At 45.3% G+C, this 140533-nt stretch overlaps 3 protein-coding genes and 1 non-coding gene across 6 annotated transcripts; 1 reads left to right on the forward strand and 3 right to left on the reverse strand.

The window, feature by feature from the left end:
- The first annotated feature begins 45040 nt into the window (after positions 1 to 45040).
- Positions 45041 to 60024, forward strand: PSMC1 (proteasome 26S subunit, ATPase 1). The gene is made up of 11 exons (XM_044231350.1): positions 45041 to 45089; positions 49634 to 49687; positions 50437 to 50533; positions 52448 to 52572; positions 52795 to 52980; positions 53128 to 53256; positions 54069 to 54165; positions 56901 to 57090; positions 57572 to 57723; positions 58556 to 58710; positions 59671 to 60024. Exons 1-11 carry the CDS (start codon positions 45087 to 45089, stop codon positions 59803 to 59805), a joined length of 1323 nt encoding a protein of 440 aa, XP_044087285.1. The 5' UTR covers positions 45041 to 45086; the 3' UTR covers positions 59806 to 60024.
- On the reverse strand, positions 52026 to 110200 carry NRDE2 (NRDE-2, necessary for RNA interference, domain containing). Of its 3 annotated transcripts, XR_006381732.1 has the most exons (15): positions 110062 to 110200; positions 93351 to 93459; positions 91617 to 91847; positions 87713 to 87862; positions 81510 to 81960; positions 80348 to 80753; positions 79473 to 79606; positions 76308 to 76428; positions 72599 to 72774; positions 69745 to 70131; positions 68097 to 68995; positions 66948 to 67086; positions 62242 to 62313; positions 61554 to 61763; positions 52026 to 52140 (listed from the first exon to the last, which is right to left on the reverse strand). XR_006381732.1 is itself a non-coding variant. In XM_044231347.1 (14 exons), the coding sequence occupies exons 1-14, from the start codon at positions 110123 to 110125 to the stop codon at positions 61638 to 61640; spliced, it is 3465 nt and encodes a 1154-aa protein (XP_044087282.1). In that variant the 5' UTR covers positions 110126 to 110200; the 3' UTR covers positions 61377 to 61637. The 3 variants fall into 3 exon arrangements, 2 of the variants coding, with proteins under 2 accessions (XP_044087282.1, XP_044087284.1); XM_044231347.1 differs by lacking the exon at positions 52026 to 52140 and having other exon boundaries at positions 61377 to 61763; XM_044231349.1 differs by lacking the exons at positions 52026 to 52140; positions 91617 to 91847; positions 93351 to 93459; positions 110062 to 110200 and adding an exon at positions 90236 to 90601 and having other exon boundaries at positions 61377 to 61763.
- A 7570-nt stretch (positions 110201 to 117770) lies between these two features.
- LOC122893995 (60S ribosomal protein L10-like) lies at positions 117771 to 118198 on the reverse strand. The gene has a single exon (XM_044231351.1). The coding sequence runs from the start codon at positions 118173 to 118175 to the stop codon at positions 117873 to 117875; it is 303 nt and encodes a 100-aa protein (XP_044087286.1). The 5' UTR covers positions 118176 to 118198; the 3' UTR covers positions 117771 to 117872.
- Positions 118199 to 118235: 37 nt separating this feature from the next.
- LOC122895172 lies at positions 118236 to 118369 on the reverse strand. Its single transcript, XR_006382151.1, has one exon. It is a non-coding gene; the product is annotated as a small nucleolar RNA SNORA70 (small nucleolar RNA).
- Positions 118370 to 140533: the final 22164 nt, after the last annotated feature.

A 140533-nucleotide genomic window follows, 5' to 3' on the forward strand; every position in this document is an offset into this window, starting at 1 on the left:
AAGATCATAAAAGCAGCTGAAGGGAAAAAAAAAAAGAACATTGCATTCACAAGAACAAGATAAGAAATAGCAGACTTATCATTAGAAACCATGCAATTCATAAGACCATAGGGTGACATCTTTGAAGAAGATGTGATCCATATGTACAATGGAATATTACTCAGTCATCAGAAAGGATCAACACCCAATGTTTGCATCAACGTGGATGGAACTGGAGGAGATTATGCTAAGTGAAATAAGTCAAGTAGAGAGAGTCAATTATCATGTGTTTTCAGTTATTTGTGAAATATAAGGAATAGCATGGAGGATTAGGTGAAGGAAGGGAAAAATGAAGGGGGAGAATAAGAGGGAAAGATGAACCATGAGAGACTATGAACTCCAGGAATCAAACTGAGAGTTTTAGAGAAGAGGGAGTTGGGGGAATGGGTGAGCCCAATGATGGGTATTAAGGAGGGCATGTATTTGCATGGAGCATTGGGTGTTACACACAAACAATGAATCTTGGAACACTCCATCAATAACTAATGATGTGCTGTATGATGATTAACATAACAATAAAAATCTAAATAAATAAAAATAGTGAAATAAAATGCTGAAATTTTTTAAAAGTACACTTTTTTAAAAAAAGATTTTATTTATTCATTTGACAGAGAGAGATCACAAGTAGACAGAGAGGCAGGCAGAGAGAGGGGGAAGCAGGCTCCCTGCTAAGCAGAGAGCCCCATGCGGGACTTGATCCCAGGACCCTGAGATCATGACCTGAGCCAAAGGCAGCGGCTTAACCCACTGAGCCACCCAGGTGCCCTAAAAGTACACTTTTGATACAGAGTTTTATATTCATCAAAAATATCTTTCAGGGGAACCTGGGTGGCTCAGTGGGTTAAGCCTCTGCCTTCGGCTCAGGTCACGAACTCAGAAAAAAAAAAAATATCTTTCAAAAATGAGGGAGAAACAAATACTTTCTCAAACAAAAACTGAGAGAATTCATTGCCAGCAAACCCAGCCTTTAAGAAATGTTGAAGAACTTTCTTTAACATTTTTAAATAATAGGGGAGAAAGAACAACTCTTCCATATGGAAGAATTCCAGTTAATAAACATAGAAGGAATCAGGAAAATAGAGAATTAACCTTTAGAACCTAAGAGTAAGGCTCACCCAGGCAAGATCCAATGTTGATGCTAAAGCTAATGATGTAAATGTTGAAGCAGAATCAGGATATTTATAGTCTGAAAGGATCACCACCAAAATATTTAGTAATTACAAAGAGAAAAATGGTAGCTTTCCAATGGAGAGTTCTGGAAGATACCAGATTAATGAAGGGAGCAAAATTAACAGCCGCAACAGTACGTAACAATGTCAGGTACCACTGAAAGGACATACTGAGAAGGGCACAGCATTCTGGGGCATCCTTCACACTGACCCCAGTCTACTCAAGAGAAAACATCAGACAGACCCAAACGGAGGGCCATCTACAAAAACGAGAAACAAATCTTCAAAAGTCTCAAGCTCACAAAACAGAAGACAAGATGGAAGAATTGGTTGCTTTTGTTGTTTAGTTTTGTTTTGTTTTTCAATATTTTATTTATTTATTTGAGAGGCAGAGAGAGAGAACAAAGCAGGGGAAGGGTTAGAGGGAGAGGGGGAAGCATACTCCCCGCTGAGCAGAGAGCCTGATGCGGGGCTGGGTCCCAAGACCCTGAGATCATGACTCGTGCTGAAGTCAGACACTTGACCGACCAAGTTACCCCAGTGCCCCTGATGAATTGTTATAGATTTGGGGGAGCGTAAGGATTCATGGCGACTAAACACAGTATAGGATCCTGGAGCCTAACAAGGACATTCACTGAGAAACTGGGGGGAAACCCAATGAATTTTGTAGTCTAGTTAGTATTCTACCAAGGTTAAATTCTTAGTTTTGACAACTGTCCTGTGATTAAGAGGTTAACATTAGGAGAAGTTGGATAAAAGATATATATGGAAACTCTCGTACTCTTTTTATAACTTGACTGTGTGTCTAAAATTATTGCCAAGTAAAAAGTTAAGAAGAAAAAGCCAAGAATTTTCTCAAGATTGCACACGGCCCAGTACACCTCAACGTGTGCTGTGACTCCAGCGTACGTCTGTGACTCCAATTTGGGTCTCATGTCGGAAGCAGGCATTGGCCGTTGAGCTAAAGTAGTCCATGGCCCCCAGAGCCCCTGGGAATTTGTCGGGCATGCAGATTCTCAGGCCCCAGCCCAGCTTCAGGAATCAGACTCTCCGAGGGTAGGGCCAGGGAATCTGTATTTTAACAAGTTCTCCAGGGCATTTTTTTTTTCCTAGTAGAGATTGCTCTCCTAAGCATGAACTATCAAGGGCAGGTAGGAGAACCTACCCTGGGGTCCAGCCTGCATCGCCATTAGGCTACGGCACCATTGCTGGATCTAATGGCTCCCAGAAATGAATCACTTTTCTGCATCTCAGAACCAATTCTAATTATTTTAAATTGCCCAGATACAAAATAACCTCCCTGACAACTAGGCTTCCAGTAAGCTATTAGATGAAGGTAATGACTTAGCATCCTGGATTTATGCAGCAGGCACCCCCTTTTTCTTTTTTTAAAGGATTTTTTTTTTTTTAAACAATCACCTCCTCGATGTCCTTGGGTAGATTACTGTGTATTCCTAGGGCATTTGATGATTGAATTTTGTTGAGTCTTCCCAGAAGCTGCCCTTGGACTTTAGTCATTACTAAATGACCTGTCCTGTCTGTGGGAGCTGAGGGTCAGGCATGTACTGCCTTCCTCAAAATCATCATAATCACCTAGGGAGATTTTTTATGCAGATTTTCAGGCCTTTCCCTGACCTTCTCTACCAAAATCTCTATGGATCAGGGTATCTGCATTTTTAATATGGATTCCTACCAACTTCTCATAAAAGTCAGTTGTTCTGCCTGGTCACATTTGGAAAGTGCTGCTTTGTGGGATGATGTGGGGGTCAAAGAAACAGGATAATCTTAAAGAAGATGCGAGACCTGCCTCAGATCTGGTGAGAAGGACTTATGGACCCCTGAGAGAATTACAGCATAGCTCTGTGCCCCAGGCTGGTTAGGCTGATGGTCACTGAGATCATCAAGCCCCACATGGTGCACTGGTCCCCATGATCTATTCCTGCCTTTCTCTGACCTGTGCACGAACCTGGGCCGCAACCCACCTATTTGTCCAAACGTTCACCTCTGCTTTCTCAAGGCTCTTGTAAATCGGCTCAATACTCAATAAATATCAAAGCCTGCCCTGGGTGAGCTGTTTGAAGGTACAGAACAAATCTCAGCGCAGTCCCTGACTTCAGGGACATGGTGAACACTGCAGGAACATATTATGTAACCGAGGGCTGAAAGAAACTATTAAAAAATCTCCAGGGTGATGTCAGGAAGGGGGAGGAGTCCATGTGGCCTGGGAAAGTCAGGGAGGTCTTCATGGAATAGTTAGGCTGGGAGCTAGGACTGGAAGGATGGATATGAGAAGTAAAAAGCTCTCTGCTGAAGGCGTAGGTAGGTGAGAAAGGAAGAAGGAAGTTCAAGGATTCCAAGATGGTGACTGAGCCTTCCATTAAGCACTGAGTGGGCACCTCCCAGGCACAAGGGAAGTCAGGAGTGAGAAGCAAGTCCAAAACTGGGGGGAACTGCTTGCTCCTAGTTTTCTGGAATTCTGTTTCCCGGTCCTCTAAGGAGTATCTGCGCTGACTCTTCTCCTCCCTTTACGGGAATCTCTGGTTCTTTGCTTCCTGGTCACCCTGGGTGCTCTGGGATGGTCACTAACTGCAACGACTCTTTAAACTTCCCCGGAGCTGCCTAAGGTCTACCTAGTGCGAACGGAGGACAGCAGCCAGCATTGATGCCTCAGACTCCTGGAGGAGAAAGAGTGGGACAGAGGAGGGCCGAGCTGAGAGGCACCACTTGGGGAAGATGGACAGGCAGCAGCCCATTGTGTTAGCCAGGGATCTGCAGGGGAACCGAACCAATAGTATATATAGATATGGAGACAGAGATTTATTTTGAGGACTTGGCTCTTGCATTTGTGGGGGCCGGCAACTCCAGATCTGCAGGGTTGGACCAGCAGGCTGGAACCCCAGAGAGGAGGTGATATTGTAGCTCTTATCCAAAGAGAGTCTAGAAGCAGCATTGCCTCTTCCTCCAGTGACCTCATTATTTGTTCTGTGCCTTCAACTGATTGGATGAGGCACACCCACGCTCTGGAGAGCAATCTGCTTTACTCAAAGTCCACCCATGTAAATGTTCATCTCATCTTTAAAATACTTTCCTAGCGACAACTAGACTGGTATTTGACCAAATACCTGGGTACCTTGGTCTAGGCACACTGACCCATAAAATTATGCATCACACCCATGAAACCCCTCAGAGCCTGAAGAAAAAAAATAAAATCAGAAACTGTCCTAAGCCCTGAAATCCCTCACTAGTCAGGCTTCAGGGGAAATGTACCAAAAGGCAAACTCTCACCCGAGAGGACCAGATGTCAGCTTTGAGGGAGGGATGAGCCTTCCTCTAAATTCCTAAGGAACTTAGACTTTGACCACGTCCTCAGCTGTAGGGGCAACAGCTGCTTTCTTCTGTTGCTTCTTCTTCACCCCCCAAAAGTCCTCTTCCTCTGCACTGAGTAGCTAACCACCTCTCATCAGGTTAACAGTTGTTTCTGTTCAGTTTTCTATGTTCAAACTGCCAGTGTGGCTTCCGTCTCCAAATGGACTCAAGTAAATCAGAGGAGAGCCCTAAAGAGATGGCGTCTGATCCTTTTCTTCCCTGAGATAACCAAGAGACTGAGGGAAGAGAAGGATGGGAGGAAACTCCATCTACACTTCCCTACTCCGTGTTTCGCCTTGTATCGGGCGTCCCCTAGTCTTGTAGGTTAGAATGACATGAAACTTTAAAAGAACACATGATGCTCCATTCCTGTCTCGGAGATTCTGGCTCCATTGGTCTGGGCTGGTATGGTCATGAGCACTTTTTAACAGCTTCCATAATTGTTATAAGAGTGGTTTTCCTGAAGTTCTAAGTTTATGCTCTTAATTTACTTTATATTCTGTGTTTTTATATGTTTTTACATTTTCCCTGAGCTATATGTTGCAAGATTGTTTGGAAAATTTTAGCCTGGTTGAGGAGGGAGGTGGTGGTGTCCTAACAGCCTAGAAAGAACAGTGTGAGTCCAAGATTCAGATCAGACGTCAGTCCCTTGACCCTGCAGCAGCCCTTCACACACAAACTCTTCTTGGTGGGGTCCATGTGTTGAAATATAATTTTCAAAATGTGAAAATCATACATCCCATACAAATATATTATGAGCAAAAATAAAAGATTTCTTTAATTTGGTGATGGAGCAAGAGGAGACAGACAATGGAGCCTAATAAACCAGACTGAAGGGACCAGATACACAGAGTATGTATTCTACACACACTCACACACACACACACACACACACACACACACACACACACCAGGCAAGGAAGGATGCCAGAGTAAGATTGCTAAATTAGATACAAAATTGGTGAATATGAACAGACCATTTTTATAAATCCAGTAAAGGGATTTTTATTAAGAGACAACAAAACAAAACAAAAAAACCCTAGAAACAATTAGACTATGAAGCTAACAGTAAATCATTTTGAGTAACAATATGGTTCACTCTTTTTTTTTTTCAAGATTTTATTTATTTAACAGAAAGAGACACAGCAAGAGAGGAAACACAAGCAGGGGGAGTGAGAGAGGGAGAAGCAGGCTTCCCGCTGAGCAGGGAGAACAATGTGGGGCTCGATCCCAGAACCCTGGGATCACGACCAGAGCCGAAGGCAGACACTTAACAACTGAGCCACCCAGGTGCCCCAATATGGTTCACTCTTAATTGCTTCTTCATAGTTACCTATTGCTTTAAAATATTAAAAAATTAAAATAAAAGCATAAAATAAAACATGTTCAGTACCAAGAAGTGGAAAAATCGACAGATTTGGATTTGAATATTGGCAAGTGTGTTAATTTCTCTTTCAGTGTCCCTGCTAGTGAAACAAAATAATTACCCTAATCCTACAGCTGAGTTGCCCAATTAAATGACTATAAAATGACCAGAAGTTCCTGGCTCAGAGTAAGCCCTCCATAAAAGAATGAAAGTTCTCTGTTCTGGAAGGCTCTACACTGTGTTTATGGACATTTGTCTCCCTCTCGCTTTGGGGTCATCCTGGCAGCTCTCTTTCTCAGCTATCACTGAGCCTGCTGGACCAGCCACTCTCTACTGTGCCTTCCCTAATTAGTGCTCCTAAAATAGACACCTATCCAAGTATCCAGTGTACCCAATGTATTTTAAGTTATTTATTAAATATGAGCTAATGAGACTGAATGAGAGTCTAAGCAAGAATGACTAGCTTTACTGCTGGGGTTTTATGGCAGCTAATCCAAGCACTTTTGGGCTAAATCTCTGCCCTGCTTTGTTCGTGCAATCACTCATTCATTTAGAAGACATTTATTGAGCATCTACTGCCTGCCAGCTGCTGCCCTGGGCATTAGAGGTAGAAAGGCGAATAAGGCACAGTCTACTCTTTGGAGATTCATGGGCTTGAGACTTTATTCTACAGTATGGAACTTGTCAAAAGATTGGCCTCAGATCAATGTTAATGTGAATTTTTCTGACTCCTTAAGATCTAGATAAGATCCGTTCAAAGCCCTCCTCTCCCTACCCCCAAGATTGCTCTGAATTCTATAGGTGCTAATATTTGAGTGGTCATCTCTGGCTCTGAGACTCTTAATAATCAAATCAGTGTTTTCTTTCTTAATGGATCTATAAATGCCTTCCTGTGTGAACACAAGTGTGGTTGCTGTTGTATGTGCTTCTCACAAGCACATACGTAGTAATTTTCTCATTTCTCTCTCCCTCCTCTCTTCTGAAATGGTTAATTTTATGAGTCAGCTTGATGGGGCCACCCAAAGCCCAGATATCTGGTTAAGCATTTTTTCTCAGTGTGTCTGTGAGGGTGTTTCTGGAAGAGATTAGTACTTGAGTCCACAGGCTGAGTAAAGCAGACTGGCCTCCCCAGTGTGGGTGGGCATCATCCTATCCCTTGAAGGTCCCAATAGAACAAAAAGGTGGAGGAAGTTTGGATTTGCTTTCTGCCTGGCTACCTGAGCTGGGACATTAGTCTCCTGCTCTCGGAGTTCTGACTCTCCCGCCTTCAAACTACACTGTTTTCCTGGGTCTCCCATGTGCAGAGGATAGATTGTGGGACTTCTCAGACTCCATGATCCCATGTGACAATTCTTCATGATAAATCTCTTTAAGGGCACTTGGGTGTCTCAGTCAGCTAAGTGTCTGCTTTTGGTTCAGGTCATGATCCCAGGGTTCTGGCATCAAACCCCACATGGGGCTCCCTGCTCAGCATGGAGTCTGCCTCTTCCTCTCCCTCTCCCCCTCCCCCCACTCATGTGCTCCCTCTCTGTCAAATAAATACATAAAATCTTTAAATTTCTTTATATATTTTATATATTATCTACCTATCTATCTATCTTCTATTTATCTATCATTCATCTATCTCCATTTCTCTGGACACCCTAGCCAATATTCCTTCTCACTTCACATTCTCATCCTCTCCTGGGTTATTCTAGGGAAATTCCAATTCTTCTAAACTTTTGTGAATTGTAATAGTTACTTTCCTTCATTGCCCTTCCCTTTCAAATTCTACCCCATCAATGAGAAAAGGGCATATTGCTAAATCTAATAAACATCTTTAATTGGCCTCCCAAAGGAGAAGAGTTCTTTAAAATTATCGCTCATAAGGATGTTATTATATATTAAAAGTCAAAGACCTTTCTCGAATATGGAGTTATTGGGGGCAGAAATATCCAGTTACAACTATCTGTTGGTTCAAAACATTTCCTATGTAACTTTTGTTTCCAATTAATGAGGGGAATTGGGGGATAGAATCACCCACATGATTTTCAGCCCCTTGTGTGAAGTGACAGCTTCTTCTAAAGGTTTCAAGTACCCATTCTCTGTGTGAAAGTTATGGAGATGATTGTTCTTCATTTCTACAGAAATCGCCTCTCACCCAGAGGCTCCCAAAAGAAAATTTAAGAAACATTCCCCCAATTGGTTTCATTTTCAAAACTTTATATAAGAGGATCCTTAGTTAGAACCTTCCGTTATTCCATGGACAGAAGCTGTAATGGATGGGCTGCGGGTGGGACGCGAATGTCACTCACCAGACAGTCGTAGTTCAGTCACTTGATCCATGTCTTAGCCTAAGTCATAGTGACAGGCTCACTGCAGGGCAGTTCCCACAGTCACTCTTCATCCAGTCAGTTGGGTGCATTTCTGCCACTCAGCATCTTCTGGCCGCTCTGTGAGGTCAACGAAAAGATCGATTGGCAGATATTACAACCTTTCCACTTCTAGACTCCGTTTTCAAGATATTTCTAGGAGGGAGGGGCAGAGGGAAAGGGAGAGAGAGAGAGATAGAATCTTAAGTAGGCTCCATGCCCAGGTTGGAGTCTGACATGGGCCTCGACCTCACAACCCTGAGATCATGACCTGAGCTGAAATCAAGAGTCAGATGCTTAATCGACTGAGCCACCCAGGTCCCCCAGACCCCATTTTCTTTATCAACTTAGCCCCTATGAACCCTCATTTCTTTCACATTCTTAATTTCCTGGTCCTTTAATCTCTTCACTTCAAAAGCCCTTTTCTGGTGCCTTTGGTGACTGTTCCTGAACCAGTTTGATCATTGACAAAGGTTAGGCTCTCTGTGCAAAAAAGACAGTGACTCCTGAAACTCTGACATGAAAGAGAGTTAGCTCCCTCCACAAACCTCACCACCAGGAACTAATGAAAGCAACTCTTAGACCACATGTATAGACATTTACTAAATAAGCACTTACTAGCATGCAGGTCCCAAACCAGTTCATGCAGCCTGCTCCGTGAGTGCAATGAAGTCTCAGCTCCTGTCCTTCACACCCTCTGACCACACCCCACACAAAACATCCAGCAAGGGAAATAGACTAACAGTCCGCAGCAGGTGGTCAGCACCTCTGTGTCAGACATGAGACCGTCCGGGGTGTGGCAAGGATGGGGCTCCATCATTTTCCCTTCCTCTCCTGCACATTTGGTGATGTCTGTGATGACAGCTAACACTTACTGAGTCCTTACTATATGTCAGGCACTGTACTAAATGCATCATGTACATTATTTTAGGCAGTCCCCCTAATTACCATGTGATGTAGGAACAGTTACGTTTCCTATTTTACAACTAAGGAACTCAGCTGGAGTGACTCAGAGGGATGGCTTGTCCAAGGTTACAGAAATTAAAGATCCCCATGGGGTACTTAGGTGGCTCAGTCGGTTAAGCGTCTGACTCTTGATGATTTCTGCTTAGGTCATGATCTCAGGATCATGGGATCAAGTCCCGCATCAGGCTCTGCACTAGGCAGGGAGTCTGCTTCTCCATCTTGCAAGATGGAGTCTTGCTTTGCCCCTCCTCCGACTCCATCTCTCGTTCTCTCTCTCTAAAGTGAATAAACAAATCTTTAAAAAAAAAAAAAAAGGAAAGAAATTGGGATTGAGTCCTGCATCAGGCTCCCTGCTCAGCATGGCGCCTGCTTCTCCCTCTCCCTCTGCCTGCTGCTCCCTCTGCTTGTGCTCTCTCTGTCTCTCTCAAATAAATAAATAAAATATTAAGAAAGAGAAGGAAGGAAGGAAGGAAGGTGCCCAAAGTGAGAGGAACAAAGCTGTACATCTGGCTGACACCAAAGCTTTAAACACCTATTATGCACCACAGTTAACTGCTGCACCACACGCAAGTCTCCTCCCAGTCAAACAAAGTAAAAAAGAAGCAAGAAACAAAAGAAATTCCTTTGATATGTCACCTTGCCTCTCCCCTTCCCTTCAGAGCCCCACTTCCCAAAAAAGGTTTGGGGTTGCCATTCCCCATCTCTACCATCTCCCCTCACCCTGCACACTCAGGCTCTGCCTCAAGCACACCACTGCCACCAGCACCATGAGAGAGGCTCACCGACAGCCTCCATGTTGCCAGATCCCATGGATGTTTCGACAGAGACCTTACTCCGGCTCCCGGAAGTATTCAGTTCTGTAGCCCACCGCCTCCCAAAAAGTGCGTCGGCCATTTTGTCCCTACTTCTCTGGGCACAGCGCCCCCTCAAGGCCCTTCTTGCTCATCCATCACATTCACATTCTCCAGGGTTTACTCACAGGCACCCACCTGGCTTTCACTACACTCAGTGGCACCCTAGAGCCCCACTGATCGTTCTCTTGTCCTGCTGGTCGTGGAAAACAAGAGACAAAGCAGGTTTCAACCTGTGTAGGGGCTGCTTTCTTTGCAGACCTTGTCTCCCTGTAATATCATAAATACTTCGGTCTGAGAAGTATCATGGGCAAGGCTATACCCAGAAGCCTCTACAACTCTCTAGGGTTATCTAATTTGCATAAGCAAGGATGGAAGCATACTTTGGTTAGTGGAGTTATAAGTGAAGTGTTGGGACCCCCTGCATGATTAAGGATGAATACTGACCGGCCCTTATGATCAGGAAACCTCTGGTCCCCTGGTTTGACCCCAGGGCTTGCCTACCCTGCCATAAGGATGATGTTGCTCGAGGCTTTTGTGCATGGGGTAGATTTGTGTCCCTGAAACAGGCAATCACCTTTCCTGAAATTCCAACCTTGTCTGAGAAGATCTGGGCAGTTTACCAGGAAATGCCTGCATGTTTGGCGAAATTCAGAGTTAGACTCGTGCTCATTATCACCAAGCACCTGGTAGGGGTCGTGTGGATGGGGTCATGGGGCATCTCCCTGTCCCCAAACACCACAAGCTGCCTGGAGTCATCAAAAGAACCTGACATTCCATAAATACAAGATTAGCTTTTGGTATACAACACTCCCTTTGGAAAGGATAGCACCCCACGTCCAAAAAAAAAAAAAAAAAAAATGTCCTACTTGTGGATTTCTTTGAAATTTTTATAAATAAATGTTCTACTTTGGAATAGTTTTAGATTTATAAAAAAAGTTGCCCAGATAGGACAAATTTCCCATATACCCCTCAGTCAGCTTCCCTGAGTGGTAACGTCTTACCCAACCCTGGTGCAATTATCAAAACTAAGAAATTAACAGTGGTGCTCTACGGTTAACTGTTCTGTACAGGTTTCACTAGTTTCACTAGGTTTTCCACTGGTGTCCTTTCACCGTTCCAGAATGCAGTCCAAGAAACCACGCTGTATGTAGTCATCATGTCTCTCTCGTCTGCTCTCATCTTTGATGGTTTCTCAGTCTTCCCTTGCTTTTCACATCCTTGACTGTTTTGAAGAGTAGCGGTCCGGTATTTTGCAGAAGGTCCCTTGGTTTGAGCTTTTGGTGCTATCTCACAATCAGACTGAAGTTGTGGGTTTGGGGAAGTGTCAGTGCTTGAAGTTGTAACCCCTCCACGGAGCAGATGGGCCCCCGGGGTGCTCTACAGGAGCTGTAGGCTGGGAAGGGAGCCTGAGGTATTAGGAGATGGTGTCCAGGAATTATAGGATGGGATGTCACCCTGAAAAGCTGTGTCTATTTTGTGGTCAGTGGCAATCCCAGGGCTAGAGGAAGGAAATGATAGTTGTTGAAGGAGATAAATATATCCTAGGCTGAGGGGGGAACATGGCCAGCTGTGCATGGGAAACTCCAGCCTCTGTATACATGTAGTAAATAGATGAGACAAACATTCTGGTTAGAAACTCTCACCAGGGCGCCTGGGTGGCTCAGTGGGTTAAGCCGCTGCCTTCGGCTCAGGTCATGATCTCAGGGTCCTAGGATCCAGGCCCACATCGGGCTCTCTGCTCAGCAGGGAGCCTGCTTCCTCCTCTCTCTCTCTGTCTGCCTCTCTGCCTGCTTGTGATCTCTCTCTGTCAAATAAATAAATAAAATCTTAAAAAAAAAAAAAAGAAACTCTCACCAACTCAGATTTTCCAAAATACAGTTGTGTCTTTTGTCCAAAAAAAGGAAAGGAGGAAGGGAGGGAGAAGAGGGAGAGAAGGAAGAAGCGAGGGAGGAAGGAAAGAATATAAACCACCCTGCATTGTATTTTACTTTATACTAATGCAGTCATAAAGTATAATTTCCAAGATGTTTTATAGAGGAAAGAGATCCTGAAAGTCACACCACAGCCCTGCTCCAAGTGCAGGCAAGTGAAATTCCACTCTGAGTTTTCTCTGGATTGAATGCAGGCCCCCGAGGAACAGAATTCCAGGGACTTTATCTTGGGGGTGGATGCTTATCAGTCAGTGTTCCTAATAAGAGGGGAAAGATAAGGCCAGAGAGGCTGAGGTGACCACAGGGGTGGGGGCAGAAGTGGTCAAAGGCAGAGTCCACAATACTGCTAAGGGTTGGACTTGACCTTGAGCATGCTTATTCCATTAGCTCCACTGGGACCAAATCCTCATTCCACACTAACTGGATTAGTAATGAATGGCAGAAATAAGTAGACAAATAGGCTAACATGTTAACTTAGTTTAAAATCAGCAGTGGAATGAAATGCACGGAGCCCCAGTTTCTGGAGGAAGAGGCGAGATTATTGTTAATGGAACCCAGCCAGGCATGCCCTGCCTTTGGGGAGCCCATTGGCTAGGGAAAGAGACACAGAAATAAACAAATAACCATGAACTAATATCATATTAAAGGAACAGTGGGAGTACAGAAGTAGAAACACCAAGTCTCAGAGAGTCAGGGTTGACTTCACAAAGAGGTTACATTTAGACTGGGTCTTGATGGATGTGTAGGAGTTTGATGATGGGTCAATGTGAGATGGTGAAAAAACAGGGGTGTTGAAGCCGAGCAGACCAAGGCTACAATCCCAGCTCCATCCTTTACTACTCGTGTGACCAGAGACAAATTATTTAGCCTCTGAGACTCAGCTCCTCTACCTATAGGATACCTAACATGAGGTGTCCTTGGGAGGATTGTAAACAGTAATGTACATACAGTACCTAGGTGCTGTCTGGCACCCAGTAGGTTTCTCATAGCTAGCAGTCATGAGGGGAGAAGGCGCATTAGAAGTTGAGGGTATGTAATAAGGCATGTTGGAGGGAAGAGTCACACATAGGTTGGGGAGAGCATTTGTTGGAACACTTTTGGGGTCCAGAGAACCTGGGTTTGAATTTCTTCCTGTTCTTGACTTGCCAACAGTGTGACCCTGGGCTAGGTTATTCAACTTCTCTGCAACTGTGAAATGGGGATAATAACAGCACAGCTTCATAGGGCTGTCATGATGGTGCAATGAGCTAATGCGTGTGAAATGTTCAGCACAGCATGAACCATCATTCAGTGGGGGCTATTATTTCTGTTGTCACCATCCTTGTTCTTTTCTTTCCATCATTACTGGGAAGAGAAAGTGAGGAAGTGGAACTAAGAAATAACAGACCACATTTGGCCCTCCATATACCCTGATGGTATTTATTGGTGGGTTTATCACTCTGTTGTCTCTCCCCACCAGAATGTGAGCTCCAGGAAAGGGAGACTTTTCTTCTTGTCCACTGCAATGAGGCTAGTATCTAGCAGAGCATCTGACATATGGGATATGCTTCACAAACATACATAGGATGGATGGGTGGATGGATGGATGGGTGGATGGGTGGATAGATGGATGGATCGATGGATCAATGGATGGATGGTTGGATGGATGGTTGGATGGATGGATAGATGGATGGATAGATGGATGGGCAGATAGATATGTGGTGGATGGGTGGATGGATGGATGGTTGGTTTGGAAAAGCACAAGCCCATTGCAAGGAGGACTCAGAGCAGGGCTATGACTATACCTCCATTCCAGATACTGTCAAGGCTCCAGAGTCCCACTGTGTGCCAAAGCTCCAGGTCACCATAGCATCATTTGCACAGCTAGATTTGTAAAGGAGCAAGTCCTTGGAAGTGTGTATGTTTGCTTTGGTTATCATAATACTGCCTAACAAACACCCTTAAAACTTCACTGGCATCCAGTGGGGAGCACCGATTTTCCTTGGGTGTGCACAGCTGGGCATTGGCTGAGCCGCCTAGAGGCGGCTCCGCACCACGTGCCTGTCATCCTCCACCTGGAATCAGCAAACTGCCCGGGAACACTCTTCTCATGCTGACAGCAGAGGCCCCAGAGAGCAGGTAGAATTGCAAAAGATTAAGCACATCATCACTTCCATCTCATTCTACTGACCAGAAACTCACCTGACCAACCCCAAGGGCAGGGAACATGCACCAGCCACGGAAGTGAAGAGAACTGCTAAGACACGTGGCACAAGGTGGGGATTTGGGGATCTGTTCCCTTGTCCTCTTTCCTCGTAGGTGGCAGCATCGGGGAACATAGATGAGGCAGCAGGAAAATCTTAAGTTCTCGCCAGAAGATAACAGAATTGTTTGTCACCCACCTCCTTCTCATTATGATGAACTGGTGTCACTTTGACAAAACACACTTCAGTGGGTGTGAAAAGATGTTAGCTGTATTTTCTCTTTACCTCGTTGTCTCTGATAATAGGAACAATAACATAATTTACAGTTGTCTGGATCTTGAAAGATTTCAAAGCATTCATTAATTTCCCGATCTTCCCATCAACCCTGTGAAGTGTGCAGAGGAGGGAGAGAGCCCATGATCATGGATAATTAATAGGAACAGCAACTGTAACAGCAGTCAGCACTTCTTAAGCTTTTGCTGCATTCCAGGAGCTGATGCATACAACGGACTCATTTAATGAAGACTAATGGCTCATCACAGGGGCTCTGGAATCGGAATCTGTTTTGGAATCCCAGGGCTCCTGTTTCCCAGCTGTGTGGCGTTGGGCAACGTTCTTAACCTCTCTGTGTTAGTTTCCTAGAGCTGCCATAACAAACTACCACAAATTGGGTGCCTTAAAATAGCTAAAATCTAGCCTCCAGCACTGTGAGGTCATCAAGCCTCTTTATAAGGACACCAGTCATAGTGAAGTAAAGGTCAACCCCACTCCAATATTAACTCCAGTGTTCACCTACCCAACTTAACTAATGACATCTGCAATGACTCTATTTCTAAATAACCAAATAAGGTCATGTTCTGAAGTTCCAGGAAGGACATGAAGGGGAGGCAGTGGGGGTGGGAGACAGAGGACACACTATCCAGCCCAGCACACTAAGCCTTGCTTTTCTTTTCCATCTATAAAATGGTGGTGTTGGTGGGTTCTATGTTAGGATATGGCAGGAAAGCCCTTGGCATAGAGCCTGGCACATCAGAAGTGCTCATCAAACAGAAGCTTTCATGTCACTGTCACCATCATCCCAACTTTACAGTGAGGGTAACGAGGTCCAGAAAGGCATAATTGGCTGCCATCCTGTCAATGGCGGAGCCAGGTTCTCTAATTCCTGAGCCAGTGTGCCATGTATACAATAGACACTCCATAAATGCTCCGTGACAACGACCTGAAATCCAGTGGGCAAATCAAGCCGTGGAGCTCTGTGATCACTCCAGGCTGGAAGGAGAAGGAGGATCTGGAGCCTGGGCACCACACCCGTCAGGGTTTTCTCCAGCTCCAGCCTGCAAGCTGGCTCCCTGCCTCTCCGCTTTCTTTGCAGCTCCTCATTCTAGACACCTGAGTAAGGAGGTTCACCATTAATACTGCAAAATTTGGATTCCATGAATTAGTCCGTCCACTGCTGGCAGCCGTTCAGCTGGAATTTTTCCAGCAGCTGACTTTTCAGCTGTTCAAAAGCTACTGGGACTGCCACCTTCCCAGGGACTCTGTTCTGTCAAGAAGGCTTTGCTGAGACAGAGAAAGCCAAGTTTTGACATTTAGTGAACGCTCTTGTTAACAAAGTGTACCTAATCTTACCTCCATGAGGGCTTCCCCAGGCACATGGCTGATTTCTCCTGGGAGCTGGGGAAGCCTAGGGGAATGAAATGGGTGCACACCGCCAGGTGCCTCTGCTTCCATGATGCGGGCAAGTTCAGGCAGAGCCAAGCCCAGGCAGACCCCGATGGAAAAGAAAAGCAGTTCAGACGTTGTGTCGTTTGGCTTCTGTCCCAGGACTCACTGTGTCCCCCAAGATCTTAGTTCCATTCTCTGGGAAGTTTCTTGCATTTCCCCCATACACAAGCTTCTGAGTTGGGCACAGGTGACAGAGGAGAGATAAAAAAGAGTTATGGTTCTTAGTCCTGGATCCTCCAGGCTTTGAAAAGAGAGGAGACAGGTACAACCTCTCTAATGAAGTCAACAAGTGAACAAATTCTAAGAAAGGAGGGCAGGTGCAGCTTTGGCAGGGGGACAATGTCAGGAAAAGCTTTATTGACAGGTGGCATTCAGGTGGGTCTTGAAGGTTGAGTAGGAGTTCAACAGCTAGTGACAGAGTTAGAAGTATGAGTAAAGGCAGGGAGGTAGGAAGCCTGGGGCATGTATAAGAAACAAAAACTGGTCCCATTTGGCTGAAAAGCAGGAAATTAGGAGAGAAGGAACTTGAGAAGTGATAAACCATCATCATCACCATCACCCCTCTGAGGAGTCAATCCATAAATCTACAAGCCTTAGAAAATGTCTGCAAGCTCATCAGAGCCCCAATTTTGCAGTGTGAGGGATAATTCAGAAGACATAGTAATTGCTTAGCAAGGTCCCATCGAGGTCATAGTTAGAACACACCTGCACCCATCTGCCCAGCAGCTGAGCTCCCAGAAAGGGTTTTCCATCCACCCAGCTCCATTCCATCCCCATGACGCCCAAGAAGGCAAGGATTATAAACCCACTTCACAGATGGGAAAGGTGAGGCCCAGGGTTTCGAGGTGGAGAATGACATGCTTGGGATCTCCTGGTGGTAACTAAAGAGAGACAGATTTTTCCCAGTCACTTGACAATCATTTCAGAGTTTTGTCATAATTTGGTGTGTGTCTTCCTTGAGGTGCTGGAGGTAATGAGCTTAGGGGAGGAAGGAACACGCGAGTCAGTGATTGGAGCGGGCTGGTACTTGTGATTACTGAGGGAATGGGAAGAAAGGGCTCCTGATGCTGCTTCTACAGTGAAGCCTGACCTGAGTCTGGAAGAACCTCATCAGGGCCGGGAAAATGAAGAGAGTCAGGAACTCCAGGGAGGGGGAACAGCCTGTGCAAAGGCACAAAGGGATGAAATGCAAACTCACCAGATTATATATGTTCCATTAGAACAGGAGCTTTGTCTGTACAGCAATATGCCCAGTGCCTTGTCTATGGTAATTGTTCAGTGGATATTGAATGAATGAGTGAATGAATGAACAGCAAGTTTGTTACAATTCAGGTTGAGTTCAAACCGGAAATATTTTTAATTTTCTCCAACCTAGGGATACTCCAGTGGCTCAGCTGGTTAAGCATCTGAATCTTGATTTCAGCTCAGGTCCTGATCTCAGGATTGTGGGATCGAGTCCCCCACTCCTTATGCCCTGACTCCCCAGCCCCTGTTGGCTCTACACTCAACTTCTCTCTTTCTGTCTCTCCCTCTCTGCTTCTCTCTTTCCTCTTCCTCTGCCCCTCCAACCTGTGGTTTCACCCATGCCTTGAAAAATCCTCTGTCCCACTCCTGGATGTCTTGGGCAGATCCTAGCATTTCTGGTCATTTCTAGTATTAAGAACTGTCACATTTTTGGAATGCTCACTTCGATTAAAAAGTCAGCTCCAGGGGCGCCTGGGTGGCTCAGTGGGTTAAGCCGCTGCCTTCGGCTCAGGTCATGATCGCAGGGTCCTGGGATCGAGTCCCGCATCGGGCTCTCTGCTCAGCAGGGAGCCTGCTTCTCTCTCTCTCTCTGCCTGCCTCTCCATCTACTTGTGATTTCTCTCTGTCAAATAAATAAATAAAACCTTTAAAAAAAAAAAAAGTCAGCTCCAGTCTAAAACATCCCTCAGTCCCCAACTCAGACCCAATTCATAGCTCTAAACAGCCCCTGCATACACGCACAGCAATGGTAAGGGGTGTGGCCTCTCTTTCCCTCCCTTGCCCCTTCCCACTCTGTGGCTCTGACACAACCTGGCAGGACGGATTAGAGATGCTGCAAAAACCGTTACTGAATCTGAGCTCCTCAAAGAAGGATGTTGCATTTTACTCTTTTTATTGAGATGGAATTCACATATAACATTGTGTTAGTTTCAGGTATGCTTTGTAATGTTTCTATATATGCATGTATAAGGAAAGGACGGTCTCTTCAATAAATGGTGCTGGGAAAACTGGGCAGACACATACAAATAAGGAAACTGTCCTTATGCAAATAAGGACAAAATGATTTTCTTGTGATGAGAACTTTTAGGATCTACTCTCTTAGCAACTTTCAAATATGCAATACAGTGTTATTAACTGTGGTCACCACCTGTGCATTGTCGCCTTAGGACTCTCTTATTCCATAACCGCAGTTTGTACCTGTGACCACCTTCACTTATTTCATAGCCCCCTTTCCCCACTCCCTGCCTCTGGCAACCCCCAATCTATTCTCTGGATATCTGGGTTCAGGTGTTGTTTTGTTTTCTGTGTTTGTTGGTTGTTTTTTTTTTTTAAAGAATCCAAGTGTAGGGCACCTGGGTGGTTCAATGGGTTAAGTCTCTGCCTTTGGCTCAGGTCATGATCACAGGTTCCTGGGATCCAGCCCTGCCTCGGGCTCTCTGCTCAGCGTGGAGCCTGCTTCCCATTCTCTCTCTGCCTGCCTCTCTGCTTACTTGTGACCTCTCTCTATCAAATAAATAAATAAAAATCTTTTTAAAAATCCATATATAAGTGAGATCATATTGTATTTATCTTTTTCTGTCTATTTCACTCAGCATAATACCCTCAAAGCCTATCCATGTTATCCCAAATGTTAAGATTTCCTTCTTTTTTATGGATGGGTAATATTCCTCTCTCTCTCTCTCTCTCTCTGTGTGTGTGTGTGTGTGTGTGCATGCGTGTTGTACTATAAACACATCTTCTTTATCCCTTCAACCCTCAGAGGACACTTAGGTTGCTTCCACGTCTTGGCAATTGTAAATAATGTGGCAATGAACATGGGGTGCTGGTATCTTCTCGAGTTAGTGTTTTCATTTCCTTCAGACAAATACCCAGAGGTGGAATTGCCAGATCATAGGGTAGTTCTATTTTTTAATTTTTGAGGAACCTCAGTACTGTTCTCTACAGTGGCTGCACCAGTTTGCGTTCCCACCAGCAGTGCACAAGGCTTCCCTTTTCACATCCTCTCCCAGCATTTGTAATCTGTCATCTTTTTGATCCTGGCCCTTCTAGCAAACGCGTGATGATATCTCATTGTGGTTTTGATGTGCATTTCCCTGATGATGAGTGACACTGAGTACCTGTTCATGCACCTGTTGGTCCTCTGTATGTCTTCTTTGGGAAAATGTCTATTCAGCTAATTTGCCCATTCTTCATCTGATGGTTTGTTTCTTGATACTGAGTTGTATAAGTTCTATATACATTTTAGATACTAACCTTTTATCAGAGATTGTTTGTAAATATTTTCTGCCATTCGGTAGATGGCCTTTTCATTCTGCTGAAGGTTTTCTTCACTGGGCAGAAACTTTTTCTGTAGTTCTCTTGATTGCTTGGTTTTGCTTTTGTGTCCTTTGTTTTTGGGGTCAAGTCCAAGTAATCATTACCAAGACTAATGCCAAGGAACTCACCACCTATCTTTTCTTCCAGGAGTTTTAGGTTTGGGGTCTTATATTCAAATCTTTTATTTTTGCATTCAAATCTTTAATCTGTCTTGAGTTAATTGCTGTGTTTGGTGTAAGATAAGTGTTATCTTATCTTATCTATCTTATCTAAGTGAAGGTGGTCACAGGTACAAACTGCAGTTATAGAATAAGAGAGTCCTAAGGCGACAATGCACAGGTGGTGACCACAGTTAATAACACTGTATTGCATATTTGAAAGTTGCTAAGAGAGTAGATCCTAAAAGTTCTCATCACAAGAAAGTCATTTTGTCCTTATTTGCATAAGGACAGTTTCCTTATTTGTATGTGTCTGCCCAGTTTTCCCAGCACCATTTATTGAAGAGACCGTCCTTTCCTTATTGTGTATTCCTGACTGCTTTGATGGAGCTAAATTAATTGAACGTATATGTGTGGGTTTATTTCTGGGCTTTCTATTCTGTTCTGTTGATCTGTGTGCCTGCTTTTATGCCAGCATCATACTGTTTTGAGTACTATTGCTTTGTAATATATTTGAAATCAGGAAGAGTGATACCCCCAGCTTTGTTCCTCTTTCTCATGATTGCTTTGGCTACTTGTTATCTTTTGTGGTTCCAGAGTATGTTGCATTTTTTTTAAACATTTTATTTATTTATTTGACAGACAGAGATCATAAGTAGGCAGAGAGGCAGGCAGAGAGAGAGGAGAAAGCAGGCTCCCCGCCGAGCAGAGAGCCCGATGCAGGGCTGGATCCCAGGACCCTGAGATCATGACCTGAATCGAAGGCAGAGGCTTCACCCACTGAGCCACCTAGGTGCCCCAAGTATGTTGCATTTTGCAAGGGCCATTCTTCTGTAAGCTGGATTGTTTCATGCATCAAAGCTGTCAGCCTCCCTGCCCAATGCATGCCAGGACAGCCCCCCACCCTTGCCATCATCGTGACAACAAAGTACACCCCCTCACGCTTACAGACGCTGCCCTAGGGAGTGATATTATCTCATTTTGGGAATTGAGTCTTAGCTGGGGTTATTTGTCATTCTCTTTTGGCTGACACGCGCAGGGCCACATGTCAGCACACGCATGTCATGCTTTCATGAAGCACACAGGGGATCTGTCAAGGCTCCCCGCAGATACCCCCACAGTGCCCTGCTCCCTGACTTTGGCGTGGCATTCTCCACCTGACCTCTCGTGACCCTCAGCTCCTGCCCCCGGGAGGCTACCACAAAGATTCTCTCTCCCTGCCAGGGTTTCCTCATGCTGTCTGACAGCATCTTGGTTGGGGTGCACGAAGGTTCAAGCCAGCTACTTTTGGTGGCGTCCACTTGTTCCCAACAGACATACAGGATGTCTGTGACTGTCCTCTCATTCCAGCTGCCACCGCGAGCTGCCCCAGTCATGCTCCCAAGTGGGTCCCCCAACTCTAGGCACACATGTAAGTTCCCAGCAATTACTCCCTCCCAGGCTACAAAGACACATCTGCTGACTAGACACATCTGCAGTTTAGCCCACCTCCAGCCAGGGAGCAAGCCACCAGTCCCTGTTGTTATGGGAACCGCCACCCCCCACCAACCCGGGACCATCTCTAACTACTTGGGTTTTGTTCACTTGACTTGAGGGGGGGAAGGGAAAGTATGGAGTGCTTTCTGCTTCCACGTGTGCCCTTTGTCTAGTCTTCCGTGAAAGGGGCCATTATGGCTGCTGGTGGGAGTTGATAGGTTTGAGCCCTGTGTGGTGTATCTCTCCCAGAAGGTGGAAGAACGTGTCTGTTCTCCATTTTGGGGTTTCCCCTAACTTATGAAACAGCCACCAATGCCTTTTTCCACTTCCTTTTACAAATGAATGAACACAGTTCTTTGGGAAACTGTAAGTAAAGCTCTGAGCCCAAAAATCACGTGGTATGTGGAGTGGAGGAGAATAAATGAGTCAGCTAGAATCCTGGAATATATATAGTAAGTGATTTTCATGCGCTAAGCTCTACAGGATGGGCTTCCAGTGCATCCTCTCAGTTACAAACGAATTTTATGGGGAAGGATATTGAGGCCCAAAGAGGTCAGGTGACTTGCCCAACGTCACCCGGCTGAGAGGGCAAGAAGCTCGGCCATGAACCAAGGAGATCTCAGGAATGCCACGTTCTGAACCCCTGCTCTGATTACAGGAAGTTCCTGGCAGATCTATCCTGCCAGCAGCTGGACCACGAAGCCCTGAGGAGGAGCTCAGAGGGGTCCTCATATACCAGTGACTGATACCCAGCATCCACCAGTCCCAGGCTGTGGGAAGTCTCGCTACCATTTTACCAATGAGTTCAGCCCCTATGAAACCAGTCCCCACCCAGTCACCGTCCCTCTGTAGCCTCTTCCCAGTAGGTCAGGTCAGTAAGTCTCTCCTCAGTCTCTTGCTGATGTGTGATTGTCAGGTGTGATCCAAAAGCACAAATAGAACCACAAATGGTGCCAACAATATGCAGGACTTCGGGAACTCCGTGACGGTGGTGATAGCTACTCACGCCTCAGGGAAGAGCCTGGCCCCAGCAGATGTGGTGAGGGCAGGCCAGCTAACACCCCAGGATGAGAGCTTTGACGAGAACGACCTGATGGTACCATGAAAACCAACCCAGAAGTGAAAGACTTGGGATCAAACTCTCATATAGCCCCCCACAGTAATCACCCTACAATCTGCATCAGATTCATGCTTTGTTCACTTGTAAAGTGAATGCAGACTGCCATTATACCCTAAATTTCTTTGTTATTTTTATAATTGTCTGTTCTATTTTTTTAAGATTTTATTTATTTGACGGAGATCACAAGTAGGCAGAGAGGCAGGCAGAGAGAGAGAGGGGGCAGGCTCCCCGCTAAGCAGAGAGCCTGATGCGGGGCTCATTCCCAGGACCCTGGGTTCATGACCCGAGCTGAAGGCAGAGGCTCAACCCACTGAGCCACCCAGATGCCCCATATTCGTTCTATTTTTTATGAAGATTTGATTGATTGATTGATTGAGAGAGAGAGAGAGAGCAAGCACTAGCAGGAGGGGCAGAGGGAGAGAGGGAGAAAATCCTCAAGTTAACTCCCCACTGAGCACAGAGCCCAGTGCAGGGGCTTGATCTCACGACCCTGAGATCATAACCCAAGCCAAAATCAAGAGTCAGATTTTGAGCCAACTGAGCCATCCAGGCACTCTTATTCCTTCTATTTTTTTTAATTAACATATAATGTATTATTTGCTTCAGGGGTACAGGTCTGTGAATCATCAGTCGTGCACAATTCACAGCACTCACCATAACACATACTCTCCCCAAAGTCCATCACAGCCACCCCATTCCTCCCACCCGCCTCCACTCCAGCAACCCTCAGTTTGTTTCCTGAGATTAAGAGTCTCATATGGTTCTTCTCCCTCCCCAGTCCCATCTTGTTTCATTTTTCCCCTCCTTTCCCCCATGACCCCCCCATACTGCCTCTTAAATTCCTCATATCAGAGAGATCATGTGATAATTGTCTTTCTCTAATTGGCTTATTTTACTCCACATAATACCCTTTAGTTCCATCCACATTGTTGCAAATGGCAAGATTTGGGGGATTTTGATGGCTGCATAGTATTCCAGTGTGTGTGTGTGTGCGCGCACGCATGTGTGCACACGTGTGCACGCACGCGTGTGTGTATATACCACATCTTCTTTATCCATTCATCTGTTGATGGACATCTAGGTTCTTTCCATAGTTTGGCTATTATGGACATTGCTGCTATAAACATTCGGGTTCACCTGCCTCTTTGGGTCACTACATTTGTATCTTTAGAGCAAATACCCAGTAGTGCAATTGCTGGGTCATAGGGTAGCTCTATTTTCAACTTTTTGAGGAATCTCCATTTCCAGAGTGGTTGCATCAGCTTGCATTCCCACCAACAATGTAGGAGAGCTCCCCTTTCTCCACATCCTTGCCAACACCTGTCATTTCCTGACTTGTTAATTTTAGCCATTCTGACTGGTGTGAGGTGGTATCTCGCTGTGGTTTTGATTTGTATTTCCCTGATGCTGAGTGATATGGAGCACTTTTTCATGTGTCTGTTGACCATGTAGATGTCTTCTTTGCAGAAATGTCTGTTCATGCCTCCTGCCCATTTCTTGATTGGATTATTTGTTTTTTGGGTGTTGAGTTTGATAAATTCTTTATAGATTTTGGATACTAGCCCTTTATCTGATACGCCACTTGCAAATATCTTCTCCCATTCTGTCAGTTGTCTTTTGGTTTTGTTGACTGTTTTCTTTGCTGTGCAAAAGCTTTTTATCTGGATAAAGTTCCAGTAGTTCATTTTTGCCCTTGCTTCCTTTGTCTTTGGCAATGTTTCTAGGAAGAATTTGCTGCAGCTGAGGTCAAAGAGGTTGCTGCCTTTGTTCTCTTCAAGGACTTTGATGGATTCCTATCTCACATTAAGGTCTTTCATCCATTTTGAGCCTATTTTTGTGTGTGGTGTAAGGAAATGGTCCAGTGTCATTCTTCTGCATGTGGCTGTCCAGTTTTCCCAACACCATTTGTTGAAGAGACTGTCTTTTTTCCATTGGACATTCTTTCCTGCTTTGTCGAAGATTAGCTGACCATAGAGTTGAAGGTCCATTTCTGGGCTCTTTATTCTATTCCATTGATCTATGTGTCTGTTTTTGTGTCAGTACCATACCGTCTTGATGATGACAGCTTTGTAATAGAGCTTGTAGTCTGGAATTGTGATGCCACCAACTTTGTTTTTCTTTTTCAACATTTCTCTGGGTATTTGGGGTCTTTTCTGGTTCCATATAAATTTTAGGATTATTTGTTCCATTTCTTTGAAATAAGTTGATGGTATTTTGATAGGGATTGCATTAAATGTGTAGAGTGCTCTAGCATGGACATTTTCACAATATTCGTTCTTCCAGCCCATGAGCATAGAACACTTTTCCATTTCTTTGTGTCTTCCTCAATGCCTTTCATGAGTACTTTATAATTTTCTGAGTACAGACTCTTTGCCCGTTTGGTTAGGTTTATTTCCTAGATATCTTATGGTTTTGGGTGCAATTGCAAATGGGATTGACTCCTTAATTTCTCTTTCTTCTCTCTTGTTGTTGGTGTATAGGAATGTAACTGATTTCTGTGCATTGATTTTATATCAAATTGATCTTCATCCATATTTTTTCTCTCTTTCTACTTTCTATTCCATTCCAGCCCTTGCTTTCAGAGACTTGTTAGATTGGGGAAGGAGAGAGAAAACAGAGGCCAGGGAGAAGTCTGCGGGGGGGGGGGGGGGGGATGGAAAGGAGGAGGGAGGGACAAAGGAACTCTGGGCTGCACACGTCCACAGTGCTGCCCCCCAGCAGCGACACTGGGAACGGCAGCTGGTGAGGGGCATTCCGGAGCTTGGTGGGCGGGACTGAGACATGATGGGTCTGGGGAGGCCTCACCGAGTGTGCCTCCTGAATGTCAGAAGTGGTGCTGGGCACAGAGGCAGGAAAGACATATAGCTCACAATCTGTGCGGAGAAAGAAGTACGTGAACAGATAATTCCATATATAGTGTTGTGTTGTGTTTGTGAGAAAAGTGAATAGTGAGTCCCTAGGGAGTGACATTGTTATAGGTTGAACTGTGTTCCCTTCCCCAAAAGGTGTATTTAAGTCTTAACTCCCAATACCTCAGGATGTGGGATTATTGGAAGTATCCAATATATATGCAGATATAATTAAGATGAGCTCATGTTGGACAAGGGTGGGCCTCAACCCCACTACAACTGGTGTCCTTCTAACAAGATGGCCTCGGGAAGACAGAGACAGAAGCTGTGTGGCCACAAGCTAAGGGATGTCAGAGGTTAAGGGAAGGATGTAGAACAGCTTCTCCCAAAGCCTTCCAGAGAGCACGGCCCCTCCAACCCCTCGATTTTGGACTTCTCCCCTTCAGAATCCTGAGACAGTACATTTCTGGCATTCTAAGGCACCCAGTTTGTGGTACTTGGTTACCACAATAGACCTAGAAAACTAATGCATACGCTGAGTGAAAAAAAAATCCCCAAAGGTTACAATCTGTATGATTCTATTTATTTAGCAAGCTTGAAATGACAAAAGTATGGTAATCAGAACAGATTCATGGTTGCTGGAGCTTGGGGGTGGGGAGCAAAATGAGTGTGCCTGTAAATGGGACCCCACTGTTGCCTGAACTACCTCCACGTTGACCCCAGTCTGTACTTTCTGACCGATTAAGTTTTTCTCCCCAGTTCATCTCTCAGCTTGGGCAGAAGACCAGGCAGGCAAAGTATCCCGTAGTGGGAACTGAAACTACCCCCTCCAGCAGTCAGGACTCTCCTGACGCCAGCAGGACCCGCGTGACTGACCCCAAGACGATGACCGACCTGACCTCTGCTGCCCAGCTTCGTGCGCCCACTGACCTTTGTCAACCATTTTCCTATAGAGTCCTACAGGTATTTTCAGCAGTTTGGAGACAGCCTTTGGGATACTAGTCTGCTGTCTTCCCTGGGCTGGCCTCACTGAAATGAATCCCTTTCTCATTTCGCCACTGCTCTCACTCTGCTTCTGGATTTACTAGGACAAGTGGCCAAACCCCGTCTATTCGGGGCCCCAGAGCCAGGTGCTCTTGGTCTTTGGTAAATTGCCCCCGCTTTGCCGGTGAGAAATTGGCGCTCTGAGACATAAAGACCATACAGCTGATCGGCAGTCAGGTCCAACTTAGACATTCTGGCTCCCAAGCTGTGTATTTTCTTTGCCTTTTTGTCTCTAGAAAATCCAGAGGGTTCTCAGACTGGGATGCACCCTAAATTCACATTCTACAACTTCCCATCCAGCTTGTTCTATGCTCTGCTAACTGTTGGGGACCCCATGACCTTTGCTTGAGGACATCTCTGCCTCTCTTCCCCCTCCCTTCCGATCTCATCTTATACACTCTGGGGATCCGCTCAGAACCCCAGAGTTGGTGTGAAGATTACTTTAAGCTGAAAACATTTGAAAGTCAACAGATGCAGAAAGAAGCCTTCTCAGAGCCTCCCTTTTCTAACTAACAACAGCAACTTCTAGGAAATGAGGCTTCCATGAATGCCCTCTTTGGGACAAGTCTACTTCCAGGAGAGAGACCAAAGCTAAGCCTACAGTAAATCTCCTCTTTCATGGGGACTTTCATGATCCTGAAGAAGATGGAAAGGCTACACATTTGTATATAGACAAACATCATCACAAACTTTCTATCTTCCTTTTCTTTTCCTAAAAATCCATTGGTCTTCCCTAGAGAAACCTATTTGCTCTTCCCATAGAAGCCTCTCACCCCACTTTCTTCTACTAAGCTTAAGTATATAAGTCTCTAACTTTATCCATGTTATAAGTTATATCCAACTTATAAGTCTCTAACTTTATCTTTCCGTTAGCTCCTTTTGTTATGCATACAAATAAGCCTTTTTTTCCTCCTGTTAATATGTCTCTTGTCAGTTTAATTTGCATGTCCCCAGTGACTGAATCTAAGAGAGTAGAGGCAAAGATCTTCCTCTCCCACAACAGTGTCCACCCCAGGACCTCTTGTCTCTGATCCTCACATCTCATCTCTACCCCGGCCAAATCTCCCACCCTACTCACTGAGCACTTACCCCACAAGAGTTAGGTGATCATTATTGGGGACAAAGGTTTATGATGCCCAGACACTGTCTTTTGGATGCCACATCTCCTGCTCACACACTCTGTCCCTGCCCCAGGCACCTGGTGGGGCCTGCCTGTTTACTGGTTGAAGGAATGGGGATGTCCTGCTCAGCTGTTCTCCACGGTGTCTGGCCACGAACAAGGACATTTAAACTGAAACCACCTCCACTCCCCTCCACGGTTCAAACTTGGCTCTTCAGGCTTCTTTCCACCTTACATTCAGATAGATTCCCAGGATCCCCAACACCTTGAAAAAGCCTCATTGGACCTGGCTTCCCTTTCTGTTCCTGTGCAGTTCTCCTCCTTTCTGCTACGGGACTGCGGGGGGCCTCACTCCGTGTTCCCACAGGCTATTCCTGCTAACCCTGCTGTCCTGCTTCGAGCTCCATGCCCTTCTTTCTCCCAACCCTGCTCCTCCATCAGAACATTTATTTTTTTCTAACTCTGGATGCGACTTGTTCATTAATAAGTAGAGAAAAATTATTAATGGGGCGCCTGGGTGGCTCCATCTGCTGAGCAACTCATTCTTGATTTTGGCTCAGGTTGTGATCTCAGGGCCCTGAGATCAAGCCCCAAGTCAGGGTCCGTGTTCAGTAGGGAGTCGGCCTGGGATGCTCTCTCTCTCCTTCTCCTTCTGCGGCCTCCCCTGTGCATGCTTTCTCTCTCTCTGAAATAAATAAATCTTTTTAAAAGAAATTGTTTCACTACTCAGGGAAATACAAACCCAGCTAATAATTTGGTGTGATTCCTTAAGCTTTTTTTTTTTTAACATATAATAAGCACGTAAGCAAAGTTGGGACCATATTATGTATTTAGTGTCACATTTTCCCTTTTTAACTTAAAACATACTCATTTACCGTGAATATGTTTCTCATATCATTAACTGTTCCTTGAAAGAAATGAATTTTAATAATCTATAATACTCTATTACATGGGCTTATTTCCTTCATTTGACAAATGTTTATTGAAAGTCTACAATGTGCCAAGCACTATTTTAGGCACCGTAGAGGAGGTCACTGGCCTCTTGGCGCTGAACTCTGGGAAGGAAAGAGACAGACAATAATGTGATGTTTTGGTTGTTGGATGTGCCGTAGTGTATACAAGCCTGTATTTTTTTATATTTATGCTGCTTTTACATTTGAGAGCAGGGGCTCTGTGTCAGAAAGATCTGAGCTTTCCTGTGTCTTATGTGCCTTTGATAAGTTACACTGCCTCTTTATGCCTCTGTTTCCTTATCTGTAAAATGGGTATAAAAATAGCATTTCCCGGGGTGCCTGGGTGGCTCAGTGGGTTAAAGCCTCTGCCTTTAGCTCAGGTCATGATCCCAGGGTCATGGGATTGAGCCCCACATCGGGCTCTCTGTTCCGCAGGGAGCCTGCTTTCTTCTCTCTCTCTGCCTGCTTGTGATCTCTGTCTGTCAAATAAATAAATAAAATCTTTAAAAATATATAGCATTTCCCTCACTGAGGTAGATGAGATAATGCAGGCCAAGCACCCAGCACATGGTAATAATCACTTCACACAAGTCAGCTGTCATTATTATCACAACAAATGAACAGAAATCCATGTGCCCATGCTTAGTAATTTTTGCAGGATAAACTCCTAGCATTGGAATGAGGTGGGTCAAATTTCGAATTTGTAGAGCACTGTCATATTTCCAAAACGTGCCAGGGGGAGATGGCACTCTCATTTAGAGTCTGAGGGCATTGGTGGAATGTGCCCAGGAGAGCTCCTTAAGGAGTGTATCCACTGGCCTTTCGGTTCCCTGTCCTGACGCCCCGACGCTGCTCTGTGCCCCTGACACCCCTAACCTCCTTGAGAACCATCTTCCCATCGCTTCCTTGACACCTACGGAGCCAGGACTCCCATCTTACCCTCTCGATGCCCCCTACCATGCCCCTCTGACTCCGGTCTGATGATACCCATTCCCTAGAGTCAGCCCTGGGCCAACACAACTGGCCCCTTCCTCCACGTTCCCTGCCTTGGAGAGCCTTGTGGCTGCGCCAGCCCCTCTATGAAGACCCTGTCCACAGCCGCTTCTCTACCTTCAGCCCTATCTTGCGATTGTCTTACCGGGAGTGTGTTGAACCTCTTGGATCTGTGAGTGAATATTTTTTTCACCTACCTTGAGGTGTTCTCAGCAATTCATTTTTCAAAATTTTGTTTTGTTTTGTTTTTGCCTTTTATATTCCCCTTCCTTCTGGGACTGCCTGTACGTGTGTGTTACAAAACTAGCTACCGTCCCAGACCTCTGAGGCCCTGTCTGTTTGTTGTTGTTTTCACTTTCTCCTGTCCTGTAGATTGTTAATTTCTATTCCTCTTTCTTGAAATAACACTGATTCTTTCTTCTGCCCATTGAACTCACCTACTGAGGTGCTTGGGGCTTTTGAGTAATTCAAATCTTGACGTATATCACTTCCAAGCCAAGTCCCCACAACCTCTCTGAACCCCAGCTCCTCATAAAATAGGGGTGACGACATCACTTTCTCAGATCTTAGTGAGGACTAAATGAGCTGAAAGTGTGCCAACGGGGTTCACCTAGTAATCATTCGATCAATGGTAGTGACCCACATCTCTAAAAATTAGACTTTTAATTTTGAGACAATTATGGATTCATATGCAGTTGTTAGAAACCATACAGAAAAGTCATGCATATCGTTTACCAGCTTCCCCCAGTGGTAACATTTTGTACAACAGAGTGCAATGTTTATAGGGGGGCCCAAACAGACAGGGTTCAGCCACTCCCCACTGGCAAAATCCAGAGGCAGAGAGACAAGCTGGGCTGAAGCAAGAAAGGGACTCATGTCAGTGAGGCCAGCACTGGGAAGACAGCAGACTACTGTCCCAAAGGCAAGGCTGTCTCCAAAGTGCTGGAAATACTCGTAGGGCTCATAAGAAAATGGTGGGATGAAGACCAATGGGTACACGAAGCTGGACAGCAGAGGTCAGGTCGGTCATTGTCTTGGGGTCAGTCACGCGGGTCCTGCTGGTGTCAGGGCAGTCCTTACTGCTAGAGGGAGCAGTTTCAGTTCCCACCATGGGATGCTTTGCCTTCCTGGTCTTCTGCCCGAGTTAAGAGGTAAACTGGGGAGAACTTAATTGGTCAGAAAGTACAGACTGGGGTCAACATGGAGGTAGTTCAGGCAGTGACTGTGTCCTCTTTCAGCAACACACAGGAGGCAAAGCATTGTTGTACAGCATCTGGGCACATGGCTGAGATGGTAGCCACTGGGCACTCAGAAACAGTGCAGGGGGAATCTGAAGTCTTCAGCTCCAGGGCACCTGGGTGGTTCCGCTGATTAAGCATCTGCCTTCAGCTCAGATCATGATCCGAGGGTTCTGGGATCAAGTCCCACATCAGGCTCCTTGCTCAGCAGGGAACCTGCTTCTCCCGCTGCCCCTCCCCCTGCTTGTGTCCTCTCTATGTCTAAAAAAATAAATTAATTAAATAAAATAAATGAAAGTCTTCAGCTTTAGTCCATCTCTGGAGATCCAGAGCTCAAGGCAGAAACAAAGAGGAAGAGGTGTGGGGGTGGGACTGGGAGTGACCTGGTTCCAGCACCAAGAGGGGCTCAGTCAGGTCTTCCTCCAGTGTGGGTGGCCAGCCAGGTGGAGCCTGAACAGAGGGATGGAAGGTGGCCACAGAGATACCAGAGAGCGGATTCCAGAAGCCATGCCTGAAGGGTGTGGGGGAGGGAAAATAATTTTCCCTCCACCATCCTAGGTTCTTAGTGGAGACACCCCTGTAACAGAGAAACTGATGAACTGGAGAAAAATCAACAAAAGTTTAATAACACATATTCCTCCTATACACCTGGGAGAGACCCAGGCGAACTGAGTAGCTCTCAGAAGAGGCCCGAGCCATTCCCTAGATCATCTTCCGCTAATGACAAAATGGGAGGTCACCAGGAAAGCACAGAAAAAAAGGGCTTGGTAGTTATACAGACGTAAGTCATTGTCTTCTCCTTTGATAAGAGTTTCCAGAGACTTGGTTCATGCTCCTCTTCCTGGTACAATGAGGGAACCATCTTTACAGATGGAGATTTACCTACCCTTGTCAGAGTCTCATACAAAAGGGTAACTTCTAGGTTTTTGGAGCTGCTCCTATGTCTATAGGTTCTGTTTTGTTGTTTTTTTTTTTTTTAAGATTTTATTTATTTATTTGACAGAGAGAGAGAGAGTGCGCGAGAGAGGGAATATAAGCAGGGAGAATGAAAGAGGGAGAAGCAGGCTCCCTGAGGAGCAGAGACCCCAGACCCTGGGATCATGACCTGAGCCAAGGGCAGACAAGGCCACCCAGGTGCCTCTGTCTACAGGTTCTTAAAAATAACCAGCTTAAAATCATCCTTATGCCCGAGAAGCACGTTTTGGGATGACGAATTCTGCTTCTCTTCAGGCGGCCATGGTTTGAGCCTCATAGAGGCCAAATACAAGACTTCATGGACAGAAGGGGCTTCGTGAGAAAGAGGACGGGCCAGGCCTGGGGAGTGTGTCAGCACAGGGTGCCCAGGGAGAGAACCTAGGCCGTTTGAGAGTCTAGCACCCAATACCAGCTGGGAAGGGAACTTCTTTTTTTTTTTTTTTTTTTTAACAGAATTTATTGACCACAATAGGATTTTGCTTTCCATACTTCTTCCTGTTAGGTTTTTTTTTTTTTTTTAATTTCTTTTCAGTGTTCCAGAATTCATTGTTCATGCACCACACCCAGTGCTCCATGCAATACGTGCCCTCCATAATACCCACCATCAGGCTCACCTAACCTCCCACCCCCCTCCCCTCCAAAACCGTCCGTTAGTTTCTCAGAGTCCACAATCTCTCATGGTTTGTCTCCCCCTCCAATTTCCCCCAATTCACTTCTCCCCTCCATCTTCCCATGTCCTCTGTGTTATTCCTTATTCTCCACAAATAAGCTAAACCATATGATAATTGACTCTCTCTGCTTGACTTATTTCACTCAGCATAAACTCTTCCAGTCCCATCCATGTTGATACAAAAGTTGGGTATTCATCCTTTCTGATGGAGGCATAATATATATATATATGGACCATAGTATATATGGACCACATCTTCCTTATCCATTTGTCTGTTGAAGGGCATCTTGGTTCTTTCCACAGTTTGGCGACTGTGGCCATTGCTGCTATGAACATTGGGGTACAGTTCTTTTCACTACATCTGTATCTTTGGGGTCAATACCCAGCAGTGCAATTACAGGCTCATAGGGAAGCTCTATTTTTAATTTCTTAAGAAATCTCCACAGTGTTTTCCAAAGTGGCTGCACCAACTAGCATTCCTACCAACAGTGGGAATTCAACTGTGGGAATGCAACAGTGGAAATTCTCCACATCTTCTCCAACACACGTTGTTTACTGTCTTGTTGATTTTGGCCATTCTAACTGGTGTAATGTGAAATCTCAGTGTGGTTTTGATTTGAATCTCCCTGACTGCTAATGATAATGAACATTTTTTGTGTGTGTCTGCTAGCCATTTGTATGTCTTCTTTGGAGAAGTGTCTGTTCATGTCTTCTGCCCATTTTTTGACATGATTATCTGTTTTGTGTGTGTTGAGTTTGAGGAGTTCTTTATAGATCTTAGATATCAGCCCTTTGTCTGTAGTGTTATTTGCGAGTGACTTCTCTCATTCCATGGGTTGCCTTATTGTTTTGTTGACTGTTTGCTTTGCTGTGCAGAAGCTTTTGATCTTGATGAAGTCCCAAAAGTTCATTTTTTGCTTTTGTTTCCTTTGCCTCTGGAGACATATCTTGAAAGAAGTTGCTGTGGCCAATGTCAAAGAGGTTACTGCCTATGTTCTCCTCTAGGATTCTGATGGATTCCTGCCTATGTTGAGGTCTTTTATCCATTTCGAATTTATCTTTGTGTATGATGTAAGAGAATGGTCAAGTTTCATTCTTCTACACATATCTGTCCAATTTTCCCAGCACCATTTATTAAAAACACTGTCTTTTTTCCACAGTATATTTTTTCCTGCTTTGTTGAAGATTATTTGACCATAAAGTTGAGGGTCCATATCTGGGCTCTCTACTCTGTTCCACTGGTCTATGTGTCTGTTTTTATGCCAGTACCATGCTGTCTTGGTGATCCCAGTTTTGTAGTAAAGCTTGAAATCAGGCAACATGATGCCCCCAGTTTTGTTTTTCTTTTTCAACATTTTCTTAGCAATTCCAGGTCTCTTCTGGTTTCATACAAATTTTAGGATTGTTTGCTCCAGGTTTTTGAAAAATGCTGGTGGAATTTTGATCGGAATGGCATTGAAAGTGTAGATTGCTCTAGTCTGAATAAACATTTTCACAACGTTTATTCTTCTGATCCATGAGCATGGAATGGTCTTCCATCTTTTTGTGTCTTCTTCAATTTCTATCATGAGTGTTCTGCAGTTCCTCGAGTACGGATCCTTTACCTCTTTGGTTAGGTTTATTCCCAGGTATCTTCTGGTTCTTGATGCCATAGTAAAGGGAATCAATTCTCTAATTTCCCTTTCTGTTTTCAGAATTAGTGTATAAGAAAGCAACTGATTTCTGTACATTGATTTTGTATCCTGCTACATTACTGAATTGCTGTATGAGTTCTAGTATTTTGGGGTGGAGTCTTTGGGTTTTCCATATAAAGTATCATGTCATCTGCAAAGAGAGAGAGTTTGACTTCTTCTTTGCTCATTTGAATACCTTTTATTTCTCTTTGTTGTCTGATTGCTGTTGCTAGGACTTCTAGTACTATGTTGAACAACAGTGGTGAGAGTGGACATCCTTGTCATGTTCCTGATCTCAAAGGGAGGGCTGTCTTCTTTGCCCCACTGAGGATGACATTCACTGTGGGTTTTTCATAAGTAGATTTGATGAAGCTGAGGAATGTTCCCTCTATCCCTATACTTTGAAGGGTTTTAATCAAGAATGGATGCTGTATCTTGTCAAATGCTTTTTCTGCATCAATTGAGAGGACAATGTGGTTCTTCTCTCTTCTCATTGATTTGTTCTATCACATTGATTGATTTGCAAATGTTGAACCACCCTTGCATCCCACGGGTAAACCCACCTGGTCATGGTAGATAATGTTTTTAAAGTGCTGTTGGATCCTATTAGCTAGGATCTTGTTGAGAATGTTGGCATCCATATTCTTCAGGGTTATTGGTGTGAAATTCTCCTTTTTGGTGTGTTCTTTGCCTGGTTTGGGGATCAGGGTAATGCTGGCTTCATAAGAAGAGTCTGGAAGTTTTCCTTCTGCTTCAATTTTTTTGAAACAGCTTCAGGAGAATAGGTATTATTTCTTCTTTGAATGTTTGGTAGAATTCCCCAAGGAATCTGTCAGGTCCCGGGCTCTTGTTTTTGGGGAGGGTTTTTTTTTTTTAAAGATTTTATTTATTTATTTGACAGAGAGAAATCACAAGTAGATGGAGAGGCAGGCAGAGAGAGAGAGAGGGAAGCAGGCTCCCCGCGGAGCAGAGAGCCGGATGCGGGACCCGATCCCAGGACCCTGAGATCATGACCCGAGCCGAAGGCAGCGGCCTAACCCACTGAGCCACCCAGGCGCCCCTTTGGGGAGGTTTTTGATCACTGCTTCAATCTCACTACTAGATATTGGTCTATTCAGGTTGTCAGTTTCTTCCTGATTCAGTTTTGGAAGTTTATAGTTTTCCAGGAAGGGAACTTGAACTAGTGCAGAGAAACAGGCCACCGCGCAGTATTTGGTTGCATGGCGCCCTCTTCTGGTGAGTGTCTGAATTGCCTGCACGTGTTGGCCACCCAGAAAACTAGCCTCCGTTCATTCCTCCAAGTCACCAAGCACAGAAGACACACCCCCCAATAACAAGCAGACTGGGAGCTAAAGGTGGGGGTGATTTTTGGTGACAGATTATCAAACATAAATTCATTTTACACAAACACTTCATTTAAAAAGTATTTAACAAACATATGTCGTGCTTATTCCATGCCAGGCACTATTTTAAATACTTTACAAATGTCACCTAATTTGTTATTCCAAGTAGTTCTGTGGGTAGGCTCTATTAGTGCACCCATTTTGCAAATAGGAAAACTCATGCCTGGGGCCACACACTGATATGCTATGTGAGTGGTGAGCTGGGGTCAAATCCAGGCAACCTGATGTCAGTCTGTGCTCTTAACCATCACACTACTATAGAGAACAAGATGGAATCACTCACGTCAAGCAGTGATGCAAGCAGCCAACGGTGTTGCCACTAAGACCAGGTATTGTTGAAACCAGCCCAGGCTGATGACATCCAGATCTGATAACCAGTAGAACCAGAGAAGATCCGCAAAGCCCCCAGACTCATTAAACCCCTTTTAAAGAGAGGACTTTGCAGCAAACTGTCAGACTCGCCAGATACTGACCTTTCACATCAAAAAGACAACTGCCCCCAAAGGCTCTGCCCTCTTGATCTCTGAATATAACAGAGAACCTCCAGTGCAAGACATTCAAGCAGCAGGTGCCAAGAGATACCCAGAACCAACACCCCAACTGTGTGCCCTTCACCCCAGCTGTGTGTTCACAGACTGACTTCGCATATGGCTCGTTTACTTCTTACCTCTTGTTGTATCACATTTGCTGGGTGACTTTGTCTTGTGCATTGCTTTGTGTGACGTGTATGAAGCCAAATTAAACGTGTCATGAAATGCCCTTGAACTTGGAATCTGGACCCTGCTTTACAATCAGGTTAACTTGCTTTAGGATCAAATCAATTTGACATTGCAGAAAGACATGCTCATGTGTGTGCCTTCATAGTGTGCTTGTGACAGCTGCCACGGTCCGCAGGATTCCGTCTCATGAACTCACGGCACGTTAGACAATTTGTAAGAATCGGAAGAGACTCCTAGAACCTTGCTTGAACTGACTGTAGCAGAATTAAAAGTAATAAATTGGGGAATAGATTCATGTGAATACAGACTTTCCAGGCATCTCATTTGGGGTAAGATCCTAAGGTATCAGCAAAGGCAGGTGAAACCAAAACTGGTTCTGTGCAGGACACAGTTGGCAGTGGAAGCTCATTGGGGGGCTCCCCCCCTGTGCAAGCAGAGCCTGGGGCAGAACTAACCAAAGCCAAACCCAAGGGAAACCATTTTAGGAAGGCACTTGGAGGGTTATGAAAAATCAAACCAGGAGCACCTGGGTGGCTCAGTTGGTTAAACATCTGCCTTTGGCTCAGTCATGATCTCCAAGTCCTGGGATGGAGCCCGGCCTAGGGCTCCCTGATCAGTGGGGAGCCTGCTTCTCCCTCTGCCCGCCTGCCCCCTGTTCATGCACACACTCTCTCTCTTTCTGGCTCTCTCTCAAGAAAATAAATAAAATCTTTTAAAAAAGAAAAATCAAACCATTTGGAAACATGGCAAAAATATATGCCACTAGTGACCAAAATAATCTATACCTTGGCAGAAAGATGGGAAAATATGTATACATATCCCAGGTATAAGTGGGAAATTCTATATAGCAGCTGCTAGGGTATAAAAATGGAAGAAAAATGTGGGCACTTGCAAATGTCTTAAAAAGTGGGAGAGGGGTGCCTGGGTCGCTCGGTCAGTAATCATCCGACTCTTGATTTCAGTTCAGATCATGATCTCAGGGTCGTAAGATTGGGCCCTGCGTGGGGCTCCACTTATGGAGCCGGCTTAAGATCCTCTCTCCTTCTCCCCCTGCCCCTCCCTGCGCTCGCTCTCTCTCTCTCTCTCTCTCTCTCAAAACAAACCAGCCAACAAATGTGGGACAGGCCAAGAGACAGGACACCATATTCGGTGTAGAAGACCCGTGGTACCCACGGAATTACTGGTCAGAAAGTAGCTCACTACCAGGACCCTGGGAGATGTAACCACGGATCTGAAGGATCCCAAAATGTAAAGCCCTTATTGTCCTGAGCACCCCCTGCCATGCTTCCCTGTCACACCAGTGAAAACCATTTTGAAGACAGACCAGGACCAACAAAGGGGCAAAGATAGGATTCCATCACTAATGAAATAATAAGGAAGAGAAAATGAATGCTTTAAAAGACAAAACACCCTTGGGACTACCCATCCTGAGGACCCAGGAAACTATGATGGGGGCGGGGAGGGAGTATCAAAGTAGACCTATAATTACAAGGAAGAGTGTTAATTTTTTTAAAAGATTTACTTATTTTATTTTAGAAGTAGAGAGTTTGCACGAATGTTGTGGGTGAGCGGGGGAGGGGCAGAGGGAGAGAGTCTCAAATAGATTCCCTGTTGAGTGTGGAGCCCTACACAGGGCTTGATCCCCCAACCCTGAGATCATGACCTGAGCCAAAACCAAGAGTCAGATGCTCAACCGACTGAACCACCCAGGTGACCCAGGAGCAGTGTTTAATTAAATCACAGCAAGGATAACCCATAGAAGTATCACAAGATGGAGAATGTACTTGTGCATTAGGACAGGTTTCTGCGAAAACAAACATCTCTCTGCGGTAGACTGGCTGCTCCCCGTGCGGGATAACGGAGCAAACACAAGAAGCTGGCAGTTACAGAGATGCTCTGGGCATGTGCTCTTAGGGGCAGCAGCCTGGGCTGCTTACAGCACTGCCTGATGAGTGACTCCGTCTTGCTCTCTCCATCACTAAATCGACTTTCTACGTCCCGAGATCCTTCCTGACTCCCGGAAGCTTGCTCGTGAAACTCAAGAACCAGTGGAGCTCCTTTCTCTCTGTTTTGTGCCAATCTCTCCATCCTTTCCTGCAGCGGTGAGTCCTGGAAAGCCAGCTGGATTCAGGAGAGGACAAAAGACAAAAGGGGATGCTGGACCCTGGTACACCAAAACTAGAGACGGTTAGCGTTTCCAGACTGTTAGCCCACCATGCCCCCTAGAGGGGGAACCCGGGGAACAGAGAACAGGGCCAACCCCTATGGCTGATAGGTGTTCTCTGGTATCTCTAGGAGGCTAACTTCAGCCAGAGGGAAACCCTGAACGAAAGGCCCCTTATGCATGCTTGCAGCCCTAGTGCCTAGCACAGTGCCGGAGGTGCTCGGTAAATGCACATGTGGAAGAAAGGAGATGGCAGAGGGCAGGAGATGGGAGCCAAGGAGCCACGAGGGAAGAGGAGAGGTGGGTGCAGGTGGTGTACTGTCTTAGCTGCTGTGCCCATGTCCTCTATTCTTCAGACCACCTCTCCAACCTTCTTTGATGGCTCAGCCATCTGTAACGATTTATTTATTTATTTAGAAAAGAATTTATTTATTTATTTGTCAGAGAGAGAGAGAGAGCACACAAGCAGGCAGAGAGGCAGGCAGAGGCAGAGAGAGAAGCAGGCTTCCTGCCAAGCAAGGAGCACGATGTGGGACTCGATCCCAGGACCCTGGGATTATGACCCCAGCCGAAGGCAGTGGGTTAACCCACTGAGCCGCCCAGGTGTCCCAATAATGATTTTTTTAAAAAGAGTTGAGCATCAAGCCCCATTTGTATATTTATTTATTTATTTATTTATTTATTTATGTCAACCAACCCCCATCAATGTATTTCTCTACTATATGCCCATACTTCCAAAGAGGTCATCAAATTGAGGTATGCAAACCACTAGAGGCTGGAAATCTATTTCTTGTTCTGCAGTCACCATGTGTTCTCTGTCCTAAAACTTGCTCTGTCCAAGACTGAATGTGCTTCACTGGAAGCTCTCCCACCTAACAGAAGAAAGCCACCCCATTCACCCACCCATGTCTCACTCTATCTTGGGCACAGGGTCTCACCCAGAAATGACTGGGAATGTGGCTTTGGGAAAGCTCCTTTGATGACTAAAATCAAGGCACGTATGTGCTCAGAACCTAGTGTTTTCCCATCCTATCCGTATTTCTGCAGGGGTGAAGCATTGGGAGGGAGGTATCACAGCCCATGTGGGGGTGTTCTGAATTCAGATACCGGGGACAGCGGCAACATGGGAGGGATGGCAATTCTCGTTTGGTAGCCTGTCTTCTTTCATAAAACACATAGACATAAAATTCATCACTGTTGATAGAGTGTCCCTGGAGAGTAAAGCAAGTGGAAGTTGGTAAGAGATCCTAAAGCTGAAAATAGATTTTTAAAGTGTTGTCTAAATATTAGCAATTTTTTCAGCTAATCCCCATACTTGTCCTCAGGATGAAACATAACTTAGGGCAGCCAGAGTCATATTAGTTTATGACACTCTTTTCAGTATAAATACATTGTTTTCTGGGGATACTCGATATTTCAAGATGCTTTAGGTAAAATAAAAACCCACAGATCAAATTTTTTTTTCAATTTATTTATTTTCAGAAAAACAGTATTCATTATTTTTTCACCACACCCAGTGCTCCATGCAAGCCGTGCCCTCCATAATACCCACCACCTGGAACCCCAACCTCCCACCCCCCCCCGCCACTTCAAACCCCTCAGACTGTTTTTCAGAGTCCATAGTCTCTCATGGTTCACCTCCCCTTCCAATTTACCCAAATTCCCTACTCCTCTCTAACGCCCCTTGTCCTCCGTGCTATTGGTTATGCTCCACATATCAGTGAAACCATATGATAATTGACTCTCTCTGCTTGACTTATTTCACTCAGCATAACAGATCAAATTTTAACATGGTTTCTTTCAGATTCAATATATGCTCTTCTATGAGGTTGTTGAAACCTGCTTACCTAGTCATACGAAATATTGATTCCAACTAGAGTCAATCCTCATCTTATTTTTCTTTTAAAATGTTTTATATTTTCTACTTCCCATTTCTGAAATTATATGTGCCAAAAAATTTCAAAAATTCACACATACATACATTTACCAAAGGAATGCCATACATTTTATCATAATCCTTGCTTCACAGGGAACTTCCATTTTTAGCTATGTTACACCGCATTATTAAAAATTAATTAAAGAGAAACAAAGGTTAATTTATCTTATTTTGTAACAAGATAAATGGTTATAAAACAGACACATTAACTCTTCCCATTTTATCTTAACTGTCTTTGATCATTATTACCAGATCTATTCTGTAATTTATTTCTTAGGATTTTTAAAAAACAATTCCCTTTGCATTACATATTAAGAAGCTTATGTAGATGGGGGAACCTGGGTGGCTCCGGTGGTTAGGCATCTGCCTTTGGCTCAGGTCAGGAGCTCGGGGTCCTAGGATCAAGTCCTGCATCAGGCTTCTTGCTCAGCAGGGCATCTGCTTTTCTCTCTGCCTCTGCCTGCTGCTCTCCTACTCTCTCTCAGATAAATAAATAAAATCTTCTTAAAAAATAAGTAAATCAGGAGCCCCTGCGTGAAGGGGTAGCAGAGATAATGAATCATGTTTTGATATGTTTTGGTAAAGCATTTTGGGCGCTCTTCCCAGAAACTGAGAAGGCGAGTGAATTTCATGACTGGATAACAGATCCTTTCATACATGCCATGTTTTCTTTGCAACCGCCTGGAAGAAAGACTGAACACAAGCTACCACTAATAATTGCTTTTGCTAATGGTCATTATGTGATCTTTGGTATATGACACAAAAGGACTTAGAAGACTTGAGTGACATTTTCGTTACTAGATTTTTTCTTGTCCCATTTATGTGAACAAGAGTTCTCAGCCCAAACACCTACAGATATGACAGATAAGAAATACGATTGATGAGGGAACCCTCCCTCATTCTATCCATGTCACCGTCATCCACGGGCAGACGATGTCAGGGAGGCATGCCTGTCTGCTCCATTCAACCAGAACTTCAGGAGCTCCTAACGTGTGCCCAGCTTGAAGACCTCTGGATCCGCTTCCAACGCTGAAGGCTGTGATTCTAGGGTCGGACCCCTGCCTGATCAGGGCCACTGCGTTGGCCAGCGCCCAGCCAGGACATCAGACACCACTCCAAGCACTTGCAACAGAGACTTAATGCAGTCTGAGAAGCTGACACCGAGCAGGAGGCAGCTGGGAGATTCACAGCAATGGGAAGTCCCTGTCTCCCCTGGGGTGGACGGACAAAGGGAGGTTTGAGACCCCGGGCCTGTCACTCTGTGGGAGCTGGAGCCATGTTTGTCCTAACCAGTGAGCAGCAGAGTCACAGTGGCTATGCAGCTGCTAACCCAAGCATGAAGGCCGAAAGTCAGGGAGAAATGCTCCTGCTTCCTCCATCTCCCGCCTCCGTTTTCTCATCAGAGCTGCTCATTAACCTAACCCACTGACCCAGTGGCCTGGAGAGGGCAAGCAATGGATCGGAGGTACCATTATTATCCTCTTGAACATATGGGGAAACTGAGGCAGAGAACGGGAGGTGACACGCCAGTGTCCGAATAGCTGGTGCGTTCAGCAGAGTAAGGATTCTGAAAGATGTTCATGTCCTAATCTCTGTAAACTGTGAGTATGGTAGGTTACAGGGTAAGGGGGACTAAGGTCACAGATGGAATTACGGGTACCAGTCAATTGACTTAAAGATAGGGAGATTAGGTTAGATTATCTGGGTGGACCTCATGTGATTATCAGAGTCCTTAAAAGTGAAAGAGGGAGGGGGTACCTGGGTGGCTCAGTCAGTAGTGTCCTATTCTTTTTTTTTAAAGATTTTATTTATTTATTTGACAGAGAGAGATCACAAGTAGGCAGAGAGGCAGGCAGAGAGAGAAAGGGGGAAGCAGGCTCCCCGCTGAGCAGAGAGCCCGATGTGGGGCTCGATCCCAGGACCCTGAGATCATGGCCTGAGCCGAAGGCAGAGGCTTTAACCCACTGAGCCACCCAGGCGCCCCTAGAGTGTCCTATTCTTAATTTCAGCTCAGATCATGATCTCAGGGTCTTGGGATCAAGCCCCGCCTGGGACTTCAGGCTCAGCGTGGAGTCTCCTTGTCCCTCTCCCTCTGCTCCTCCTAGCCCACCCCAATCTCCCTCTTTCAATAAATAAATTAATTTTTAAAAAGTGAAAGAGGAGGGCAGAAGTGGAGTCAGAGAGAGATGTGAGGACAGAAGCAAGGCCAATGTTGCTAGCTTTAAGACAGAGAAGGACTATAAGCCAGGGACTGTAGGTGACCTCTTAAAGCCAGAAAAGGCAAGAGAATGGATTCTCCCTAGAGTTTTCTGAAAAAACTATACTAAATTTGTGGTCATTTCTTACAACAGCACTAGAAAACCAAGACAGCAGTAAGTGATGGAGCCTAGATTCAGACCTGAAAGTTCTGATGCCCAAATCTGCGGCTCTCTTTCCTATCCAGATACATTGCTTCTACTCTAATCCCTCCCTGAGCCTCCGTTGGTAGTTATATGTCTCTTTTTCATTTCTCCACCACATGGTGTCTCCAGTCTTCATCCCCAGCAGCTCTCACCTCAGGGCCTTTGCACTGGTTGTTCCCTCTGCCTGGAAAGTTTTTCCTCTAGGTATCTGAATAGCTTACTCTCTAATTCCTTGAGTCTTTGTTCAGATATCATCCTATTTAAAGTCAGAAGTACCTACCACATTGCTGCACAATCTGTATTCTTCTTCCCTAATTAATTTTCCCCAAAGCATTTATCATCACATAGCATGCTTGTTAACTTGTTTATTGTAAAAGTTATTAGGAAAAAGGATTTCTGTCTGTTCACCACAGTATCCTCAGATCCTGGAGGAGAGCCTGGCACATGGTGTGCTCAGAAGTTATTTGCTGAATGAATTGTGAGATGGGATGATGAGGTAGGAACTAGGTAGTGATGGGAAGAGAGGTAAGATGATGAAACATGACAGAGTCAAAGCAGCAAGACTTGACCACTGAGCTGGCTGGGATGGGGAGAGGGGGAAGGGGAGGCTTCTGGCCTCGGTCTCTGATTGGTGTCATTAGCCAGGATAGAACACAGGAAGGGTGAGCAGGTCCTAGAGGAAGATGCTAAGTTTGATTTGGGATAACTTAAGGGCATCAATGCATGTGTGTGTTTGTGGGTGTACAGAGAGAAAGAGAAGGGAATAGATATACACACATACTCAAATACAAGTAAAAGTATAAATAGATATGCAACTATATACACTGTGAAATTCAATATTGTGTTTAAATTCCTGGATATTCTAAACACAGCCTAGTCTATTTATAAAATATTACTTCTACATGTAAGGAAGACAAAATTAACTAATATGACTCTTCAGAATTTTCTGAGGGATTTGGCCATTCCATATGACCTTCCCAGGTCCACCCTATATTTTCTAGGGCAAAAGGATATTCCCTGATTGGGCCCAGTTCTTCTGCCCCTTTTCTGCAAGAAATCCAAGAAATTGGTAAACCATAGCTGAAACTAAGGAGAGTAGAGAAGTTTAGTTCATCTACATAATGAGTAACTAAGAGGAAGCAGGAAGGAGATGGAAAGGTCGTTTGGAGAACTTGGTGCTTGGGGAGGTTGGAAGCTGCTAAAGTAGGGCTTGCAAAGCTGGCTGTCAATGGGGGTGGAGAGTATTGGCAGGACCAGTGACAGGGAGAAAAGAAACAATGAATTTGTTGTGCATTAAGGCCCTTCTCAATGCAGGTCCTTCAGAATTTTGGTTTTCTTCCATATTGATTATCAGCCTGTGTTTGTTTGAATGTGACACCACCTCAGGAACTCTCCAATTCTTCAGCTATCCACAGTTGGCTTAGACATTCCATCCAGCTCTGGCATTTCTCTCAGCATTCGTGAGGGGGAGCTGTCCTGCCCGCCACCTGTCATACAATTTCATGTATCATGTAGACACCACATTTGTTAGTGGAGGTCAACAGCGTCAAGTCTTTCTATAATAGTATTTTATTTTATTTAGATTTTATTTATTTGAGAGACAAATCACAAGTAGGCAGAGAGGCAGGCAGAGAGAAGGAAGGGAAGCAGGCTCCCTGCTGAGCAGAGAGCCGCACGTGGAGCTCAATCCCAGGACCCTGGTATCATGACCTGAGCTGAAGGCAGAGGCTGAACGCACTGAGTCACCCAGGTGCCCCTATAACAGTATTTTAATGATGATGAAAAAGAAGAGTAATTTCCCGTATTTTGTACCTGTTGGATACAAATGAATTAGTGAAATATTTTAATTTAAATTTTAATTAATCTAATTTAATAATTATTAAATTTTTAAAAATATTAAATCTTAATTTAATAAAATTTTAATTTAATAAATATTTTTTGCATTTCACAACTAATTAGATTAATTAGGAGTAGGGAAAACAACAAACAAACAAAAAACAAAAATGAACTCACCTCTCCAGTTCAGCAACATGCAGCGTTTCGAGTACCTGTTATAGAAGTTTCCAGAGGCTAAAGGGATGCTTGCCGTCTTTCTAATGTCCTGGTGGATGTAGTAAGTGATGAACTTTACCAACTAGGTGCAAGATTAGTTATTTTGAGACATTTGGCGTCATCACAAGTTACAAATCATCAAAGGAAAAAAGGAAACATCTAGTTAACTCATTAGACAAGGAAATACTCTCAGATGATCACGTTTATTCCAGAGACCAAATAATAGCTTAAATGTTGGTCCAAAAGTAATTGTTAACTTTGCAGTTCCAAATCCCATTCCAGTTCTTGGAACAGTAAGTGAAGTTCTCAGTGATGATTTTTGCATATTTTAAATTATACTTTCACAATTGTCTTAGCTCTTTTTCAGTGTAGGTCCTCGTCTCTAATTGTTGACAATAGACGAATAACTTCTACTTAATTTTTTTTTTTCCAAGTGAGATAGTCACAAGATTCACATTTTGCTTGTAAGTTATATCGGCACCCCACCGACAGGAGCCCTGGGAGCGCGACTCCCGTAAAGAGGGATTTGGTTCCCGTCGGCTTCCGTAGCGTTCCTCGGCAACTTCCGCTTCTGGCGGCCGCCTTGGTGGATGCACTTCCGGCAGCGGTGGTTCGAGCGGCCGAAGCAAGATGGTGAGTGACTAAGGGTTTCAGCTGGTGGTCGCGGCGCGACTGGGTCGGAGCGGCCCGAGACGAGGGGACGAGGCGGCTGCCCGAGGCACTCGGTCCGCCCCCTCTCCTGCCCACCGGGACGAAGGCTCCTGGAGACTGTGCTTGGGTCCGCCACGGCCCGGGGCGGACGAGAGGGCTCGGCTCGGACGAGAGGGCTCGGCGCGAAGGGTCCCCCGGGCTGACCGGTGGGGCGGCAGAGCGGGTTAGGGCGCCCGGCTTTGCACCTCCGCCGACTTGGCCCTGCTGACCGGCGCGGGGGAGTTTCTCCCGAAGCACCTGGGGCGAGTGCTTTGGGAGCCGCTCAGGTGAAGGGCTGCGCGACTAGAGGAGAGGGAGGGATTCGTTCCAGCTGCGGAGGGGAGAGCGCAGTCATGGAGGAGCGCTCGGAGTGGGGGCATCTGGAGGAAGCGTTGAAGACTGACGCTTCTATGACAGGTGGAGCTCGGAGGGGACGCTCCTGTGGTGTGTTAAGAATAATAAAAACAGCATTTATTCGTTAGTTCACCAAACTGGTATTCATTGAGCACCCGCAAATTGGGGGAGGGGGGCGGCAGGCTCTGCTCTAGGCACTGAGCGCTCAAGAGGTGAGTGTGACTGGTGAAGTCTCTGTCTAAATGGAACTTACATTCTAGACAAGGCCGGAAAAAAGAAAAAAAACAACGAAAAAGAGACGTGTACTATGACGTGGAGCGGGATAGAGATGAGTGGGATGGCCATTGATGGGAGCGGTGGCTGTCAGCAAAAGTTCCTCAGAGGAGGTGACATTTGAGCAGCAGAGGCCTAAGCAGAATGAGAGAGTAGCCCATGCAAACATCTGAGGGAAACGTGGTCCGGGCGGAAGGAATAGTAAGCGCAAAGGGCCTGAGGTGGGAATGTGTTGAGCCTGTATCCTGAACATCAGAAACGCCTGAGCACATAGTGGGATAGGTCTCATAAGGACTTTGGGGTACTGTTCTAAGCATGTGCCAGGTACTTTTCCGGCATTATTATTATTTTTTAGAAGATTTTATTTATTTATTTGACAGATCACAAGTAGGCAGAGGCAGGTAGAGATGAGGGGTAAGCAGGCTCCCCGCTGAGCAGAGAGCCAGATGCGGGGCTTGAGCCCAGGACCCTGGGATCATGACCCAAACCGAAGGCAGAGGCTTTAACCCACTGAGCCACCCAGGTACCCCTCAGCATTATTATTGAAGTATAGCTGACAGGCAGCGTTACGTTAGTTTCAGGTGGACAACACAGTGACTGGACAAGTCTGTAGTATGCCGTGCTCCCAAGGGTAGCTACCATCTGACACTCTGCAGTGCTATCACAGTATTATTGACAAGATTCCCTGTATGTGCTGTACCTTTGTACCTTTTATCCCGTGACTTACACATTTTATACCTGGAAGCCTGCACCTTCCACTCCCCTTCACCCGTTTTGCCCATCTCCCACCCCCTTTTGTCTGGTGGCCAACAGTTCTCTGCGTTCATGGGTCTGTTTCTGCTTTTTTTTATGTTTTTGATTCCACATATAAGTGAAATCATATGGTATTTGTCTTTCTCTGTCTAATTTTAATTAGCTTAATGCCCGCTGTGTCCATTAGTGTCACAAATGGTGAGATCTGTTTTTTCTTTTTTTTAAGATTTTTATTTGTTTGACAGAGAGAGGGAGATCACAAGTAGGCAGAGAGGCAGGCAGAGGGAGAGGGAGAAACAGGCTCCCCACTGAGCAGAGAGCCTGATGCGGAGCTCAATCCCAGAACTGTGAGATCATGACCTGAGCCAAAGGCGAAGCCTTAATCCACTGAGCCATCCAGGTGCCCCGAGATCTTTTTTTTTTTTTTTTTAAATGGCTGAGTAATACCCTTGTGTTGGTGTGCTGGTGTGCATTTACACACATCTTTATCCTTTCATTGTATCAGTGGACACTTAGGTTGCTTCCATTATCTTGGCTACTGTAAATAGTGCCGCAATAAACGCAAGGGTATTTTCCAGCATTTTCTTATTCTCACAGCAGTCCCTGTAGTAATTATTATCTTCACTTTACCAAAGAGGAAACTGAGACACAGTAAGTGGCTTTGCTATAACACAAACCCTGTTAGTGTTTTCTAGAGGACATGTAGTAGAGAAACACACAGATATTGGGGTCCGTACACCTGAGTGTTTCCCAGCCACATCTCTGACAAGCTCTGTGGTAATAGGCAAGTCACTTAACATCTCTGGGCCTTGGTTTCCTTATCCATAAACTAGAGGTGATGATAGTACCAACATCATGGTGTCACTAAGAATTAAATGAGATGATATTCTGAGAATGTACTCTGTTTACCATATATAAGGCCTTAATAATGGGTATATTTCTTACTGTTGTTGGAGACTGAGAAATATAATGTAAAATGCCCCACACCTGAATAAGTTTGGGGCCCTTTCAGGAAAATGTCCTCCTGTGGGGCCAGACTTGCAGGGTCACCAGTGAGGTAGATGAACATGGGAAAGGTCAGTCGAAGCCAGTTTGGCAAGGACCAGGTATGCCACTGTAAAAAGGTTGGTTGTTACACCAGAAGTGCTAGGGAACAGTTGAAGGTTTTTGAGCAGAATGAAAGGAACAGCTCTTTGTTTTAGATGGTAACGTCTATTGGTGAGGAGAGAAACTGTTGTGGGAATCTCAGTTGGGAGGCTGGCTAGAGTACTGGATAGAAACAGAGATGGGGAGGTGCCTGGGTGGCTCAGTGGGTTAAAGCCTCTGCCTTCAGCTTGGGTCATGATCCCAGAGTTCTGGGATCGAGCCCCACATTGGGCTCTCTGCTCAGCAGGGAGCCTGCTTCCTCCTCTTTCCCTCTCTGCCTACTTGTGATCTCTGTCTCTCAAATAAATAAAATCTTAAAAAAAAAAACCAAAACAGATGGGATCAACGAGAGGGTGATGAACTAAACCAGATGGGTTTCAGAACCCAGATTTGGTAACCAGATTGATAATTAAAATCCTGACCCTAACATTTCTTTTTCACCGATAATATCGTGTTGCTAGTAGTTACTTTGAGTCATGCAAATGGGGAGTGGTTTATGAGCATTACCTCATTTTCAGTAACAGGAGCTAGTATCATCCCCACTTTCCAGTTAAGGGCACCAAGGCTCAGGGAGGTGACCTGACTTACCTGAGGTCACATAGCCTATTAGTGCTGGAGTCAGAATTGAAACCTGGATGCATCTAACTCCATAGCCCATGTTCTTGGGCTTGTTACAGTTCCTCATCTAGAAAATGGAATAATGAACCTACCTTGGACAATGGTTTGAAATTAATGAGATAGTGAAGGAAAATGTCTAGTATAGACTTAATCATATAGTAAGAAACCCACAAACATTACCTGCCCTGGCCAACAGCAAATTTCTTTAGGAGGTAGAAGTAAGTGTTAAAGGCCTACTATTTGGAGCACCTATTGCAGTATAACTAATTCTTTTAACCAAAATTTCTTAGAGCCCTTAAATAACTTCAGAATAAAGCACAAAATTTTAAGAGCCTTGCATGAGGGAAATACATTTGACCCTAACTCTTTGGTAACCATGATGTATTTAGAGGTGCTTATGTGGAAGTAGTTTGAGGGGAGGGGGTCCTTCTATTCAAGTAAGTTCATTATTACTTAAAATGCCATTATTTTTGAGATACTGTTCTGTGTTAAGCATTGCCCTGTAACTGAGTGGTCTGTTTTAAAGTCCAGAATTCCATGAACTTATTCATAACACTGAATTCTTTTTTTTTTTTTTAAGATTTTATTTATTTATTTGACAGGCAGAGATCACAAGTAGGCAGAGAGGCAGGCAGAGAGAGAGAGGAGAAAGCAGGTTCCTTGCTGAGCAGAGAGCCTGATGTGGGGCTCGATCCCAGGGTCCTGGGATCATGACCTGAGCCGAAGGCAGAGGCTTTAACCCACTGAGCCACCCAGGTGCCTCCAATACACTGAATTCTTGATACCTTAAAGTGATTCAGCTTTTCAGGTTGGCAAGAAAGACCTGCCCAAGAGCCCCAGGCTTTAGAGATGGGAGGTATATAAGTTGCTACTGAAAGGAAAATCTCCTGGGTCTCGGTGTAATCTTAGTAAGGAGTAAATGATTGATACATGATTGTTGACTAGGTAAAATGATTTAACTCTGATGGTCTAATTTCATGAAATATACTCAGTCAAGTAGTTTTATAATAAAGAAGTTAAACTCTCTATTTTCCCCTCAAAAAGGGTCGGTCTTAGAATCCCAGCCTCATCGTGATACAGAAGTTACATGAGTTTCTTAATAGAATTGTCCTTGATGTAAGATGCAGTCAGTTGCAAGGTGCAACTAACAGCTTTTCAGGAAAAAAAAAGAAAAGAAATTCTACCATGCTAAATATATGTGTTGACTACAGGGTGTACACCTTAAGTTCAGAAATGTTAAAATGAGGGGCAAGTCTTGGTGTCTTAGAGTCACAGGAAAATAAAAAGGATGTTCTTTTAAAGTGATCATGTTCTGAATATATACTTCTGATTACTTTTTTCAGGGTCAGAGTCAGAGTGGTGGTCATGGCCCTGGAGGTGGCAAGAAGGATGACAAGGTAAATAAGCCAGATAGGTCTGTGAGACAGGTAGATCATGGAACATATCCTTGATCTCAGCTGAGAAGTTCTTTGGGAATTCATGACTTTGAAAATGCAAAATAAGTGATCCTGTAGTTATTACCTGCCTGGCCTGCAGATTCAGTGCCCACTTCCATGTTTTAGAGAAGATTATTGACGTGTCAAGTAAGTAGTTATGCATTAATGGTTTTTAAGTGTATACTATAACATTACAGAGTTTAAATTGCCTGTATTTATTGTTTAATATCTTCAGATGTGAAGAATTGTCTCAAATTACTTCAGCCCATACTTCTGGCATATAATTCTGAATTCTGACCTTTAGTCCTTACTGAATAACCCATCACTGTGTATTATAAAAAGAAAGATCAGTTAAGTTCACCAATTAAAATTGCACGAATGTAATACCTAGTTTGTTTTTTAAAGATTTTAGTTACTTGAGGGAGAGAGCAGGGGGAGGGGCAGAGGGAGAGAGAGAGAGAAAAACACTCCCCGTTGAGCACAGAGCCCGATGTGGGGCTCTGTCTCATGATCCTGAGCCAAAACCAAGAGTCAGAAGCTTAACTCACGGAGCCACCCAACTAGCTTTATTTTTATTTAGGACAGTTTTTAATAGCATTCTAAAAGATAAGGAAAATTACAGCCACTAGAGATAGATGATGGTACAAAAGAAAGAAGTTTGTGTTTTGATATTTGTGTGGTTTTTATTTTTCCTGTTCTAAAAATTCAAGGACAAGAAAAAGAAATATGAACCTCCTGTACCAACTCGGGTGGGGAAAAAGAAGAAGAAAACAAAGGGACCAGATGCTGCCAGCAAGCTGCCACTGGGTAATGCTGTCTCGTGATTCCGTTGGGAACCGTCTGTGTGTATGTAGTTTAGGGGTTTGAATATGGAGGCAGGAAATGGAGCTGAAGCTCTAGTTCTTATGTTGGCAGAGTTGTGTACAAACAGTATACAGCTGTGTCTCACTTTAAGAAATTCCACTAATTTCCTTTAATGTATCTCCTCTAATGTATGAAAAGTGTAGTTTTGGGTTAGAAAACTCAGGTTGAGCTTGAATAACTTAGAAACATGTTTTGTTCTTGAAGAAATGGAATGCCAGCATGTTGGAATGCACGTCTTGTGATGCATGAACAAACTGTTTCAGTGACGGTACTGAACATAGAATAAGCTTCAGACCAGGTGACCTAATGCAGGCCACCTCTCCATTCTCAGCCCCTACCGTTCTCCTTGCTTGTTGTTCACATAGTCCTGCCTTGTGTTCTTTGACTCATACGCACGTTAGGACTTTTTTTTTTCTTTTTTTTTTTTGAGAGAGAGAGCGCGCACATGCCCAGGTGGGGATGTGGAAGCAGGGTGGGGAGGAGCAGAGGGACAGAAAGAGAATCAGACAGGCTCCATGCCCATTGCAGAGCCCAATGTGGGGCTTGGGCTCATGACCCTGAGATGACTTGAGCAAAATCAAGAGTTGGATGCTTAAGCGATTGAGCCACTCCAGGTAACCCACACATTAGGACTTATGTTTTTTGCTTAAAAATATTCTTCCCTTGGGGCACCTGGGTGGTTCATTCGGTTAAGCATCCAACTCTTGATTTCAGGTCAGGCCATGAGCTCAGGGTCGTGGGACCAAGCCCCATGTTGGGCTCTGCGCTCAGCAGGGAGTCTTTTTCCTCCCTTTCCCTCTGCCCTTCTCCTCCCTCTTCCCCCTCCCCTATGCTCTCTCTCTAAAAATAAATAAATCTTTAAAAAAATGTTCTTCCCCCAGTCTTTTCCAAGGGTGGCTCTTTCTTACACTGCGGTTCACATACCTCCCCTACCCCCACCTAAACAAGTCTCTTCCTGCTTAGATGAAATAATTTTTAAAATATTGCTTGGTTAAGAATTAAGGGAGCCAGACAGTGAAAAACATGCCATTAGTCTACCATAATGAATCAATATGATATTGGTAAAGAATAGATCATCAGATGGCCAGAAGAGCAAAGGAGTCCAAAAACAGTCAAGTCACATGGATAATAACTATATGGTAAAGGTGACTGAGTTGTGTGGGGAGAGAGTGAGTTGTTTAACAGAATGGCTGGCATCTTTATTTGCTATTGAGAGAAAATGAAATTAGACTCCTCGCTTTTTGCCAGATGGATTATAGATATGAAAATAAGTACATAAATGAAAAAATCAGGAATATATTTAACCTTAGGGAAGGAGATACATCTTGAAGAAACCCAGAAACCACAAAAGAAAAAATTTGACATTTTTGTCTATATATGCTAAAATCTTATGTAGCATGAGACTTTAAGCTAAAAGAAACAACGCAAAAGAATATGGAAAAAATGCTTGTTGCCACATGTTAATATCACTAATATTTCACAGTTCTTCTTGCGGGGGGTGTTCCTCAGCTCGCCTGCAGCAATGTATTTTGACTGGACAGCTCTTGTACCTATTTTTATAAACACAGATGGGGAATAAAAAATCAAAGTAAATGATCTTTGAGGTTGTTAAGTTCTTTCTTTTTGAGTTCATGTAGCAGATGTCATTTCAGACCTCATCCCTGTTTTTACCTGCTTGCTTACAACTGCCAAAGTCCCTTTTCCTTTAGCATCTAGGGTCACCAGAACTTGAATTTTTCAGCCTTTTCAACAAAAATAAGCTTATTTTAAGTCTTAACATTTTTTCCTTAAGAATGAACTTAATTAATTGCTAACTTCAAGCTTCAAATAGAATAAAACTTTTCTCTGTAATTACAGTGACACCCCATACTCAGTGCCGGTTAAAATTATTGAAGTTAGAGAGAATTAAAGACTATCTTCTCATGGAGGAAGAATTCATTAGAAATCAGGAACAAATGAAGCCTTTAGAAGAAAAGCAAGAGGTAATTCAGAAATTACTGTAACTTTTGTTTTACAAATTGTTTCAGTACTAACTAGAACTCAGTGAGTAAATGAAATTCAAGTAGTTGATCCATTTAGACTGGCTGCCTTTTAAAAGCATTACCTGCTTTGTAAATTAAAATTTAGTAAATCTAGTAAAACTATCAGCCTTGTCTGCTTTGTAGGTCTAATCTGCTTTTCCTTCGTGGCGTACTCTTAAACAGGAGGAAAGGTCTAAGGTGGATGACCTGAGAGGGACCCCAATGTCAGTAGGAACCTTGGAAGAGATCATTGATGACAATCACGCCATCGTGTCTACATCTGTGGGCTCTGAACACTACGTCAGCATTCTTTCCTTTGTAGACAAGGATCTGCTGGAACCGGGCTGCTCCGTCCTGCTCAACCACAAGGCAAGTTGATGGTCTCTAAGCCCCTAGGAGTGCTTTCTCCTTCCTCTCAGATCTGTCCATTGGTGCTGCTCTGTGGTCGGCGTTGCTTTGCTGTGAGTGGATTATGTGAACCTCACGTTTCTGCATTAACTTAATGTTCTCTCTCAGGTGCATGCCGTCATAGGGGTGCTTATGGACGACACAGATCCCTTGGTCACAGTGATGAAGGTAGAAAAGGCACCCCAGGAAACCTATGCTGATATTGGGGGGTTGGACAACCAAATCCAGGAAATTAAGGTAAATCTAAGAATCAGCTTTGGGTTTCTAGATTTTCAATTTCTTATTTAACTATCTTATTTAGAGGTAGAGTTATTGTGCATGTTTTATGTTTTCCTTAGTGATCAAACCAGTGTGACTCAAAGCTTGCCAGTTGTGGAGTGGTTCATTTGTTAATCCTGAGTTAGGTAATAGGAACAACAAGTTGTATGATTGTTCCTGCAGCAGCTGCGGCTTCATCCTTCTTCCATGCAATGTGCCATGGTTATCTGGGCGGGGATCAAATGTTTCCGTTTGTGTTGACTTCAGCTGTGGCTGTCTGGAAACCTCCAGTGATGTGTGGGGTAGTGTGAGTGGGTGAAGGGAAGTGGTCGTTCAGGTTGGCTGGGAGCCAGCCATCTCATCTGCAGGGGGTCATGTAGAGCTGTCACCAGTCACAACTGGTGACCTTGGAGATGTCTGGGAAGTAGCCATTATGTCCATTGGTATAACAGGAATTAGAAAATCTTGTCTGTGGTTTAATTGAAAACAGTGTATTTTCACTTTAAGTTCTTTTTGCTCTGGAAGAGTTTGAATTTTGCTCCAGGTTGACTTCTATGAGAAAGTGAGAGGGAAACTGGACGCAGTAGGAAGGGGAACTCAGTGAGGACAGGTGTCGTCTTCCATCTGTCTCTGCTGCTAGACAAAAGTCAGGCACACGGTCTCTAACAAGACTAAGTGACATTTTAGCTTATTGTTGAAAGTGAAATATATTCAGAATGCCAATTCATGGATCTGATAATTTCAGTGAGAAAGCATTCCATTTTTACCAAGTATTTATTTGTTTTCTATAGGAATCTGTGGAGCTTCCTCTCACTCATCCTGAGTATTATGAAGAGATGGGTATAAAGCCCCCGAAGGGGGTCATTCTCTATGGTCCACCTGGCACAGGTATGTATGCTCTGGGTTTGACACTTTCAGGGCACTGAGCTAATCTCTTGAGCTGTAGCATTAGTTTGTTATAATTATTTAATTCTTGAGTAAGGATGCCACAACTCCTTAGTTTGAAACAAGGTTTTCTAAACATTTTGTGCATTTTCTGAGTAAATATGGAAATATACATATTACATAAAAGTATTTTTATCTGTATAGGTGATGCTAAAAAACTGAATTACCTTAGTTTTAAAATTGTAGACTTAACAGATTTAATGTATTAAAAACAACAGTAGGAATTGCAACAAAAATAAGCACAGTAGGGAAACCCTCCCCATCCAAAAATGCCTGCTCAGTGTGAATGCATTTACAGTTTCATAGAACTCTCTGCACTCAAATATATTAGATTTATGTGCTATAAAACTTTAAAGTATTCATAAGAGTAATGTGAATCTATTAAAAAGAGTTTATAAGGGGTGCCTGGGTGGCTTAGTGGGTTAAAGCCTCTGTCTTCGGCTCAGGTCATGATCTCAGGGTCCTGGGATCGAGCCCTACATCAGGCTCTCTGCTCAGCGGGGAGCCTGCTTCCCCCTCTCTCTCTGCCTGCCTCTCTGCCTACTTGTGATCTCTTTCAAATAAATAAAATCTTTTAAAAAAAGAGAGTTTATAAAACAAAATAAACTGGGATGCTTAAGCTTGGCTGTACGTTGGAATCACCCTGGAGCTTTAAAAAATACTGATGGTCCCATCCCTGAAAATTCTGACCTGTTCATCTGGAATGTGGCCAGGTCCAAGTATCAGAGCCATGGTGGGAAACCACAGATTTAAAAGCTGTTCTGTGCAGTTCAGATTGGGTTCACTCTCTGGTCCACTGTACGAGTGAATAGAATATTGAATGAATAGATGCGTATACAGATATGTATTTGGTTCATTATGCAACTAGCTGGCCTGAGTAAGGTGTACAGTCCGGGAATTAGCAGTTCAGTGCTGTGGAAGTTGCAGAGGAAGCACAGTTCTTTGAAGGGGTCACTGGGGGCTGCCCACAGTGGAGGCACCGGGAGACAACTGAGCTCAGAGGCACGGAGCTGTTGCAGCTCATCATCTTACAGTGCAGGAAACTCAGAGAGGCCGGTGACTAGGCCGGGACTGTGGGAGCTCTGGGAGTTGAGCAAGTAGCGGGGCTGGAGCTGGAAGGCAGGCCGCCTGACCTGCAGCTGTGGGCCACCTTTAGTGCACGTGCACTGCCAGGGGCCGATGTGAGGGGCTGGGCTGGAGCACAGAGTGGCAGGCCATCAGGAGGAGAAGAGCCTGGCTTGGTTATCCCGCTGGCCACCGAAGGGACCCAGCAGCTGGCTGAGGCTGTCTCTGGAGGGTCAGAGGCCATCTGCTTAGGCGGTCCTTTTTGTCTTCCATTCACCATCCTTCACTGGTACTCTCAGGGAGAAGTCCATGCTTCTAAGCCCTCACACCTGCCTCTCCGCCTGTCTGGCCAAAAAGATACCGTCACCACGTCTTATTCTCAAGCTTAGTGCCTTGTCCCTCTTCCCACTTGAACTAAGCCTGTGTCATTTGCCAGCAGCCTCCCCCTGCCCCTCTGCAGGCCTAAGCTTGGTCCTTTACTGGCTCAGCCTCTAGCTGCCAGTGTCCTGACACCACGGCTTGGCCCTGTGCCCATGTCCTCACCATCAAAGGGGCCAAGTGGTCTTCCAGCCCTAAAGTTCACAGGGTGGCTGCCACAGCTGTTGTTTTTGACCTGAAATAGAAATATCAAGGAATGGGACACCTGGGTGGCTCAGTGAGTTAAGCCGCTGCCTTTGACTCAGGTCATGATCCCAGGGTCCTGGGATCAAGTCCCTCGTCGGGCTCCTTGCTTGGCAGGGAGCCTGCTTCTCACTCCGCCTCTGCCTGCTTGTGCGCTCACTCACTCTCCGACAAATGAATAAAATCTTTAAAAAAAAAAAAAAAATCAAGGAATGGAGAATTAGAAAATGTTTGAGATTGTCCCTGAGAGGAACGATCCTCACAAGGGCACACCAGAGACTGAGAAGTCTCTAGAGCTTTTAGCAGTTCTCTGTCATGGGCTTCCCCAGGAGCTGGTCCTATCTCAGCTGAGCCCCGAGCAGGCCCACCCAGCACAGCCCCGGGGATTGCAGGCCTGGTGCTCCAGGTCAGGTTCCTTAGGTCAGACCTAGGGTTCGCAGGCCATTTCTCATCACGAATAGTTTCACAGGAGTTGAGTTTGGATCTCTAACCCTGGTTGCATGAGTTAGGTTAATAATCTATACACCTTTGAATAACCCAGTAAAATGTACTTTCTGACATCGTAATGAAGAATGAGGAAGATAGTTAAAAATAATCAAAACATTATTTAGGTTTTTCTCAATTTCCTCTTACCTGCCTCGGAGTGCAGAGTGTTAAGACCCTGGAATGGGGGCATACCTTTTAGGTATGTGCCCCTTTCCTTTTTTTTTTCTTTTAAAGATTTTATTTATTTATTTGACAGAGAGAGATCACAAGTAGGCAGAGGGAGAGAGGGAGAGGGAAGCAGGCCCCTGCTGAGCAGAGAGCCTGACTCGGGACTCGATCCCAGGACTCCGGGATCATGACCTGAGCCCAAGGCAGAGGCTTAACCCACTGAGCCACCCAGGTGCCCCAGGATCTATCCATTTCTGATGCCCATTTAATTGACAAAGTTTTTAAGTTAAAATAGCAATTAAGGGGTTTTTTTTCCTTTCTTTTTAAATCTAAAATAGGTAAAACCTTATTAGCCAAAGCAGTAGCAAACCAAACCTCAGCCACTTTCTTGAGAGTGGTTGGCTCGGAACTTATTCAGAAGTACCTAGGTGACGGGCCCAAACTCGTTCGGGAATTGTTTCGAGTTGCAGAAGAACACGCACCATCCATCGTGTTTATTGATGAAATTGATGCCATTGGAACAAAAAGGTACATTTCTCTCTTTGTGTTGAGCAGAGATAAAAGCCCCAGAGCTCTTCTCTGAGAACGGTCATTGAGTACCTCCCGGATGGCCTGCCTGTGGGTTTGCCACAGTTCCTACCGTCCCATGGTACTCTGGATGCTTTAGGCTCTGATCTCCCAGGTGCCAGGTAATAGTCACGCAGGAGTTGTGACTGCCTGGAGATTAGTCCGGAGCAGTGTCCCGAGCATCTGCTCGGAGCCAGGCATCATCTGGACTTCAGGCACACGGCCACTGTATGCAAGCCTCTGCCCTCGAGGAGCTCCCAGTCGGGTTGGCAGCTCAGATAGCAAACACGGAGACTGAATTAATGATATAATCTCAGGCATAAAACTTCTGCAATTGAAACAACATGATGGGAGGGCGTGATTTTGTTGCTAGAATTGAGGACGTCTGAGTTATCCTTCAGCAGATCAGTTAGGTTTTCACGCCTTCTCTTCTTTTTCAAAGGTATGACTCAAATTCTGGTGGTGAGAGAGAAATTCAGCGAACAATGCTAGAGCTGCTGAACCAGTTGGATGGATTTGATTCGAGGGGTGACGTGAAAGTTATCATGGCCACAAACCGAATAGAGACTTTGGATCCAGCTCTTATCAGACCAGGTCAGTTTGCTTGTTCTGCCAGGGACATCTGTCGTGTCTGTGTATGACCGTGTTTAAGTGCATGGGCAGGGGATTTAAGAACAATGTGTTATCAGGGCGCCTGGGTGGCTCAGTGGTTTGAGCCTCTGCCTTCAGCTCAGGTCATGGTCTCAGGGTCTTGGGATGAGGCCCTACGTCAGGCTCTCTGCTCAGTGGGGAGCCTGCTTCTCCCCCTGCCCCCGCCTGCCTCTCTCCCTACTTGTGATCTCTCTGTCAAATAAATAAAACCTTAAAAAAAAAAAAAATATGTATCAAGGCAAATGCGTGACTGAAATGCAGAGTAACTTACTAAAGACCTCATCCCCTGAGGTTGTGGTTAAGGAAGGATGTGACGCAGTGGGTGTAGCCCTTCTAATTCTAAATTGTGATCTTTTCTTTCCCATAATGGATATTTTTTCTGAAGGAATAATTCATATGTTAACTCAGGTTCATTTTTTTACATTCAGGTCGCACCAGGATGCAGCAGTGGCTAATTTATTTATGCTTTTATAATGTTTTTAACACAGTCTGTCCTTTTTCACTACGTAGGCCATTCAGGAGCCCTTTCTTTATTTCTAAGGGTACCCCAGCAGAGCGGATCTCTTTCAGGTTGGATGAATTCAAATGCCGACATTTACGACTACAAGAGGGATGTTCACCTTTCCTGATTTGGACACCCCCCCACACACACACACACACAGGGTGCTGTCTGACTGAAACAGCGTGAGTGAGGACACGGCTCAGACTCTTCCTGAGCTGGAGCCACACCTGGGGGCTGCACAGCGATGTGACTGGAAACCTTTTCTACCCACAGGTCGCATCGACAGGAAGATTGAGTTTCCCCTGCCCGACGAGAAGACTAAGAAGCGCATCTTTCAAATCCACACAAGCAGGATGACGCTGGCCGATGACGTGACCCTGGATGACTTGATCATGGCTAAAGATGACCTCTCGGGTGCCGATATCAAGGTGAGAACCTGGGCTGGGTCGTACCTCTCAGTTTCATGGGGCAGGGGTGGGTGGAGGCTGGCAGCACCAGATCTGGGTCCAGCCTGCTCTTTAGCTGAGGATCTGGGTTTTTGTCAGGTCTAAGTACCATGGTCAGGGCAGGATGGCACATGTGGGGCCTTTTCACACTGCTGCCTGCACTGAGCTATGTATCCTTGGTCTCTAAAGAACTAGGTTAGTGTCTGTGTTGGTGAATAAAAAGCTCTTTTTAAAATGGAAATTATTTTAAAATTTTGTACCAACTTTGTATTTTGAAAAATTTGAAGTCTTCAGAAAAGTTGCAGCAGTAGTAAGTACTAGTATACCCATCACCTTGATTTATCCAATGTTACCGTTTTACTGCTATGCTTTATCTTTTGTTCACAAATACACTTTCTTTTCTGCTGAACCATCTGAAATATCCTGAGGGCCATAACCAGATAAAAACTTCAATGCCAGGATTGTGTTTCGGTCACATCATGTTGAATGGGTTTTTGTTTTGCTTTTGGCAAGTGATGACTAAGGAAATAAATCACAGTAAATGCTGTCCTGAGACCGCGAGCCAGAGTACATGATACGTGTTCTCTTTGGACTGTGGGTAAATGAACTGGATGGATGCTCTGTTGCTGTTAGTGTCCCGGTGTAACTGCATCTGGTGCCCAGGAAGGAACGTGGCTCCTGTAACAAGTGGAGCAGAGAACTTCCCCATCGGGCCATCCTGCTGGTTAGAACCCAGCCAGGCCTCCTCCTCCTCAAAGCCACCTCAGACCCTGAGAAAGTAATTAGAATGTGTAAAACATTGAAAAGATCTACTCTTTTCCCAAACAGTTTAAGCAGTTCCTTTAGTCTAAGCGTCTTACACCCGGTTTCAAGCAGCTCCCGATTTGATAGAGCACAAGTAAAAAGTATTTCTCTTTCTGAACATACTGTTCGTTCTTCCAGGCAATCTGTACAGAAGCTGGTCTGATGGCCTTGAGAGAACGCAGAATGAAAGTAACAAATGAAGACTTCAAGAAATCTAAAGAAAATGTTCTTTATAAAAAACAAGAAGGCACCCCTGAGGGACTCTATCTCTAGCAGACCACAGCTGCCTTCAAGGAAGTGGTCAGGGTTGTTCTGATCCCTTGAAGGGATGAGGTTGGGGAAGTTGCCCAGAGGAACCCATGTTCCAGTTGATCTTTCTTACTAGCAAAACCTCCTTGTGTACTTTTTTGAGCGTGTAGGATGCCCCCCAGGCCGCCTTCACCTGTTGGTCCCATGCAGTGCTCTGTCTCCAATAAAGCGTGCTCCTTCTCACACTCGTTTCTGGAACCTCCACACCCGGCGCTCAGCAGCAATAAGCAGGGGGACCTGGGCAGTAGGGGGGCTCTCAGCCCCTCTGGCCCTGCCTCACGTGCCCAGAGCCGGTGGCAGAGCTGGACAGCAGCTAGTGGGAGGGCATGACACAGAGCCAGTGGTCTCTGCAGTGGAAGAGTGTGGCTGTGGCTTTGGAAGGAAACATCTTTCCGTATTGGAAGGTCTGTGGAGCCTGCGGGTTTCTCAGCACTCAGGCAGGAAAGCAGCCGTAGTGTTCCTACTAGGAATCTCCACAGGCCCGGGCTGACGTCTGCCGCTTGCTGCCCAGATCATCCCTTGTTCTTAGGTTCCGAAACCTCATCTCTCTCCAGGATGCTCAAAACCATATCAAAGCTTCCCCTTCCCTGTCTGTCTTGCCCTTCACTCCTTTCAGAGCAGGTCCATGTCCAAGCACATGTGTCCAAGCCCGGCAAGGTAAGTGTCCACTTGGCTGGCTGGCCAGCCACCTTCCTCAGGGGCTCTGACTTGTCACCCTTCTTTTCCAGCTCTTTCTAGCCCAAATTTCTGTTCCACAACACTGGTTTTTCTGGATGGGATGACAAGGAATGACAACTTCAGCAATTCTAGGCATCAGGGTTTTGGTTTTTTTAAGAGCAGGGGTCAGAGAAGATAAAGCAGTTTCCTCCCAGCTAAATATTAACAGTTAATAACTGTGAGCATGTGCTTTACAGAAGAAAGTGGTCTGAACGTAGAGATGTCCATTCCATTCCATTCCTAACCCCCGAACACCTACTGGCCTCTGTCTGCACCCGGATGACGGCTGCCACGACCATCTTGTGGGCAGGGGCAGGGGGTGGTCTGGTAGGAAGCCGCAGGCTCCATTCTGCACTCCGCTCACATGGCTGCCCGCGCACTTCCTGCTGTAGGGGTTTTCCACACTTGGGTGCTTGTAAGTCTCCAGGGGTCCCGTTCAAGTGCAGCCGGACTCAGAAGGGCTGAAGTGGGCCCGCAAGGCTGCATCTCTGCCAGGTGCCCAGGTGGTGCTGCTGGTCACAGCTGGGAGGCGTCAAGAAGAGCTTAGGGACCCTAAGGAACTTAATGCACTTGATACAGGCCAGAACACCCAAGTTTTAAATGACTCCACTGACTGGCCTGAAGAGAAGGGCAAAATCTGCTCTCCTGCTAACCAGCCTGGGGAATAGGTTCTAGAGTCACCAGACCTTTCCTGTCATAACTGCAAGACCCAGAAACCCTGGCAGGACCCCCAAGAATGCCAACCAATGGGGCGCACACGCTCTGGGAGGGCTGGGCAGGGAGCAGAGGAAGAGCACAAACACGCCAACCACGAGAGGTTTCCTTATCACTAGGTGTGATTCTTATCTACATATTCACACATGTAATGTGTGAACAACAGCTTCTGTGTCATTTGCACATCCAAAAAAATGTGCAAGAGATAAGAAACCGATGACCCAGGTACAAAGTACTAAGAAAGCTAGACTTCAAAAGCAGAGCTCCCAGAACACACGCACCCAGGCGTCCCCAATCTTGTGCATCCCAGCTCCGGCAGGGCAGGCGACGAGGCCTGGAAGGCAGGGCCCATTCCCTCCTCGTCTCTAGTCCTCCAGCAGAAGCGCCAGCTCCTCCAGGGGCAGGCGCACCCGGAGCTCCTTCTCCGTCATCAGGTCCAGGACCTCCTGCATCTCTTCGGGAAAGTGCTCCACGGCATCCAGGTACAGCGCCTAGGGCAGGAGTCCCCACGCTAGCCAGCCTGCCCTCCCCGTTGCCGTCTGGACCTGGCAGTGCCTGGGTACCAGGTTCCAGAAGGACATGGAACTCACAAAGTTGGGGCTGGAAGTAAGTGGACCCGAGCGAGGCCTTCTTTCTCTAAAGTGGGGCTGGGTTTGGTGGACGGGACGGTCCCCACATGCCACCTGCAGGCTCGACAAGGCAGACTTGGGCCACGGGCCCCCACGCTGAGCACCTGGGCTGAACCCCACCAGACGATGGAAACCCCCTGCCTGCAGCCAGGCTCCCATGAAACACCAGCCCCGCCCCAGCACAGGGCGTTCACACGTGCCCCTCAGCTGAGCCTCCACTGGGGACATGTTCCCTATGATGTGGTCCAGGGTGTGCCCTGTCCCTAGGGATGCGGATGGGTGGGCCCCGAGGCTGGAAGGGCACTGGGCATGTGCAGGTCTCATGGTCTCTGGGACTTACCTTTGCCCAAGGACAATTCTGAAGTGCTTTGTAGAACACGCCTTTGCTCCTTTCTTTGTTTCCCAAGGAAACCTGAGGCAGAGCAGAGAATTAAAGGATTAACTGAGGCAGAGAGCCTAAGGCCACAGAAACCACCCTGTCCTGATCTGCATGGGGGCTCAGCGGTGGCCAGCCAGCCCATGGAGGGGGGCAGCTGGCACCATCACAGTGGCTGCTGGGTAGGGGTCCAGGTGCCACAGGGCACTCTCGGGGCCACTGCTGTGCGGTGTTTCCCCTGCACTGATGGACCCAGAGGAGACTGGGCCCTCTGACTTCTGACCAGTCTACCTCCTCCTCCACTGGGGACCACAGTGCCTTGTGTCAGAACGGTGCCTAGAGCGAGGCCGTGTGTGTGAGACGAGGCTGATGACTTTACACACACACAATGTCTGCCGTAACACTTGCCATTTTCTAAAACCTTAGAGGAATGAGACAACCAGCATCACCGAGTCAGCACCTAACTAATAAAAATAAACTCCTGGTCAGGAATTTCAGTCTGACAGCCTGCAAGCTCGCAGCATGTTCTCTTTCTAGGTGTAAAATCCTTAGTCCAGCCCCTAGACACACTGCTCCAATTTCCAGTGGGCATGGAAAGAACACACGTGTCCCTACCAATCCCCTTCCCTGGGCGTGTCCCGGTCCCAGGAAGGGATCTGGCGCTCAGTAGCTCCTCAAAGGCACCACAGCCCCGAAGGGTCATTCCACCGGCCGGCAGGCACCAGCCAGGCTCATGGAGCTCAAGTCTGGTTCCTGGGCTTTCTCCCCACCCACCTCCTCCAGGCTCCCATTCCTAAAGGGAGAGCCTTCTAGGTGTCGCTGGCTCTTCCTACCAGGTGGCTGGTGCATGGCCTCTGGCACAGGACTGACTCGCAGAACCTGGGGGACGCACCTCGAGACTGGCTCAGGCTCTCTGTCCGCCGGGGACAGCTGCCCTTCCTTTTCAGTTCCCTCGGGTTAACCCCCGCAGAAACAGACTAACTTGGACCATAGCCAGCACCTGGGACAACAGGACTCCGCCGCCCCCAGAGCCAGCCCCTGAGCCAGGGCTGAGCCTTTCCTCCCCTCCAGGCCTCCCGAAACTGGACTTCTCTGAATTCACCCGCAAGGAACCAGTACCAGCTGGCCTGCCTTCACACGCCAGAATACTTCAATATCCTCTCATAAACTTAGGACACTGTTTTCTTGTTCTTGAAAGAAGGAAAAATTGCACGACTGTCCATTCTTAGGCACTGTATCTGTGGGGCTCACTGATAACCCCGGAACCCAGCAAATTCAGCTACATCGGTTAGCGGGACTCGAATGCAAACCACTCCCAGATTCCCTCCATCAGCCACTGGAGAAGGCCTAGGCTCTTAGGTTCGGGAGGGTTCGAAGACAGGCGACAGCTCGGTGGTGACCCCTGGTTGTCTCCACGCAGGATCTCCTATTCTAAGACCCAGCCTGGTAGCCATCCGCTCCCTCTCACGAGCGCAGAGGCTCCCCGGGAACACAAGCTGCCCTGGCTGTCTGCGTCCTGCCTCGTGCTCTACATTTCCTCGTCTTGACAAACCGTGACTTCTCGTAGATCCCTAAGCCTAGGCTGAAACAAGCGCGATGGGTGACCCCCAGCACGAGGACAGGAATCGAACACAGAACTGAAGGGGCCCCTCTCCACGTGAGCACGACTGGTCTGCAAAGGGAAGCGGGAGCCCGAGTTGCATGCGGAGGCCGCTCTGGTCAGGAGGGGGCCCCACACCCCCCACCCCAGGAAAGGCTCGGCCAACATGACCCTGGTGAGCAGAGGACGCAAGTCCTTGCAAAGGTCTGGCACTGTGGGCCTGCCACCCAGACCCGAGCCCAGAGAGCAACACAGTCGTGGCGGGACGGGGGGGAGGGGGGGGCGGCACTGCCCCTACACGACCAAATGTGAGAGTGCCCCGTTCAGAGACGCGGCTGGCACCCAGTGACTGCCTGTCTGGGCCCCTGGGTCCCCTCTCTCCTGGTGCCGGCCGCTACCACCCGGCAGAGGTAGCATCAGTGGCAAAGGGAAAATAAGGCCTGGAAGGGCTTTGGTATGATTTGATTCTCTTTTCTATCTGACTGTAGACCCACCTGAGCAAGCGGCTTTAGTGAATACAATTTTTTTAAAGTAATTTGACCCGGGGTCTCTGGGTGGCTCAGTGGGTTAAGCCTCTCTCTGCCTTCGGCTCAGGTCATGATTCTCGGGTCCTGGGATCGAGCCCCGCATCGGGCTCCCTGCTCAGCAGGAAGCCTGCTTCTCCCTCTCCCACTCCAGCTGCTTGTGTTCCCTCTCTCGCTGTGTCTTTGTCAAATAAATAAAACACTTTACAAAATAATTTGACCCAACTGATAACCCAACCCAAACAAAAAGCCATGTTTCCACAATAGCCTGAATGTTCTGGGGAGGGGAGGAGAGCACAGTCCCGTGGAAGCTTACGACCCCCGCCCCACAACCAGCACGGTGAACTGAAGACGACTCTTCGCCCTCCCAGCGGCTCTTCTGAGTGCTGGCCTTTCCATACAGGCTGACCCGCCGGCTGTCAATCCCTTCCTTCTCCCATGTCCTCCACGGCCAATGAGCAGCTCAATCCCGTCCATCACTTTTGCAGGAGAAAAAGCAAATGTGGAAAAAGGCTCAAGTGTGTGTAGATCTGCATGTGTGTGCGCGCACACACACACACAGACACAAAGAAAGCACCAGCTCTCCTCCGTGGAGCCGGCTCCCTTTGGATCTCTCCTCACTTGCATTCTGGCCCTAACAGGAGCTTTTCACAGAGTCATCAAGGCCTTGATGGCCAACCCAGATGCTTCAGGAGCTGCGAGAGGAAGTCCTGCTCAAACTTGTCCTCGCTCCAATGCTCACCTTTCCAGAAAGACAGAAATTCCTTAAGGGCCCCAATCTTTTCTCCCAAGTCAGGGAGAATTTTTCTAAGATCCAACCAAATCTGGCTCTTGGAAGGTTCTTTGTAAAAATACCGCAAGTCCATCTTTGCCCCACCTGTCTCTACCGACAACCACAGGGGGAGTTAAACAGGAAAGTCTGCAAGCCCTCCCTTTTCACATTTCAAGGTCTTGCGCTTGCTAGAAAGACTCACACGATACCAGCACTGGGAATTTCAGGGAGCACCTGCTCCTTCGGCTGGGTGGCCCTGGCACAGGAGCGGCGGTAATGCAGCAGGAGGCCGGTTCTCCTGACCGCTCTCCACCAAGCTGCCCTCCCCCTACACCGATGAACAGGCAGTAACCACGGTGTGCAGTGACCACAGCAGCATCTGGACTTCCGAAGGTTTCCGTTTCACACACGGATGCCAAAACCTAAAACCTGAGTCTTTGGGTCTGATGAATAAATGTTAGGGGAAAAAAACCACACACACAAACTTCCGGGGTGCTTGAGTAGCTAAGTCAGTTAAGCATCTGCCTTCAGTTCGGGTCGTGATCCCAGGGTACTGGGATCGAGCCCCCCATCAGGCTCTGCTCAGCTGGGAGCCTGCTTCTCTGTCTCCCTCTGCCTGCCGCTCCCCCTGCTTGCTCTCTGACAAATAAATAAATAAAATCTTACATATTAAAAAAAACAAAAACCACACAGACTTTTGGGTTAGTTCAACTCGATACCGACTTCGGCCAGCAAGGTGTGCCTCCTCGTCCTCAGCGTGCCAGTAAGCCGCTGTCCTGACATCCTGTGTCCTCCTTGCCGCTCAGAGGAAGCCCACCAAGCTGAAGTCTAAAGTCTAAGATGGGAAAGGCCCAAGTGCTCCTAACCCATAGCTTACTTTCTCCACATCCCTTCATACCCAACTCTGTCATGTTTCTGTTGGAAAAGTTCAAATACTTTGACTGCCTTGAGAATTTATCCAGTGGAAATAAGCAGAGAGACAAGGAAGGTCACTCCTGGCTTCTGAAAAGTACAGCATTCATCAGCGATCCCTTGGATGGGATTCAGTAGCCTTTAGCTGAAACACTCGAGTGGCCTAGGAGACTACATTTCCAAAAAACCATGCAACTTGGCAGATAAATTCCAGGAAGTGAGGCCCATCCCAACGCCACGTACTTAACGAAAGGCAAAGTCAACCCACAGACTCCACAAGGCCCAGGAAGCGCCTTCCAGCCTCCACACGCAGAGTAACACGATCAAGCGGCATCTCTGTGTCTTCAGTCACCAACTACATGGTATTTTTGAGTGAAAACAAAGCTCCTCTGTCAAGAGGAGAGAAAGACTTTATGTCAAATGTCAAATTTACATTCTAGGTTGAATCTTACTTTAACGACAGAGCAGAATCAGAACCTGGGAATTCTTATGAACAGATGAGAAGAATGAAGGTCTCTTTCTAATGAAAGCTCTTAGGCCACTTCTAAGTTGTTACTTGAGGAAGTCAACCCTGAGAGAGCCACACGAGGTTCCGCTACAAACCGCCCAGCGATGATTCCCATCACTCTGCCAAAGCCCCCAGGAGCGATGCAGCCTGCATCCCCCTCCCATGTCCAGAGTGACCTGACATGACTCCACCAGGGTCCTCGGAAGGGTTCATCGAGGCTGACAAGGTGTGGGGGAAAAGTAGGCCCCTGCCAGCTTTCCTGGCCGGTGGTCACTGGACACCTGCACGTTCTCCCCTAGACGGAGGAAGCAACAGAACTCTACAGAAAAACAAAAACGCTAAACATTTTCTTACCAAAAAGTTCAAATACATTCTCCACAGCAAAGGGCACAGGCGGCCATGGTCACTCTGCAACGTGCTTTCAAACAGGGCTCGGATCCGATGAGCCAAGCCGGTCTCGGGAATCGTGGCATGGACCTCTCTGCCATCCACCCTGCAAGACAAGGCTCACGTGACTCCAAGACCAGTTTTCGTGCCCCCACCACTGGCGCTGGCGGAAGAGGAGCATTAGTGACTGCCAATGTCCGCTCCGGCAGGATCAGTGTGTTAGGTACAGTGCCATCCCCCAGTCTGGGGGTCCTGGGGGCGCAGGCTGCAGACATGATGGGGCCCCTCCAAGGCCAGAGGAAGGCAGTGCCCAGGCTTCTGTGCTCTCTACGCCAGAGTCCACCTAGAACTCCCACACGACTCCCTGCATCTTGCTACCTGATGGGAGGGAAGTCCTTTCGACTCGGGGGACATAGAGTGAATAAAATCCCAATGGAAGAAATAAAAAAACAAAGCGACACACTCTTCAGAGGAAACACTGAGTCATCAGCTGATAAGAGGTCAGAGCGAAGCCACCGTGATAGTCACTTAACCTTCAGACACACACTCACCAGATCAAGAGACGACACGGAGAACGCGATGCCGTCATGGCCAGTGATAACAACAGAGGCCAGTAACTCTCTCACACTCCCTCTTGCTCGGCCCCTCCCTGCCTGGCCCCTCTGAGCAGTCCTCGGGGGAAGCTACCGTTCACCTTACGGAAGGGGAACCTATTCGAGGGGACGGGACGTGCCCAAGGCCACACAGCTGGGATGTGGAAGAGCTGGGATCTGAATCCACAGTCCGACTCCGGAGCCCCTGCTCTTGCCCATCGTGGTATCCCCACCGCTGCTCAGACAGCAGATGCCTGACCGGCCCCCCACACGCCATCAGCAACGTTCAGGAGCCCAAAATGCACGGTCCGGGAAGACAGCCATGAGAGCCCCTAACAAAGCCACCGCAGTCCTCTTCCAACAGGTCATCCTACGTCACCGGGACACCCACAGCAGTGCTCTGGGCGCTGGCCCATATTTGCTTCTGGATCCCAGAGGCCTCACAGGGCAGCGGGGTCACAGCAAACACACCACAGAGGTCTGTGGACAAGACGGACAAGACGGACAAGACGTCCGAACCTACCTCTGAACGGTCTCCACCAGCCTCTTCCTCATTTTCTCAGCTTCAATCGCGAACAACCAAGGCTCCAAGGCTTTGGCGGACCTGGTAATAGCATCGAAGAACCTTCTGGTCTTACTGGCTGCATGGGACTTGCTCTGAACCTGTATGTAGGCCCTCCAGAGAAGCTGGCTGTCTGGGTACAGCTGTATCGCCTCCGAGAGCGCCTGGCGCAGGGGAGCCAGGGGGTAAACGTGGACCCTGGTGTGGAACCGGAGCAAGCCCGTGTGCAGCAGCGTGACAGCCTCGAGTGCGCCGCCCGGGCACACCGAGCCCCGCAGCCCCGCACACACCTGCTCATAGAGCCGCACGGCCGCCTCGATGCCTACAGTCACATACTGGAAGAGCAGGAAGCACTTGGCCAGGCTCGCGAGGCGGCGAGCGGGGCCGGCGGGAGCTGGAGCGGAGCCACAGCTCTGCCCCAGGCAGTCCTGCAGCGCGTGCTCGTAAGCCTTCCGGGCTTTCAGGACATGAACGGCCGAGACCGGCCCCGAGTAGGGCCCATAGGGCCCATTCTCCGTCAGTCTGGTCAGTACGTGCACGGCCCGGGCCGCGGTGGCCCCCCTCAGGTCGGCCGTGAGCTCCAGCTCCAGCTCCAGCTCCAGCTGCGCGTAGAGGAGGCCGAGCTCCCAGAGCTCGGACCCCGTCGGTTCCCCGCCGCCCGCCAGGCTGAGCGCCGTGTCGAACACCTTCCTGGCGTCCTCCGTGTTGCCGAGCAACCACTCCAGATGTGCATACTGCTTCCAGAGGCAGAAATCGTTGCGGTTTTCTGGCTCCTTGAGGAGGTTTTTGGCGAGTTTTTTGCAGTTCTTTCCTTGTGACTTTAACCTCTTCTTGTTTTTAGTGTGCAGACACCAAATGACCTGGAAGTAAAAAGAAAAGGACTCCTGTGTGCTCTGTGATTTTCAAGCAACCCCTTTGTCCTGTCCGCTTCAGAAAGCCACACGGACGTCTACACTTCCTTCCTGCATCACAGGGTAGCCAATCATGTGGGATCCCTGAGCTGGACAACAAATCAGGATGGAACCAAGGCTACTGGCGCCCCCAAACGACAGCATCCAGGCTTCCACTGGAAACCTCGGTAAACGAGGCTCGTCTGGTCCAAGTATCTTTCTCCAGTGACAGGAGGCCACCAAATTTTCTTACACACTATTTTTCAGAACATGTTCCCGTGTATGCAATCCGTGTAGTTTATTTAAGCACCAGAGCTCTGGACGTTAAGATTCAATACTAACCAGTGGCCAGCAGAGGGCAGAAGAGTCCATCCTAGAAAAACACCTAACAGATAGCGGTGAAGAGTGAGGTAAGTAAGTAGCTTGTTTTATCTTTTAATAAACCCGGAAACCCCCAACCCCCGCCTAAGCTTGAGTCTTCACAGTAACTGCTCGTATAATCCCAGACATCTGGCAGAAGAGTGAACACAACAAACAGCTCCAGTCACTGGCGAGCAGCATACACAGGGCCCTTCCCACACCCCTCAGCAGGGGCAGCCACATACTGGAGCCTGGGGGCTCTGTGAACAAGAAGGGGCCAAAGCCCAGTGCTGAGGAACACCAAGAGCCCCGAGATCGTGTCTGAAGCCCCCGCACGGAGCAGGGGAGGCCGGAGTTACCTTCGCCATCTCGTACCGTAGCCAGGAGAAGCAGAGCTGGGACCTCTCCTGGCCTGAAAACAGAGGCATCACAAGGTGAAAGACATTGCGGATGAATTCCTCGCCCTCTCGACTGTGACCTCGGGTCCAGCGACGGCAGCCCAGGGGGTCTGAGCGGCCAACACAGCTGATGCCATTGAAGGAGAGGTTGAGGAAAGTCAATGGCTTTTCATCATGAAGCCCGTTATCGAAGATGCTATTCTCATCCATGGCCAAGTAGACACAGGAGGCCGGGGTGCTGAAGCCACAAGGCACACCCAGGAACTGCAGAAAGGCTGTGACCAGCTGGAACTGAAGATCCGGTCTGGAGAGCTGGATCAGAGACTGTGCGATGTCATCGAACAGCACCTGTAACAGAGAGGCGGTTGAGGCAGCCCGCTCGGGGGCGCAGTTCGTTCACTGCAACAGACCAGAGACGAGGCTTCGCAACTTTTCCTGGGGCCCTTTCATGTGGGTGTGCTGATGATTCAACATTATTCTTATTAAACTTTAAACAGACAAGAGCTAGGTTTCCTGCGAGATGCAAAAAAGCTAGAGGCCTCATCAGGCACCGGAGAGATGGAGGGGAGCTGGCGGGGGGCTGGTGGCATTGTCACGCTGCCCAGGCACCATCAGGAGGAGGCAGTACCATGAATGGGCTTAAGCCAAAACCTTCCAAAGGAGCCTAACGAACTCATAGAAAATCTAGGATCGTACTCACTCCTGAAAGCACACATAACTGCTTTTGTAGTTACTCTGATAAATTACAATCACTAAAACTGTTTATTAAGATAGAAAATAAGGGGACGCCTGGGTGGCTCAGTTCATTAAGCAGCTGCCTTCGGCTCCGGTCATGATCCCAGCGTCCTGGGATCGAGTCCCACATCGGGCTCCCTGCTCAGTGGGGAGCCTGCTTCTCCCTCTGCCTCTGCCTGCCACTCTGTCTGCCTGTGCTCACTCTCTCTGACAAATAAATAAATAAAATCTTAAAAAAAAAAAAAAAAAGATAGAAAATAAGAATTTTATTATTTGGGGGCACCTGGGTGGCAGAGTGGGTTGAGAATCAGACCCTTGGTTTAGGCTCAGGTCCGATCTCAGGGTTGTGAGATCGAGCCCTGCGTCAAGCTCTGCGCTCAGCACAAAGTCTGCTTGAGATCCTCTCTCCCTCTCCCCCTCTATCCCTGCCCCCTTCTCTAAAAATAAGAAATCTTAAAAAAAAAAAAAAAAAAAAAAAAAAAAAAAGAATTCTATTTGGTGGCTTCTTCATACAAAATTGCCTTCAGAAATGAAAAATATGCTAAAAGATAGATAAACAGCAGTAAGGCAGGAAGAAAACTCCAGCAGCCATGGGCCGTGGCAAGCGCAATTCAAGGCCAAACGCTAACTGGACCCGTCCGCGGCTGATTAGATGCCGACACTTTAAAGTGTGAGGCCGCGGAGGCTGGCCTCTGTCTCAGGGCACAGCTGACCTGCTTGGTCTCCAAGGCTCCCAGCAGAGAGGAAGCCAAAGCATGAGCACAGAAAAATTGGACTTCCTGGGGTCGGCCTCCTCAGAACTGTCAATTCATCGAAAAGCTTCTCTCCTCCACACTGATTAGAAAAAAAGCTAAGGGACAAGGAACTGCTCAGAGTGGAAGTTTGTTCCAGAAACGAGCTTCCAGACAACCACTGGCACTCTAAGCCTCAGACTAACTTCTGGCCAGGTGACCCTGAACGCTAGAAAACCATCGACCACCGCACGCCCTGCTCTTCCTGATGCACGGCGCCAGCCAGGAAAGGGACACCCTGTGCACACTCGCCGCAGGCCACGCATGCAGCATCGCAGAGCTGAGCGGCAGCTTCCCGGGCATCGGCCCCTCCTTCCCACCCAGAGCTCCCCAGTTCCCTGGGTCCCAACCATATCTGCCACTCCTCAAACATTCCGGACACTCGTGCTGGTCGCTGTGCCTGGAGCAGAAGAGCTGGCATCAAATAGTCATTCGACATCTGGGAATGTCAACTGAGCAGTCAGCACAGGAAAGGCACGGTCCGTGCACCAGTGGTCCCGCAGGGAGGGAAACGGGCAAAAACCCCCACCCTGGCAGCACGTAAATCTCAAGGAGGGTCGCAGACAACAGACCAGGCCAGAGCTCGTGAGCCTCACGACCGCAAACACCTGCTGGTCTGTGCCTAGAGCGTGTCGCATGGCAAGCAGTACCGCCAGGCCTTAGGAAACTGGATCCTTTTCAGGCTCCGAGTAAAAGCTCTTCCTTTATTTCAACATAAAACTTTCAGAGCTGCCAGCTACCAGTGCAGCACGGGCCACGTCGTTCCACAGCAGTAAACGAGACAACGTAAGTGCCTGGTGCACCACAGCGGCCCCAGGAACGGGAGCTGCTTCCCCAGCAGCACCAGCCGTGTAGCGACTGTCCCAGCTCAGCCTCTATATCCAGGTCCCCTTGTCCTCCCAAGTCAAACCTATCCGCCTCCTCTCTGAGGATACAAGAGTGCGATGGGGAACGTGGACAGAGCTACATAACCACGTCTTGAAAACCCTGAGTCCTCAGGTTTCCATGTGAAAAACTAGCCGGCTAACTGGAAGACCGTCTCCGGAGAGGCCTTCCCTCCTACTTGGGAAGAGGAACTATCCGGTCAGGTTCCTCCACGCTCCCACATCACCAGTGGGCAGTGAGGTTTCCAGAAACAGGAACAAGAGGTCAGGAGCAAGCTCACCTCTCCCAAGCCAAGCTAGTGCTCCAAGCACCCGGCAAGCTTCCTGCAGGCAAGCAAAGCCCTTGGGAATGGGCAGAAAGGAAGGACCCGGCAGCTGGCCTCCCACCCGGGATGGGACACTCGCCTGTCTCTCTGGGTCCTCACAGTCTTCCTCGGTTTGCTTCCTGGTCTTATCAGGGCGCCACGGCCGCCAGTGCCTCTGATCTCGGGACCGCTCAGCGGCAAGCCAGATCTGCCACCTGGGCAGACTCTTATCTCGTATTTCCTGGTCCTCGTCTTCTGGCTCATCATCGTCATCATCTAGATGAGAACAAAACTTTTAGCTTACCTCACCAGCAAATAAAACCACCACTCACATTCCACCGGTCTGTGATGCCACCTCCTGTGGTGGGTCTCTGGAGTGCCAAGATGAGTAAGACCCAGGCCCAGCCTTCTGGAACATTCAGGGACTCAGAGGCACTGAGGGACTCTCCTATCACCAGACAGGTTCCCAAAAAACCCTGGCAGTTAGCCAATGGAATCAGATGATCTGTAATGTTATCACAGCAATTAAAATGGGAACACACCTATTCTAGAACAACACTACCGGAACTTTCTATGATGATGACTTATTATATACCTTATGTGTCTACTATGGTAGCAACCAACACATGTGACTTAGTGGGTACCTGAAATGTAGCTGGCAGCACAACTCAATTTTTTACTTTATTTCATCTTAATTTAATTAAAACGGCCACATATGGCTAATGCCTAATGTACTGGACAACACCGTTCCAGAAAGCTACACGACACTTAGTAACAGCACTGGTTTAGATTTCCTAAAGCCATCGGGATTTTCAGCCAGTGGCCTTATGATCACAACTTGTGTTCACTTCTCCAAAAAAGTCAATTCAAGATACCCTGTACTTTCACTTTGTTTCCTAACTCTGAACATGGAAAACGGGAGAGGAGAAAAGTCTTCAGTCTTCTATAAAGTTTAATATTTAAAAATAAATAGGGTATAGAAAACGGTATGGCTACCCCAGAAAACAAGTGGGCAGTTTCTTATATAATTAAACATGCATTTACTACAAGACCGGCAACTGCACTCTTGGATGCTGATCTCAGAAAAATGAAAACCTACGTACACACAAACACCTGAACACTAATACCCACAGCAGCGTTATTCATAACAGCCAATCTCTGGAAACACTCCCAGCGTCCCGCAATAGATTAACAAGGAAATTTGACATCTACACCATGGACCACTACTCACAGTAAATCACCCTGAAAAACTACAGATGCGTGCAGCAATTTGGACGGATCTCGGGGGTGATGTTAAGTGGAAAAAAGCCAATCGTAGTATATTACACAGAAAACCTATGTTGGTAAGAATATGGAGAAACTGGAACCCTTGTGCACCGATGGTGGGAATGCAAAATAGCGCAGTCCTGTGAATAGTCTGGCAGCTCCTTAATGGTTTTCTTTTTTTTTAAAGATTTTATTTAAAAAAATTATTTATTTGTCAGAGAGAGAAAGCATGAGCAGGGGAGAGGCAGAGGAAGAGGGAGAAGCAGGGGGAGCAGCAGGCAGAGCAGTGAGAGGAGAAGCAGGCTCCCCGCTGACCAGGGGGCCCGACTCAGGGCTCGATCTCAGGACTTCTGAGATCCTTCTGAGAGGCCTTCTCCCTCCCCACAATCCCCAACCCCACCGATTGTGCATGCACATGCACTCTCTCTCAAGTGAATAAAATCTTTTAAAAAATAAATAAATAACAAAAACTCCACAGAATTTAAATGTGTGAAGTATATATTAACTTTCTAAATCCAATATTCTATCTAAACGCTCTTTTGAATTCTCAAAGAAAACTAAAATTTAACCATTTATCACCTTTTTCTGAAGACGTACATGCAAGGTAATCCTTTAATCACACTGATAAAAACTCTCACCCTAAGAGAAATTATCCTGTGAGTCACATATCTAGCTTAGATATCTGTATTTATTACATTAGAAATTCCAAAGATTATATGATTTTGGAAAGACACATATAAATATATAACAATATAGACCAAGAGAAAATGAGTGTGAGAGAGAGGAAGTAGTGATACATGAAAAAATGCCTCAGAATCAATGATAAATACCAGCTACTCTCTAAATGCCAACCTCATCAAGATGGGACAAAGAAAACTAAAAAATAAAGGAAAAACAAAGAATAGTTATCAACTAGTTTTCCGGAAACAGTGTTCCCGGGACACTGCTGTGAGAATTCGACTTCAGTCTCATAGAAATGCAGAATATGATGAACCTTAGAACACAAATTCTGTGCATTCTAGGAGACATGCTCATTAAAACAACAACAACAAAAAAAAACCCAAAAAACAAAAACCTAAAAACAGAACCACCCTGAGCTGGTACAAAAAAGTCACTACTAACAAGACTTCTCGGGGAGTTTGGGTGGCTCAGTTGGTTGAGTGTCTGACCCTTGATTTCAGCTCGGATTGTGACCTTGGGGTTGTGGAACGGAGCCTGGTGTCCAGCTCCACGCTTGGCATGGAGTGTGCCTGAGAGTCTCTCCCTCTGGCCCTCCCTCCTCCCCTCCTCCCACCACCTACTTTCTCTCTTAAAGAAAAAAGACTTCTATTTTTGGGTCCTTCATGTGGTCTTGCAGACTTTAGCAGGAGCTAAAAGGGTAATATCTACTTCCACTTTGCCTTGCAACTTATTTTTCCTCACATATGAAATCACTGGTTAGCCTGAGAGGGATGCCGGTTCTTTCTGGGAGGGAACACTCCAGGAAAGTAGCCGAGCTAAGGGAGGACTGACCGTCCCTGCTAGTGCCACACAGAGAAAAACAACTGCCAACACCCAAAGGGCCAGAGATGCCACCTGGCCTAGAACCAGGGCTAGTACCAAGTTTTCATTCCTTGAAGAAACCAAGGCCCAGGAAGGTGACATCTGTGAGAAGAAGCCAGACAGGCCTAGGCCTCACTTTCCCTCTCACTTTCAACAAAACCAGGGGGAGAAGCAATTCCTGAAGAGCCGGGCGTGGTGCTGACCAAGATGGCAGCCGTACCCACGTGGCTATGGAGCGCTTGAAAGCAGCTAGTCTGAACGAAACATGCCGTAAAGTGTAAAATACGCTCCAGATTTTTCATATTTAAAAAAAAAAAAAGAAAAAAAAGAAAAATATCTCATTTTTTTTTAACAGTCACACATTGAAATATTAAGGTTTTAACATACTGGGTCAAACAAAATATATCCTCAATATTAATTTCACCATTTTACTTTTTTAATGTGGCGACTAGAAAATGTGAAGTTACTTTGGTGGCTTGAATTATGTTTCTACTGGACAGCACTGTCTTAGGATGTAAATCCAGAAAGAGTTTGGGGTCATTTTGGATGACAGTCACATAAATGCTAGTTAACAATTATTTTATAGTATTCCTAAGTAGGGAAGGGTGCTTCAAAGGACCTGACGGTCTGTCCACTGCCAAGAAAGCAGAAAGACTGTCCTTAGGACACACTAAATGGGGATGGGGGTGAGGGGGATTCGTAACAAGATTACTTCTTGAGGAACAACTTTTTGAAAAGAAAAATGAAACTTCCTTCCTCTGGAAGGAAACTCAAACCCTCCACAGGTTGGGGGCGTTGCCTAAAGGCCATAAGGATGACAGACGGTCTATATTCTCCCAACGCTTCCACTTAGCATATTTTTGATATTTTGATGTTTCTACGACGTTCTTAAGGACTGACAGAAGAGCTTATACATATAAACAAATAATCAGGAAGACATGAAAACACATTCCAGAAGACAAAGGCAGAGGCGTGCGCATCCAAGCCGAGAGGGGCCTCACCTGGACTGATGACCACCCAGCCGCCTCGCTCCTGCTGCTGCATCCACGCTCTCCAGCCGCGGGCGCCCTTCTCCCCAGCCCGGGGCTCCCCGCTGTCCCAGAAGGGCTCAAAGAACTCCACCTGTTTGGGTTTAAAATACGGAGGTGAGCCCAGCTTGGACAAAACCACTGCACCAGGGCACCTGGATGGCTCAGTGGGTTAAGCCGCTGCCTTCGGCTCAGGTCATGATCTTGAGGTCCAGGGATCGAGTCCCGCATCGGGCTCTCTGCTCAGCAGGGAGCCTGCTTCTTCCTCTCTCTCTCTCTCTGCCTGCCTCTCTGCCTACTTGTGATCTCTCTCTGTCAAATAAATAAATAAAATCTTTAAAAAAAAAAAAAAAACCCGCTGCACCACTGAGCCGAGTGTGTTCTCATCAGCACAAGAGGGGCTCGTGGCTGAAACCTTGCTTGCCCTGTTTCCAGTAGATTTAGGATACACCCCAAAACAGAAAAAAAAAATGAGCTAGTATGGTAGGTGGCCTCCAAGACAGCCCCCTGTGACCCTACCCCTGAGTGTGGCTGGGCCTTGTGACCTGTAGCAATCAGACACAGCAGAGTAACGGGCCACCACTTCTGAGAGTCTGTTACAAAAAGACAGGCCACGGTCTACGAAAAGCTGGGTAGGAGAGGAATGGTTTCCCAGCTCTGACCCTGGGAGGCCAGTCTAACTGAGGACAGGAATACAGCCCGTTCCCCTAAAGCCACTGGACCCCTGAATACCTGAAATCATGATGCTTCCAAGACCTTCCAAGGAGAAGGGGATTCAAAGTTTCCACAGGACAGACCGGGGGCTGTTGAGGGCGTGACATCTCAACTCTGTGTTCCTAAAACCTGGCACAGTGCCCAATACCTAGTGGGGCCCAGCGCTGTGTGTGGCAGGCACCCAGTGAATAAAAAGGTCTGTGTGTTAAAGCCAGACCCGAGATCACACCTCTGCTCTCCTGCATTTGGGCATCAGGTCTGCTGTGTGCAGTGACCAATTCAGTGCAGGAATTCCCAACAAACCGGACTGTGAACCCAGCAATGAACAGGAAAGCAATCATGTAATCAACTGATAATAAGGACTTTATTTTTTTTTTAGCTGTTTAAATTCTTTTTTAAAAAATATATTTATTTTTTAAAAAAGCAGGGGAGCAGCAGGCAGGGGGAACAGAGGGAGAGGGAGAAGCTCCCTGCTGAGCAAGGAGCCTGACATGGGGCTCGATCCCAAGACCCTGAGATCATGACCTGAGCTGAAGGCAGGAACTTAAGCAAAAGAGCTACCCGGGCACCTCAACAATAAGGACTTTAAAAGTGAGCTAACCACTTGCTTAAGGAAAGCTTCTATAAGAAACATTTAGAAGAGGACGAGGCTTCCAGGGGCATGCTGTGGGCCAGGAGCCGCAGGACGGTCCAGCCTGAGCCTGGGGCAGTGCCACGCATGCCTGCAAGAGGGCTGTGTCCAGGACAACCCCGGAAGGGCAGGGCTGGGCAATGGGCCGGGCACAGGCCCCATACCAAGTGCCTGGCAGCCACCTCAGAAAGAGGAGCTAGAAAGACCACACTCCCTCTTCGCAGTCTTGCTCTTACAAGAGGGACAGAAGAAAGCATACTCCAGAAAAAGAAGGGTGGTTTTTTTTTTTTTTAAGTGTAAAAGTTACAATCAATTTACTTTCTCTGTAGAAACACAGTCCGGGGGGCACCTGCGTGGCTCAGTCGTTAAGTGTCTGCCTTTGGCTCAGGTCATGATCCCAAGGTCCTGGGATTGAGCCCCACGTTGGGCTCCCTGCTCTGCGGGGAACCTACTTCTCCCTCTGCCTCTGCCTGCAGATCCCCCTTCTCATGCTCTCTGTCAAATGTCAAAAAAAAAAAAAAAACACAGACCAGACTCTGCTTCTTTCATGCTATACTACTTTGTCTTTTAACAATATCTCTCGTTTTAAAGATACAGAATGTCCTCAAAGATAAAGTTTTATTTCAAAGCTGTCTGGTAAATGCTTTGGAACTACAGGTGCTGTCAGTATGAAAAGCCTTAAGAGCGCGCAGCAGGCTCTGCGGACACTTGAGGGGCGTGGCTCCCTGCTTCACAGTCCCGGGCTCCGCCCTCCCCGAGAGGAACTGTCAGCAAAGGGCTGGGATGAGGGCCATTCTGATCCTGACCCGGCAACCACACGCCCAGGGCCCCGGCGGTCCGCCAAGGTTCATTTCCACAGCATGGCATAGTCTTAAAACAGCACACCGTGTCTTAAAATAATTTTGTTAACTGGCTCATTATACGACTAATCAGGTATACTAATATTAACCAATATTCTTTAACCCAATTTCATCTAGGAAAAAAATAGATAAAAATAATGATGATAAAAATAGTCTTTAAGGGCAATTCAGGAACATTCCACAAGATGGAGATCTTAGCCTCCCGAGGCCTCTGTAAGTTCACTATAAATTCAGATATCCTATCCATCTTCCACCAGACCCCCTATGCGAAGTAGGAAATGGAGATTTCTTTCAAGGAAAAAGGGGCTTTCTTATATGGGTAGCTTTATGATGAGATTTTTTTATTGCTTCTACATCACAGATATGGGCACTGTTCATGTGTCATCTAAATGACAACACCTCTCCAGTAAGGATCAGCGTTGACAAAGTGTCAACACGCACTATGCACTATCGTTTGCAATTCCCGCAAAGATCTTACGTAGTGGAAATGCTAACTAGGAAAATGACCTAAGACCCCGCTTAGAATGCACAGGAGGAGGAGACAGTGAGACATCGTGCTCCAAGAGGCATGACCATGGTTTCTCTCCCTGACGGGGATAATTAGCACTGAAATGAGGCCCATAAGTAAGAAAAAAAAAAGGGGTGGGGGACATAGTTGAGTTTATAATGGGGGAAGTGGATCTTTCATCTCTCCAAGTTTCACTACCTTCGCTATGGAATTTTCCTTGGATCACCAGCATATTCCGAGCAACAGTTCTCAGCAGGGCTGATACAAAGGAGGATAGGATTTTTAAAATACTACCACCAGTTCCCATTATCCACTCTTTCCCCCTGGAAGAGAGAGAAGGAGAAAGAGAGGGGGAGGGAGGAAGAGAGGGGGAGAGGGTGGGGGAGTGAGGGAGCGGGAGAGGCCAGTCTCACAAGGACCCGCACCTGTCCTTTGGTAGGCAGGTCTTTCACGCTGTCAGGTTTGAAGAAGGTGAAGTCCACCATGGCCTGGAACAGAGCGACGGCCTTCTCCGAGTGGCCAGCCTGCCGCAGGAAGTGGCAGTGCTGAAGAAAGAGAGCTGAAAGCAGGGACAGCAAGGAGGGAGTCCTGGTTAACACCTTTCAAGGGAAAGAACACAACTTCTAAAAACGTGCATTTCAATACCGAGAACACCTTTTCTCCGAAATTAGTTATTGTGATCGTTTCAAAGCTGTAATAATACATGTCCTTGTTAAACGGACTCACCACAGAACTATAATCAAAGTACATTTATTCCAATTTTTATATGAAACCATTGGGGAATAAAAATATTAACAAAAACTATGTATGTTGCATAAAATTAAGGCAGGAAGTTGTTCTGGACAGTTATCAAATACTCAAAGCTCATTATTACAAGAAAAATTCTAGGAAGAAGGATGGTGTAGATTTCACCAGAAAGTAAAGATCTGTGCTCAACTGACTGCGAGGCCCCAGAAGGGGTGAGATGAGCAGACAGACATCTCAACAGGGAAGGCCACGGACAGCCACGACAGTCGAGACTTGACTACGTGTCCTTGGCTAAAAGCAGGAAAGCTGGACCTTCTAGACCACAGTTCCTCTACTAACCTGATGGGCTCTAATGCCCACTCCTCATCCCCACCAAGAAGGTGGAGAAGGGAAAATCTGTTCTAGTCCAAAGCAGTCCTAATACTTTCTGTTTAAATCCATTGTATCAATTCTGTCATCTCTAAAATAAACCAAAAACACATCTTCATGTTTGACTACAGCCAGAAGCCAGCATAAGTGCCCAACACCCATGGCTCTGGGGCTTGGCTCTTACCGAACACCGCCTCCTCGGTGCCAGGCAGCGCGGGGTGCGACAGGATGCTGCCGTCCAGCACCGCGGACAGCGTGCTCAAGCACTTGCCATAGAGACCGTGGATCTTGGTGACGGTGAAGGTGCTGAACTGGCTTTGGCAAAATAAAAGGTACTTCTGCCACAGGGCCGTCTTGTTGGGGTGCACGAATATCAGCTTCTGCCACTCCCTGAGCAGTGCGGAGGGCTCCCAGAACTCGGCACACAGCTCCAGCTTGGCCAGCTGCAGCTCCACGGAGCTCTGGTTGCTCTCGATGGCCCGCTCCAGGATGGCCAGCTTCCGGTCCAGCACCAGCTTCCGAGACCTCTTCCGCTTCTCCGGCTCTCCCTCCTCGAGGGCGTACAGGCCGGGGCTTTTCATGACCTCATCCTTGAGACAGAAACATCATTTTACTAATGGAAGTAGGGGAGCCTCAAAGTCCCACCAGAGCCACTGAGCTCCCCACAAGCCCCGCTCTATCACCTTGCAGACCAATCGTCCTTTGGACGTCCCCGGGGGCTAGCCTCGATTTTTTCTGAGCAGAAACTCTGCTCCTGGGGCACCTCAGTCACCTGCTACATTTGACGGTGTGTTTATCTCACCCAACTGCCCCGTCACGGGTGGAGGGGGCGGTCACGTAACAAGAGCGAGCATGCAGCTTCCCAAGAGCCAATTTCACCCGTGACACAGCCGAATGTGGGGCGAGACACAACCGTATACACGGTTCAAGGCAAATAAGTAGGACGAAGACAAAGCCGCGTGCTTCAGAAAGGGAGCCTAGAGCCCCGGCCGGGTCACTGGAGAAGCAGCGCGTGCACATCCTGCACCCCGCACCCTGGTGAACAAGGGCGCTTCTTCTCAGATCCTGTTTAAATTTCACCTTCTTTTAGCCGCCCTTTCTGCTCCCTTGAGGCAGGTCACCCCCACATGCCAGCCCCAAATTACACACGAAAGCACTTGCCCTTCACACATCAGGCTTCCTCGGGGGCTTGGAGCAAGCTCAGGGCAAGGGCTACAGTGTCATAATCGCCAAATGCCCAGGGCCAGGGCACCTCCCAGGGGCTCCAGAATGGCAGGAGAGCGCGCGGGTTTGCCCCGAACTAGCACAGTCATCCCGAGTAAGAGAAGCCGGATGGCGTTACTTACCTGAAAAGCAACAAAGGCCATCCACAGCTGCACGTCGCGAGGACTCTCACGCACTCTCCGGTTGAACTCCTCCACCTTGGCCTTGAGCAGTGCGCTCTCTCTATCCATCTCTGAGTCTGGCTGCTTTGATTCTTGCTCTGAAGGACCCTGTCCTTGTAACCACTGCGTGGTGGACTGATCGTAAATGCCCAGAGGGTTCAACCAGGTTGTAATGGGAGGAAGCGCATCATCTGGGCCCTTCACGGGGATAAAGGAGAGCGGCTCAGATGACGGAGGTTCGGTTTTGCTGCCAACGGCAACTCCGTCAATGTTCATCAATCCCACGCTCTTCTTCGTAAAATAGCGCTCAACATGCTTGTGCGAACGCTTCTTTTCTGTGGAAGCCCCCTCCCAGGATATACACTGCTTCTTAGGGTTAATGCCAAGGCAGGAGTCTCCTTTCCTCTTGTATCTTGTATTTGAAAAAGAAAGAAAGTTACTGAGGCAAGAGGTGCACTGCCATCGAGGCTCAGCTCAGCGGACCTGAGCTCTCGTGAGGCAACTTAACTGCACGTTTTCAAATTCACCTTACCTTCTGACAGTTTCTATTCAGAGAAATACGACAATCAGCAGTCAACTTTTTCTGTGTTCAACTTATTCCTCTAAATACTTCAATTCCTTATTAACATCACATGAATTTAAGATCAGGCCTATCTTCCAGATTCTAGTAATTTCTAGTAGTTTCTATTTTCCTAGAGTTTTGTCAAGTCTGTCCCATACATTACGACATGGATCATCACAATCATATTAACAGACAAGGTGGAAATCCTCATCCCCTCCTTTACACTATCCTTAAGGACACCAGAACCTTGGGTGACAGTGAGTCACCTGTCTCCTACACTGGTCCTTTTTCCTGTATAGTCCTGTGTTCCCACGTAAGAAGAAAACAGGAAGAGCTAAGATTGTATTTTTAAGCTGAAACAAAATAATTAAGATGACACTTGGCTGTCTTCTACTCGAGAGGAAGAGAGGCTGGGCTCTAAAAGGCCTGTATAGAGCGCACAGGTGCCCCCAGAATCACACCCATGACTACGGAATATGTGCACAAAGGGAAACCAAGCACTCTTCCGTGTGTTACACAAACCAACAATCAAAGAACAGCAAAGGATGTGAACGGAATTCACCAAAGATAACATGAAGGGCCAATCGGCGCATGCTTAACTGCTCAACATCATGAATCATGAGGAAATGCAAATTAAAACCACAAGGAGCTATGCCACAAACCCGCCAGAACCACTAAAATTAAACACCGACAATAATGACCACCAGCGAGTAATCTGCCGGGGAACCGGGTCTCTCCACATGCTCTTAGTGAGAATGGAAACTGGTACAGTCACTTTGGGGAAAGGTCTGGCAGTTTCCTGAAAAAACTAAACTTAGACTTACCCTGGGACCCAGCAATTCTATTTTAGGCATTCCCCCAGGAAAAAAGGAAACTGCATTTCTACACACAGATGTGTGCACAGACACTCTCAGCAGCCGTGTTCCTAACAGCTGAATGCTGCAAAGGGTCCGGGCGTTCATCAGAAGAACAGACGAACGGGCGGTGGTGTGGCCACAGGACAGAGCGCCACCAGCCGTGAAAAGCCACTACTGACAAATGCCCCAGTGGGGCTGGATGTCAAAAACATCACACTGAGCGAAAGAAGCCAGACCCAAAGCGTGCTATAGGACTCCAGTTACATGGAATTCTAGAAGAGACAGTATTGAGTATGGAAAAAATTAGAACGATAACTGTCCCTGGGGAGGGGTGTAGACTGAGTGGAAGAAAGCAGGAGGAAATTTGGGGGGGCACGGGGGTCACCGTGATGTTCATTAAGGGCTGGCTTACACAGGTGTATGCATGTGTCCAAACTCAGCAAATGAAGATCTGTGTTACACTGTATGTAAATTTTAAGTCCAAAGGAAAAAACTAAATGAAACTGAACTGCAGTTAATGACACACATGCTGAAATATTCAGGGAGCGGTACACTGAGGCTGGCACCAAACAGGCTGAATTGAAGGACAGATGGACAGACGGACATGTGACAAGGCAGGCACAGTGAACTATTCATGGTAGAATGTAGAGGGTGGGATTAGGAGCATTCACCGTAAAATTCTTTCAACTGACACTGTATTTTTTTAAAAATTTCCACAATATGCTGTCAGGGAAAAAAAAGGAGAGAGCAGTCGCCATCTTTTGTCATCTTCCAGAAAGTTCTGTGTCCACCTCCCCCTGGTCCAGGCCCAGCACCTCCTTTGCTTCCCCCACAGTCAACAGGGGCCTGAGAAGTTGCCCTCCCAGCTTTCACATGCACACAAACCCTTCCTCTCCAGCCTCTCCTCCAGGCCCTCCTAGGTTAACTCAAAACAACCGTCCCCAGTCCATTTAGAGTCAAAACAACTTTAACGAGAGGTGAGGAGATAAAATAGTGCTTCAGGAGCTCTAAACGCGTCCATCACTCTGTAAGGAGCAAACTCTTAAGTAGAACTAGTTCTCCCCGTAAGTACTATTTTATTTTTACTAAAAATCAACAGTATTTCAACATTCACATAATCTCTTTAAAAATGTTTACAGAGTTTTCTGACTTTAAAAGTGCATTTTGGGGGAGCCTGGGTGGCTCAGTGGGTTAAGCCTCTGCCTTCGGCTCGGATCATGATCCCCAGGTCCTAGGATCGAGTCCCACATCGGGCTCTCTGCTCAGCAGGGAGCCTGCTTCCCCCCTTTCTCTCTGCCTGCCTCTCTGCCTACTTGTGATCTATGTCAAATGAATAAATAAAATCTTTTTTTTTAAGTGCATTTTGTAAAACTGATTTTAATAGTTGCATTTTATAACAGATGAAAATGATAAAGGGAAAAAGAATCTTAGTGATCTGTATTATTAAACGCCTACTTTCAGATATGTGTTTGTATGTGTACATATACTTTTTAAAAATAGCTGATAACACAGCTTCGGACTTTCCTCCGTACTTTTGTGCATTTCCCTGAACCATTTGCTTTAGAAAATATCATTTTTATTGGCTTTGAATCGGTGGAGGGGTAAGACCTCATCTAGTTAACATCTCTCTGCTGTTGGACATCTGGGTTTTATCTAATTTATCATTTATCATAGAATCTTAACTGGGAACAACCTAGGCTGTAATTTAATGCAATATTCCCCCAAATGAAGGTTTAGGGGTTTTTTGGTTTTTTTGTTTTTTGTAAAATCCTTATCAAATAGTCAGCTGGACTTACATGGAACAATTCCAGAAGGAGGGAACCCCACTTTGGAGGTTCAGTGAATGATATCATACAGGTATTTAATTTAAATTAATTCAGCTATAGGAAATGGGAAGGGATGGGAAGAGAGGAAAGAAAAGAAAGAAAGAGGGACAGGGTATGGGAAAAGAATGTATTTAAATCGAGCACACACTTCTGCCCGGAATCCACTCGGCAGCTCTGAGCCCCAGAGTGAGCTGGGCAGTAATAAATTTGCCTCTCCTTAGGTGACTTTAATTCACATGCTCTCATGGTGGTCGTCTACCCAGGTCCAAATCCCAACCCCATCATTTACTAACCAGTTGACTCTGACCAAATTATTTAAAACAAAATCCCCCAAAACCTGTCTGTGCCTCAGTTTCCTCATCTGTGACATGGGGATAATAATATTACCCATATCACAGAACAGCAGGGATGATCAAAAAGTTTATATATTTCAAGTCCTTAGCCATACACTAAGCACTAGACAAGTTAAAGTTATTATTTCATAAAACTTGGCTCCTAAACATATGCCCACTATTTCATCTGGTATATAGCTAAACAACAGTCCACTCCATAAATGGAGAAAAAGAAGAGCTGAAGTTCACTGAGAGCTAGTATATTAGCCTTAAGGAATTTTCCAAAGGTAATTTGGAATCCCATGAACTCTAAGCCCTGCTCACCACAATACACAAACGCATACCACATCACTGCTGGTAGGCTCACACTACTGGAAAATTTGCTTTGATACTGAGTCAGATCTCACTTTCTAGAACTTCCACTCATTGATCCTGGTTCCGCCTTCCCGAGTTACACTGAACACTGCCAATCCACCTTCTAGAAGGTGGTCCAGCAAAGCTTTAAAGATATGGACCATATCACGGTCACAGGCCCAGGACTCACAAGGACTCATCTGGTCCTCACAGGACGGTGCCAGGTGAGTCCTCGCAAAGCTCCTGGTTTGTCAGTGCCCCGCGTGAAGTGTGAAAATTCTCGACCTGACAATACATGTCCCCTGTCCTCTGACCAACTCACAGTGCCACGGGACCAATACTGCCCTAGATCTGGACACTAACAGTGGTACAGTTATTAATCCGGGTAAGACTTAGCTCAGCTAAGCTTCAGAATCTACTGGGAAATCACACCAACACCCCATGCCCTTCCAGCAGCATCCTCACAATATACATTAGTAAACTTCCCTCGTTAGTCTCCTCCTAAGGCCTGGGCCTCTCATTTGCAGAGATTTAAGAGCTGGTCATTGTGAATATTTCTGCTTTTTCATCTATTAAGAAGTAATAACCCTTTATCTTTGCGAACTAATTTTTAATTCCTATAGATGATGTCTGATATCTGAGTGTGAGGCAGAGCAGGAGTTAATAAATGAGGAAAGAGAGGCTCAGACAGGATTAGAAACTCAAGTGGGATTACACTATGAGTCAGTGGCCAGGTGAGAATGAGAACCAGCGTTCTCCGTTTCCCAATCTAGAAAGCAGCCTACCACACAACCCAGCTCATCTTCACTTGTGGCCGGGAAAAGAACATTCGAGGTTAGAGGAACACAGATTCCCCAAGAAAGCTGCTTCCTGGCAGCATGATCCTGAGAGGCCACTGACCCTCTCTGAGGTTCCCTTTCCTCGTTCCTAAAATACGAGTGCGGCCCTCCTTGCACGGCAGCTGTGAGGATCACACAGGCCAACAAGCACAGGCTCACAGTCAGCGCTTGCTCGCCTCCCCTTTTCCTGGGTCCTACCACGTCTGTGGCCCCTCATCACCGGGCCATGGGGAACCGAACAAAACTTCAAGGAGTATCAGAATTATTCAAAAAATGTACGAAAACATTTTAATAGTCATTCACTCTCAGCCATAAGGTTTTAGGAGACAGCATGTAGATACCAATATCCACTGAAAAATCACAGATATAAACATATCATAAAGGAAATCTTAGTAGGAAATACCTATGTGGTGAGGCATAATGTCGTGACTAATGACAAAATTTGGAGGTGCAGCTATGTAATGCAAACCGAAATTTATTTAAAAAAGTAATTAGTCTATAAAGAATGATATTGGCCTCCTCTTGGCTTTACATTCCAATATTCTCTACCTTCAATTTTCATTACCTGTAAGCTGTCTGGGAAGAGAGATTGTGTATGACTGCTTTGTGTTCCCAGCAGTGTCTTATAAACTACTCAGTGTGCCTAAGGGATTTAATAAGTACTTAATATTTTTTTAAAATATTTAATTTATTTGACATAGAGAGAGATCGCAAGTAGGCAGAGAGGCAGGCAGAGAGAGAGGGGGAAGCAGGCGCCCTGCTGAGCAGAGAGCCGATCCCAGGACCCTGAGATCATGACCCAAACTGAAGGCAGAGGCTTAACCCACTGAACCACCCAGGTACCCCAATGTTACTTAAATATTTTTGATTGACAGGGTGGAGGAGAAAAGTTTAATAAACTAATTACTGAAGTGAATACCATCACCTCTTTTTTTCTCTGGTGACATATACTGGGAGCATTCTGAAGAAGTCATTACCACTTAATGTCACTTTTAAAATGGCTTACTTGGGGGACAGATGAATAAAAAGTGCTCGTGACTTTTTAAAATGGCATATAGATCAGACCAAATGATTTCCAGATAGTTTGTCACAATTATTTATTTCAAGGTATTTTTAGATTCCCTCATTCAACAATTTACTAAAAACCTACTACGCCCGGCACAATGCCAGGCACCACGGATAAGTGACTCAGACCTGGATCGTGACTACAGGGTTTGAGCTTTCACTTCAGAGCGTGAGATAAGGCACATGCCCTAACAGCCCAGCGATGGGAGACACCCACCCCCCGGAATCCAGAAGGGAGGGGGGCAGACAGGGACCGCACACAGAGGGCTCGGGGAAGAAAGAAGTCACTTCCCACCAGTGAAAATCTGGAAAGACATGGTGACGCGTACCTTGCTATGTCTCCTCGGTAGAGAGACTTATACTCCCAGTTGGCCGGATCTGGTTTCTTGTCTGTTCTGAAGGTTTCTCCTGTCAGAGCCTGCACGTCCTCAAGCCAAACAAAGCGATGCCCAACATCAGCAGCAGCATGACTTTCTTGCCTGTGGGACACAGGAGTGAGGAACAAAGAGGGAGAAGCACTTTGGAACCTTCTAGCTACATCGTCCACCTTTTCAGAAAAATGAAAGTCAAACATTTCCACACCGATGCGCACAGAGCATCGAACACACTCAAGTATGTAACGTGCGCACGCGCCACAGACGAAGAGGATGCGCACTGTGGAAAAAGCTTTAAGAGAGGAAGCAAGAACTGTCAACGTTAAGTGGCACTTCACCAAGAAGTCACCTTATCTCAGAAATTAACTTGACACAAGAGTTTTTTTATTTTTTTAAAGATTTACTTATTTACGTTAGAGACAGGGAGAGAGATGCAGCACGCAGGGAGGGGGAGAAGGGAGAGGGAGAGGAGACTTCGACTCCCCACAGAGCATGGAGCCCAGAGTTCCATCCCAACAGCCCTGAGAGCACAACCTGAACCCAAATCAAGAGTCAGATGCTTAACTGACTGAGTCACCCAAGCGCCCCTAGATGTTCTTTTTTTTATTTTTAAAGATGTTATTTATTTATTTGAAAGAGATCACAAGCAGGCAGAGAGGCAGGTAGACAGAGAGGAAGGGAAGCAGGCTCCCTTCTGAGCAGAGAGCCCGATGCTTTGCTCGATCCCAGGACCCTGGGATCATGGCCCAAGCCAGAGACAGAGGCTTCAACCCACTGGGCCACCCGGCCGCCCCTAGATGTTCTTTCTAAATATTCCATTAAATGACTGTAACTAGAATTTTAAATATATTTATAAACAAGTTCTCTTAAAAATAAATAAATAAAGTGGGTTGCCCTTGCTTACCCTAACTCATTTGAAAGTGCTCAGCTTCTTCCAACTCAAACCCAAACGACAACAAAGCCACAGTTCCGAATGGGTCAGTCTCACATATTATTCAGGCCTGATCTAAATCTCATTTTTTTTTTAAGATTTTTTTTTAATTTATTTTAAAGATTTTTTTTTTTTTTAATTTATTTGACAGACAGAGATCACAAGTAGGCAGAGAGAGAGAGAGAGGAGGAAGCAGGCTCCCTGCAGAACAGAGAGCCCGATGCAGGGCTCAATCCCAGGACCCTGGGATCATGACCCAAGCCGAAGGCAGAGGCCCTAACCCACTGAGCCACCCAGGCACCCCAAGATTTTATTTATTTATTTGACGAACAGAGATCACAAGTAGGCAGAGAAGCAGGCAGAGGTCGGGGTGGGGGGGGCAGGCTCCCGCTCCCCACTGAGCAGAGACCCCAATGTGGGGCTCAATCCCAGGACCCTGGGACCATGACCTGAGCCGAAGGCAATCACTTAACCCACTGAGCCTCCCAGGTGCCCCTCAATGTCGTTTTTATAGCCCAGGCTCTGTGGGCTGCCCCCTCCTACACCAAGGCCAGAGAGAGTCCACTGTGAGCCCAGACCCTTCCCTATTCCTCTGAGCCAACCCGAGAGTTGGCGGACCTCCAGCTGAGACACAAATGAAACCGCTTCCCTAGGAGTCAAAGGCAAGAGGGAGGGAAATTTGTTCTGGCATCTAGTATTTTCTCTCCTCTGAAGAGAAGCAGCTCATCATGCTGCTGACACAAGAAGCTGCCAAAGCAGTCAAAACAGCCCTTAACCTTGTTCCATCGTAGCTTTTTGATTCTGCCCAGATAGAAATAAAGATTCTAAAAGCTTCTAAGTCATCCTGGGCTGGGAATACAGAGGAATGGCATTTTGGGGACACAAAGTAGCTTGCAATGGGCATTTGCTGAATAGGTTAAAATACATGGTGATTTTTAACACGTTCCCCCTCAGAACACCTGTGGAGGGTTTTCTGGCCACAAACACTGCAAGGGGCAGCCAAGGGAAGGAATGAGATCGATGCATTCCAGAAAGAAATGGAAAGCCTACGGGGGAGGGAGGAGGGAGCAGACCACCCCTGGGGGGTAAACGAGCTCTGATCCTCTCCTATTGGGTACTGAGGTAGGAAGCAGGCTGTGGTCTGGGCTGTGCACTAGAAGAATATGCCCCCACCCGGAGGTGAAGAGCTCACCTTAGAAGACAGAGGTCCCTGAGAAGCCCCAGGAGACGTCGTCCCTCCCCCACCCGAAAACAGAGCTCCTATATGGTGCCCGATACCCCCAGGAACCTACTATCCTGACATCATGGAAATACTCTCACAACTCACGAACGTCTTAGTCCTTGTCTCCAGGTCATCTTCCCAGGAAGAGACTACGGAAGTCCACAGTAAGAAAGTAAGCGAGAAGAATAAGAACAGTCGATTTTGATCTTAATGGGGGTATTCTGAAAAATATCAATGAACTTAAAAATGCCCTCTAGATCACAGACCCATCAAGAGGCTCTAAAGCTCACCCCTGACTGATTACTCACAGGCTGGAATTAATTACCTTCCAGGTTCTAATGGCAGCTCTTGTGTGGGTTCAGAAAATCCTTTAAAATTCATTTTCCTCAACTCTTAAAAAAAAAAAAAAAGAGACAGGTAGCTAATACTGAGTTTTCAGAAGAAACAATGATTAATATATGTTGCTCTGAAGACATACTGAGAAGCAAAAGCATCAATAATGTATCCATTCATTCACACAACAAAAAAGTACTTTTTCCCCAGGCCAGCTGCTGAGAGAGTACAGGGGCAAGCTAGACGGGCGTGATTCCTGTCCACAGAAACTCAAAGTCAGAACCTTCTTATTCTCCCCTTCTAGAACAAGCCTGGGTTATAGACAGAGCCTGGAGGCACAGAGATGACTGAATCCGGATGCCCTGAGTCACAGTGGCCTGCGAGGCTCTGCACGGGTCTGGTGGCAGAAGGATCCACAGGAGGACTCAGTGTCCGCCTGTCTGACGCAGACTCCGTGGATCAGATTCCAGACTCACAGCACCACAGCGCTCTCACTGACGTCGCTGGGACATCTAAGCAAATAATCCCTGAAGAGTCAAAAAAAGTCTTAGTAGCATGAAATTTTTTGAGTATGCCTTGGACAGGGACTTCAATCTTCTCTCCTCCAGCCCATACGAACAAAGAAAAGAAAAAAGTGAAGAAATAACTCAATTCCACCCCATGCAGCCTGTCGTCAGCATGGGACAAGGGCCCCCCGTGGGGGAACAGAGGAGACGAGGCAGAGGGGAGCTACCGGTGAGCGCCTGTGCAGCCCTCATTGCAGCACGAGGGGAGCAAGAGGCCGAAGGGAGACAGAGCAAAATGTGGGGAGAAGCAAAGCCCCCAGGAGAGGAAACGCTGTGGTCATGGACCAGTCCACACGTTCCACATAGTGCTGGAAAGTAATGTGACCTGGGAAAAGGACAAGAGCAACGATGATCCTGTCACATGGCCCCCGACCAAAGAGTGTGGGTCCGCGGTGGCTGATGCGAGTGATCGGAAGAGAGGGACTACGGAAGAGAAATAAGACGTTCCTCTTGCTCTGACCCTCACAGACGGAGCCTCAACTATGTAGTAAACTGGCCCAGATTCCCATGGCATGTACATCAGCCATCTTTCAAAATCCCAAAGACCTTTCGTCCACATCAGATTTTGACACGATCATTACTGTGTCTAAATAACATTTCTCAAATAAAATCAGAGCCCTAATTTTTTTTAATGAAAGTTTTCTTTTTTTTTTAAATGTGACCTCATGGTACGGCTCTATCTGGGTGTGTTTTGGACTCCATTTGAGTGAGTGGCTAAATAGTCATTCAAATGTCTCATTTGTGGCAACTGAAGGGAAAAAATACAAACTTTGAAGAGTCGCAGGTATTTGAGAATAGAAAACCCACCTTGGCTTCTCGGATTCCCTTCTACTGTCTCCAGTGCTTCTGGAAGTTTTGTCCTTTTCAGGCTCACTATCCGGCTCGGAGCCACTGCTACTAGCCTGCCCACGTTTTCTCTTGGTTTTCTTGTGGTGATGCTTCCTCTTCTTCTTCTTTTCTTTCTTCTTTTTCCTGCTTGTTTGTCTGGGCTTTCTGTTAGCGTCACTTTCATCTGAAGTCTCTGATTTCAGAGGACTCCTGTTTTGGGAAAATCAACATTGGAATTATTTTCAGATGAGAAGTAGGGAGAAGACTATGTAAATAAGTAAACAAGTGTGTAAAAGAGAACTCCAGAAATGCCCACGGGGGCTTACTATCCGCCCACATACTTATATAGTGCCTTCCCAGATCACGACTCCCCTTAAGGATTTAAGAGTTGGACCCCACCCTGACCCAAGGGGGGGGAAAATAAAAGAGTTGGCCCTAAACCAACAGTAGGTGAAGAAATTCTAATTTTAATAGCTTCTAAACCTGGACTTTCACACCTGTACTTTTTTTTTTAAGATTTTATTTATTTTTTTGTCAGATAGAGAGAGTACAAGCAGACAGAGTGGCAGGCAGAGGCAAAGAGAGAAGCAGGCTCCCCACTGGGAAAGAAGCCTGACGAAGGACTCGATTCCAGGATCCTGGGATCATGACCCGAGCCAAAGGCAGCCTCTTAACTGACTGAGCCACCCAGGCACCCCACATCTGTACATTTTAAAATGAAAATAATCTACCAGTTACTTTATCAAATACAGTATTTTCTGAAGCCATGTTATAAAGGGTTTATTTTCAGTCCTACACATTAGGGCAGCATGTCCTAAAAAAAAAATTATTTTTTAATTAAAAAAGGTTTAATTATGGTCTTGTTTTTAAAGGTTATGATGAGCCCTTCCACATTATTGAAATATCTACAGACAACTCTCCCTCTGGCACCAACTAGTGTCCAATTCTAAAGGTTTCTTGCATTTTCGAAGGACTGCCTTCCTGGGGCTCCTTTTTTTTTTTTTTTTTTTTTAAGATTTATTTATTTGACAGACAGATCACAAGTAGGCAGAGAGGCAGGCAGAGAGAGTGGGGGAAGCAGGCTCCCTGCTGAGCAGAGAGCCTGATGTGGGGCTCGATCCCAGGATCCTGAGACCATGACCTGAGCCAAAGGAGAGGCTTAACCTACTGAGCCACCCAGGCGCCCCTGAGGGCTCCTCATGTTAATGAGACCACCTAGTCCATATTTGCGAGAGGGCTCACTTCTCAATTTGATGCTCTACCACAACTTCTTTCAAAGCCTGGTGCAGATGTATGTCCTTCTGCTGTCCCTAAAGTTTTCATGAGATTTTATCCAATGTTGTATCACACCAGCCTCTTCTACTTTTCCCAAAATGGTGAAAAGGCAACTGAGGGAACATTGGTGTTACAATATTCTAAAGGTTACTGGCGAGGTCAGTCAAGTTACTCAATAGGCACAATGCTGCCATTTCCCTTGTGGCCTTGTTACTGGCACTGTGTCACACCCTTGCCACGACAAAAGGCACAGCAGGGGAAGAGGAATAAATAATCTATGAGTGAGGAGAGGGAAAACAAAGGGCACCTCATTAGTTGGAGTCAAAAGCAGAGTTGTAATTCGCTCTTTTATCACAGGGTTTCCTAGGAGCGTTTTTCGAACCCAGCGACAGACAACACACAGACAAAAATGAAAAATCCATCTTTCAGAAGAACTACCTCGTCGGCGATGACCCTTCAGAAACCAGGGCGGTGGCCTCCTCAGGCTGTTGGCTCAGAGAGGTTACGGCTCCAGCACAAAAGCTCGGGTTGCTCAGCCAATCTAATTCTGCGCAGGCAAAAAGGGGAGAAAAGATCAATGGAATTAGCTCAATGTGATTTCGAAAGCAGGAGATCCATCTCACCAGCTGCCATCTGCATTTCCAGCCAGTGTCGGCCAGACAGTCCGCAGAGGCTGAAGGGAAGTCATGAAATGTTCATTTCACTGGGGCAGGGGGCTTTCACACACCCAAAACTGTTTAAGACTGAAATCCTCTTGTGCAATCAGGCTGCAGCGTAAGCAAAAACCATGTAACAAGTGTGGCTTAAAAAGCAAGGGGGCTTCACGGATTCCATCCACCTGCAAGGAGCAGGGATGCTTCCAAAGCATTAGGACTGAATGACCTCACATCTGAAGCAGAGAATCCCGAAAAGCTTCAAAATCAAATCATGCACAAAACCCTCCATGTTTAATATCGTTACAGAAGATTAAGACATTTCTCTTCAAAAAATATTCTGCTCTTGGTAACTTAACATAGGCCTTTCCTTATAACAGTATTCCTCTTTGAAAATAAAAACACGAGGTGTCATCTTTGCTAACGCTAAAATGACATAAAGTGTTCATAATGATTATCTCTGGGTGGTGAGATTAAATGTCCAAAATTTTTCCTCTTTCTGCTTATCCACTAATTTCCAACTCCTCTGGAATGAAGTCTTTCTAAGTTATTTATTTCCTAACCTTTTAGGAGTCTTAACTGTAAAGGAAAGGAAAATGCCAGGGGATGGTGGATGGTGGTGGCAAGGGGGCCCCAAGAGGGGTCTGAAGGTTGACCTGTTTTGTTCTAGGATGAGGCCAGAGCACCCGTGACATGATCAAGTTAGGACACAGAAGGGGAACTACACTTAACAGTCATCCTGGGATATAATCTACACACAAGGTTCATCCATTTAAAACGTATAACCTGTGGTCTTTGGTATATTTAGAATCATTCACAGGGCACCTTGCTGGCTCCGTCAGTGGAGCATGTGACTCTTAATCTTGGAGTCATGAGTTCAAGCCCCGTGTTGGGCACAGAATTTACTTTAAAAACAAACAAAAAAACCACATCAGAATTGTTTAACTATCACCATAAAATAATTTTAGAGCATTTTCATCATCCCAAAAGGAAACCCCATACGTATTACCAGTTACCATCGCTCATCTCTGGTTCTCCCACGCCAGACAACCACTAATCGGTCTCTACAGATCTGCTGGTTTGGGACGCTGAATGTAAATGAGATCACACCATACAGTCTTTTGTGACCGGTTTCTTTTACTCAGCATAGTGTGTTTAAGGCTTATCCATGCTGTGGCATATATCCATGCTCTATTCCTTTTTATTGCCGAATAATATTCCATTTTATGGACAGCCCACATTTGGTTCATTCATTGGCTGATGGACACCTGGACGTCGTTTTGGTTATCACGAACAATGCTGCTGGGAACACTCAGGTGTGTAAGCTTTTCTACGGACATGTGCTTTCATTGCTGTTGGCTGGATAGCCAGGAGGAATGCTGGGTCATGTGGTAACTCATGTTGAGCGTTTTAAGGAAGTGCCAGACTGGTTTCCAAATTGGCTGCACCACTTTACAGCCCCAGTAAGTGTGTGTAAGGATTCTGATTTCTCCAAATCCTTAGCAATTTGTTACTGGCGGTGTTTGAGATCACAGCTATCCTATATCCTACTGGCTGTGAAGCCTCTTCTCATTGTGCTTTTGGTTTCCGTTTCCCTGGTGACTGATGGAAAGCTTCTTTTCATTTGTTTATTGACCATTCACATTTGAACAGTGATAGTCAAATTCTCTGCCCAGTTTTTAATTGGGTTGCCTTTTTAGGATTGCGCTGGAAGAGAACTTTCTATGTTCTGTCTGCTAGTCCCCGATGATTCCCACATCCTAGTGAGGAGATGCTGAAACATGTGCTCTGTGATGACAGGTACTTTGTCTGACTCACTGTTGTATCCATGAGCAATGCCTGGCAGGCGTCAGGAGGAGTTTAATAAACGTGTGGAAAAGAGGGGAGGGAGGCAGGAAGGAAGGAACATTCCTAAAGAGGAAAGGTACATCAAAAAAAAAGGGAGGGGAGCCAGGGTGGTTCAGTCAGTTGAGCGTCCAATTCTTTTTCTTTTTTTAAAGATTTTATTTATTTGACAGAGAGCGACACAGTGAGAGAGGGAACAGAAGCAGGGGGAGTGGGAGAGGGAGACTAGGCTTCCCGCTGAGCAGGGAGCCCCATGCAGGGCTCGATCCCAGGACCTTGGGATCATGACCTGAGCTGAAGTCAGATGCTTAATGACTGAGCCACCCAAGTGCCCCCTGAGCATCCAATTCTTGATTCAGGCGCAGGTCATGATCTCAGAGTCATGGGATAGAGCCCAATGCTCAGAAAGGGAGTCCACTTGACATTCTCTCTCTCTCTCCCTCTCCCCCTCCACCAGCTGCCTCACTCGTGTGCTTTCTCTGTCTCATACAAATAAATAAAATCTTTTAAAAAAATAGTAGGGGGAGAAGAGAGGGATTCTAACTTATTAAGTGCCTACCGCAGGCCAAACACCAGGTAAAGGACTTTCCATCCTTAAGTACCAAAACAACTCCCTATGGAAGGTATTATGGTCTCCACTGTACAGGAGATTAGAGCTCCAAGCAAATAAGTGACATGTAAGGTCATACCCGTGACTGCTGAACAACTAACCATTCAGGCAATCGCTCTTCTATTATCTTTTTCTTTCTGACATTGATTCCCTTCCTTTGGGTCTAATTCCTGGCGAGAGGTGTGTCAAAATAGTTCCTGTTTCTCAGAGATCATGATTATTTCCACAATAACTGGATTTTCCCATGAACAAGGGAAAAGTGAGAAAAGATAGAGCAAACAACATGCAAGGAGAGATGCTCTCAAACAATTCCAGTATATTTCTCCATAAATATTGTAGATAGTGAGGATAGATTGGAGAAAACGTAAAGAAACCCAGATGTCAAAACAACATGAAGTGTTTGACTCTCCATCCTTCATAAAGTACAAGAAAAGGGGTTTTTAAGGGAGCAATTAAAACTCTGCCATAGGGGCGCCTGGGTGGCTCAGTGGGTTAAGCCGCTGCCTTCGGCTCAGGTCATGATCTCAGGGTCCTGGAATCGAGTCCCGCGTCGGGCTCTCTGCTCAGCAGGGAGCCTGCTTCCTCCTCTCTCTCTCTGCCTGCCTCTCTGCCTACTTGTGATTTCTCTCCGTCAAATAAATAAATAAAATCTTTAAAAAAAAAAAAAAAAGACTCTGCCATAGAAGACCACTGTGGAAAAAGAGTAGTATACACAGAACTAAAACTCTCACGGTTCTAACCCAAACCATCACTGAACTTCTCTGTGACCTTCATCTCACTCAAATCACCTTTTGTTAGAACAAAGGGTATTTGCACCTGACAAGAAGAGGCTGCTGCCTTTTTTTCTTCCTGGGAGCACAGGAGCAGTGAACATGGAATGTCAGAAGTACTCATCACTGGATGCCAGGCATGCAGGAATTTTGGAGATCATCTAGTCCAGAGATTTTAAAACTCTTTTTAGCCAAAGAAAACATGCTCAAACAAAATGTTTCAGAGAAGCCCAATAGGCAGAACAGCAGAAGTAGGGCTGCTCCTGGGGGTCTAGAGGGAGGGGGAGGCGTCTCTGAGAGGGCTCTCTGCGGCACAGATGGGACGCCACCCCCTCACTTACAGACCAACAGCAGGGGGCCCAAAGTTGTTCAGTCACAGGGCCAAGGGCACACACCTGAACCGGATCTGCGCTCCTCCATCCGGTCTCCCCACCACACCAGGGTGCTACTCTTCCTTCCCTCAACTAAGGAGCTGGTTTTCCTGAAGTCTCCCCGCCACAGGTACACGAAGCTCTTGTGGCAAGTTTCACATTACGATCTCATTACCTGCATGGCAGTCTAACTATTTTATGCTAAGGCAAAAGGCAAAACAACTCAAATCCTTCCAGGGACCAGATTAGTAATGATCACTGTGACACTGTAGGGAGTGAGAATGGAAAAAAGAAAAAGACAAAAACATTTTGCCAGCTGAACAAATCCAGCAAACTGGTTTCCAGTGCTTGCATCCAAGTTTCCAGCTCGCCTACCCTCCTCCCATTCCTTTCTTTCTAAACTAAATGCAACAGGAGGGCAGAGGTCATGACTACTCACTCCTGTATTCCCAAACCCCTAGCACAGCACCTTGGCACAAAGTAACTGGAATCAATAAATATTTGTTGAGTCAATAAAATGACTGGGAACCTGAACCAGATCTTCATATCTCTGTATCCCCAGCACCTAACTGACTGCACTGAAGGAATCTGAAACCATCAAAAGCATGCTATTATCTAGGTATAAATACAACTATTTTAATTCTTCCAGTCTTCACTGTAAATGGAGATTTACTCATTAAAGAATGAAGTACTGAATACTGCCTATGTGTCCAGGCACATCCCAGGCTTTGGGGGGTACAGTGGGAATAAGGCAGGCCAGGTCTCTGCTCATGTGGGATTTATACTTAACGATAAACTTAACTGTTCATGTAATACATGTAGATTATTAAATTAAATTCTGATTACATGGTATCCTGGAAGACGTTATTTGACATTAAAAGATAATTTATTAATCAGATTGCAAAGGGTTTTTTCTATATTTACCTACATCCTCACGTGATTTACAAGTTCCTGTGATAGACTTCAAATACGTATTTAGATCGCTGTGTCAATACCAAGCAGGACATAATATATTACAGGAAGATGAGCAGGATACAACATGCCTAGGGTTTAGATAGAGAAGCTGACTGGCTGACAAACCTTTTGTCCCTGCAGGTTAGTAAATAAGCACAGGTTGAACCTGTCTGGAAATAAGCACTCTGCTATACACAAACACACAGACACACACACACACACACACACACACACACACACACAGCCCTAGGAAAAGAAGGGTAGAAGCATCAGGCAGAAAACCACTTTAGAACCACTGCCTAACAAAAATCAGGCAGGCAGCTGGAAGAACTACGCATGTGTAATTTTACAGAAAATTATATAAGGAACATCCCTAAGTTGACACGCTTTTTATGATAAGTTCATGATAAGTTTATGATAAACAGCATGCTATTTCCCCACTGCTAGTGCAAATGCTCTAATTCAATTCCACTGGATGGAGGGATGACGAAATCACCACGAATCATTTTAAATTAAAAAAAAAAATTCTGAATCACAACCGGATAAAACATCCCAGTTCATCCCTTGCCCATTCTATTATAACAAAACAGCACTGATCACTGGTTTCTGTGAACTCCGGTGAGCGCCACGCCTCCAGGAATAATTCAGAAGACACTTCCAAGGTTGAGGGTAATCAGTTAGCATATATACTAGGGAAGGGGACTGTTCCTTCAATAAGAGCGAGCCACGCCCTTCATTTTGATCAAAATCCTTCTTTTCCGACAAGGAAACTGAGCACACAAACATCTGTACACAAAGCACCAGCAAACGAGGCTAAAAACTGCTATTAAGATGGTGATTACAGAGTACCCAGCCAAAGTCAGCCCTTCTCCGGAGTTAACCTACAATTTGAAGAGACCCGGGGATCCCAAGAGTAATGTTTAAAGAGTCCAAACCCCAACATTCTAATATCACAGTGTGATTTATAATGCAAGTGTCTAAACTAGAAGGACCTGTGTTCAAATACTGGCTTTACTGTTTACTGGTAGTACAACTCTTAACAAAATACTTAATCTCGGACTCTCTTTTTTTCACTCAGGTTGGTTTTTTTTGCCTTACGCAAAGCCAGGCACTGTTCTAGGAGCTAGGAACACACAGCAAACAAGACAAACGCATCCTGACCGTAGGGCACTGACACACTTGCAGTCACTTACATGCAAAGTGACAAATGTCAAGACAAAGAAAACACCCAGGGTCTAATGGGAGCACATGATCCGGACTAGGTATGGGTCAGAAGAAGCTGCCTGGGAGAACAGCTCGGCAAGACCAAGAGGAGGAGTGAGGCTAACCTCCTAGGAAGAGTCTGGGTAGAAGAAGTGGCAGTACCAAGGCTTGAAAGCAGAAGAGCGGGGCTCTGGAAACAGCAGGAAGCTGTTATGTCTGGACCACTGGGAGGGAGAGCAAGTGGGGGCACAATGAAGCTGGCTGGAGAGGCTGGGGGCCTTACAAACATGTCAGAGTTTGGGCTTACCCTAAAAGCAAGGGACAGACACTCAAGAGCTCTGCACCAGAGGGACAAAGTTGGATCCAGGATTCTGAAGGGCAGCGGCGAACAGCGGTCTGCGAGAGCGCACGTTCGAAGCTGGGCTGCCCGAGCTCAGATCCTGGTTCTGCGGCTGCCAGCCACCTGCCCGCCGAAGGGTTACTTATGGGCGCTGTGACTCCACTTCCTCCTCCTTAAAAACCCAGAGAATGGTACCAGCTTCACAGGGTCACGACTCAGTGAGTTACTATTTGTCAAGCGTTCATACCAGCGAATGGCACAGGATGTTTTTAAATGAATGCACTTTAACATTCCACCTACAGTGTGCAGCTTGGTTCAGGGAGTGAAGGTGGGACTGGGAAAGGGAGACTGTGAGGAGGCTGTCGTCACTCCAGGGGGTGAGGACGGCCAAAACTGGGAAGTGGCAGTGAGAAGAGGGGTAAGCTAGTGAACCGAAGAGTTACTGGCTCAAGAGAACGTTAGCGAACTGAATTCAACAGTATGTTGAAAGGATCCTACACCATGATCAGGTGAGATTTATTCCAGGTTTGGTTCACAATCCACAAATCAATCAGCATGATACACATGAACAAAATAAAGAATAAAAACCATACCACCTCAATGGATGCAGAAAAAGCATTGAACAAAGCTCAATATCCTTTCATAATCAAAACTCCCAGCCATGCGGGTATAAATATACCTCCACGTAATAAGGGCCATACAGGACAAATGCAGAGCCAGCATTATACTCAATGGTGAAAAACTGAAAGCCCTTTCTCTAAGATCAGGAGTAAGCCAAGGATGCCCACTCTTGCCGCTTCCATTTAACACAGTACTAGAACTCCCAGCCACAGCAACCAGACAAGACATAAAAGGCATCCAAATTAGTAAGGAAGAAGTAAAACCATCACTGTTTGGAGAGGACATGATACTATATACAGAAAACACTAATGACGCCACAAAAAAACTTTTAGAATAAATGAATTCAGTAAAGTTGCAGGATACAAAATTGATATACAGAAAACTGATGTGTGTCTATACACTAATTACAAACTATCAGAAAGAGAAAATAAGAAAACAATCCTATCTACAACTGCATCAGAAAAAATAAGATGCCTAGGAATAAATTTAACCGAGGAAGTGAAAGACCAGCGCTCCAAAAACTGTAATACACCGATGAAAGAAACTGAAGGAGACACAAAAGGTATAAAAGATACACTACGCTCATGTCTAGAATTAAAATGTCCATACTACCAAAAGCAATCTACAAGCTCCAAGGCAATCCCTATCAAAATAACAATGGCATTTTTCACAAAACTAGAACAAAATAATCCTAAAGTTTGTATGAAACCACAAAAGCCCTTGAATAGCCTAAAGAAATCTTGGGAAAGAAAAAGAAAGATGGAAGTATCACACCCCAGATTTTAAATTACACTTCAAAGCTGTAATAATAAAAATGGTATGGTACTGGCACAAAAATAGACATACACAGATTAATGAGGCAGAATAGACAGCGTAAAATAAATCCACACTTATGTCGTCATTTAATCTACAACAAAGGAGCCAAAAAAATTCGATGAGGAAAAGACAGTCTCTTCAATAAACGGTGTTGGGAAAATGGATATAGCTACATGCAAAAGCACGAAACTGGGCGACTCGCTTATACCATACACAAAAATAAATTCAAAATGAGTAAAACACTTAAATGTAAGAACTGAAACCATAAAGTTCCTAAAAGAACAAATCAGTACTAAGCTCTTGGACATTAGTCTTAGAAATATTTTTTTGGACCTGTCATGTCAGGCACGGGCAACAAAAGCAAAAATAAACAATCGGCACTCTATCAAACTAAAAACCTTTTGCACTGCAAAGGAAACTATCAAAAAACCAAAAAGACAACCTACTGAATGGGAGAAGATATTTGCAAATGATGTACTTAATAAGGTGTTAATAACCAAAATGTATAAAGAACTCATTCAACTCAATACCCATTAAACAGTCCAATCAAAAAATGGGCAGAGGGGGCACCTGGGTGGCTCAGTGGGTTAAGCCACTGCCTTCGACTTAGGTCATGGTCTCGGGGTCTTGGGATCAAGCCCCGCATCAGGCTCTCTGCTCGGCGAGGTGCCTGCTTTCCCCTCTCTCTCTGCCTACTTGTGATCTCTCTATCAAATAAATAAAATCTTTAAAAAAAAAAATGGGCAGACGACGTGAATAGACATTTCCCCAACAAAGACATCCAATGGCCAATAGACACGTGAAGATGCTCAACACCACTCACCACCCAGGAAATGCAAATCAAAACTACAATGAGCCACCACCTCACGCCTGTTGGAATGGCTAAAATAAAAAAGACAAGAAATAAGCATTGGCAAGGATGTGCAGGAAAAAAATAACCCTTACGCACTGTTGGTAGGAATGCAAACTGGTGTAGCCACTGTGGAAAACAGTATGGAGGTTCCTCAAAAAATTAAAACTATAAATACTATAGAAGTCAGCAATCCCACTTTTGGGTATTTATCCTAAGGGGAAAAAAACCTAATGCAAAAAGACATATGCACCTCTACATTCATTGCATCATTATTTACAGTAGCCAAGAGATGGAAGCACTTAAACATCCATCAACAGATGAGTAGATAAAGACATAGTGTGTAGGGCACCTGGGTGTCTCAGTTTGTTAAGTGTCTGCCTTCAACTCAGGTCATGATCCTAGGGTCCTGGGATCGAGCCCCACATCAAGCTCCCTGCTAGGAAGGGAGCCTGCTTCTCCCTCTCCTCCTTGCTAATACTCTCTCTCTGTCAAATAAATAAGTTAAATCTTAAAAAAGAGATGTAGTATGTGTATATGTGCACACACGCACACACACATACACTCCCTCTCCCTCTCTCTCTCTCTCACTCACTAGGGAATATCACTGGGCCATAAAAAAGTGAGATTTTGCCATTTGCAACAACATAGATGAACCTAGAAGGTATTACATGAAATAAGTCAGAGAAAGACAAATATCACAATTTCACTTATATGCAGAATCTAAAAAATAAACGAACAAACAAAAGAAAATCAGACCTATAAATATAGAGCACAAACTGATGGCTGTCAGAGGGGAACAGGGTAGGTGGATGGGCAAAATACATGGAAGGGAATAAGAGGTATGGGAAAAGAGTTATTTGGAAGGATGGGATGAAGAACTGAATGGGGGTGAAGGAAGGAGGAGAAATCAAAGTATGGGTCTCAGTTCTGGCTTGGGGGGAATGGTGGTGCCATTTTCCGATATGCGGAAACAGGAAGAAGAGTAGGTTTTAGAGAAAAAAAAAATGAGTTTAGTTTCCTTCCCCAATATGGATAATATACCTGCTTCATATAATGTTATGAGGATTAAATGAATGGACATGACATCTTCCCTCCTAACTCTTACCAAATATTCAACACCCGAACAACAATGCTTTAGAGTATAAAATCCTAGGGGCACCTGGGTGGCTCAGTGGGTTAAGCCGCTGCCTTTGGCTCGGGTCATGATCTCGGGGTCCTGGGATCGAGTCCCGCATCGGGCTCTCTGCTCAGCGGGGAGCCTGCTTCCCTCTCTCTCTCTGCCTGCCTCTCCATCTACTTGTGATTTCTCTCTGTCAAATAAATAAATGAAATCTTTAAAAAAAAAAAAAAGAGTATAAAATCCTAATAAATAGTCTGATGGCACAGAAGGAAAACTTGAGAACTGGAGGGGTCAGACATTGGAGGCTCTCTGCTGCTCCTAAGACATGCCTGTTTGTTGAAAGAATGAATGTTGCTATATTTCCCCCCTCAAACCTCTTACTGAACGATGCCTACTTAAATCCTGTCCTAACACTTAACAGTTACCTCCAGAGTGAGAAGCAGAGCTGCTGTCACTCACTTGGGTACTGCCTGTCTGTCCTGTCCAGCAGTTAAGTTTTTGTTTTTTTTTTTAATTAAAACTCTGCACTACTATTAATGATCTTACATTTTTTAAAAGATTTTATTTATTTATTTGAGAGAGTGAGTGAGAGGGGGAGAGAGAAAGAGAGAGAGACAGAGAGAGAGAGAGAACACAAGCAGGAGTAGAGCGAGAAGGAGAGGGAGAAGACGACTTCCCTGCTGAGCAGGGAGCCCAATGCAGGGCTTGATCCCAGGACCTTGGGATCATGACCCAAGCTGAAGGCAGACCCCCAACCAACTGAGCCACCCAGGTGCCCCAACGATCTTACATTTTTGTAACATTTTACAGTGTAAGGCAAGAAGTACAAAAAATGGGCAAGGACATGAATAGACAATTTTCCAAAGAAGACATCCAAGTGGCCACCAGACACATGGGAAGATGCTCAACATCACTCATCATCAGGGAAAGGCAAATCAAAACCCAAGAAAACCACCTCACACCTGTCAGAATGGCTAAAATTTAAAAAAGGCAAGAAATAACAAGTGTTGGCAAGGATGTGGATAAAAGGAACATTTGTGTACTGTTAGTGGGAAGCAAACTGGTACAACCAATATGGAAAACAGTATGGAGATTCCTCAAAAAATTAAAAACACAAATACCATACAATCCAATAATTCTACTCCTAGGTATTTACCCAAAGAAATCAAAAAGACATATGCACCCTTATGTTTCCTGCAGCATTATTTACAATAGCCAAGATATGGAAGGAGCCCAAGTGTTCTTCAATAGACTAATCAGTAAAAAAAAGATGTGATCTGTATAAAAAATATAAATAATAAGGAATTTCTACTTAGCCATAAAAAAGGATGAGATCTTGCCATTTGCGATAACATAAATGGACCTAAAAGGGTATGATGCTAAGTGAAATCTTAGAAACAAAAATACCACATGATTTCACTTATATAGAGAATCTACAAAACACTACATAAACAAAAAGCAGAATTGTTTATAAATATAAAGAACTGAGAGGCTGCCAGGGGATGGGCAAAATGGGTGAAGGGGAGTGGTAGATACAGGCTTCCAGTGATGTAATGAATAAATCACAGGAATAAAAGGCAGAGGGAAGGGAACGGAGTCAATGATACTGTACAGCGGCGCCTGGTGATTTGACGGTTACACTTGCAGTGAGTAGAGCATAAGGTATAAAGTGGGTGAATCACTATGTTGTACACCTGCAACTAATGTAACATCATGTGTTAAAAAAACAGTACAGTGCTTCTATTTATAACAGCAGAAGAACGAAACAGTCTAAATGTTCTTAATAGGAACTTGTCTGATTAAACCATATGGCATCACACAATGGAGTTCTGTCTGTCAGTCAAAAGAAATGAGGAAGATCTCATACTGTAGAGGGCAAAGACTGTAGAGTTATCTCTGGGATTTCAGCTAAAATGCAAAAGAGGCAGGGCACTTTTAATTTCAGCTCAGGTTGTGATCTCTGGGTCATGAGATCAAGCCCTGTCTGGCTCTGCACTCAGCAGGGTGTCTGCTTAAGAGTCTCTCTACAGGGTGCCTGGGTGGCTCAGTGGGTTAAGCATCTGACTTCAGCTCAGGTCAAGACCTCAGGGTCTTAGGACTGAGCCCAACATCCAGCTCATCACACAGTGGGAAGTCAGCTTGTCCTCTGCCCCTCCCCTGCTCATTCTCTCTCTCTCTAAAATCTTAAAAAAAAAAAAAGGATTCTCCCTCTCCCTCTGCCCCTCCAATCTTGTGCTGTCTCTCTCAAATAAATAGATCTTTTAAAAAAATTAAAAATTAAAAAATACATAACAGTGGGGTGCCTGGGTGGTTCAGCTGGTTAAGTGTCTGACTCTTGATTTCAGGTCAGGTCATGGTCTCAGGCTCCTGAGATGGAGCCCCGCATCAGGCCCTGTGCTCAGCAGGGAGCCTGCTTCAGGATTCTCTCCCTCTGCCCCCCTCTGCTTGCTCAAGCTCTCTCTCTTATTTATTTTTTTTTAAGGATTTATTTGACACAGAGACACAGCAAGAGAGGGAAGACAAGCAGGGGGAGTGGAAGAGGGAGAAGGAGGCTTCCTGCTGAGCAGAGAGCCGGATGTGGGGCTCGATCTCAGGACACTGGGATCATGACCTGAGCCGAAGGCAGACACTTAACAACTGAGCCACCCAGGCGCCCCAAGAAGTAAATCTTTAAAAAAAAAAAAAAAAAAGAGAGAGAGAGAGAGAGAAATAAAATGTAGAAAAGTCTACATTTAAGGTAGAGAAAGAAATGTAGTTACTCGTATTGAGAAAAAAATGGAAGGATATCACTGACTGACTAAAATTCTAACCCACAGAAAAAAGAAAGTAGCAGGTTGGAGGAACAGAAATGAAAGCCTTTTTTTTTCTCTGAATATACCTGGTTTACATTTTCAACCTCAGGACCATGCAAATGTTTCAGAACACTATAAAACAGGATCAATTCAAAAACAAGGAAAAAAAGCAATCCCTAAAAATTAAAAACAACCATACCTAACTATATGCCAAACTGGTGACAAAACCAGGCAGAGAATTATTTCAAGTGATTTTAAAACATGGCCATTTGACCACACATCTGCGGCAGGATACATCCTAAGGACAAAAAGAACCACAAAGAAATATTAAATTATTTAGTATTAATCATATTACTACTGTTATTTTGAACATATACCAGGTGTACTGGTGGCATTAGGAACTATGACTTTTTTTTTTAAGATTTTATTTTTATTTATTTCAGAGAGAGAGAGAGAGCATGAGAGGGAGAAGGTCAGAGAGAGAAGTAAGCTTCCCATGGAGCTGGGAGCCCGATGTGGGACTTGATCCAAGGACTCCAGGATCACGACCTGAGCTGAAGGCAGTTGCTTAACCAACTGAGCCACGCAGGCGCCCCAAGACTTTTTTTTTTAACAGATGTTATTTTTTATCTCCACACCCAACATGGGACTCAAACTCACAATCCCAAGATCAAGAGTCATACACTCTACCCACCAAGCCAGCCAGGTGCCCCAGGAACTAAGATTTTTCAGCATCAGAGGAAAGAAAAATAAACATTAAATTACAGATGTATGTATAAATCACAAATTAAATTATAAAAAGAAAGTAAAGGGGCACCTGGGTGGCTCAGTGGGTTAAAGCCTCTGCCTTCGGCTCAGGTCATGATCCCAGGATCCTGGGATCGAGCCCCGCATCAGGCTCTCTGCCTGATGGAAGAGCAGGCAGAGAGCCTGCTTCCACCTCTCTCTCTATCTGCCTGCCTCTCTGCCTACTTGTGATCTCTGCCTGTCAAATAAATAAATAAAATCTTAAAAAAAAAAAAAAAAAAGGAAGGAAGTAAAAATCTCACAATCTTAAATTCGGCCTGGAAATACCAAGGTGAATTCATGATATACTTCTCTCTTCCTGGTTTTGACCAAAATGTCTAAAAGTAATGACAACCCAGTGCAATTGGTACTCCAGACACCAACCTGTGGTTTTAACCTTCCCATATCATTTTCCACTAAAAGAAACCATGTTTTTTAGAGAGACAGCCAATTCCAGGCCCTAACAAAACATGTAAGTGATGAGCTCTGGAAACCTTTTAGGCCAGAAAGCAAGGAAGCAATTAAGACATCTGGGTCATGTCAAAAAGACACACACCAAACTTAGTTAGGCTCCCAGTAGCCACAGATGGGACAATTCGAGCATAAGAAAAACAGTATGCGCAATGGATTGAAATACAAGTGTTAAAAATTCAAGAGTTCATAATGAAGAGGATCTGAGCCCTCTAAAAGCTGCAGGGACCCCAACTCATTTTCTGAACACTGACAAAGGAAAAGAATCAACCATTCGTCCTGTCCTTCCTGCCTGAATTCTATTTCAAGTTACCGCAGTAAGTGCTGACAGGAAGTTTACAGAATAATTGATGTTAATATAGGAGGAAAATTTAAAATTAGAAAATAACCATTTAAAAAAAAAAAAGAAAATAACCATTTTGTGGCCCCAATGAAATAATGCCTCTAAGCAATAATTATAAATGGCTGCAAAGATCATTAGGTGAAAGACTGATGGACAGCTCCATAATGCCTAAGTCAGGTTGGACCAAGAAATCACTGATCAAGCTTAACATTTCTGAAAGAAAACTCGACAGCACATCCTCCTGACCGGAGTCAACAGCAAATACCCCGACCAGGTATTTTCAATTTAGAAAATTATATCTGAATCTAATTAACTCTCTAGATCTAATTGCCAGCTCACAGGAAATACTGGGATAGAGAAGCATGCTAAATATCACCAGGAGGATCTGGTGGGAAATGTCTAATGGACAAATGACCCATTTTCCTCAACAAATATATCACAAGGGAAAGTGGAAGGGAAGGAGAAACCGTTTTAAAAACACCTAAGAGATAGATCCACAAAATACAGTGTTGTATCCTTTGGGGATCCTGACTTGAAGAAGCATTAAGAGGCCATTTTTGAGACAACTTGGGAAATGTGAACACTGACTGGAAATCAGATGATATTAAAAAATTATAGTTAATTTCATCAAGTGATAATATTCAAATTTTTTAAAAATACAGTGCTGCATAAAAAGCTCTCCTACAAACATTTTACTGCCATTGACTACCCGAACATGTCCGACAAATACTGGTTAAGAGAAATGACAAGGGTGACACTCCCCTTAAACTTTCCATTTCACCCTCCCCAAATAAAGGATAAACCCCTGACCTGTTACTCAAGTCACTACCACATACCAGACCCAACCACATTTCCCAAAAGGACTCCCCTTTATGCCTCTGTATTTTCAAACAAACTGGGCTTAGCAATTTTCTGCACAGGTCACACAGTTTTCTTCCTGCAGCTCTTTGAAGGGACTAGAATGTCCTTCTACTATCTCCATCTGTCCAAATCCTACCTTCATGAAGACCCATCGCCAAAGTTATCTCTTAAATAAACCTTCTCTTAAATAAACCTTCTTCTCAGAAGTCAGTATTCCTGTAGTTCACCTGTGACATCTGTAACATCTGACCTTTTGTTACTTTTTAAAAATAAACACTGATGTAGGGAAGAAGTTAGGGTTCGAAGATGAGGGCCAAGAAAGAATTCTTGAGACTCCTTGGTGCAAAAGCTAGTTTTATTAAAGCATGGGAACAGGACCCTTGGGCAGAAAGAGCTGCACTGGGGTCACAATGAGTGGCCCACTATATGCTTTCAAGCTGGGAGAGGGTTAGGGATAGCCTGAGTTGCTAACAAATTTTGGAAGCAAGGTTTCCAGGGCCTTTTGACCTTAGCAAAGTATAAACATTGAGGCAGCAGAGTTCCGAGAGGAAGAGCACTCTACTTGTTTTAAGAACTTGTCAATGGGCTGTAGGTAGTAAGAAAATTTAATAATGTTTCTCCTGCCTTTGTTTCCCACATCACCTATTACAGGTCTGTATATTCAGCAACCATTTGTTGAACACCTACTATATTCTAGACTTGTGCCCGGATCAAAGTATGTTACAATGTATAGACACTATCCCTGACCACATGGAGGTTACAGTCTAGTAAAAGACAGCCAAAACTTACACTAATTATATAAAAAATTACTCAAAATTATGAACAGCATTACCAAAAAAGAAGTGAAGGAACCATGAGAGGATATAAAAGAGGTATTAGACACAATTGGACTCTGCCACGTAAGTGCATGATCTAGGATTATTTTTTTTTAAGATTTTATTATTTATTTGACAGAGAGAGAGACAGAGAGATCACAAATAGCCAGAGAGGCAGGCAGAGAAAGAGGGGGGAAGCAGGCTCCCCGCTGAGCAGAGTCCATGCGGGCCTCAGTCCCAGGACTGAGACCATGACCTGAGCCGAAGGCAGAGGCTCAACCCACTGAGCTACCAGGCACCCAAGGATTAATTACTTCAAATGACAATCCCCCGTCGCAATCTTTAATAATGCAGGTGGCCTGGGAATGTTGAAGGCTAAACAGAATATGGAATGCCATCACCTGCGGACCCTCAATAAACAGTTCTGATTCCCATCATCTGTGCCCCTCTGGAGAAAAACTGCGTTCGATTAGGCTTTGGATCCTAATCCCTAGCTCTAGGTTGGCAAAAAGCTATGAACCCACTAAGAAGTTCAGAAATAAGTAAAACGGGAAAGGAAGAAAGATGTAATAAGAACACCCAGGATTTGCATCGGAAATCTCCTTGAGATGAGGAGTACTACTATCTCCGATTCACAGGTGAAGTAACTGAGTCTCAAAGCAAGAAAGGGGTCCAAGAGCATGACAACATCGAAGCCCCAGCCCCAAGGGCTCTCCTCCGTCTCTCTTTCTCCGTCTGTTGCTGTGCAACACAAAGCCGAAGCCAGGACGGGGCCAGGAGGCTTCGCTTCCCAGAAGTCTTCGCAGCGCCGCGGAGAACTCTGGGATAGAGGTGGATAAACAAATCCAAGGCAAGGGCCCAGGCCTAGGATTGAGAAACTCCGCTTGCCCGCCAAGTGCCTTCTTCATCCCTTCTGTATGCTTACCTTTCCTGGCGCTGCCGCTATTGGGAGCCTCACCAATGCCCGCAAAGGCCGGGAACAGCGCCATGATTACAGGCCGCACTGCCGTTCCCCTCTACAGAAATGGCGCCGGAGAGCGCACGCCGACAGTGAGGCCTTCGCGCTCGCGGTGCACTCTGGGAAGTGTGGTTTTTGTGTATTTTTTTTTAAACTCGTCCTCGACCGAGGACGGGGCGGGGCGAGGAGGGGCGGGGCGGGGCGGAGCCACGTCCCTGAAATTGATACCTGAAGACTTCTGTGAGAACCGGGAAAATGCAGAGACCCCGAAGTAGAATCGTTGGAAGCTGAAAGTAGCAGGAGCTGGAGCCTAGTTCGACCCCTGAACTCACACTATCACTATTGGGTTAAAGTAATCTGACTCTGTAAGCTTGTTTCCTCTTCTGCAAAATGTTCATAAGATTGAGTGAGCATTGTAAGTTAAAGTACTTGGTCGTGATTGTGCCTGGCCCACAAGAAGCACTTAAGTTAGCTATTATAGGAGTTGTGACTGCAGATCCATCTCAAACCCATGTGAGATGACCGAATTCACGTTACCACCCGGCGCCTGGGTGCTTCAGTGGGTTAAGCCTTTGCCTTCAGCTCAGGACATGACCCCGAGACCCTGGGATGGTGCCCAACTCGGGCTCCCTGCTCGTCATGGAGCCTGCTTCTCCCTCTCCCTCTCCCCCTTCTGCTCCCCCTGCTCGTGCTCTATCTAATAAAGTCTAAAATATATGCATATATATGTGTGTGTATATATATACACGTACATATATATACATATAGATACAGTATAAATAGTTACAAATCTAATCAAGGAACAGGCTGGACTTGAGAAAGCTACAGACCTCGTGTAAGTCCAAAATGAGCACCCGTCATGCTTTGAAGAATACTGGGCATAGTATTTTTAAAAAGGAGGGGTATAATGGTAGGGGTAGTAAAACTTTGCCTGTCTGCAACTTAAGGAAACTCAGGTTCTACCAAAATCTCTGGCTCTAAGTTACCCCAGTTAGTTGGGGCAACATCTACCTTCTTAGCCCATCACTTTGCATAGCTGGAATGATGACAATCTTCAATGCTTCATATTTTTCTACTCCAGAAAAATAATATGGAACACGTGGGAGAATCAAAACCATCACAGAGGAGTGCCTGGGTGGCTCAGTGGATTGGGCCTCCGCCTTTGGCTGGGGTCGTGATCTTGAGGTCCTGCTTTCTGCTCAGCAGGGAGCCTGCTTCCCCCCTCTCTCTGCCTGGCTCTCTGCCTACTTGTGATCTCTGTAAAATAAATAAATAAAATCTTTTTTAAAAAATCACAGAATTCGTTCTGTAATCAAAAGGAAATCTGGGCATGTTAGATATTTTCTGTGCTACAAATGTGTGAGAGAATTTGGCTTAAGAGACCCTCCTTTTAAGAAAAATTTAAAGTGTACTCAAGGGGTGCCTGGTTGACTCAGTAGGAAGAACTTGCTACCCTTGATCTCAGAGTCATGAGTTTGAGCCCCACAGTGGGTGTGGAGATTACTAAAAAAAAATAAATAAGGGGTGCCTGGGTGGCTCAGTGGGTCAAAGCCTCTGCCTTCGGCTCAGGTCATGATCCCAGGGTCCTGGGATCGAGCCCCGCATCGGGCTCTCTGCTCAGCAGGGAGCCTGCCTCCCTCACTCTCTCTGCCTGCCTCTCTGCCTACTTGTGACCTCTGTCAAATAAATGCATAAAATCTTAAAAAAAAATTAAATCTTAATAAAAAACCTAGACCATCTAAACTAATATCCTTTAGATAGATTTTAAAAGCTGTTATACATAAATAAGAAAAACATGACTCTCCCCCATAAAATGGAGAAATGAAATGAAAACTCATTTCACCAAAAAAAAAAAAAGAAAAGACATGCAAATAGTCATGTGGAAAAATGCTCTAATAGTCAAAGAAATGCAAATTTTACCACAATAAAAGATAGTGAAGATTTAAAAGATGGAAACTACCAGTGTGTGCAGAAAGCAGACATTATACAGTGATGGTGGAAGATACCTAAGTGGAAATCTTCTGGGTGGGAATTGGGTAATATGTGTAAAAACATCAAAGGAGAAAAAAGAAATACAGGCAGTTCTGGGAGCTGGGAGTTGAAAGGGGTACTTTTGAACTAGCTAGTCCTTTTCTAGGAATTTATCTTAAGTGTGCATCTCTTGCCTTTGTAATAGTGTATTAGTCAGCTCAGGCTGCTCAGTCAGAATGCAGCAGACTAGTGGCTGAAATAACAGAAGTTTATTTTCTCACAGTTCTGGAGGCTAGAAGTCCAAGATCAAGGCACTGGCAGGGTCGGTTTCTCCCCCGACCTCCCCCCTTGGCTTGCGGATGGCTATCTTCTCCTGGGTCCTGGCGTGACCTTTGCTCCCTCTTTCCTTCCTCTCATATGAGGACACCAGTCATTCTGAATCAAGGCCCCACCCTTATGACCTCATTTACCCTCCATTACCTCTTTAAAGGCCTCATCTCCAAATAGTCACCTTGAGAATTAGAGCTTCAATGTATGAATTTTGGGAAAACAGAATTTGGCCCATAATGAATAATGAAAAATTGGAAACAACCGGAAGGTCCGTATAGTACAATATTATGCAGCCTTAAAAGTGATAAAATTGATTTGTATGTGTTAACATGGAAAGCTGTCATGATACATGACATGTTTGTTTTTCAAGATTTATTTATTTTAGCGGGGGGAGCACGCACACGGGTATGTGAGTAGAGGGAGGAAGAGAGGGAGAGGGAGAGAGAGAATCCCAGGCAGACTCCCTGCTGAGCACCGAGCCCGACTTGAGGGCTCCATCTCACAACCATGAGAACATGACCTGAGCGAAAACCAAGAGTCAGACGCCCAACCAGCCCATACTGGGCTGAACCACCCAGCCGGCCCATACATGACACGTTTCTTAAAAGACTTTAAAACAATAGGCTAGTGTGACCAGATGCATATGCATATTTGAAAAACAAAGTTCAGGCATCTCAATGTAAACAAGATAACCTCTGAGCAGTGGAGTTGGGGGAAATACACACATCAGCTTCATATTTTTATGAGTAATACATAATGAATATGTTTACCTTTGTAGAAAGAGGAAAAGAATTATTGCCTTTTTTTAAAAAATGTTGTTATTGTAGTGGATGTACAATGTTATGTTAGTTTCAGGTGCATGACATAGGGACTCGACAATTCTATACCTGTTCAGTGCTCCTCCTGCTAAGTGTGAGAAAAGTCATTTCCCAAAGGACACTTCAGCCCCAAATTTATGTCTTTGAGGATCATTGAAATACATTTTGATTTCTGATTATTAATTTCTTGCATAAATAATTGCAGCCTATGAGCCGAGGTGTCTCTACAGAGTACGGCAGCAAAGAGGCCACGATGTGAGGCAGGTTACAGTCTTGACCAGAAGTTATTCATTTGCAGGGAAATTATGAGCCAAAGTAAATAGTGATTACCCGATAGAATTTATGGATACTTGGCAATCCTTTCTCAATTTGATCAGTGTAAGATTAAATAGATCATTTAAGCCAAAAGGCCCTTAGAGTAAACAAATACACTGACCAATTTCAAAGATAATAAATTCTTTTTCTAGCAACTTGGAATCGTGTGCATAATTCAATATCAGCCGAATGGAATCCCTCAGCGAAATCCACTTTTACAGCTAGGGTAAAAAAAAAACAGCACAATGGTCTAGAGTATGCTGCTTTCATTCTTGATTGGCTTATCAATGAATTCGGCCCCTAGAGTGACAACTCATTCCTTTTAGTGAAAAATCACCCCAGCTTGCTGCTTATTTTGAGTTAGGTTTTGTGTTGAAAGAATCAAAATTCAACAGGGCGCCTGGGCGGCTCCGTGGGTTAAGCCTCTGCCTTCAGCTCAGGTCGTGATCTCAGGGTCCTGGGATTGAGCCCCACAGTGGGCTCTCTGCTCAGCAGGGAGCCTGCTTCCTCCTCTCTCTCTGCCTGCCTCTCTGCCTACTTGTGATCTCTGTCTGTCAAATAAATAAATAAAATCTTCTTAAAAAAAAAAAGAATCAAAATTCAAGTCAGATCCCTCAAATTCTAAGACCTCAGCGGTGAAATGTCCCGTGTCGGTGATGGTCGTTCAGACAGAGCAACACGCCCAGGACCGTTCCTGATTCTGCATCATCAGTAATGCTCATGCCGTAGACGGAACCTTCGAAATGCTGCTGGATTTGCCTCAACCTGAGAAACAGAACTTTTTCCCGGGAAGACTGGATGTGCCGTCGAGGGTGCAAATTCATCGTCTGATTTCTCACAGTTCCCGCATGTCTGGTGAACTGACTGATCAGAACAAACAAAAGCAGAATGTCTTTCCACCTCTTTTCAGATAACCAAGCAGCTGATCGCAATCGTCCACGACCTTCAGCATGGGGGTTGCAGACTCTATGGGAGGGTCCTGCAAAATATGCTAAGAACGGTTTCCTCTGTGACATGCAAGTTAAGTATCACTACTGAATCTTTAATACTTAAAAAACACACAGTGCTTAATTTGTTCATCAATCAGTGGTTTAATAAATGCCAGTGTATATATTAAATTCTGTTAATGTTTAACATCCTTTTCAAGCAGTCAAAAGTGCATTAAAAATTAAAATAAAATTAATTCCCGCTTTCCCATTCTTAACACTGTAGGTAATGTTATTTTACACTGTGCTGTAGTGTTCTACAAATTGATGTTCGGTGCTTTGAATTAATGAACTTTGTGATTTATTTACTGCCTGGGGTGCTATTCATTAGTTTTTCAATTACAGTGAAACTTTATGTAACATGGCATGAGACGCTAAGCAATCACATGAACAGTACTGGGAGTTTTGCTTTTAAACAGAATCATGTCATAAAGAGAGAAGGCTAAATCAGCAACTCTAACAGGCCAGCCAGAGACACTGGATGCCAGGTTGGTAGGCTTGTGAAAAACCTTCCAGAAGTCAATCTTTCAGAGTCACAATGCTCAGGAAAATCTCACCTCCACCCCTGAGTAACCGTCAAAGTCATAGTGAGCCATCTTTGTCCACAGAGCTCAAAACAAGAATCTCTAGGATTCAGCGTCTTAGCAAGCAGCAGCTGGGATTTGAAATCCTGCCACATCCTATCATCCTACAAACTTTTAGAACTGCCAGAAGTGACGGTTATGCTTTGCACCAAGGCTTAAAGGTGTCCATGCGTCTGATTCCTTTCCATGTTTCTTTTGGTAAGCTCTAACAAGATGCCTGGCACCGTCCCTCAGGGTTTTCTGAATCTGCTAGAAACACTGTCATTTCCAGGAGGGACATTCCACGCAGAACACAGTCCCTGATGGAACACTCACAAGGAGGTGAAGCTAAGGGGAAGAAAGTGTAGAGGGGGCCTCGCTCAAGGGCTCCCACAATCATAGAAGGCCGAGAAGAGCAGCAGGGAGTGAGGGGAAGCTGTGGGCAAGGCGACAGAAGCAGCTGATAGGCTTGGTGGGAGCCCAGACTAAGCACCAGCAAGGGGGCTTCCCGGCGACCACACAACCACGGGGTGGGGTGGGGGGGCAGGTATCTCGCTGCTAACTCAACCTCCTCTGCCCTGTGACCCAAAATCGATAGGTATCTCAGATGTGCCAACAGAGAGGGAAATTTTTGTCTGGCACAAGGGATTTACCTTTCAAAGGTAAGGATGAAGGCGAGAAGGAAATGCTTGTTATCTTTGCAGGAAAAACATCGGCCGAGGACAGGACCCTGCACTGCCAACGATCCAGGGGCTGGGTATCCCCTCGGCTACTCAGGCCACCTGAGATCAGACCATATAGAGCACCAGAAGGAAGCCTGTGCTGGGGACGGTGGGGGCAGCTATGTAACTCATAAGCACTTACCAGTCTTTTGCAAAGTTATACCAAATACTCACGGCATGAGGAGACTTCTAACTTTAATTTTAGGGATTTGATTTCTGTATGAAAAATATCACAGAACCCCAGTTTTCTAGAGTTTTCCTGGTTAGTCTGTTCTGGCAGATCTTAGATGGCCAATCTGCCCTCACCCCCATGGTCACCACCAGTTAAAACAGGTCCCCTGCAACACCATTGCCTCGTGGGTCACGGGGCTGGTCCCACTTCACTCACCTGTCATACAAAGCATCTGTCTGACCTGACCTCTCACTTCTTATTCACCGAACTGTTTTCTGCTTACAGCCTTCCTAACCCTCTGACCTGATGCTCAGGATGGCTTCTCTGGCTCTTAACCCCGTCTTCATGATTCTTCCTTGATTTAAACCCATCCCTTTGCTAAGCCTCTCTCGGAGCCCCTCACCCAGGACAAGTCCCCACCAAGCCAGTCCTGGTTCTTCTAGTTGAACAGACTAAGGCATTCCTGGAGAAATCTGGTTGGGGGGGGCCCAGGGAAGAAAAATCTGCGGTTTTCTTCAGCTTTTATTATAAATAACACTTCTAAAGACCTCGTGGATTTATTGTCTGACCCCACCTCAACAATGAGAGATGGTGTGTATCTCCCCAACATCAGGGAAGGCTACACAGGGTCACGGTTCACCCAACAATATGGTTCATCAGCTAATAGGACCCAACCCTGGGATCCTTGGCTCAAGTCCCCTCTCCTGTCATTTGATGTTTTCCGACAGGAGACAAGTGCCATGAAAATAAATAAGCAACAGATGACCGTTGCTGCAAGTTCGGGGAGTGGAGGTCTCTCAGGCTTGTTATCCTTCCAAGTAGATGCCAAGCTATGTAGGCCCTGGGAAGTCAAGGTTATCTGGGGTCTCTAAAACTACACAATTACCTTGATAAATCCATCACTGACTCTAGAAATAGTCCGATCATTCATTGTACAACATCGGTTTTCCGGTTACCTGAAGAGGCTGGATGCGAAGACCTAGCACAGGTTAGAGGGGATGGAGGGTGTAGGTTCTGAGGAATTCAGGACCAGCGCTCACTTCCGTGGTGCCTCACGGGTACTGGGTGGCCAGTCCCAGCCTGGACCCGCGCAAGGCTCCATGTGGCTTGTCCAATGGCCACCAGACCCCTTTGGGAAGGGTGACTGAGGGAAGATTCAGGGCTGGGCCCCACCTTGGTCTCTGGAATAGGTGTGTTATTTTGGCCCCAGTCAGGAGAACTGGTGAATTCCCCAAACCCAAATGTCAGAGTGATGACTTCCTGTATAGCAGGACCAAAGCCCTGGACGTTCTGGAAACTAACCATCTGGTTTCCCCTTATCTCTTCTGGGAGAGCGCTCTACTTCTACACATCTGCTCCTAGGAGATCAGACCCCAAAGTGCTTCCATTCGAGTGCAGCTTATGGGGTCAAAAACGCCTTTGCACCAGCCACCATCTCGGGGTGATGTTGGCAGAGAACTTGGAACAGGAGGGATGTGGTGTTTGGACTCACACTGCTCCCAGTGCAGCATACACACACCAGGGAAACGATTTTGAAAAGTCTAGACATCTTGTTGTGTCTGTTCATCTGAAGCTTACTTTTTTTTTTTTAATTTATTTATCTGACAGAGAGAGATCACAAGTAGGCAGAGAGGCAGGCAGAGAGAGAGAGAGAGGGAAGCAGGCTCCCCGCTGAGCAGAGAGCCCGACGCGGGACTCGATCCCAGGACCCTGAGATCATGACCTGAGCCGAAGGCAGCGGCTTAACCCACTGAGCCACCCAGGCGCCCCTGAAGCTTACTTTAATAACTATACTTTTATTTTATTTTTATTTTTATTTTTTATTTTTTATTTTTTTTTTGACAGGAAGTTGGATTTATTGGTGGGCATGAATATGACGGGAAGGGGTAGTGCTAAGGTTCTCATGAGTGCAGAGCCCTCCATTTGTCCAATGGACCACGGTTAGGGATGTATTTGACCCCACAGCCATCTGGGATAAGCCGCTTTTCAGCCACCATGTCTTCAAATTCATCCGCATTGAACTTAGTAAAGCCCCACTTCTTGGAGATGTGGATCTTCTGGCGGCCAGGGAACTTGAACTTGGCCCTGTGTAGGGCCTCAATCACATGCTCCTTGATCTGCAGCTTGGTACGGATGGACATGATGACTTGGCCAATGTGGACCCTGGCTACTGTGCCCTGGGGCTTTCCAAAGGCACCCCGCATACCTGTCTGCAACCTAAATTGGAGATAGGCATGAGGTCAGATCCCAGCATCCACCAAAAGGGCTGTCTCCAAGGTCCCTTAGGGCAACCCATACAATCAACAGGCTGCATACACTACCGAGGAGGCTACTGTTTGCAGCCATGGCACACTGGGCCCCCACAGACAAAGAGCACAGTCGGCTTAATTGGCTGCAGAATAACTATAATTTTAAATGGTCAGCTTCTGGGCGCCTGGGTGGCTCAGTGGGTTAAGCCGCTGCCTTCGGCTCAGGTCATGATCTCAGGATCCTGGGATCGAGTCCCGCATCAGGCTCTCTGCTCAGCGGGGAGCCTGCTTCCCTCTATCTCTCTCTCTCTGCCTGCCTCTCCATCTACTTGTGATCTCTCTCTGTCAAATAAATAAATAAAATCTTTTAAAAAAAAAAAATGGTCAGCTTCTCTCCTGATCTTGATTCTCACAACTTATGCTCAATTGTTTAAAGTTTTTTTTAAAGATTTTATTTATTTATTTGACAGACAGAGATCACAAGTAGGCAGAGAAGCAGGAAGAGAGAGGAGGAAGCAGGCTCCCTGCTGAGCAGAGAGCCCGATGCCGGGCTCGATCCCAGGACCCTGAAACCATGACCGGAGCTGAAGGCAGAGGCTTTAACCCACTGAGCCAGCCAGGCGCCCCTGTTTAAAGTTTTATAATGAATATTAATGAAACTATTTACTTGGGAATTTATCTAGTGTCTGTTTCCTCATGTATGGGTTTTTCTTTTTTTTTGTTGTTTTTATGAGAGCAATCCCAAACTGCTCTAAGAATATTACTGGCATATTTATGGCTCCCATTATTTCTATTGGGAAATACTTGAATGCCTTCTGCTGTTTTGTTAACTCAAGGAGCTCACTTACTTTAAAAGGAAAAGTCTTTTTTTCTTAAAGATCTTTTTTTTAAGTAACCTCCACACCCAACGTGGGGCTTAGTCTTACAACCCCGAAATCAAGAGTCATATGCTCCACTGAGTCAGCCAGGCCCCCTTTAAAAGGAAAACTCATGCAATCAGATCAAATGACTCGGGTCTCCCCCTCCAGCCACACTGCTGGGCTGCTTCTCACACAGCTCCAGACACACGTGTGCTACCCAAAGCACATCTCCACATTTCCACACGGCCTGTTGTTCTCTTCTTCCGTAAACTACTTCCTTTTCCAAGTCTCCCTACTGACTTCCACCAGCTACACTGTGCTATTCCTATTTCCTTTGCAGATCCCAAATCCACCTGTCTCATCAGCCACTGTGACCCATGAACCGCCCCCAAAATAACACATAATACTTGGTACACGTGTGCTTAATTTTCTGGGGAGAAGACCCATAGCTTTGGTACTATCCTGAAAGGGTCCACGACCCTCTCCTCCAAAAGGATCGAAATGGTCTGTCATTTTAACCAATACTATCGTTACACTATACTTGCAACATTAAAGCAAGCTCCCGGCTGATTTCCCTACTTCCAGTCTCCTTCCAGGCCACTCTGCACACTGACGTCATCGCGGTGTTTCATCCTCCTCCCCTCCCCCCACCAAGGCTTAACTGCTTTGGTTCTTTCCCCTCCCTCCTGCAGTACCCAGAGGAGTCTGACGGTGGCGCCACTACACCACTTTTATTCCCAATTCGCCGCCGCTCTCCAACCTAGAACACACACCTCCCCCGCCCATTCCCCCCCACACACTTCAGGCGCCGCAGAAGATGCCTCCCAGACTAAGAACAGACCAGAGGAAGAGTTAGGTTTTAGATGCAAGAATACCCGAGTGGGGATGTGGGCCTGGAGGTCTACAGAGCTGGAAATGTCAACTGGAGAGTTGCCTGCCTGGAGTTTAAAATCTTGAAAAAAGATGAGCTCTCCAAGGAGAAATAAAAACAGAAAACATTCAAGTGCTTACCCTCAATTGCTATAGCTCCAAGGCTCAGCAAAGAGCAGCTGTGGAATGCCTACAGAATGAATGCGGAGTGGGACACTCAAAACAAAACCTATCTAAGTGGGTGGGAGATTATGAGGTCAGAATTTGCCGGCAAAATATTTTGAACAAAATGCTCTATACAAAAAGCAGGTGAATTCTTTCCCTGATCTTTGCATCAAAAATTATTTATAAAAACATTATAGTTGATAAGTTTTAAGCAATGCACTAGAAGTGAAAGGACATCTTTAATGCGTGTTAAAGATACATCTTTCATGGGGCGCCTGGGTGGCTCAGTGGGTTAAGCCACTGCCTTCGGCTCAGGTCATGATCTCAGAGTCCTGGGATCGAGCCCCGCATGGGGCTCCCTGCTCAGCAGGGAGCCTGCTTCCTCCTCTCTCTCTGCCTGCCTCTCTGCCTGCTTGTGATCTCAGTCTGTCAAATAAATAAATAAAATCTTTAAAAAAAAAAAAATACATCTTTCATTAACATGTTTCAAACACATGATAGTAAAGTAAATCTAAGGTGGAGAGAGAAAATACACTGAATTAATAATCAGCAAATAATTATCTCTGGTATTTGCTCAGTTACTGTTACTTGTGCAACTAACCCCGGGCATAATTATTTAGGCAAGAATTCATGTCCTCTTAGCAATACATTCTAAACAGATAGCATCGGTCTCTAAGACGTAAATGTGTCCGCAGGTAAGTTAGGTGTTTAATAGTATGAGTCAGTATTAATATTTGACTTGGAGCTGAAGAGAGAACAAAAGCCAGGCGGGTGCACAGCGAGTTAAGCACACGATGGTCTGTGATTTCTGCAGGCAGATGGGGGATGCCACATTACAGGTTACTGAGATGGAAGACCAGGCAGGAAGCCAGGGGCTCAGCAAGCGGGGCTCCTCCCTCCTGACAACAGTGCTCAAAAATCTACTGCTCCCACCTGATCTTCTTTTGCAGAGGATAATGGATAATGTCAAGGTCAGGCATGTTTGGTCAATAGCACAAGGTCCCAGCCTGTAGGCACAGAGTCACCAAGGAGCCAGTCCCTCTACCTGACAATCTCCTCCCTCCCAAACTGGCAGCAATTTATTTTATGTTCCTGCAGGGCTTAACCATGCCCTTTGGTCCTCCGCACACAGGAGTCTTTTAAAAACCTTTCAGTTGGGGCACCTGGGTGGCTTAGTGGGTTAAAGCCTCTGCTTCGGCTCAGGTCATGATCTCAGGTCCTGGGATCAAGCCTCGCATCAGGGCTCTCTGCTCAGCAGGGAGCCTGCTTCCTCCTCTCTCTCTGCCTGCCTCTCTGCCTACTTGTGATCTGTCTGTCAAATAAATAAAATCAAAAAAAAAAAAAAAACCACATACACAAAAAAACCTTTCAGTTGGGGCACCTGGGTGGCACAGTGAGTTAAAGCCTCTGCCTTCGGCTCAGGTCATGATCCCAGCGTCCTGGGATCGAGCCCCACATCCGGCTCTCTGCTCGGCGGGCAGCCTGCTTCCTCCTCTCTCTCTCTCTGCCTGCCTCTCCATCTACTTGTGATCTCTCTTTCTGAGTCAAATAAATGAATAAAATCTTTAAAACAAAAAACAACCTTTCAGTTAAGCTCCTGAGAGTTCCTCAAAACCCTCATCCCTAAAAGGGTCTGCTTGTAGCCTTCTCCCCATGTTCAGACCACACGGCTCAACTGTGCCCCAAACCTACACAAGGATTTCCAAGCTAGAGAGCCTGTGAAAGTAACCTCTCCTTTCATTTCACACATGACAACATGGGGGCCTGAAAACTCCAAGAGCTGACCCAAAACGGTGCAGCTGGCTCAGGACACAGTGGGGCCAGAAACCCCATCTTCTCCCAGTCCAAGGGAAGCTCTGCTGCCTCCCACTTCTTCCAGCTGTTAGTTGAGGGGAGCAGGATTCCAACCAAAGTAGGTCTGGCTTTTCAGGAGATGAAAGTGGGGTCCTTTAGGAGTCCTGAGTACTGGGACCTTTGACTTGTTCAAAAGGCCTTGCTCTAATTTACTGGAATTTTTTTTCTTTACAGACTCCCTGCCCTTGCCAACCCTTCCCATTCATTCCTTTGCAAAAGGTCTATTGTGACAAGTCTTGACATTATTACCCAGTTGTGGGCACAGGGACTCCTGTCTACCGGACACCCTTGTATAATTAGCAGAGGCGAAGAAGGGGAGGAAAAGGTTGGAGCTTCTGAGGTTTTATGATGCAGCCAGTGGCCAGATCCTTGGACCTGAACCCTGCCTAGGGTGTCTGTCTTCAAGAAAGGCTTCACACGCTCAGAAGAGCCCTTCAGGTGATAAGCTTTGCGCAGTCCCTCAGCTGCCCGTCTCCACCAATTAAAGCTCCCTCACCCCTTTCCTTCCTGGTATAGGCAGATGGTCCAGTTTGTCAGCAACCAAAGCAGAGACGAAGGCTGAGCTGACTCATTTAGGAACAGTAATTCATTCCTTCCAGAGAAGATTCCCCATTCATTTAGACACTGGAGCAATTATTTGCTGGCTGACAGTTGTAATTACTTTTTGCTGCAGGTAGGTAACTGTTCGAGAAGACAAACTAATAGGATTACTGGTTTCTGAAGGGCTTTTAGAACAAGTAATTTTCAAATAGTCAGCGCAGTATGTTCAGTGAACTTTCCACCCGGGGTAAATTCCTTCCTCTGTGGCTGCCCACAGCAGGCAAGGCATTGGGTTCTTGGATGGGGGGACTTTGGAACCGCAGGGACATTTTTCTTCTAGGCTCCTTTGAAAATGGGACCTGAGCAAATCATGCTTGGAGAGATCTCATGAGTTTGTCTGTAATCACTCTAATTTTCAAGTGTTCTGAGACTTGCCACTAAATTCTATCAGCCAACCAACCAACCTTTTTGGCCATAGTGGGACAGATCACTTTCCCAGTCATGGGATCCCAGGGTAACGTCTCCCTCCATGCTACCCATTTGTGAAGGGAAGTGAAAGGGGAAAATCGGCCCAGACAATGTTTTCGTTAAGGTTTCTAACAAGATTACTATTGTTGACTGTAGATAAGGTTTTCTATTTGGTAAGAAAAAGCCTTTTTGAATCCATGTCAACATCTGACTCTACCTCACGGTTAGACATTTAACAGAAGCACTCTCAGGCGGCACCTGGGTGGATCAGCTGGTTGAGCGTCTGCCTTCTGTTCAGGTCATTATCACGGGGTCCTGGGATGGAGCCTCTGCTCATCGGGCTCCCTGCTCAGCGGGGAGTCTGCGTCTTCCTCTGCACCCCCCCCAACCCCACTTGTGCTCACAGTCTCTCTCACTCTCTCTCAAAAATAAATAAATAAAATATTTAAAACAACAACAAAAAAAACCCCAGCCCATCCATGGTCAGCTGGGACAACAGTTTGTTTTACTGAGAAGTTTGAAGCATTTTTGTTACTGTTATCAGTGGCTCTGTTGTTAAACATTCCCGGGTCCTGCACTGCCATCCTCTGATTAGCTGAGCTCTGGTCTTGAGCAGGCCACACCTGTTCTCTCTGCGTCCGACCTGTCCAAGAACACTGAGATGCTGAGAATCAAGAGAGAATGTACTACTCAGACTGTGGATCTGCAGACTTTTTCCTTTTTTTTTTGCTTTACTGAAAGGTAACTGACACATAACACAGTATTACATTTAAGGTGTAAGAGCGAGGTGACTTGATACACGCACATACTGTGAAATGATTACTGCACCACAGTTCATCACCCCACATAATTACCTTTTTTAGAGGTGTGTGGTGAGAACATTTAAGATCCACTCTCTTAGCAACTTTTGAGTATACAATATGCTACTGTAACTATAAACTACAGTCACCTCGCTATACAATAGATACCCAGGAGCTACTCATCTTACAACCGAAAGTTTGTACCCTTTGACCTACATCTCCTTTCCCCCACCCTCACCCTCCCAACGCCCAGCAACCTGTACTATCTACTTTCCATTTGCAGGACTAGGGCATTTTTAGAAACCACATAGATGTAAGATCATACGATATTTGTTTTTATCTGCAGAGATTATTTTGTAGAGTTTCTGACATATGGTCAATGCACAGAAGTTTGCAAAGGATTTTATTACAAGTAATTTGTGCTATCAGTTTGGTGTATTGATATGCAAATGAATTAGAGTCTAGGATCCCCAGGGACGGAATCATAACTCTAAACCAAACTTCCTTCACGGCCCTTAGAAACGGAAAATCTTTACTTATTGCTAGGAAAATTGGAAGTATGCTAGATAGCTGTCCTCGAAGCCTGAAAATACTTAGCTGAAAATTGTAGAATAAGTTCAAGAAATTTTTTACTGTTTAATATCACACAACCTTCAGTATGACCACCACCTTTGCAAGTCATTCTGGTGGGGACAGTAAGGTCACCCTTAGCTGTAGGACCCCAGCTCTAAAAGATTAGAGGAGTAAAATTTGCAAATGAAAGTATAGGAATCAAAGTGCATGTTTGAAATTAGGGGCAACTGGCTGGCTCCCTTGAAGGAGCAGCAACTCTTGATCTTGGGGTCGTAAGTTCAAGTCCCATGTTGGGTATAGAGATTACTAAAACAAAACAAAACTTAAAAAAAAGAAAGCACAAGTTTGGAATTAGATGAAACTGGGTTCAAATCCCGCCCTACCACTTCCTACCTGTGCACAATCATTATCTACCCTGCAAGGGTGAAACACGGAATACTGTGCCTGGCACGTAGGAAAAGCTCAACAAACCATAATCAACACATTAATTACCCTGATGAATCATGCCTCCTTCAGTGACATAGGCTGTTAACATTTCTGAATGCAGGGCACACCATTTGCTCACCAAGCCTCCTTCGGGGAAGAGCTAACGTTAAAGAAAATTCAAAGGTATCTACCAGACCTAGGCTATCACAAAAGGTCCTTTTGGTCACTGAATACAAAATGTGGTCACCCACGGCAGCAAGATCAGCGATGGTATATGTTTATAAAACTGGCTTCTGGGTCGCACAGAAGGGCAGGCTGTGTTGGTCAATATTGGCTAGGCTATGGTAACGGACACACCCAACAAGCTGAAAGGTTTACTTCTCACTCATGCCAAGTCCACTGTGGTTCTGAGACGCGAAGCAGGGATTCAGGAAGGCAGGCTGTTTCTCTCCTGTGTCTCCGCCGGGGAGACGAGGCCTCTCACTGGTGATGTGGCAGGTGGAGAGACAGTCAAGGTGAGTCCTGGCCCATCTATTCACAGTGCTATTGGCCAGAAGCTGTCACAAGATGGCCCTCTCCTGCCACCGTCAGGGGCTGAGAAATGGCTATCTGGAGAGCAGAATATGTCTCTGGTTCACCCACCTATTGAATCAGCCCCCCCGGAGTGGGAACCAGGACTCTACACTTTCAAACTCCCCCAGTGATAGAATTCAAAGTTGCAGCACTGTGATTATCTGCTGTGGGCGATGTTCCTTTATGGGATAAATAATCTGAAATAATGGGAAAGTAGCTCTGTCAATATGCTAATTTATTAAAATGAGCATCTAAGGGTCTAAAACAGGTTTTTTTTCTGGCTGTCATTTAAGTGTGCCTCTTAGATACAGATGACTCTCACACGGATTTCTGGTCGACACCCCCCTACCCCTCTCCAGCCCTCAGTCCTGTATACACTCAGCCAGGGGCTTGCAGGTACCTTCGGCTGTTTGTTCATCCCTCCCAAGCCTGTCCTGTGGCCAGGAACAGTGCCTGTACCCACCCTTCCACGTGACTTTCAAGGCCTCCTGACTCAGGAGTCTCCCTTGCCCCTTTTCTTTTGGATCTCAGAGCCAGGCACCAAGAGTGTATTTCTGTCTCTTTCTAACGTATTATGTCTATTCTTGTCTCTCTTCCTTCACTGCTATTCCCTTCGTCTAGGGACGTATCATCTGTCACTCCCATGGTCCCCCCACCCCAGTCCAGAGCTTCTGTCCCCTCTCTCCCATGTTGCTGCCAGAGCGATGAATTCCCTTATATGATGAGCTCTTCCTCACCTTTCATGAATCAGCAAGACTCCTCCCCTCTATAAGCCATTTCTGATTATATTCTTTTCTCCTTCACTGTTCTCCAGCGTAACTTCTCCCATGCGGCTATACGCACATCTTTGTCTCTGCCTGCCGCAACCTGTGGGGGCCGACAACAAGTTTGCCTCTCTCCAGGTTATCTTGTCATAGTCTACACTGTGCTCAGCACACGGCAGGCGTGAAGAAAGAAAGGAATGGGAACAGGCAGCAGCATGGAGCCTGGCACACGGTAGGCACAATATAGAAGCTTGTTGGGGGTACCTGGGTGGCCCAGTCAGTTAAGACTCTCACTCTTGGTTTATGCCCAGATCATGATAGTAGGGTCATGGGACGGAGTGGCACATCGGGCTCCGTGGTCAGCATGGAGTCTGGTACATGAAAAAATACACATGCTCATGTATCCTCTAAATAAAAATAAAAATCTAAAAAATAAGTAAAATCTTGTTGAAGGATTAAGTCAATATCCAACCATTCTCCTGTGCTTAGTTAGCTGAAATATCCGCTAGTTTCACCAAGCTCAAGGTGATAAACTAATTTAAACAGACTGTTCATCTATATGGGTACGGCACTTCTTCTGTGGAAGACATGATTAGGCAAATCCATGGTTTCTTCACTAGAAACCATGTTCTGCAGCTGTGATCAAAGATGAGAATCAGGCATGAAGCAAATCATCATGTTCAGGGTATCTGAGTAATACTGTTACCAGAGCATTCCACTTTAATTGGCAGAAAAAATTTTTGAGTAAAATAGGGTGAACTAAAAATCAAATGAATTAAAAATACACTGCATGAGGGGTACTTGAATGGCTCAATGAGTTAACCAACTGCCTTCGGCTTGAGTCATGATCCCGGGGTCCTGGGATCAAGTCCTGCATCAGGCTCCCTGCTCAGCGAGGAGTCTGCTTCTGGCTTTCCCCCTGCCACTGCCTCTGCTTGTGCTCTCTCTCTGTGTCAAATCAGGCTCTCTGGTCGATGGGGAGCCTGCTTCCCTCTCTCTCTCTGCCTGCCTCTCTGCCTACTTGTGATCTGTCAAATAAATAAATAAAATCTTTTTTTTTAATGAGCGAGGAATATTCTCAAAATTATATATTTAAAATTATTTCATAATTTAATTTCAAAATTAAATCATAATAAAATTTTATTACAAAAGTTTGAGGTATTTTATTTTCCTACTTCTAAGTCTGTTCTTCCATTTTTGTTTTTGAGAGAGAGAGAGAGAGAATGTGTGCAGGAGAGGGAGAACACAGAACCCAAAATGGGGCTCCATCTTACAACCCTGAGGTCATGACCTGAGCCAGACATTTAACTGACTGAGCCACTGAGGTGTCCCTGTTCTTTCAAATTTTTAAGGCAGGACTTAGCACTTCTATTCACTAAAGATGCCCAGAAAGTGAGCCCCAAATGGGAAACTCTACAAAAGAGGGTAGTAATCCTTTAATATGTAGGTATAAAGAGATGAAGAAAGATCAATGAATTAGAACTAGGACTTGAGGAGCGCCTACGTGACTCAGTTAAGTGTTTGCCTTTGGCTCAGGTCATGATCTCAGGGTCCTGGGATCCAGCCCTGCATCAGGTTCTCTGCTCAGCGGGGAGCCTGCTTCTCTGTCTCCCTCTGCCCCTCCCCCTGCTTGTGCTCTCTCTCAAATAAATTTTAAAAATCTTAAAAAAAAAAAAAGAGAATGGTACATGAAAAAATGTGAAATTCCTCAAAAATAAATTTTCATAATACATGAAATATTTAAGAACTATAGACAAGCAAAAATAATAAAATCAGTCATAATCCCCCCAAACCAGATAACTGCTATTAAGGTTTTGGCCTTTTCCACCACAAATAAGCATATTTTAGGGAACACAAAGTAGGGGGCATCACAACATGTGTGATGCTTCAGAATTTGATTTTTTTTTTCATTTAACAGTACAGCATGAGATCTTTGGCTGCTTATCATTTCTACATCAATGACATTCTACAAATCCATTACAATGATATTCCTGTACCATGACTCATGGATCACTTCTCTCTGGTAGAATTTATCCCACTTTTAAAATGTTATAAATAAGCCTGAAATTAATATCTGTAAATTAAACCAAATTTGTGCAAATCCATCATTATATCCTTAGGATAAATTCTAAGAAGTAGAATTTCTGGGTCAAAGGTGATGTGGGAAACAAAGGCAGAAGAAAAACTATTAAATTTCCTTACTACCTACAGTCCATTGACAATTCCTTGAAACAGGCAGAGGGACATTCCTCTCTGGATTCAACTGCCAAGATGTTGACACTTTGCTAAGGGCAAAAGGCAGTCCTAGCCTGGAAACCTCCCTCTCTGCCTCCCAGGATCCTGTAAACCTAATTTAACATATAAAAATTCCTTTGGACCCCTGGGGCTAATAATACATTATGTGTTTATAAAAAATTAAAAAAAAATTCCTTTGGAAACTTCGTCTCTAAACCCCCCAAGTTATGTGTTGGCAATCATCCCCCAAGCATATGACCCAACGATACACATCTGAAGGGTCTCATGACTCCGGTTTTATTAGGCAGTACTAAATGACCTTTTCCCAACAATAGCTAGCCCCCTCAAGGTCCTGGAAACCTTGCTTCCCAAATTCCTTAGAGACTTAGGCTCCCCCTAACCCACTCCCAACTTGAAAATATATAATGGGCCACTCCTCATGACCACAGTGTAGCTCTTTCTGCCCACGGGTTCTGTCCCTGGGGTTTAATAAAACCACATGTTTGCACCAAAAACACCTCAAGAATTCTTTCTTGGCCATCAGCTTGAAACTCCAACGTTTTCCTATATCATAAGGGATTAAAAACATTTGTAATATATATGGTTTATTTATTACCTAAAGCCGAGGAGTTCCAGAAATATTATACCAATTTATTATTTAAATATTTATAGTTCTTCGTATTTTCCTCTTTGGTAAATTGCTTAACCATGACCTTTTGCCCGTGTTCCTATTGGAGTGTTTGTCTTTTTCTGATTGTAAGAATTCTTTATATGTACCCTCTCTCTCTCTCTCTCTGCCTGCCTCTCCATCTACTTGTGATTTCTGTCAAATAAATAAATAAATAAATCTTTAAAAAAAAAAAAAAAGAATTCTTTATATGTACATATATGGGATCTTACATAGGCCTATTGTATATTACATAAATATATTAAATATATTGTCTCAGGTTTTTTTTTTTAACCTTAAATTTTTGTTTATATTGGTTTCTATTGCCTTTGGAAAGTTTTTAGAAAGTTTTTATAAATTTCCTTTTAGTCAAATCAATTAATTATGTTTTGCTATTTCTAGTTTTGGTGTCAGGTTTAGAAAAATCAAGGCCAACTCTAGAATATATAAAATTTATATCACTTGGGTAAAGCCTTATAAGTTAATTTCCATTTAAAGAAACTGAGCGGGTATAGCAGGTGTTGTGTCCTCCTTCAAAGCCCAGAATTTTAGATTTCTGCTCTCTAGAACACAGGTGTTGGTGCTTTTTCTGAGATCCTTTGCTTTTGCCACATTTGCAAGGTTTCTTGGTTTTCAGAGAGAACGGGAATACGCCAGCAGTGGTTGCCAAAATGCCCACCCAACCCCCAGCACCCTGGGCACCTCATTCCTGAAGCTAGGAAGACTAGTCAAACCAGAACAGGGAGTTCTAGAGCAACATGGTTAGAAGTGGGTGGGGGTGGGGAGAAAGGGCGTCGGAAGACATTTTCCAAAAATTTAAATGCATTTGCCCAGGATACTGCTCCTTTGAATCTAACCTAAAGAAGTACATTCACATATGGAGAAAAATCTACGGGTAACACTGTCTGCTGCAACATTATCAATTACAGAAAAAAAAAAGTACAAAATTTATTACATAATGATATACCTATATTATGGCGTCCTCTGCAGTGATTAAAAAGAATAAGAGGGAGGGAGGAGGGGCAGGAGAAAGATGGCAAAAAATTGTATTAGAGATGCAAATCCCACTTAGGAAGTAGCAAATGGAATTAATAAGGAGAATGTTGGGAAAAGGGATAGCAGACAATTTTTTTACAGCTTGCTTTAAATACTTCTGTATTTTTAAAAATCCTTTACAACAAGAATATCTTCAGGAAACGTTTATGCCATTTTTTTTTTTTGAGATAAAAGTAAAAACACAAGAAAGGAAGATTTTCATGGAAACCCTAAGCCCACTTACACCAGTATGAACTAGAGTGTTCCAGAGTTGCCAAATGGTTCGGTCTTTCTTATCAGTAATTTCAACACGCCCAGGCAGGTGCAGCTGAAGGCCAGCCCACGAATGCATACCTGGGACATGGCGTTTCATACAGGAAATGCAGAATGGGATACATAAGAACAAGAAAACATAGAGGTAGCCCAGAAAGTTTTATATTAAGGACCAAGAGAGTCCAGAATTTAAACAAAACAAAACAAAAGGAGCTAGGAAGGATGAATAGAACAAAATGAAACATCACCCAGATGGAGAGAAAGAGGACTAGATGGACTTTGTTCTGGGTTGGACTTGGCTATACCATGGCATTAAAAAAAAATTATATAACTTTCTTTTACAACCCCAGAAGAAAAATAGAAAAGGTGTGCTTTGAAGTGACCAAAAATCGAAAGTTCTAGTTTTAAAAGTGGAAATGATCATCTATTTTGATACCGTGACACATCTTGTGATTTACTGATAGATGAAAACTGAATTACTCAAGATGTGGCCTTCAGTTCCTCTTGTATTTATAGCCGCTGTCAGATTAGACTCTATCAAACACATGAGTAGAAAACACCTGTCCCAGCCTGTAGCATCAGCCTGGGGCTGAGGACTATCTGTGACAGGAGGGAAAGTCCACTTTGCTTTGTCACACAGGAAAGCCAGGGAGGGGAAAATCCTAGAGAGTCTGGCTAAGTAAGGAAATGTCTCCTCTTCCACCTAGGGCCACCTTTTCTGTCTTCTCCTGCTGTAAGCATCCGATGACCTTTCTCTGGCTCAAATGTTTGAACTTTCCCCCTCAGCTGCCACTCTCAGCAGCTGAAGGCTCTCCCATTAAAAAAGAAAACAAAAACCAAAAAACAAAACAAAACAAAAACCCTTCAAGATCACCTACATGCCAATGACTTAAACTTTCATCTTCAGCTAGGACCTTTCCTCTAAGCTGCAGACCTACAGATGCCTATTTGACAGCTGTACTCGGTATACTCTAAGCCCAACATGTCCACAAACATCTTGCGATTTTGCCCCCTAACCAGGCTCTTCTTCAGTGTCCCCCAACATGCATCCAGCAAAGGAGTTGGAAATCTAGGAATGAATCATCCCTGACCATTTCCCCTTCCATGCCACGTCTGACCTAGCACCAAGGCTCACTGATTTGACTTTCTATGACCACTGCCCTCCACACCTCTTCCTCTCGCCCGCCCTACTGCATAGCTTCTTCACTGCTACATCTGCATCCGTTCCTGCTTCACTAACCCATTCTGCGCATTGTAGCCAGAGTGAATTTTTGCAAACTGCAAATCTGATTATGCCTATTCCTGCTGAAATCCCCCAGTAATGTTATGGACTGACGCTTTTACATTATGACCAACATCCCTAACGTAGGCCTAACAACTCATCTCACGTCCTTTCCAGCTTCTTCTCATACCACACTTCCCACTCATTCTCCACACCACGCAGGCCATGCTCCCTCCCGCCAAAGGACCTTGGGGTGTTCTATCTCCCTTGCCTAGAATACTCCACTCTTCTACTCTTTACCTGGTTATGGGTTGAACTGGGGCCCCCAGAGAGGCTAAAGTTTAACCTCCAGTACCCCAGGATGTGACCTCATTGAAGACAGGGTCTCGGCAGAAGAAATCAAATTGAAATGAGGTCATTAGGGTGGGTTCTGATCCCACATGACTCGTTCTTTTTCAAAAGCAGCAGTTTGGCACAGAGATAGACACATGAAGAGGGAAGATGATGTGAAGGCACAAAAGGAAAAGACAACCTTGAGTGGCACGTCTACAGGACAAGGGACACTGACAATGGCCAGCAAATACCAGAAAGAAGAAGAGGCAAGGAAGGATTCTCTCCTGGAACCATCAGAGAGCATGGCCTTCCTGACATCTTGGTTTTGGACTTCTAGGCCCAGAACTGTGAGACCATACATTTGTGAAGTTTTCAGCAACCCAAAGTTTGGTATGCTATTATGGCTATCCTGGGCAACCAAGATATCCTGCCATTTTTTTTGTCTCATTAACTCCCCCTCAGCCAAACTCTCTCAGGGAGGGTGTCCGGGATCTCCTGGCTTGGTCAAATCGCCTATTATATACACACAGCACTCTGTTCCCCCGTCTCCTTCGTAGCATTTACCACAGTTATAACTTGACATTTATTTATGCAATTATTTGATTGTCCCACCCTCTCAGTAGACTCGAAGTCCCTTACTATAGGGACCGTGCCTTCTTTAGCTCACTGTGGTACGCCCTGGGCCTGGCCTAGTACAGGACACACACTGGTGCTCCAGAGATATTTGCTATACTAAGTAAATGCAGCAAATATATTGAATGAATGAATGAGAGAAAGACATATGAGGGGCATGCTGGAGAGGAGACTACAGGTGAAGACCTTAAGAGAAGGCAGGCCGGGAGATAGTTTAACGTGACAAACTTCCCTCAAGGGCTCCCAAATACTTCTGCTGACCGCTGATGCTGTCATTGCACCAGAAGAAAGCTCTGAAATGCATATATCCCCGGGAGAGATCAGACATTAACCTAAATTTGCATTAGCATATTAATAACACATCTTTTCCAGAGAGCAAGCTGGAGGAGAGGGTGTGTTGTGAAGAATACTAAATCAAGACTCTGAAAGTCTAGAGATGGAAGCTGTCCCTCGGTGACGAAAAAATGTGGGAACCAGGGTAAACGGTATAAAAAAAATAACCTTTCTTACGTCATAGCTTTGCTGAGGGTCACCTTCCGCTGATCAGGAACAATCCACCAGATCACAACCTATCTAGGGTCAATGAGACCCCTTCCTGCGCATCTAACTTGCTTCATGGACCTTTGGCAGGCACTGGCAGCCAGGGAAGCGATCATGTCCTCTTCAGCCAGATGGATGTCGGGGGACAGTGGGAAGCTGTGCAGCTGGCTCCCACCCAAAGGGTTCTGATCACAAGGTTTTTCTTCTGGAATTAATATGGAAAAAGCTTCACCATTGATCCTGATCCAGATCCTACAGGGTACTGGCCACCACATGTGGCCACTTATCACAGGACAGTCATTTTGGGGGGAAGGTCAAACTCCATGACCCAATAATGACAGAAGTGGTCCTCACATTCTATTCAAAAAGGACTTGAAGATCAGCAGACACAGAAGAGAAACTGGAAATGGATAACTGTTTTTATCCATAACTGCTTTATTAAAGCACTACCAGAGCTACAGGGGCTCATTTCTTCCCTCTACTGTCAACATGCCTTTAATGATAATGAAAAGGGATTTTTCCTCCATTGCTCCAACTCAGGATATAGTTCCAGAATAATGATTAAACACCCCCAAAATACCTCCCATTCTGATATTGTTATGGTAAATTCCATAAAGTATTAGTCTGAAGTTTACTAAAATCTTATACTTTCAGAGTTAGAAGGAATCACTGAGAAAATTTGGCCCAACCCCCCTCCAGTGAAAAAATATGTTCTATAAAGTCTAAAGCAATGACCCCAACTTAGGCTTGAGCTTTCATAAACAATGATCTAGTTTACTTCCATTTTAGCCAACTTATTCCATTATAAAGCAATACTACTTAAGCTTTTCAAATATATCTTACGACCCGAACTCTATAAAACCAGGTAGCTCAATTTAAATTTTACACTGGTATCTTATTCTTCCAAAAATAATTGCCCAAATAAAAATCTTTTTTTTTTTTTTTTTTTAAAGATTTTATCTATTTGACAGAGAGAGACACAGCGAGAGGGAACACAAGCAGGGGGAGTGGAAGAAGGAGAAGCAGGCTTCCCACCGAGCAGGGAGCTTGTGGCAGGGCTCGATCCCAGAAACCTGAGATCATGACCTGAGCCTAAGGCAGATCCTTAACAACTGCCCAGGTGCCCCCCAAATAAAAAATCTTAATTGCATATTTAAGTGAAAGGCTTAGCAATAATTTTATTTTTAGGTTTATGGACACCGGAATACTCCTGTGGCAGGAGAGAAAGTAAACTAAATTTTAAAATTTAACAGATAGCCATACACCTGTTTCAACATGTAAATTACACATGTGCATTCCTTACCAAAACTAGGTTTCAGCATTAGAACTGTTTCAAGTTTTACTTTTTTTTTTTTTTTTTTAAGATTTTATTTATTTGACAGAGACAGGAACAGACAGAGAGGGAACACAAGCAGGGGGAGGGGAAGAAGCAGGCTTCCGACTAAGCAGGGACCCCGATGTGGGGCTTGATCCCAGGACCCGGGGATCACAACCTGAGCCGAAGGCAGACACTCAACCAACTGAGCCACCCAGCTGCCCCTCAAGTTTTACATTCTTTAGTGAAACTTGAATCTCACAAAACTTACTTGTGAGATATCCTTCCTACAGTAATTTATTTTTGTGAATAATTTTATTTCTATAAGACATATTGTCGGCACTTGGTATAGTCATTTGATTTTACTATATGACAGCATATTTTTTCTAATTTTATTTATTTATTTGACAGACAGAGATCACAAGTAGGCAGAGAGGCAAGCAGAGAGAGGGGAAGGGAAGCAGGCTCCCTGCTGAGCAGAGAGCCTGATGCGGGGGCTCGATCCCAGGACCCTGGGCAGGGGCTGAGCAGAGGCTTTAACCCATTGAGCCACTCAGGTGCCCCTATGACAGCATATTTTAATAGTAAAAACAAATGTAGATTAAGAAATTTTGAAACATTGGGGCGCCTGGGTGGCTCAGTGGGTTAAGCCGCTGCCTTCAGCTCAGGTCATGTTCTCAGGGTCCTGGGATCGAGTCCCGCATCGGGCTCTCTGCTCGGCGGGGAGTCTGTTTCCTCCTCTCTCTCTGCCTGCCTCTCTGCCTACTTATAATCTTTCTCTGTCAAATAAATAAATAAAATCTTTAAAAAAAAATTTTTTTTTGAAACATCAATTGAGCAACTGGAAGTAAAACCAAACGCTTCCTCAAACATGTTTTAAGTAAACTATTAGAGCCAAACTACAAAAGAATACTTTTAACTTGGAGTAGGGTTTTAAAATATTCTAAATATTTGTAAAAATCTTAAAATACATAACCAAAATAAATGAGAAAACATGGATGTCACAGACTTTGATTGCGCTGAATGTGGACATAACACTGCATTGTTTCCTGAAAGTCAACAGGGCCAGTCAAACCAAGAAGAGAAAAGAATCTAAAGAAAGGGGATCTGATTAATTAAATCAGGAGATGATTAGAAAAGCATTCACCTTTCAGGAGGCAGTAGGAAGAATGTAATCTCAGCCAACATCTGTAGTTAACAAAATGGGAGCCCTGAGAAGCTGAAATGGATGCTCCACTACAGTTCTCCATGACTGATACCAGCTGCTGATGTCAGATTCAGATAGAAGGATCCATACTGGTGGAAATAAGTTTTAGCAAGTAATACTTGCACTGTCAGCCACGTTCAAGAGCTGCCTTCTACTGTACTATAATAACTGCGTTTCAACTTGAAAGGGACTAAAACCACCACAAATACTGAAGCATACTGAAAATAAATTGAAAACTGGTGGGAAGTAGAACATAGTTTAAAAAGCTTCTTGAAGTCAGCAACCTTAAAGAGGAGCATTACTGTTTTTGCCCCAGAGAAAATTTTAGAATGCCCGTTAGAAGCGACCTTCAGGATATTTCAGTGTCTCAAATTATATTATTGGGAAAGGCGGCTGAACGATTTTATTTGGATCTGTTTTGGACAAAGCAAAGTGTAACCAGAGACAAATTCCATCATTTACTTGGGATGCAGTCTTTCTGCCCTTGGTCTTTTCTTTGCAATATTTTAGAGTCACAGTTTCGAAAGAGTTGAAAAATGTTTGCTACTGTCTAACTCCCCCATGTTCACTGTGAACAAAAGTTCCGTGTTGTGAATTTTTTTTACATGCCAGAAGATAAATGCTATGGTGTGTTGCAGGCAATGGAAGGAGTAAGTTCCACAAATGCTCATCCTAGCTGCAGTGGAAAACCATCTATTCTCATTTCTCAGCCATATGAAAGAAAAAAAGAAGACCGTTATATTTCACAATCGTGGCTGATCACAGCTTTCACAAAATACGTACACCAGCGCTTCTGCACCATCATTTCAAAGAACATTCTTTTGTCCCAAGCAATTTCAAAAGCAAAAGATAGCCATTTAGAAATTGAAAAGTTTGCCTGGAAAATAATTATTGGGATCGATAAAGAACTAAAACTGGAGGTAGGGGCTTTCTTAGATTTACTTCGATTCTTTACTAGAGGGTTAAAACTAAGAATTATAAAAAAAAATTGATTTCAAGATACTGTACAAACTCCTTTGGAAATGAGCTACACACACGTAAGCAAGTATTCACTTGATGTGTGCAAAAATCATCTCCCAACAGACCCCGTATTTCGGTAGTTCCACTCAGGATCCATAAGATGGCAGGCCTAGATTTCACAGTGTTCTTCTTTTCCATCCACCCCCCTCCCCCGCCCCCATGATATTTTTACAAGCATAAATATACTCATTGCCTTGAAACAGATACTGTGTATTTTCAGCAGCAGGTGGCTAGTAATAACATGTTAAGAGCACCTTCCAGATTAAATTTGTAAATTATGAAAGATGGGAACCATTAACAAGCTAATGCCTTCATTAGTTCAATATGAATCACAAAACACTACAGCCAAAAGGAAACTTATGGTCGCTTATTCTGGTACTGCCTTTCTCTGGATAAGGAAACCCGAGTCCAGATTTCAGAAGTGCTTTGCCCAAGGCAAAGGGGGTAATAGAGAGAGACCCAGAATCCTGGTTTCCTTCCTTCTAAATCTGCAGCAGTGCTCTTGTTCACTGTATATCTCCAACTCCTCATGGTGGCATCAAAGTCCACATGACTACTCTTCATGGAGCCCCACTTTGCACTTCACAGACTGCCTTTCACCTGTCAGGGCGTCGCTCATCAGTTACCCTGAGCCTGGAATTCCGCAACTCTCCTCCCGGGTCTGTCCATGTGTTTCTCAAACTGGGGTACAGTGGTATTTGAAGCTATAAGAAGAATAAATGCTCCTAGATGATCGGGGCTCAGGGAGGACGATAACATCTTTTTAATTAAAAGAAACATAATATGTGTATGAATTTTAAATACGAAATACATGAAGTTTCAAAGAGGTGTGTTGCTTTGGGTAGACTCACTCAGGCTAGACCCTCAAGCCCACAGTAGGAGACATTCTCGGACCCCTATCCTGTTGGGATACTTTAGTGGAAAGGTCAGAACAGCACCTGGTTAGAAGTTTTCTCTCCATCAGAGCCCACCTTGTCTACTGTAAAGCACATCAGTAAGGTCACATTACACTTGTGTCCTAGACAAATTGTCACACGGCTGTCTAAACCCTGTGTACATGATCCCAAGAAAAAATCAGAGTCTATATAAGACAAATATTGCATTAAAAACATTATAATATAGGGGCGCCTAGGTGACTCAGTGGGTTAAAGCCTCTGCCTTCAGCTGAGGTCATAGTCCCAGGGTCCTGGATCAAGCCCCGCATCAGGCTCTCTGCTCAGTGAGGAGTCTGCTTCCTTCTCTCTCTGCCTGCCTCTCTGCCTGCTTGTGATCTCTGCCTGTCAAATAAATAAATAAAATCTTTTTAAAAAACCATTATAATATAAATCAAATATCAACTATTATACAGCTATTATATATGGCTGATCACCACCAGATAGAGATCACCAGTAGGCAGAATTCTATGGGCAAACACAGTAGATGAAATTAATAAAAATAAGCCAAGGTACTACTTTCAGGGTTTTATAATGACTTTTTCCATTAGGAAATATATTTAGCATATATGCTAAAGACAAAAGTACAGGGATCCAGGAAGCAGGAGACCTGGAAGGCTTCTGATCAATTAATTACCTAACCTGTCTTAGTCTGTTTTCTATTTTCTCTTAACAGTGGATTGTGTCACTATGGGGGTGGAAATGTCTAGAATTCTAAATTGCTTTTTCTCATCCTTTGCTCTACCATTTCTTTGGGTGTTATTTTTTAATGAATGTAAGATAAGATAATCAGCACCTAAACCTTTTCCTGTGGGTCCTGACAGTGATTAATTCAGTTACTTGAAATATACTTAGTTCCTTAAAAATTCTCAGCATATTGATTGGTTAGAAATCAGTAAAATTAGTCAATGCTGTGAAAAACAAAGACAAAATGAAGAAGGATTCCACATTAAATGAAACTAGAGATGTGACACCTGAATGCAATGCATGATGTGGGATTTTCTTCTGCTGTAAAGAACAGTATTAGGACAACAAATTTTGACTATAGATTAGACAATAATAAACAACAGTATTATGTCCTCTTCCTGATTTTGGTAACTGTACTATAGTTATGTGAGACAATGGCCTTATTTCTGAGTTATACACTGAACTACTTAGGGACAAAGGGGCATGATGTCTGCCACTAAAGAGCGAGCACAAGAAAACACGTGCAAATGTGCCAATGTGTAAACGTTAACAGTTAGGAAAAACAGGGGACGGGTACACAAGAATCCTTTGTACTACTCGTTACTTTTTTTTTTTTTTTTTTTGAGAGAGAGAGAGTGAGTGAGCAGGAGCAGGGGGAAGGGCAGAGGGAGACAGAGAAGCAGACTCCTCTGAGCAGGGAGCTTGACGGCACTCAATCCCAGGATTCTGGGACCATGACCTGAACCAAAGCCAGAAGCTTAACCAACTGAGCCACCCAGGCGCCCCATTCTTGTAACTTTTCTGTAACTCTGAAATTATGTCAAAAAATAAAAAATTGAAAGAAACGAGGAAGACGGTTTGTTTGAATGGCTGCGTAGAGAACTGCAATGGAAACTAGATGTACAAAGATTAACAGGAAGGGTAAAACGGTCCTGGAAAGGAACCCTCTTCATTTATAATACTTCTTTGGAATTCAAGTTTATGCTACTAGACATGATACGCTATACTGCATATCATCCGAAGGCATGCTCCTAGTCAACACTGGTGTAACAACTCTTGTTTGAGATGATAAATGTTGCTATAATGCCATTCTGTTAGTCTTGTCTTTATTTTTATGCTCTGCTTCAGTAAATCTTGACTTATAACCAGCGTTAGAACTTAAAATCTCTTTACCGACAAGTCAAAGGAAAAGTTGCCCTCAGCATCCATGTAAAAAAATATTCCAAATTATGAAAAACAGTGTTGAGACTGTGAAATAGAAAACACGTAAGACAAATTAAAAAGCCACTTAAAGCAAATTTCAAAAAAAAAAAAAATGACGGTTCAAAAATCATTTTACGGGGGCACCTGTGTGGCTCAGTGGGTTAAAGCCTCTGCCTTCTGCTCAGGTCATGGTCCCAGGGTCCTGGGATTGAGCCCCACATTGGGCTCTCTGCTCAGCAGGGGGCCTGCTTCCTCCTCTCTCTCTGCCTGCCTCTCTGCCTACTTGTGATCTCTGTCAAATAAATAAATAAAATCTTTTTTTTAAAAAATCATTTTACGGGGTGCCTGTGTGGCTCAGTGAGTTAAAGCCTCTGCCTTCGGCTCAGGTCGTGATCTCAGGGTCCGGGAATCGAGCCCTGCATCAGGCTCCCTGCTTGGCGGGGAGCCTGCTTCCTCCTCTCTCTCTCTCTGCCTACCTCTCTGCCTACTTGTGATCCCTGTCAAATAAATAAATAAAATCTTAAAAAAAAAAAATCATTTTACAAGAGGGAAGGCGAGGCAAAACAAGACACTAGAAAATGAACTCCAGTATCTGCCTTCTCTGTGTGTGTGGCCGACTGTGCTGATGTCTCCCAGGATTTCGCACAGAGAAGTAACCTTGTTTACTATTTTCTGATGATATTCAAAGGGCCTGTAATAAATGACCTTCCACATGGCTATTATTAAATGTATTTGTTTTTCAATTGCTTCCTGAATGTGTAATTTTTTTCTTTAAGGAATCTTTCACACATTACAATTAAAAAAAAAAAAAAAAGATTTATTCATTTTACAGAAAGAGCACACCTGAGAGGAGGAAGGGTCAGAGGAAAAGGGAGGGAGAGAAGCAGACTCCCCACTGTGGAGCCCCACTCGGGGCTCAATCTCACAACCCTGAGATCATGACCTGAGCCGAAATAAAAAAGTCTGACACTTGACCGACTAAGCGACCCAGGCGTCCCACAAATGTGTAATTCCTGATAAAGAATTACACAGATTTGCCTTCTGTAAATCCTGATTTATACATCTCAAAGTTAAAACACTCCTGAATCAAGAGTGCAGTTTGGGCTGGTTGGGAGGTG

Source organism: Neovison vison, chromosome 13 (genome assembly GCF_020171115.1).
Source record: "Neovison vison isolate M4711 chromosome 13, ASM_NN_V1, whole genome shotgun sequence".
Taxonomy (NCBI): Eukaryota; Metazoa; Chordata; class Mammalia; order Carnivora; family Mustelidae; genus Neogale; species Neogale vison.

Excerpts from the sequence above, each read along its gene's own strand:
- NRDE2 (XM_044231347.1), bottom strand. The coding sequence starts at position 110,125 with ATGGCGCTGTTCCCGGCCTTTGCGGGCATTGGTGAGGCTCCCAATAGC. Across the intron at positions 87,863-91,616 it reads AGGGAATCCGAGAAGCCAAG|GCAAGAAAGTCATGCTGCTG; the intron begins GTGGGTTTTCTA and ends TGTGTCCCACAG. Across the intron at positions 81,961-87,712 it reads TACCGAGGAGACATAGCAAG|ATACAAGAGGAAAGGAGACT; the intron begins GTACGCGTCACC and ends TTCAAATACAAG.
- LOC122893995 (XM_044231351.1), bottom strand. The coding sequence starts at position 118,175 with ATGCGGGGTGCCTTTGGAAAGCCCCAGGGCACAGTAGCCAGGGTCCAC.
- PSMC1 (XM_044231350.1), top strand. Across the intron at positions 53,257-54,068 it reads ACCAAATCCAGGAAATTAAG|GAATCTGTGGAGCTTCCTCT; the intron begins GTAAATCTAAGA and ends TGTTTTCTATAG. Across the intron at positions 57,724-58,555 it reads TCCAGCTCTTATCAGACCAG|GTCGCATCGACAGGAAGATT; the intron begins GTCAGTTTGCTT and ends TTCTACCCACAG.